The sequence below is a fragment of the Haemorhous mexicanus genome, chromosome 2, assembly GCF_027477595.1.
Source record: "Haemorhous mexicanus isolate bHaeMex1 chromosome 2, bHaeMex1.pri, whole genome shotgun sequence".
Classification (NCBI taxonomy): Eukaryota; Metazoa; Chordata; class Aves; order Passeriformes; family Fringillidae; genus Haemorhous; species Haemorhous mexicanus.
In genome coordinates this window covers 113,640,551-113,784,729 of record NC_082342.1, presented here as the reverse complement: position 1 = coordinate 113,784,729, position 144,179 = coordinate 113,640,551, and the positions used below count along the sequence as shown (strand labels likewise).

General features: G+C 40.9%; 2 protein-coding genes across 11 annotated transcripts; one reads left to right on the top strand and one right to left on the bottom strand.

The window, feature by feature from the left end:
* The first annotated feature begins 16,966 nt into the window (after positions 1 to 16,966).
* Positions 16,967 to 56,980, top strand: SRPX (sushi repeat containing protein X-linked). 4 transcript variants are annotated; one of them, XM_059839969.1, is made up of 10 exons: positions 16,967 to 16,991; positions 38,941 to 39,000; positions 44,592 to 44,783; positions 45,396 to 45,572; positions 48,966 to 49,092; positions 50,939 to 51,060; positions 51,702 to 51,881; positions 52,308 to 52,441; positions 53,736 to 53,857; positions 55,950 to 56,980. In XM_059839969.1, exons 1-10 carry the CDS (start codon positions 16,982 to 16,984, stop codon positions 56,128 to 56,130), a joined length of 1,305 nt encoding a protein of 434 aa, XP_059695952.1. In that variant the 5' UTR covers positions 16,967 to 16,981; the 3' UTR covers positions 56,131 to 56,980. The 4 variants fall into 4 exon arrangements, with proteins under 4 accessions (XP_059695952.1, XP_059695953.1, XP_059695951.1 ...); XM_059839968.1 differs by lacking the exon at positions 16,967 to 16,991 and adding an exon at positions 35,594 to 35,717; XM_059839970.1 differs by lacking the exons at positions 16,967 to 16,991; positions 38,941 to 39,000 and adding an exon at positions 35,585 to 35,717.
* A 5,032-nt stretch (positions 56,981 to 62,012) lies between these two features.
* Positions 62,013 to 142,189, bottom strand: SYTL5 (synaptotagmin like 5). 7 transcript variants are annotated; one of them, XM_059839960.1, is made up of 18 exons: positions 141,948 to 142,189; positions 116,131 to 116,629; positions 106,825 to 107,040; positions 96,446 to 96,558; positions 95,051 to 95,180; positions 93,070 to 93,195; positions 90,139 to 90,268; positions 88,314 to 88,443; positions 86,394 to 86,500; positions 82,419 to 82,523; positions 78,633 to 78,698; positions 77,451 to 77,629; positions 76,108 to 76,210; positions 73,749 to 73,910; positions 70,536 to 70,644; positions 69,207 to 69,342; positions 68,124 to 68,332; positions 62,013 to 67,529 (listed from the first exon to the last, which is right to left on the bottom strand). In XM_059839960.1, exons 2-18 carry the CDS (start codon positions 116,247 to 116,249, stop codon positions 67,387 to 67,389), a joined length of 2,283 nt encoding a protein of 760 aa, XP_059695943.1. In that variant the 5' UTR covers positions 116,250 to 116,629; positions 141,948 to 142,189; the 3' UTR covers positions 62,013 to 67,386. The 7 variants fall into 7 exon arrangements, with proteins under 7 accessions (XP_059695943.1, XP_059695946.1, XP_059695944.1 ...); XM_059839963.1 differs by having other exon boundaries at positions 82,431 to 82,523; XM_059839961.1 differs by lacking the exon at positions 141,948 to 142,189 and adding an exon at positions 121,612 to 121,740.
* Between the last annotated feature and the right edge of the window lie 1,990 nt (positions 142,190 to 144,179).

Below are 144,179 nucleotides of genomic sequence, written 5' to 3'. Positions count from 1 at the left end.
CCAGTCACTTCACATCAGACGCCTTGACACCCTGATCTGTATCAAGAAAATGTTGCATGTCTACCCATCCATGTACCTCCAACCCACAGAAGGTAAATTGAGCTTTTGGTTTTGGGGTTTTCTCACTCATCTGTCTGTGAGATCAGGGTTGGTGTTACTTTCAATGCTGTTTTAGTAAAATGTTAACCCAGTGCATTTTCTCAGCATGGACAGCTCAGGAGTGATGTGGATGTGCATTAGGTTTTTGGAGAGCAGAATGACAGCTAGCATAGGATTTGATTCCTCTACCTATTCCTTTTCAATCCTGCATCAAAGCAAGAAGATAGTCTGTAGAATGTGTTTTGTATTTGTCTTTGCTAGTGCTCCAGAAAGTTCAGGCCCATGTGAAGCATTATGCCCATTGCCCAACCTCCTTGGACCTAACACCCACCTACTCAGAGTCTTCTGCTTCAGAGGGAGAATCCTGTTTGGTATTTATACCATTGATTTATCCTGTAGAAGGGATGTAAAAGGGCCATGAGAATGCTTTTGGGCATGTCAAGATAATAAGCTGGGCAGGTAATGGAGAAATCTGTTCCTTAAATGATTGAAAACTCTGCTAAGCAATTGCTGGTTTATGGCTGCTTGGCAGAGCAGCACACAGCAACAGACATGGAGCTACCTACCTCATTCTCAACTCTCTTTAATAACCTTCTCTGTGGATTTTTAACAGTTTCCAAGGCAACTGGAAACAGAAACATCTCTGTAAACCAGAGCTTCCTAGAACTCTCCACTTCAAGTGGTACACACATCAATTACAACTTTCTCTTCATCACTGAGTTTTCACCAGATTTATAAAACGTCTGCAACTAAATTTGTCCCATTGGGGAGATTTTGAGATTTTCTTCTCTAAAAATATAAAATGATCATGGCAAACATTATTTAGACTTCTTGAGAAGATATGGAAAGATACCATAAACCTTCCCTTCTGAAATGCTAATTATGAGCAGCCCATCTGCCAGAGCTGTTTCCATAAACTAAGCAGGAGAGGTCCACAATGAAACGATTACAGAAATACAGAGAAATCTAGTTGGCAGCTGTTGTTTGAGCAAGATCTACCATGAGATGTGGCTCAGTCTTCAGTGAGACTTTTAGCCAGAGCATGGCACCAGGTGAGACAACAGTACAGACAGAGTGAAGTTTTTTTCCCTCTCGCCTGTGGACATAGGACCACATTTTTATAGAGCATTCTGAAAAGAAATGTCTTTATTCTGTATTAATCTGCCCAAAGAAAAGCCAGCTGCAGCTATTTTAGCAGAAGACAGTTATAGACCCTGAGTTATACACACTAAAGCAATACTTTTGCCCAAAACGGTGCAAGTAAAATCATCTGTCCCCATAAGCTTGGAAACAGCAAATTTATGTTTAAGAACATCTAGTTATGAAGGTCTGGATTTACAGGAAAACCAGAATAAATGCATGAAAATAAATCAGCAAAGACAGCTCTACAAAAATATTGTGTATTGTGTTAAATCTGCAAGGTTATATTTTCTAGATTGCTGTTCTGCTATACTGATTTATTATACTATAGGTACAAAATGTTTAAGGCTGTTTCATAGTAACAACCACAGTTTTGTCCTTGAAGAAACTGTAACCTCAAGCCTAAATGAAACCAGTTTGAAATATTTCACTTGTATGCTCTCTTCTACTTTTGACTTTCTGTGCATGACCTTGGCCCAGACAGCTTCTCTCTGTGTCAACTTTAGAGGTACTGAAGGTATTCTTTCAGCATTACTTTTCTATGAAAAAGGAATTTAGAGTGAAATAAAAAAAATAAACCCCCTAAAGCATGATGAAAGACAATAATGAAGAGATTATAGGGATATATATTATATGCATATAGCATCTACATATGTATACATATATATGCACTTTAATTAGTAGCCTGGATTCTTAAATTATTAAATTCTTCAGGTATAAGTTTGAATGGTCAGATGATTCATCCTTTAAGGTAAAAGTATATCTGTAGTATGACATTCTCAGATCATTCCCTACCATTGGTAAAATCTCTAAACCATGCCTGTAGATGGGCAAGCAGAAGTAACAGTAACAGAACTGTGCTATCAGAGTTGTGGTGCCAAATTTGCTATTTTAGGAGTACCAGATGAGGTGACAGCCAGAGACACCTGTGAAAAACTGCAGTAAATGGAAATGGGGTCAGTCTGGGAAGCTGTTCAGTTAAACAGGTGCCTTCCTTGGAGTAAAAGGAGTGTCTTTCCACCTTTTTTATTTTGGATGAAGATCATGGCTCAAATAAATTCATCTAGTGTGATTTTAGGTGCTGTAGGCTGTGAGCTGGGCTCCAGAATGATGCAGGTCTCCATAAGTTCCCTGCAAGGATGTCTCAAGATTCCTGGGATATGTGAGTTGGGCTTAGCAAAGGAGTTCCACCAAAGGTCTCTGTGTTCAAACTTCACTGGTGGTTTCCTCCTCACCAGCAAGTTACTTCCCAATGACCATGAGAGCAGCTGGGGAGACAACAGGCAAAAATCCAAAGAAGTAAGAGAGAATAGGGAAAACATTAACAACAGATGGGAGACAACATTTGGAACCAGCTGTAGGAAGGAGTTCAATGTAAGACTCTTTACCACACTTCCAAAAGGGTGTGCAGATACTTCCCACCAGTTTCCACTGTGACATTGGCTGCAGTGGAGCAGAAATGTTCTCCTCCAGGCTGTGATGTGCCTTCACTTGAGTTGACCTTGGAAGCCCTTGGTTTAGGCCTTTATATTTCTGCAATGGGAAGGAGAATGCTTCTTATTTATGCATTACATTTTAGCTGTTATAAGTACATACTGGCATAATAATGACAATCTGATTGAAGGGAGTACGAAGGATATAATTGATTCATTTTTCTACACATTTTACAGAAATAGTAATCATGCTTTTAAATATTTATTTTATAATGCCCTTGGCCATTTTATTTTTACTATATTGAAGTTTTCTCTTCAGCTGAAAATAATTTAAATTCAAAATATAATGTCTGTATTGAATCACATGAGTCAAAGCTTTGTATCTGGCATTTCTTCATTAATTTTCTTGAGACATAGATTTGAAATTTTTTTTCAGTGTTGGAATTACTACTGCTTGTGTCAATTATGTTCATTTAAAACATTTAAAAGAAATATTTTCTTTCCAAAGAGAAGTTATTTTCATTGCTTTTTCTTTAAGGAGGCACATGTTGGCAAAACATAAGTCAGCTGCACTCCTAATGTTCCCTGGACGACAGTTTTTTAAAAAAAGATTAAAATTAGCAAACTTTGATTGAGGTCTTCTGTGTCTGTTCTTATTCTGTCTCCTTAGAACATTCCCTTTTGAGTTTTCTTGTTCTTAGTCAAATTCTGATATGTGATGAACTGGTGTGGGATGAGGATCATGATCATTGTACACCTTGAGTTTCAAAATTATGTTTTGGCAATTTTGTCCAAGGAACAAAACTTGTATGGAGATGAAGAAATAGATGATGATGAGGAAGAAGAAGAAATAGAAGAAGTAGAAGAAGTAGAAGAAAAAGAAGAAACAGAAGGAGATGAAACAAAAGAAGGAACAAAGAAAAAAGAGGAAAAAGAGGAAAAAAATGAAAAAGAAAAGGATCGTAAATCACCTGAGGGAGAGACAAGCAGTAGTAGCAGCACTGTGGAAACTGGAGAGGTAAAGGCCTTTACTCCTATGAAGTTAGTGGTCTCTGAAAGAATTTGGTTCTGTAACTAACTTTAGTTTGATACATGTGTACCTATCCTGTAAATGCAAAGTTGTTGTTTGGGGTGGTTTTGGTAGAGGAAGAAACACATATAGGTGTTAATAGGTAAACTTTTTTTTTTTTTAAACAATTTTGAAAGAGTTGTTTGGTTTTTTTGTTCTTTTTTTCTTTTTTTTGGTCTATAGACAGAGGAGACTACTCAGAAAGAGACCATCATTCAGCAGGGTAAGAATACAATTCCCAAGAACTGTACATTCTAAAGACAGATAAAAGTTTTCTAAACAATATTATAAAAATACTGGACAACACAGTTCTTGTTCATAGTTGGTAGAGCAATTCTTGAGAGGTAATGAAATTTGAGGGGCAAACCCCCATTATTAATTGTTAATGATTTGAAAGAAAGAAATACTTTTCCCAGTCACATGTTGCAGGAAGTCTATGAGGACTTTCTCTTAGCAGGACTGAATCCTCTGCAGTGCCAAAGTCATGGTAATTTTATTGTCTCTCAGGCAGCTTCTTTAGGTGCCCTGTGCCTCACTTCAATCAAGAACCTGCTCAGAATTCTTCCCCATCTTTTTCAGCCAACATTTCCTCATTCTATTCCCAGAGAGATTATTTTAGGTGAAATGTGATAATCGCTGAACACTGTTCAGGATGCTGAATATGTAAGTCTAGAAGCTCCTTGCAGTTTTCATGGCAGTTTTTAAAAACTGTATATTCCTTTAGAAAAGCTGAGGAACATGAAATTGGGTGCCCTATATGTATAGAACTTCTTTTATTTTAGAAATTTGGAATAAACTAGAATGGTTCTCTTGAAAGAAAATAACAAGTGTGGTATAAAACAGACCACAGCCTTTATAATGAAGAAGCTATGTCATTTATTTTTAATATTATAATGGAAATAGCTTGTACAGAAGGGATGATTAAATATTTTTCCATTATTCAGTGATCTGGAAGTTTTGGTATTAAGTTTGAAATGTATATGATTCATACAGGGACTATAGGAAAATTTAAACACAGGAACATCAAATGAGATGGAAAGTTTTTCCTTTCCCAGAATTGTTTCTATGGAATAAAATTAATGCTGAACCGTAACTCCTGCCCTAAAATCAGCTTTGCCAAATTAGAATATACTTGCAAATAAGTGTGCAAGGCATTGTCTCCTGTCAGCAAGAGGAAACTGTGAGTGGCAAGTAAAAATATTTTATGTATTGTCACTGCCATAAGTGTTCTGTTCTTAAAAATTGAGCATCTGGAGAGTAATATCTGGACATTATATGGAGAGATTAAAAAACAAAAATAGTCTTTTCAAGCTGGGCATCAAGTTTTACTGAATATTCTGATTGCTTTTTCAGTTTTATTTAGTGACCTCTACTTAAAAAAATAATCTGAAGAGTAAATTTTTTCTGGTTTTCTGTTATATTTTTCTGATTTGCATGAATCAGAAGAAAGTTAATATAAACATTTATATTATTGTAGAGAAGGAAAGCACTGACAATCACACTGTGAACAATTCTTCAGAGAACACTGATGACCAAAAAACTGGAGGAATTGTGGGGAGAAAAAAGGTTTGTGGCCTGATGTTTCTTTCTAGCTTTGCCAGTAACCAAGAAGCCAGTAGGCAGTTACCAAAGCAAATACCTCAACCTATATGACCTGCATAGATAATTAAAGTGCTGAGCAACCAGTTCCTTATGTTTAAGACTTGATTTTATTTTTTGATAAAATAACTTTAAATTGTCCAAATAATAGAAATTAGGTAAAGCTCATTTTAGCCTCTTAACGGATGGCATGTCCCTGAGAGAGAGATTGTTCATCACATCATGAACTGGCGAGGTGAAAACTTAGGACTTGATTTCTATGGGACATTATCTAAAAAGATTTGCCCCCCTATTTTTCTCTGAAAGCAGCAGCTGAGCTCATTGACCCCGCATCTATTTGCAACATACACTGATCTTGTCATCAAATACATCTCTCTGTATAGGTGCATGAGCTATATAGGTGCATGAGCATGTTGAGGAGTAGCTGATATAGAATTTCTTACAGGTTGTAGGATCCAGAGGCTCCTGCAGAGGCTGCTGAGTTTCCTGTTGACCCAAGGCCCTAAGCAGTAGTTAACTTTGACACCAGTGTGGTCTCACTGAGCACAAGCACTGTCATTTATGGCAGTACACACCTTTATCAGCAGGCATAGTAAGCACTTCCTCTTCTGGGGCTTCATGTTTGGACCTTGCCTCAGGCTTTTTGTTGAAAGAAACCCAAATAAATGCACCACTTATAGCATTTTGTACAAACTGTACAATGTGTAATTTGACAAGCACTGTCATTTATGGCAGTACACACCTTTATCAGCAGGCATAGTAAGCACTTTCTGTTCTGGGGCTTCATGTTTGGGCCTTGCTTCAGGCTCTTCTTTGAAAGAAATCCAAATAAATGAACTACTTACAGCATTTTGTACAAACTGTGCAATGTGTAATTTGACAAAATGCAATTACTTTAACTTTTCTGATTCTCATGTGCTATTTTAACACATTTTAAATATTGCAAATGTTACTTAACATTTTTTAGGGATTTTGTTTTTTTAAAAAAAATTATTTTATCAAGGAGAAATCTACCAACCTCATTTAACTTTAGTATATACAAAGGGGTTTGTGGTTTTTTATCTTGAATTTCACTGCTAGCTGTTTCAGTCATATCATTTACCTGTTTTTTTCACTCCAGTTTTCCCTGTTTAAGCGAAAGCCACTGACGAGCCAGAAGAATGTATGTAGCAGAAAGGAAGACAGCCCTGAAAAGCCATTGCAGAGTGAAGAAAATGAAAAGGAAGATTTAACTGGGGAAGGCAGTAAGGATGAAAATCAGAATCATACACTGGAGAATTCCAGTGAAACTGTGACTAACCAGGACAGAAGGATGAAAGTTAATACATGTATATTGCTGTAACACTGTTATCATATATGAGAATGTGACAGTCTTAAAACATACAGTGCAATTTTTACTTGAAAACAGTTATGACTCAAGATGTTGATGGCTGCTTTTTTTTATTGATTGGATTGCTGTAATTTTAAATAGGCAGATGATTTTCTTGGTATTTATTGGAAATTTTAATAGTTCAAAATGATATGCTTATCAGCATCTTGCTGGAGTTCTATGGCCTCACCTGTTGATGTTCTAAAGCAAAATATGGGGGTTTTTTATGTGAAAAGTTGAATACAGGCATTTTATGGTTTTTGCTAAATAATTTTCTTCTGTTTCAGTCTACAGAGTACCACTTTCAGCATGACACTCTTGCAAGGTTACAATGTTTGATATATTACTTGGTTTAACAACCTAGTTAAGAATATTTAAGGTACTCAGAAATATACAGGTTTCTTTCTGTATTGACATAGGAAAAAAGCAGTAAAACTTTCAAGTTAACTTGTAGGCCACTATGGAAGAAGTTACTTGAGTATGTGCCTAATTTCACTCGTGGCAGCAGTCCCAGTGGAAACAGTGTAAGGATGAAAGCATCCTGCCAAACTGGGACAGGGAGAAAGCTTTTATTTCTGAGAGGTGCTGAAAACCTTTGCTCCTGCTGAAATTGGCATAAGCTGATGGGCCTCTCTCCTACTGAATCAGGCCCAGTGAAAACTGGACACCCTCACTCTTGTTTCACTTGGATTCTAATCCTGTATTCTCTAAACATCCACACCTTGATGAGTCTCCAGTGAAGCTTTTCTCACAGGAAAATAATGCAACCAGAGGTACTGTGGCATAGTATGACAGACTGATCATTATGGGGTAAATATTCATGTTTTTCTCAGGCAGACTGGCTTTTCTTCAGAGGGACACTTAGCAGGAGGAGCCAAAAATCAGTACAAATAAAAACTGCTCAACACCACTGTAGCATTAAGAAGCAGGAATTCTTTATTCAGCCAAATGTTCAAGGGGATATCTCCTCCAAAATATTGTGCAGGCTGAGTACAGAAAAAGCTCCTGTTTAGATACTGTATTTTTCATACATTGATTTTCCCAGAATAAACATACACTCAATAAATCAGTTCCCTGAAATCATTAATAAATTTCCCCTCCCATTTACACATGTTCTTCTGTCCTGGAGGTCCCTTTGCTGGTCCCTGGTGGTCAGTGACCCCAAAGTGATTGATCCCTGACCACACAGTGAACTGGCAAAAGGTGGGACAACTGGGCTGGTTGCTTTCCAGTTCTTCCTTCAATTGTTCTAGTTTCAGAGTTGCTTAAATTTTATGTAATAGGTCAGAGGTGTCCAGAATTTATTTCATCCTAGGAGTTGGTTCACCTGCATGCTTTGTCCTTATAATTATGGCCAGATTCTTTCACAGGGCTTCCTCTGTGCTACCACAATCATCATACTAAAAACCTGGATGCTTGGGTCACCCTTTGCCAGAGTTAATTAGGAGCCTTTTGTGTCTTTTATTTTCCTTTGGGCTACTCCTGGGTTTTGCAGTGAACCTTACATGAGGGGGGTTTTTTACTCCATTATATTCACATATTTTCTTATTTTTCTGAATGCACATGTGGTTTTTTTGCCCTTGGATACTGTTGAGAAAAGTGGAAAAGGAGAAATAAAGTAAATGGTGCCCTCATTAATTTAAATAAGCTTTAATTAATTTTTTAAGGGGAAATCAGTCACAGAAATTGTTACTGTAAGAACAATTTCTTTTTTAAAGGTGAACGAATTTAGTGAGAAATATTACTTTAAAGTGGGAATTACCCTCAAATCTAACACTACAGAAGTTTATGTAATGGACTGTAAACCAATGTATGTCTGAGCAGTTTCAGGGACTGATACATTTATCTTGGTTTATCTTGTCCACATACTTTGCTCAACAAGAAGCAGGAACATATGAACCCATTCCATTGTCTTTTCTACATGTCTTAATTTTTAATAAAAAATATTAAACAAACAAAACCATTTACATGTGCATGTGTATTAACTTATAGGGCTTTTTAACAATTTCACAATATTTATGATAAAAATGTGAAGAATTTTTATTACTGAATTGTTTTCATAAACAGATGAGGAGCAAAAAATTCTATAAACATTTCTAGTACATCTTTCTCTGTTTTCTTCTTACTTTTCCAAAGATTAAGTGTGTCAACTTAAGTCTTTATTTCTCATTTTTATAGTCCTGCCATACAGCTGAGACTGAGCTTTAGAATGGTTTGATTTCCAAAATTTCACCACTAAACCTATCACTAGGTGGAGTTTGTGCTCTTCCAAGGTGTAACCAGCCCCTGGAGCCAGAAATTCTCCTTCTCATGGCCCCTGAAAGAAGTCAAAGATACTCATTCTGTATCAAATTTTCTGTTTCCAAATTCTCCAATGCCAGAAAACATAAATTTCAAAACTTTATGTTTTCTGGCTTATTGCTTTTGGCATTAAAGTACTCTGCTACCTCAGTGTATTTATGCAGTGCGTTTTGAAAGTTTGAAACTGTGTCTTTGTAAAAATATAAAGATAAAAAAATACAATTACTCATTTATTTCTAAGTATACATAGAGGGACAGTGGTCAAGTTCTGATAAATAAATGTAAATCTAGACATACATGTTTGATTTAAATTGAAGTGGTATTAGTGCACCTTGCATACACAGATGTACATGCACTGAGACATATATGTGTATGTTTATAGACAGAGACAGATATACAAATATATGTGTGCACGTGTGTGTGTGTGCACATGGATGATCACACGTGTGCCTGGCCTCCTGAAACTTCCATTTATTTACATATGCAAGTTTACTGATTTCCAGAAGCATAGGATTCATTTATGCAGCTGCTGTTCCTATGCAAGTTTGTTGTAATTGAAATTAAAAAAGGAGAGAACATGAAAACTTATTTAGACACTATTTTATATGTCCAAAGTTAATAATCATAATTAACTTTGTGTAACTTTTTTCCTTTTTATTCCAAATCCATCTTACTTGTACAATATGCAAAATACATCCAGTCTTTGTCCTTGAGGAATATTTTATGTCAAGTTTTGACATTAGGGTAGTTGAAGTAAACTGAATTCTTATCATGATGGTAAACCACTGTAAGTCCTGATAATCAAGAATACAGAAGCTAATCTTGATGATTATGGAGAGACTAAGTATGGGTTCACTTAAAACATACTCATGTACTCAAACTACTTTAGCTCTTTTAAATAGAAATAGAAATAGAAACATAACCATAAGTATAAATACACTATCTCTAAATTCCCTCACAGTGCTTTTAGGAGTTGTATTATTTATACCACTCACTACTTAGGGGAGTTTACAACAGTTGCACACCCTGTTATGTCTAAATTCCTTTAAGGACCTAAATAATGCTTTGATTAAGTGTAATGAGACCACCATCAGTGGTGAGAATTGGAAATTGGAGATATTAATGCTTTGGTAGGAAGTCTGCTTTGCTTAGTATCTCATAGTGATGAGCTCTAAAGTTCACACCTATCTGCCTTTCAAGACTGTTCTGGAATTACATTTTATTCATGTTATGTAATTACCACTTTCTTTTTCAGGACCAGATTGTAATGACTCAGCACAAGCCTTGCAAAATCTAAATCTGGCTAAACTGTTGTTCTTTGATTTGTACACAAAGAAGTCTTTTATTTTTGAGTCCATTCTCATTTAATGTCAAAACAGTTTAGACACAGCTGTTTCCAATCACACTCATCAAAAACTGAAGAGATATTAAGTTAGAATTTTAAGGGATGTTAACAGAATCAAGAAAATAAAAAATACAGCGATTTTGTTTTCAGCACATCTGTTACACATGAGACCATGATTAACCATTTAACATGTTGATTTACAACATACTGATGCATTAGTCAGTGTCTAACTGGGAATGCACTATTGTCTTTCCCCAAAAATTTTCTGTTTTGCTGGCTGCCTAAGACACGAGACACTATTCCAGATGGAATGGAAAAAGGGAACTGGTATTCTCCAAGACTGGCTACATGTGTACTCCATGTATGTGCTTTCTGTGTGCCTGACCCAGACCTTCATATTGAAATTTTCCACAGTAAGGGAGAAATTGAGGGAAAGTTATTCTTGCCATCTCCTTTGTGCCATTTTTAGGAGGCCACCTTGAACTGGGAAGAGCCAAGGAGATTTCTTCAGATCATTGGTGTAGAGAGCAGGAAAGTGCTCAGGGATGGGACACAGCCAGAGACTGCTTCCTAGAAGAACATTTCACTTCCCTAAAATATGGGAAGTGAAATTTTTTACAGTCAGGGTAGTACCTTCTTTTATATTTTCGAAAAGGAGTGTGCCATTGAGGTTTAGGCGTGACCTAGGAAAGAAAGTTATTAGAATATAACTGAAGAAATGGTGTGGTCATCAGCTCTGTTATTTTAAGCTCCCAGAACAAGAATTTCCATTGGTGTACATGTTCCTGACATTTTAGCCAATGCTGTCCTCTCCTAGGCTGGCCTCTAGTGTTTCTTTTCTGTAATTTTAGGAAAAGCAGTTTCCTATAAACAAACATGAATATGTCACTTAAAATGCAAAGTGAGTCAAGTGCCTTTGACATGCATACCCATGGGCAGGGGAGATGCCTTCTGAAAACTGCACGAAGTGAAGAACCAGCTCTGCATGAAGGGATGATCTTGGGCTAGCAGTGGTCTTTCTTGGCTAGCACTGGGGTTCCTGTCATGAGCTTACAGCAGCAACACACTGTGTGAGGAATTTTGACAATCATTCCTCAGAGAGCACCCTACGTGACACTCACCCACCTGCCTCGTTCTGCCCATGTCTTCCTCTGAATATTTTTGCCTTTTTCCTCTTCATGCCTTCACCACAGCACCTATGGAAGATCTGTTCTTCCTGCCTGCTATCTCCACATGTCAACCCCAATCTCTGCCTCCATTTCAGCCTCCCTCTCCCAGATTCTGTCAGAGTTTCTGTATCATTATCACCGCTAGTAATGAAGGGATGGGACAATTTTCAGGCTAAGAACGATTTATTGCTCAGATAAACATCAGTCTCAGTGAGATTTTAAAGGAGCAAGTATCTGGCCATAGCTCAAGAACAGGCACAAATTCTTTGTTACAAGACAATACAGAATTTTCTAATCCAATGGACAGTCACTACAAGGTTTATTTTGCATTTCTAACCTATCAGCTTTACCCACTTCTACTGCACTGTGGGTATTTTTACCCAATAGGTTATTATCACATGTATACACATATGCTTCTTTTATAACTTTTAAATTCTTAACTTATTTTGTACAGTCACATTACTATACTATAGACCCTTCACTATTTACGCAATACAGTTTCTTACTTACTTCAGGTATATTCTTACTTACAACTATAGAAACATTAGTTTAAGATTTTTCTACTTAATGTCTGTGCATTGAATTTTTACATCAATCCAAGCTTCTTCTAAGGCTGCAGATCAAACTCTTCAGTGTCTGTGGAAGTTTCTGTTTTTCCAATTCCCACATTTCTGAAATGTCCCAACACTGGAGTGCACCCCACAGAATGTCTCTGAGTGGGATCCCAAAGGGATGAGTGTCTGAGCACAGCCAATGTGCAACAGGCTGACATCCAGAGGGGAAAATTTGGCCACAGGAGTTGGCAGTGACCAGCAGCTGGAAGGAGGGTCTAGTAACAGCAAATGTTGAGTTACAAGTCAAAATGCTGAGTATTTTTAAGCGTCACTGCCACTAAAAATGATGACAAAAGTAATAATAAGCTCCAAGAATTCTAGGAATTGTATAGAAGAAATGCACTATTATGATTATTATTTTATTTTAAAGCTGTCTATTTCTGCAGATATTTACAAGAGTAATTCTAAGTATCAGAGCATTTGCATTCAGTCAGGCAATTCACTGGACTAAAACTGTGTGGTTTGGATTGCCATCCTTTTATGATGAATTATACCTTACTCGACAAAAACTTCATTACACACATGTGGGTTGTTTGGGTACTCTTTAATTTTCCTCATCATTCTTTTACTATTTGGAGAAAAAATATTAGATTGTTAAACATTATTAAATTTTGATTTTAATTAATTTCTCCTCTCCATCAAAAGTTTTATTTTTATTATTACTGTAACTGCAGTTGTTACAGCTATTCTGGCACAGAGTACCAAAATTATACTTCTGAACTGCTATTAAAAAAAGCAGAAAAGAAAAATTATGTCTTTATATTAACTCTTTGACATAACAAGAATAATTTTTTAAGCCTCCAAGAGCATTTAACTTTGCTTTGGGATTTATTTTTCTATCCATCCAAGACATTTTCACACATTTCAGTCCTCTAGTGTTGCTTGATTTCAGTCTTGAAAATTTTCTTTCACCTCTGAAAGTCAAAACCTGAATTTTCCATGAAAAGCAGACTGGTTAATGCTTGTGTAATACCAGGAGTGCCAGGAACTCCAACTAACCACAAGCTTAAAGAGTTAGAATTTTTTTCTATAAAAATTAAAAGCTGAACTGGGAGAAAAATGAATGGACTGTGCCTTCAAATTCAATATATGTGACATTCATTTAATTCATTCATAGTTCCACACGCTTCCTCCTATTAAAAAGTCCCTTAAGAAAACTACAAAAATCTAATTTACTAGGAATTCAACATTTTTTTAAAGTTGCCTTGAAATTGCCTTTCAAGCCCCAGTCTTTGGGGTGATTTCACATTGCTGTCATTCTATCAAACATGAAGAATGAGTGTTACATTGCTCAGAGCAAACAAATCCAGATGAAGGCACACCTTGGCACTGGCATTTTTCCAAGGTTCATTTTGAACAGGCCATGAAGGATGCATTCCCACTGCTACTGATGCTCACAATTGTGTCTAAATTTGAGCTGGAAGTTGCAGACTGCAGCTCTTAAATTTCTTGTCTTTCTCAGGGCACTTGGGACACTCCAGGAGCTGGATGTCAGAGGAAAAGCAGCACCTCAGGCACGCCCACTCACAGTGCCCACGGCAAAAATCCTGTTCAGTGGACAGGCAAGACAAAGAAAAAATTCTGCAAACTCCAGTGGTCATGTTGTTTGAGCAGATGGAATTGCACATGCACAATCAGGAGCAACAGGAGAGCAGTTTGATTCCAAGGGATCAAACTGATCCCCTGATTCCAGGGAATCAAACAGGATTCTTGCCTGTACTAATTCAGACACCACAGCTACAGTCACTGATGGCATCTACTACTGAGACCTTCATCTCTCATGCTGAGGAGACAACCCAGCAAGGAGGGTTTGTCACCACAATTACCACATTTCTGCACCCTGAAAAGGCTCAAAAAGGCTGCCCAGGAGGGAGGCTGTGACCTCTGGACAGGGCAGTGTTGGGACAGCTGATGGAGAAGCTGCAGCTGCATTCACACTTCTGCTGGCAGTGGCTTCTTGAACAATGCTCTCATACCAGTACAGACCTTGTGCTCACAGAAATACCTAAATGAAGGCAGTGTTTTGGAAATGGGCAGCTACGAGGACAATACACAAAGGGAAAGCAAGAGATACCTGACCCACAGAGATCTGCTTCAGGTACCTTTATTATTCCATTATATCAGGACGCTGAAGTCTTAGCAAAGCCTTGCAGCACAGATAAACTGATTAAAGCACTCCTTTTCCTGAGGAGTTCTTTAAACAGAGTAATGTTCTTCTTTAAACAGAGTAATGTTAGTATTTTTATCTTTTCACATGTGGAAATCTAAGAAATCCTTAAGCTGTTAAATTGCAGTTGCTCTGATGAAACTACCATTGGTTTTGTTACCATCTTTCTTCTTCATTTTTTGGCAAACAAGTTCGAAACAGATTATTGAGCCCAAGCATACTCAGACTCCACCAGTACTGAGCAGAGCAACTTGGAGAACAGCTTGTGCTGAGGCCCAGTGCCCACCCAACCCCCCAGAGGAGCTCTAGCTTGGCCCTGGGGATGCAGGAGGTGCACTCACTCCTGTGCACACTGCAGTCTCACACAGCAAATTGGGGGACCCAAGTGGGGACGTATCCAGGGGCACTCCTGATCCAAAGGAAAAGTCAGATGAAAAGAAAATGCTTTGAAGAAAGGTGCCAAACACAGCACCCACACAGATTTTTAATTACCAGCAAGATGACATTTTTCTTAGGCCACTTGGGTATAGCCAGCCTCAAAGTGTGGCAGAATTGTCACCTTCTTCTGTTTCCAGACTAACCTTTCCATTTGAGATGACTCTCCTTCCTCTGCAATTCCGTGTCCCTTATTTTTAAAGAAGTATTCCTTTCCTGACTAGATGATATTTCCTTATTTGTTCAGTAAACAGCACAGAATGTGGGAGGGACCCTCAGAACTCCCTGGGCTCACTCACCTGTACCACCCCAGCACACAAACTCTGGCTGAAGCCACTTTCCCACACTTTTGTGGGCTTTTCCCACATCTTTGCCAGTTCAGATTGCACATTAAACGCTCATGGTAGGAAGTGCAAAAAGAAATAAATCCCAAATCTACTTGTAGTCAAGCTGCAGGGTTGACAGATGTCAAATCAAAAGTGTTGGAACATATGATGCTCTGCCTGAAGCCTCCACCTTCGTGGGCTTGGAGTGTCTGGGGAATTTGCTTTCATGTCAAAGGCAGTAAGAAAAGCCTCTAGTCTTTGTGGTTATGGAACAAAGCCTGAAAATGTAACTCTGCACACCCTGGCAGCTCAAAAACCTAATGAGAAATGTGATGACTCCAAACTTTCTTTTCTTACTTTCATGACTCAGGGATTTAAATTTTTTTTAACATTTAAATCTGGCCATCCGCAAACTGCTGAGCAACAAGAGCAGTTAATCTTGAAGTCTGCTTCCTTGCACTGCTGCCAGCAAAACCCCAGGCCTGCATGGGAAGGGCACTGCCACCTGGGATGGGATGGGATGGGATGGGATGGGATGGGATGGGATGGGATGGGATGGGATGGGATGGGATGGGATGGGATGGGATGGGATGGGACGGGATGGGAGCCGGCAGCATGACACATCCCCAGAGGTCCTCCCGTGCCAGAAAAGTTACCGGAGGGAGCAGGAGGGGCTCATCCTCCCCATCCTGCCCTTGTTCACTGGGAGCCTCCCTGCCTCGCTCCCTGCCTTGGAAGGACAGATGGGAGGACCTCGGTAACAGACACACTGTCCCGGCCATCTCGGTACCCTGATGCTCATGGCACCGAGCAGGGACCCCACTCCCGGGCTGCCTGAAGAGCAGCGTGGGCAGCAGGGGCAGGGAGGGGATTCTGCCCCTCTGCTCTGCTCAGCCCCCACCCTGGATGGTGCATCCAGCTGAGAGCCCCCGCACAGGCAGGCCGGGAACCTGCTGAGAGAGCCCCGAGGAGGCGGTGCCGGTGGAACGAGGTGATCTTTGCGGTCCCTTCCAACACAAACCATTCTGATCCTATGATTCTGTGACCCCTCTGCGGGCCAGGACACCACCGGGCGAGTCCCGGAGGCCACGTCGGAGGGCAGCGGGCAGCAGGAGCCCCTGGAGGGGGGGGAAACAACACATGGCACAGGCGACACCGGAGTCCCGGCGGATCCAAACCCTCCCGGGAAGGGAGGCAGGGCAGCGGGAGGAGGAGACTCAGGCGGAGCCCGGGAGCCGCTCGGAGAATGTCCCCGTCCCACTCCCCCTCCTCCTCCTCCTCCTCCTCCACCTCCTTCCTCCTCGTCCTCCTCCTGCTGCCCGTCGGCCGCGCAGCCCCGGGCCGGGCAGAGCCGTGAGGAGCATGGGGAGCTGCTGGCTGCGCCTCGCCGCGCTGCTCGCCCTGGGCGCCCGGGCCAGCCTGGAGTACGAGGGTGAGGAAGGGGAGGAAGGGGCGGCCGGGCCGGGGCAGAGCGGGGCCGGGCCGGGAGCGGGGCCGGGGGCGGCGGGAGCGCCGCGGTGTCCGCGGCAGCCTGAGGGGCCGGGGGCCCGTCCTGCTCGCTCGCTCCCCGCCCGCAGTGATTTGTGTCCGCTCTGTGTCCGGTCCAGTCCCGTCAGCGCGGATGGAGCCGCATCGTGGGTGTGGAGCGCCGGGTTGTTACTGGAGTGGGTGCCAGGAAAGCTTCCAGCCGTGCCGGGTTTGAGCACTGCCGGGGGCGGGTTGGTGGCAGCCCCGGCGCGTTCTCACATCTGCACCCCCGTGCCGCCGCCTTGGCGCTCGGAGAGAGGAGGTGACACCCGCTCAAAGCTGCTGAACAAGAGAGGCTCTGTGTTGTCCCTTACGCTTTACCCTTGTAAAGTGTAAGTCCGATGGGCCAGCCCTGCCTCAGCAGTTTTTGATTCCCGGGTGAGACTGCATGCAGCAAGGTAATCTCTGTTTTTAACGTGAAAAATGAATGGATGAGTCTGCCTGGTTTCTTAGGCAACTAGTAAATGAAAAAATGCATGCTGATGCTATTTCACTTCTAATTGTTTGCATTTCCTGTAGCAAAATTTGAAATGAGCCTAAATTTAGGTTCCATTTCCATGCAAAAGGAAAGGGGTGTGTGGTTTCTGCCTGTTCTAAAGCAGCTGCGTCTTGTCTGGTTAAACACTTCTGATTTGGCAGGCATGGCAAGCAAAGCCAGTGTAAACTGGTATGCCCTGGTTGTGGTTTAACAGGTGTAGTCCGTGAGAATTTGTGGTCAGAACGGAGCCTTCCATGTAAGTGGGTATGGATTCAAACTGAGGTGTGTTACTGGGTTGAAAGGGAAGGGTGGCAGTGAAAAGGCAAGCAGGGTGTCTAACACAACTCGCAGCTGCGTGTCGGTCGTACCCATTTTTTGTTTCCTGGAGCTATCCCTACCTAATACGTAGTTCTGTCCATGGAGGTGTGTAAAGTGGCATAGTGGTGGTATTTGTGAGTTGAGGTTTAGCTTTCCTTATTTTTGTTGGCGGGTTGCTAGTGGCTTCTTTCCAAGATGAAAGATGTTGGAACACACGTTTATGCTCTTTCTTTACCAAACACTAAGGTATTGGACACATCAATTGCTAAATCAACAAAAACCACAGAAGTTCCTGTCCTGGCATTTCTCTGAGGATTATTGTACTGCCAAATTCTCTTTATTTTCTTAGGAAGATGAGTGAATGCTTTAGTTTGCGGTTTATGTGAATGTTAGTCTTCAAGTAGTTTACTGAGGATGCTAATATCCTATCCTCTGTTTTCCTAAAAGGCCAAGTGTAACCTCTCTAATCTCAAAAGTCTTAAGTTTTGCATGTAATCTTCAAGTTGGCTGCACAAAAGCCTGCTTGTTTCGTCTTTCACTCATTTGAAAGTCCAATTTCCTCCTTATGCTTAGTGTCAAAGGCTCCAAAGAGCTTAAATCATCAGCAGCTGTAATTGTAAACCCTAATATTAAGTGAATGTTTCATGTTACTTTTCTTCTGTTTATTTTTAGTAGAGAAATGTGGTATTTTTTCAGATCTTTATTCCCAGTATGAAATCTAGAGAAACTGTTAATAGGTTTTTCTCTAATGGTACTGTGTTGGTATATAACCATGCACATTAGGTGCAGAATGCCATTAAGTAAACTAAAATAGACTTAAAAAAAAAATCTCTACAGCGCGTGTATGTGGGCCCCTCTGGATTACACAGGCACAAGTTTATTGAACCCTTACCAAGATGTTGACACTGGACTACTTTATAGGCAAAGCCAAGCAGTCTGTTTTGGATTCATGCAAAATGCTTGTAATTCAATAGTAGATTGTTCTTTAAATATCAGAAATAGTCTAATCAGCTCTTGAACTCATAATTTGGTAACACTGTAGATTCTGGTGTAGAAAAGTTTTGTACCACAATTCCAAAGACTATGTTAAACACCACACTAAATAGGTGTAATTTTCATGCCTTAAGAATTCTGCTATGAATTTTTGATGGCAGGCAAGTAGAAATCAAGCCGGTATTCCACCTGGGAAATTGTAATTGAACTAATTATCTGCTCAGCATAAGAAAGAAAGCTGAAAAATATCCAAATAATTAAAATTCTTAAAATACTTCAAAGCTTTTGAAGCAGCAACTGTTTTAACTGTAACTGTATTTTCGAGTTTTGAAAGGATGCTGTGGATTCTTACATTCAAAACTGATAAGGCACTGACAAAATCTCTCTGGTGGCACTACTCAGAGGAAAGTCTGTTTTTTCTTCAAAAACAGTTTAGAGATGCAGCTTTTGGAAGTTAAAACAAGTGTGAAACCTTTTCCCTAAGGGCTGAAGAGGTAGATGTGCCCTTGGAGCTCTTCAGTGACTTTCTGTGGTGTTGGGGAGGGTACAGCTGTCCATATGTACATTTATATGGAGATCACTTGTTCAGTATTTGGGGGCTGTGAAGATGAAATCAAGTGGCACTGTGTGATGTAAGGCCATGGTACTTGTGTATTACACTTTTGGTAGATGAAAAGAAAAGCCTATCTATGATAGAATCAATGGGAACTGTGCATTGGAACAGGGTACTGGTGTGAAGGGCCATGAACCTTTAGAGACATGTCACTAAAATCACTTGAAGACTATGCAATATTATGGAACTGTTTTCAAAAGCTGTATGAGATTTAATTCAAAGAAAACAATATATACATAAGCACCATATGCTTATAACATATGTATATTCTGGATTAAATATGAGTAGATGGAAGTCAGGTTGTGGAAATGGTAGTTCTCAAAGCTGTGTGCTAGATCAAGAGTTCATCTGTGAGTGAGACTTCTGAGGGCCTCAGCCCTTCAGAGAGAGGCAGTTCTCACCCAGTAGTGTTTATACTAGAAATAGACAAAGGGTAGGAGGACAAAACTGAAGGAAGAGAGTAAGTAGATTGCTTAAAGTCAAATGGCAGGCTTTAAAAAATCTGGCATCACAATGATTTATTCCTGCTCCATCAGACCAAGCTGCAGAATGGTCCAGAAGCAATCTCCAGGGCCTGGAGAGCTGGTGCTCTGCAGTGCCAAGGGTGGGGCCTGTTGTGTCAGCTGAGAGTTCTTTTGTTGTGTTTTTCTTCTAAACACAGTTTGCTGGCTGCTTTGCCAATTCTGGGTGACAATTTGTATGTGCAGGATCCAGTGTGGAGCTGCAGGCACCGCTGGTGACCATGGTGGGCACAGACCTGGGTGTGTTGTGTGCTGGCCAAACACAGCACAAAACCCAGCGTGGGAATGAATAGTCTAAGGAAAGGTGTCCTGGTCCACAGCAGGGGGCTTGATCAGCTTTAAGATCCCTTCCAGTCCAAGCCATTGTATGATGCTGTGATGTTCTGAATACAAGCAGGTATTCTAAGGCACGGCTTCATCCACAGCTGTGCTTTGGATGGGCTGCCTCTGTCTAAAGAAGCTCCAGTTACCTGGACAGTTGCATATGAATAAGACTTCAGCAGCATTCTTAGGTGACCTCAGGCATAACAGATATGTCATGTTAATATCAATCAATAATGTCAGCTCATCTCCTGACACTGCTTTCATATATTCCTGTGTGAAGTGGAGCGTTTTCATGAGCTGTAGTAATTCCCTGCTGAAAACCCCTTGCAATTTAATAAGCATTACCAACGTGGTACATTTCTTCCTGAGTGGTCCTTAAATAATCAGGTCATTGCCTCCTCTCTGCTCAGCCTGCTCACTCTTCAGCAGCACCTGGGGCCTTCAGTGCAACTGAAATCTCCAGGGTGAGATCACATTAACAGAGAGTGAAATTAAGGATATTTTGATGAGTTGTTGAACTGTCCTTTCTCTCAAAGGGAAATACACCTTGCCAGAAAGCACAGACAAATTAACTGCATTTAATGTCCTGGGTAGCCAAGTCTGGGCAAGCATTGCATTGGAGGTGGTACAGGAGGTGCCACAGAACCATCAATGACAGTTTTTTTCATGCCTGGAAGCTGCTGTACCCCTTATCTCGGTCCATTGCAGCAGAAGGCTGGCATGACAAAGGCTTGCCAAACATCTACAGTGTAAAAACCAGAGTGATTATAAAAGCTTGCACTTGAGATAGCCATCAGTATCAGTGTGAGGTTCTTTCTGGGAAAAGAATGAATGTGTCTATAATTTGGTTTATCGAAAACATTGATTCTGAAAGTAATTTGGAAATGTTGATTTGCGTTTTACTTTTGTCTCTTTGTCTGGCAGTTGAAATGAGTAGTTAGAGATGAACATCACTGAAATATGGGATTCTCTCACTCTAGAGCTATGAATAGAATGGGTACTGATGGTCAAATTTGTGGCTGCTGAAGGTGCAGGGAGCAAGATTTGGCAAGTTCTTGTGTTGGCATTCAGTTGAATAAGCCACTGGTTTGAAAATTCACACTCCATACACATTTTACATATAGCCTTCAGCAAGCTGCTTAGACTTAACATTGCAGAGTTTGGAGATGGGCATGGGCTTCAGCCCACACTCAGCTGTTTTGATGTTTTTTGCTAAACAGGAGTATCTTTGTTAGGAGAGACTGCTCCCAAGACATGGATCCCCAGTCCAGCGTTGTGATTGTTTGGAGTGCAAAGCAGTGAAGAGGCAACTAAAACCCATCCCTCCCTCCCTGCACCCCCCTCACACTACTAATTTTTTGTCCAAAAAGCACATCAGTAATCTAATACTTCATGAAATTCTAATATGTAGTACATTGTAATACAGACTCTAATTTAATATTGTCAGTCTTTCCTGGTACTTGTGTGAAACTTCTGAAACAGTGTGTTTTCTCTGACTGGGGTAACAAGTTACATGTTCCTCTAAATACTTGGCTAATTTTTCTGCTTCCAAAATGGCTGTGTTTTGGTTGTTTTGAGTTTTTTTCTTTGAATTTGCTGTTTCAAGTTATGTGAAAAATCACAATGTGTTTGTGTCACCCATTTCACAAGGCATTTTAATTTTAATGCAGTAAAATCTCAACAAACAGGACATGGCTGGCAATTCTCTGCCACTGTTTCTAACTGTTGACTGTATCTAAAAGGTACTGATGAGTTTGTTCAAACTGAAAATTTGTGCTGCAGTACATTGGAAACAGCTCCAAATTGAGGGTTTTAAATTTAACTATTTTGATCTTTCCTGTAACTTGAAATAGCCACTTACGATCTCTGCCTGAGTTTTAAACCACTTTGACTTGTAATTTGGCACATCTTCACAGGAAGAGAGAAAGGATTTTTGTATTTCTTGAGCGATCCAAGGAAAAAACTTGGGTTTCCCCAAGTTAATACATATTGCAAGCACAGCTTTGCCAATGGTTTCCATCAAGATTGTTCCATGAACAATCTTGACTCAAGATTCAAGATTTTGTTGTACCTGAGGAAATAAATGGTATCTTTGACATGTACAAAATACAGAAATGTGGAAGGAGTAGTTACACAGAGTAAAGCTCTGTCAACTGCAGCATCAGGGTGATAAGAAATCTTTCCCCAATCCACCATTACCTCTAAATGGTGTTTTTTGGCAGCTGCAGGAGGTTTTTCCTGAGAGAAATGTCTAAAATTCCACTACATCTCTCTGAAGATGGAGGGAGAATGCATTTGGATTGGGAGCATGTGAAGAGCCTGCTAGTAGCTAGCAAAAGTGAGTCTGTCCAAATACCCTGTGCTGTACTACTGTTACAATGAATTTTTTCTGCTGAAAGGCTTATTTGGAGAGAAAGTGTTGGTGAGTGTTGGTTTGTTTCCAAAACACAAGTTACTGGACTGGCTGGCAGGCCCTTATCATCAACCCTCTTGATTTATTTTTAGTGCTGTTTTTGTGCTTTTCCTCTAGCACTCAGCAGATTATGCACCTTGAAAAAGCAGCTATTTTGCCTTCCTCCTGTCATTCTTCTCAGTAGTATCTCTTAATTTGATTGCTTTTGGGAGCTGTGCCCCAGGAAACATTGGGCAGCTGTGGCCTGTTGCTGGTCCTGGTGGATTCCATATTCTCCCCATGGCTGTCCTGGGCCTCCTCCTACCCATCCCTGCTGTCTCATTCCAGGCCTCCAAGACCTTGGGCAGGATCTTTTGCCTCAGTCTCTGTTCAGGTTCAGACCTTGCCCAGGGCTCCCAGGCATGTCTGCATTTTGGGGAAATTTCCAAAATCCCTTTCTCCCAAACCTATTTTGCACTGCTGGAAACATCCCCTCTTCTCTCACCCTGGGCAGCAGTTTTCAGCTCTTTGCTGCTCTGCTGCTTGTGTATTATAACTTAACCCCTGGCCTCTGAGGAGGGCTGCCCAGCTGTCCTGCCTTCCCCTGGGTGAACATCCCTGGCTGTGAATTAACAGGGTGGTTTCCATGGGGTCACAAGCCTCTGAGGGGAGGGAAGCCTGCTAGTGAGCCAAATCAGGGCACAATTCACATGAATTTTTCTTGGATGTTTTCCTGTGCCCTCTTGTGCTATTTGATGTGAAATAAGCACTGAGGGTAGAACCCTTCTTGCTGCTCTGGATGGTGCTGTCTCTTCCTCACTGCCTTCTGCACGTCCTCACTGCTCTCATTTTGGCTGCTGAACATGGGCTCAGTATTTGGGGAGAGCTGCCATCCCCTCCTGGCAGCGTGCAGGGTAAATTACAGGCTGGGAGAGGAAAACACCTCCAGCCATGTCAGAGTGTTGAGCTTCTGGCAGCCTGTGCAGCTCAAGCTGGGGGTGGCTAGACATTTTTGGCAAAGGTTTTTGCCATTTGAGCAGATAGAGTTTGTATAACTTCATGCTTTTTTGCTTGCTCTGTGAAAATATGTCTTCAGCTAAGGATAGATGACATCTGTGGGGTTCAGGTGGGCTGCTCTAAAAGACCCAAGTTTTGCTGCCCGATGCATAGACCTGAAAAACAAAGAATGCTTGAAGTTTTGGGTTGTTCTTGACACTAGCAGGTCATTATGAGCTGTTTTTGAAGAGCGAAAAGAAGATCCACAACTGAAACATGCAGGATGTGTATCATAAAGATTCTTGATTGCATTTGTTTGAAACTGGTGAGTAAATATCTCCATAAGGGTGGATAAATCTTTGATTTGAATAGTCTTCGACTTGTGATGTGCAGCTGTGTCCTTCAGGGAGACAGAGAAGAAACTTCTGCAGCTTTGCAGTAAGATATATAACATTAAATTTTATGTTAGTGCTATCACTTGCTTCAAATCTTGCAGTAGATAAAAATATGCATGTGTAAGAGTACTGTACATGTGAGGATTGGATGATTTAGAAGTTTTATAAGTTAATCTTGTTTTGAAGTTTCTGAAATTACTGTGGTGTTGATATGGAAGGAAACTTTCTTTCCTATTGTGCAAAATTTAAAATTTGTCACAACTCTGAATAGACATATTTCCTTATACTTTGAGCAGCCTGATTTTTCTTTTGAGGAAATGCCATTGTTATTTAGGGTACTGGATTTAGATGTGTTGCACACACATTCACTAAGAATAGCACTGCAGTTTGGAAGTAGTGCTGCATTCAGGCTTTGGCAGCCATGCCATGTTGTGCTGCCTGGTTTACCCAAAGCCTACACTTAACCAGCGTGGGCTGGCAACATGATTCACTCACAAAGTCTGTCTCCTTTTAGGCTGTGTCGAGAGAGTTTGACCCTGCCAGGGTCTGTGGTCCATCCTGGTGTCCCTCTGAGGTTTTTTGTCAGACTTCCTGATGCTGACTGGCCAGGTGGGGGAAGATGCTGCTTCCAGCTCCTGCCTTAGTTAAATTGTGAGCCTGTGCCTGTTGGAGTTTTCTTCAGAGTTGTCAACTCAAATATAATTACTCGGTTTGAGTCTGCCTGTCTTGAGTCCATCCATTGTGGCTTTCTAGTTATACTGTGTGATTTGTTAGTGAAAGAGCCCAAAATTAACATGTCTCTGTATAGCTCTTCCTGAAGATTAAAGTCATTGCCTTGCATTGCCTGTTCTAAACTGCCCAGGGACAGATACCAGAAACATTGCACTTGAGTTACACATCTTAGTGAAATGTGTAAATAAGAAAACCATCCCAACACAAGATATAAAGGTCTTTCCCATACTTTTCTGGGAAAGGAGTGGATGTGAGTGCCCTGTGCTGAAAGCAGGTGATGACTTGCTGAAGTCACCTGAACAGATGACTTGTTTCTTGTGAAGGCATCTGACTGGTAGTTTGCTTCAGCTTTGCAGCCCTGATTTCTTTTTTGTCACATTAAAACAGTTGGTTGGCCTGTGTCTGCATCCCATTTGTAATATGGTTTGTGCAGAGAGCTTTGACTAAAAACATTCATTCAGCTGCCGTTATTGCCATTGCACCATATCAAGTAACACCGTGTGTGTGTATTTAGTTATGGAAATGCTACAGGTGGCTTTTGTGTCTCTTTGGAGCTGAAAAGGGGTGACCTGGACCTGGTTGTGGCTCTGGGCATTCCTGTGTGCTCTTCTGGCTTGTCTTTCCATTGCTCTCCTGACTGCTTCAGTTAAAGCTTCTGGGTGTGCATCCATTTCGGTGGGTGTTGGGAACAATATTTTGAGTTTCTTTGTTGGTACTTGACATTTATTATAATGAGGTAGGAAATACATGTCTGGGAGGAACAGGAGATAACCATAATTGGAAACTTACTTTGACTTAGAGTTTAGGGAAATTTCCAGTCAAATACATCAAATCCTAGGTGTTTCTTTAATAGGGGAAGGCAGCATTTGTAGGAATGCCAGCAGTGCTGTTGGTGTATCACTGATGCCTCTGCTTCACCAGCACTCTGGAAACTTGCAGTGTTTGACTGTCTGACAACTTGTCATCTTCTTGGAAATTGCAACACCTGAATTGTGTTTTGGCTCTGTTTTTAGGAGAAATGTTTCTGATTGGGATTCTGTACCTTTCTCTAAATTCATGTCAAAACTGAGAATATTCCACTGTACCTTTAGATGTCTCCAAGGCATTTCAGACCTCTTAGATATCAGGAACAGCATGAGACATGCACTGCAGCCCTTGAAGTACTTTTGTTTTATTCTTATCCAAACCCATTATTTTGCAATATTTTTGTCTGCCATATTATAGGTAAATCATTAATATGTGTCATACTTACTGCTAAAATGTCTGAGTGATTTTATAATATGCATTAAAAGCCATAAATATTTAGTGTGTAATAAAAAGCAACTTTTAACTCTGCAGAAAGATAATGTTGATTTATAGCTCATTTCCCTATTAGAAGAGTAAATTGGTTTGCCAGAACAGGTCAGTCCAAAGGAATTGAAAGTAAGTCCTCCATCTGAGTTAGAAAATATTTCCCTATTTGTAAGCCCATCACAAGGAGTGTGGGCTTAGATTTATTTGCAGTGGGTCAATGTTGTCTCTAAAGTACAATCCTGGTCTCTGTTAACTCTTCTGCCATTAACAAAGCTTCTCTTACTGCACAAAGACTGTGAGAAGGCAGCACAGGGAACAGAAAAAGATCAAACTTGTCGTATGTGATACATGAGAGTAAAATAAAGTATTAATAATGGATTTTGTGGTGTAGATGGTGTTCAGGGTTCCAGTTCACAGGAAGCCATGCTCTCCAAAATGTTCTTGGCCTTTCTTGAATGAAGGCACCATGGTAAGTAGGGCTGACAAATGAACATAAGTGCACAAAGGGAAGACAAAAGTGAGACCTAATGGCTGCAAAGATGAGTAATTTAAATAAAGTTCAACTGGCAAGCCCGGGGCACCTGTTCCATTCAACAAACTCCTCACCCTCCTCCCAAGCCCTTTTCAGAGCTGATGCAGCAACTCATGTTTTGGGTTATAAACATTACTTTTAAAACCATGCTATTCAATTCCTAGTCACCTCTTATTTCCAGTGTGTAAAGAGCTGTGAGGAATCCCTGCTATTGCAGTGAAGCACTTTCTCTGTGTGTTTGAGCAGGGAAGGAGAGGGCTTGGCAGGCACCACAGTGCACAGCAATCACAAGTTCAGACAGCAGTGCAGCTCTTCTGGGCTTTTACTTGTCAGCCACCTGCAATGAGAGTGTTCCAGCCCTGTAACAGGCTCCTGAAAAACTCTGACAGCTGGAGCAAGCTCCCATCAGCAGCTGGCTGATGGACTGCTCCTGCTGACAGCTCCTTGCCAAGGCAGAGCGTTGTCGAGGGATGGTTGAAACAAGCTGTACTATATCTGCTTTTTCCCAGAAAATGTTTCCTGTTCCCACAGTGAGCTGGGTTACTGTCAGGTGTTGCTGGAGGTTGCCCTTTGGCTGTTTTCTTAGTGGTAAATGTTCAATTTGTCTCAGGTTGCTGTGAAATCCTTACAAATGAGAGCCTGTGACTGCACAGAGGCAGAGTGGACAGAGGCAAGTGCATGGGGAGCTGCTGTGTGCAGCTTGTCTGACCCTTTGCCTTCTGCCAGGACTTCCTGCCAAACACACCATCCCATTTTCCTCAATGTAATGAGGCCAGTACAGGTCTCTGATAATAGCAGCCAGGGAGTGATGCTGATTGTCTTTTGCACACAAGACACACCACACTGTGGAACTGACTTTACAGTATGTTTCTAGTCTTTTTGCGTGTTATAGTAAAATTTTGTAAGAGGTGAAACTTTAAATCATGGAAAGGAATCAACTCAGAAGCACATTTATACATAGACAACTGTGTATCCTTTGGATATTTGGTCTGTCTGCAATGGAAATCCATGTCAAATCTTTGAGCATTTTTAATGACAGGGGTTCAGATTTGCAAAGGGAAGGTAAGAGCATCGCATCCAGGAATGTGAGCACTTGATTTCATGTTTGTGTCTGGGTGGTCTAAATCATTATGGCTTTTTACAAAACCTATGTTCCTCAGTTGAAGAGGTTATTTTTCTATGAAATGTTGTACCTGGTTGAGATACATAGGAAACTGCAAAACTGATATTTTTCAATTACTTTTTAAAAAAAGGGGGAGGATTCAAATTTCTTTTTCTACACAGAAGACTTCAGGGTAAGGTCTGTCCTGGTTCTGTGAGAGCTGGTAGTGGGATAGGGATCTCCCCCAGCAGCCCAGAGGCATGGGCAGAGCTGGGACAGGGATCAGCTCTGGGTACAGGGACAGGGGCACCCCGAGGCCAAGCTGGAGTGCTTAGTGCTGGAGCTGCTGTGAGCATTATGGGCAGTGATACATCTCACATGTTTGGGTGAAATTCCACATTATTTACAGTGTATTAACTCTCAGTAACAATTTAGGCAGTGATTTCATTTTTCTGTGAGAACTGTTTCTAGCTTTGTACCTTTTTTGTGGATTATTTTTCCCCCAGTGTGTTTCACATGCTCCCGTTTTACATCCCTCTCTGGGACATGGCAGATTTGCAGGTTGTCAGTCTGCTTTTAATGGCAAGCCCTGAAACCTCTCAAGTCAGTTTCTCAGACTTTGATGCTTCTGTGAGAGGAAACAGTGAGAAGTACAATGGCATCTCAGTCCTGCCATTCTGAGGCAAACACCTGATCTTTGGTGTATGTTTTTTCAGTGTCTTTGACTGGTGTAATATTTTGACACTCAGAAGAAACTGGTGTAACAAGAATACCAGCAAGTCTGTACATCTGTTATTTAAAAATATCTGTTCTGCTCCAAGTTTCTCTTGTTTTGTTTTTGGGTTTTTTTTTTTTTCTGACAGTCTTTAGTTGTCATCTTAAAGATGTTTATGAAACTTGAGAATTTTTTCAGTACTAAACTGATTTTGTGGAAACTAAAATTCATAGAACTGACTATTAAAGGATAATATCCTAATTATGTTAAGTGAACCCTGACCTTGGTAATTTGAAGCTGTCTGCCAGCTTTGCTTGCTGCAGCTGGTCATTCCTGCCAGATGATGTTCATCAATCCCAACATATCAGCCTGCCCTTAATGAAAGGGACCCAGAGCGTGGCCATCCTTAGGTTTCATAGCTGCACCAAACACAGCACAACTTCACATTGCCCTGCTGTGCCCTGCAGCTTCCCAGCACACTCTCTCCTGGTGTCAGGAGGCTGGGGCTGCACCCACCACTGCAGTTTTAGGAGCTGAAGGAAAAAGGGCATCAACATTCTTCTTGCTGAGGACCAGTGTGCTGGCCATACCTTTTGTATTTTTTGTATTTAAAACCTTTGTATATAAAACCAAGCTGGCCATGTCCATGTTCCTCTTCTTTCCAAACAAGTTTCTTTCAGCATTCCATTTTAGGTGCTTCAGTCACCTCTCCTTTTTCTGGCAGTGGCAGTGGATTTTCCATAGCTCTTTTCCCTCTCCTGAAGAAGCAGGGTGTAATTCTGGAAACATGGCCTAATTGTGTTCAGATCATTAAGTTTGTTTAAGTTATTATATTGGTGTTGCCTGGTCTCCTTTTGCCTTAAACCAGCAGTTAGGATTCCAATGGCAGAGGAAATTGAATATTATTTTGATTTCCTTTTATTTATTAGCTTTCTAGTTTGGGGCATTTGCAGTTCCTGAGCATACAGATATATATATATATATATATATATAAAGAATCATAGAATATCCTGAATTGGAAAGGACCCACTAGGATCATCAAAGTTCAACTCCTGGCTCTGCACAGGGCAGGCCAAAGAACCACACCTGACAGCATTGTCCAAATGATTCTTGAGCTCTGCCAGGCTGGTGCTGTGACCGCTGCCCTTGGGAGCCTGTTCCATGCCCAGCCACCCTCTGAGGAAGAACCTGTTCCTGACACCCAATCTAAACCTCCTCTGACACAAGTTCAGGCCATTCCCTCGGGTCCTATCACTGCCACCACAGAGCAGAGATCAGTGCTTGCCCCTCCTCTTCCCCTCACAAGGAAGCTGTAACTGCAGTGAGGTCTCCCCTCAGTCTCCTCTTCTCCACGCTGAACAGACCAAGTGCCCTCTGCTGCTCCTCATACAGCTTCTCCTCAAGGCCCCTCACCATCTTTGTAGCCTCCTTTGGATGCTCTCTAATAACTTTATATCTTGTTTATATTGTAGTGCCCCAAACAGTGTGTATCATCAGTGAAGCTGGATCTTCTAAGCCAATATCCTTTCAAATGACCTTGGCAACCACTCTTTCAGAAGGAAATTTGTTTATTCTCTTGATTTTGATGGAAGTGAGAACATCCTCCTGATGGGGATTTGACACTGACATGAATATTAATGAAGAAAGAGCAAGGGTTTGGGGGGACTGTCTCAAATGTTCCTTTAAAATCTAATCAGCATTATTTTTTGCTGCCTCTGTGAAAAGAACTCTACCTTAGGATGTGATTAACATTGATTATTTTAAACAAAAGGAGCAAGCTGCTTCTCATAAATTGGTTTATACAACTTCTGTGCTTTTGGCTATATTAAATACTGTTTGTTGTGAGGCTGTTTTTAATGCTATTCTTTGTAAAAAAATTAAATTCATATCTCCTGAGTCCTGACAGCAGTTGCTTACTTTTTCCTTCAATTATTGGTTTGCTATTAAATTTGAAGCTTCTTTACATCTTTTTTTGGATTTTGAGTTCCACCTGTTTTTCTGTTGTCTTTGCTCAGTTTTTGTCCTGTTGACTGCCCTATTTCCCCTGGAGTTGTTCCTTTAGCTGTTCCTCACTGGTGTAATGCCTGCTTTTTCTCTACCCTTGCAAAGCACTAGTAAAGCATGAGCAGTAGTCCTGAGTCTGTAAAGTCCCTATTTTCTTCAAAGAAGGGTGCTCACTGCCAGCTTATGGTTTATAGTATTTCTGTGTTGCTTCTGACACTCTGTGTCTCCACTTACTAAAGAGCAGGAGGAGATCACTGTCAGAAACATCACATTTTTCCACTCCCCTTCTGTTTTCTAGGAACTTGTTGGAGAATTTCCTATGGATTACAGGCAGCTCCTGATGCTAGTTTTCAAGTGTTGGTGTAGTGTCTGACACTTGAAGCTGAGATTTTTTTCATAGGGAGCTTTTCTTTTAGTCTGCTCATAAAGTCTGAAAAATCTTTTTAAAATGGCAGAGCTTCAGCAATAATGTGTCTGAATGACAAAAACCCCAGTGTATCTGGTACTGTAGTATTAAAAGTCAGTTTCCAGTGTCAGCATTAAAAAGAAAAAAAATAAAAAAAAATTCTTCCATCTGCCACCAATTCAGAATAGATCAGGATTAGTTTTCAGTCTCCTCCTTTGGAAAGTTATCCAAAGTCCACTGGAATTCGTCATTAGAGAGACTTTCAGCTTAAATTGTCTTGATTTAATTAAACACTTACTAGTAGTTCTACCTCTTTTCAGTCTCTTTTTGGCCTTCTGTAGGTGACTGTTTTTGTGTTTTCAATGTGCTCCTAAAATGTAAGCCTATGTTAAAGACTCTTAATATCTTAATATAAGGGAAAAAAAAAAAACATATTGAAGTATGTTCACAGGAATTATTTCTCTGTTTTCCATTCAAAGTCACTCCCTTCTTCCCAGAAGTGAGAGTCCCTTACTCCTGACTGCAGTGGTGATGTGTACATGGATTAACCACCATGTCATGCTATGGAATAACTACTGAGACACTGCTCCAGGCTCTGACCCCTCACAAAAAACAGCCTTTGCAGAGCCTTTTGTAGTTTGTCAGACAGAGAGTGCAAATTCTTCTGTATGGAACATTCTTCTATATCCATGGACAACCCCATAGCTGCTGTGCCTATTGAAGGCTAAGCCAGAGTTTAGTATAGCAGAAAAGCACAGACACATCTGTGTTCAGGGTAACAAATACATTTTGCAGTATGCAGCTAAATATTTTGTGTAGATGTAATGCAGCATGTACCTTCCTTAAACCTATCAATTAAAAGATGTACATTTTGTTCAGCTGAGCTGGTTTGCATTTTAGTGTTCATGACACTTTTCATCCTCTCTCTGGTAACAGCCTGTGACAGTTTCTGATCATAAAGACAGATGCTGCCACAAAATTTTTTAGCATTATTTATTGAGGAGTAAACTTTGAATTCCTCACAGCCTTAACAAGGGAAACATTTTTCTTTGGTCTCCTCCCTGTTAGTCTCCTTCTGACTTAAGGAGTGCCTTTCCAAATGATCAGTGGCTTCCTTTGTTTGCCCATCTTTTCAGAGTTTCTATTTTGTTTTGCTGTATTTCACTTTATTGAAAGTTCCTTATTCAGGTGGAGGGAGCCCTTTAAAAGGGAGGAAAGAGGCTTTTGGACCTTCTCTTGACAGCTTAAAAAATCATGGAAGCTAACTCTTCTGTTTCCTCTGCTCCTCATTATTTAAGACTTTGGGCAATGAGCCAAAACAAACAAAAATCAACTCACTGGTCTGAAAATCACTATCACTTGAGGGCACTATTCATGTATGTAATATTCAGATCTTTCCCTTTTGAGCCAAGCTCTCAGCTTGATCCCATCCTCTTGATGAATCATTGTGGCACCTTGTGGCTCATTCTGCTCAGCCACCAAGGGAACATGGCTTATGTGGGAAACATGGATCAACAAAGGAGATGACAGACTTTTCTTGAAGTTGTACCGATGTTAACCCCTAAATGTATCTTTATCGGCCTTTTGAGCTTCCTTTTTTCCCCCCCACAGTAATCAGCACTTTATTCCAGTAGCAGAGGCCTTTCTTCCATATATTTCACTATTTATTGGTCTACATTTTCCTTAATTTTCTGTTGAAAACCCAGTATGGAGATATATACACATTTGATAACTTGAAATTAAATTAAATTGTCACTTCCCATTAAATCACCCAAAATGTCACATCACAAGAGCCATTCAGGGCAAACCAGAATTTCCAGAATTAGTATTCTGAAGTTTTCTTTAGAATTTCCAGAACTGGTATTCTGGAAATTCTCATTTGTTTTCATTGAATATAAGGACAGCATTTTTATGAAGGATATACTTTTTAACAACTTCAAATGAATAGTATTTTAAAAACAACCTTTGGCCATTTAATTGTGTAAACTGCAAGCAACATTTGAACATACTGCTCATTCTAACACTAAACATCTGATTACAGTGAAAGCAAACTCATTTGTAGTGGAGCAAGGGATCCGGGAGCAGCCTGGGACTGCACTAAGGTTCCTGGATCTCATGGATGTGTTGGCAAAGGGATTTGTAGCTTCTTGTTATGTCTGCCAGCTTTCCCTTGACTGCAGCTGTGTTACAGCACTTCTGCCTGCATTGAGTCAGAGCCACTTGAGCCACTTCCACTTTTTATTGCCAGTCTGGAGTGGGAAAAATAAACCAAAATCAGTGGTGGAAAGTGTTTTGCTTTGGTTTTGCTGTATCTAAGATATCTATGTGTGTCCATAAAAGGAAGCAGAGTTCAGTTGTATTTTTCAGAGCTTTTCTGGACTAGCACTAACTTCTGTATCCATGCAGTTTCTATCCCACCACTGATTTTTCTGAGAGTAAACTGCATGGGCATGGCCACCTGCTTCTGGATATGGGACTTCATTGAGGTGAAGGAAACTCCTTGAGCCAGGAGTAGTGCTTTTTTGTTGCACAATATTTGCCAACACATGAAACAAGTTTTATTTTGTTATCTGCCTTCTATGTGGAGTGATAACTCTCTCAACATGTAATGAATCTATTTGGAAACACCTTCAGGGCTTGGTGTCAGCTGTAGTGTTTCTTCATAGTCACATTGGGTCACAGATGGCAGGGGAGGAGGAAAGATTATTTTTTGGGAGAAGAACCCATGCCTGCATTTTCCTAATCCAATTAATGATCTCTGTGTAATTGGCTGGTTTTACTTCACAAAGCATAAACTACTGCTGGCATGCAAACTTCAGGCATCTCTGACCTCTTTTGAGCTTGATAATCCCAAAGTTTTCTGTTCTGCATTTCAGTTGTGCTTTGATTGTGACTTTGAAAGAGCTGTTCTTTGATGGAATCTTGTATGAGGCATCTCTCTTGAAGCAAGTTAAAACCTGTGCACTAAAACATGGTGTTTGCATCTTAATCAATACTGGCTCACAGTGAATTAATCTGTGTACAGCCCTGAGGGGATCTTTTTGGTGTAGGATTGCTTTCTGTGCCTGGAAGACTGTACACCTGCAAGGAATAGAAGCACAGCAGTTGGACTGGAGCTTGTGGCTGTGCATGGAAACTCAAATCTGTGCTATACACCTGTGTATTTCCATATATATGAGCAGGGAACTGCTTAAACATCTCTGGAAGTTATTAATTTGGGCTAATAAACTGCACATAAGAACATTAACTTGGCTGGCATTCAGAAACATGCCATGATTTTCTTGATATCCTCTGCTTCTCAGTTAAACACAATTATTGCAGAATACAAAATGGCTGTGTTTCAATGCTTTAAGGTCCATTTGAACCCAAACCAGTCTATGATTGTGGGATTTCTATAATAAAACAACAACAAAAAAAATATATAGAGAGCTTCATGGACCAGATGCAACACCTAACTGTGCAGCCAGTTTTTAAACAAATACTGAGGTCCCACCAAAGCAAATGGTTTTTAAACATGAACTTTGCAGACCTCTGGGGTGTAATGTTTAGCCAGTAAAGAATGAGTTGAAAAACCCAGATTTCCATTTTTAGTACCATCATAAACACGAGTGCAAGTATTTTTACACAAAAAAATGTGAACATCATGACCATTTTGTGCCTTTTCTGCCCTGTCATGTGCTTCTTCCAGACTTCTGAGGTCTGAGTGACCTTAGCCCTGCCATTCTCCAAGAAGCTCTTCAGTTTGCTGCAGTGGAGCTAAGGTTTTAAATTCACATATTTGGTATGGCACATATTTGATATGCCTTCAGGTACTGTGGAATGTAAAACATTGGATGAACTAAATCCAGATGTTGCAGACTTACTGGGGGAAACTGGTCATTCTCTTCTTGCACATGGTTAAACTGATGAACCTTTTGAAAATGGGAGGAATTCCCAAGCACTTTTTCTCTGATTTGAAAGTTAGGTTAAATGTGAAAGGAGTTTTCTCTTTCCTTCCAGTATCAAGAGTAGCCAGTGCCTGCGTACTACAGAAAATGCCATTTAGGTTCATTTAATTCATGTTGTTTCTGTATGCTCAAGACACAGTGTCATTATAGTTTTGAGGTGGCTATAATGCTCTCTTCTTTTTCTTATTCTGTGAAATCTACCATGCAACTGAAATTGGCTACTATTGCTGTATTTTTAGGCTTTTTGCTGTTCTCCATTTCCCAGCAGCATTAAAAAAGTTGGAAATGTGGTGATCTTTGCACTATAGGTGCAGAGTGGCTGAAAAGGTTCCTGGATGAAAAGGACTTGGAGGTGCTGGTCAGCAGTGGCTGAACATGAGCCAGGTGTGCCCAGAGGGCCAAGGAGGCCAATGGCACCTGGCCTGTGTCACCAATAGTGTGGCAGCAGGATGAGGTCAGAGATTTTCCCCCTGTACTGGTGAGGCACACCACGAGTGCTGTGTCCATTCTGGACCCTTTAATTCAGCAAGGACATTGAGGGGCTGGAGCATGTCCAGAGAAGGGGAAGTGAGCTGGGAAGGCTCTGGAGCACAAGTGCTGTGAGGAGGGGCTGAGGGAGCTGGGTTTAGCCTGGAATGAAGGAGCTCAGTGGGCACCCTGTTGCTCTCTAGGTCTCTTCCACCAGGCAACAAGAGAAAGGATGGGAGCACGTCGTCTCAAGCTTCACCAGGGCGGGGTGGTGAATTAGGAGGAATATTTTTTTTTCACGGAAAGAGCCAGTCCAGGGAGCTGGGGGAGTCACTCTCCCTGTAGGTATTTAAGGAACGACATGGCACTCAGTACCATGTTGTAGTTGACACGGTGGTCACAGGTTACACTCGATGATCTCAGGTGTCTTTTCCAACCCAGTAGATTCTGTGATGCTATGGGAAGACACCTGGCCAGGCACGCAGTCCCGGCCCCTCGGTGCCCTGGCTGAGGCCGGGTCAAGGACCTGGCGGGGATCCCGCACATCTCTGCGGGCCAGGCACCACCGGGCGAGTCCCGGGGGCCACGTCGGAGGGCAGCGGGGCCCCTGGGGGGACAACAAACGGCACAGGCGACACTGGAGCCCCGGCGAACCCAAACCCTCTCGGAGGTGAGGCGAGCCAGGGCAGCCGGAGGAGGAGACTCCGGCGGCGCCCGGGAGCCACTCGGAGAGTGTCCCCGTCCCCCTCCTCCTCCTCCTCCTCCTTCTCCTCCTCCTGCTGCTCCTCCTGCTGCAGCCCCGGGCCGGGCAGAGCCGTGAGGAGCATGGGGAGCTGCTGGCTGCGCCTCGCCGCGCTGCTCGCCCTGGGCGCCCGGGCCAGCCTGGAGTACGAGGGTGAGGAAGGGGAGGAAGGGGCGGCGGGGCCGGGGCAGAGCGGGGCCGGGCCGGGGCCGCTGCGCTGAATTCTCGTGCAGAAATGACAGCGCCGAGCTCTCCTTCTCCGTCGCTTTCGCCGCAAGTTTTCCGTGCCAGAACTTTGCAGTGGCGCAAAGCCGTGCTTTCTCAGAATCTCCCTTCAAGGCTCTTACCAGGAACTAGAAGCCAAATTATGCGTTCGTTTAGCAGCATAAAAAGTACACTAAGGTAGACTAAGTGGTAAGTTACTGGCGCTGTTTCCTGACCCGCTTTCTTCAAGTGCTCTCTGGGGTAAGGTCGGTTTGCAGAAGCTGAAGGTACGGGCTTATACCCCAAATAAATATTGTTGTAAAATTATTTAATACTCCACCAAACCACGTATCTAAGTGCCACATCTTGGTATCTTCTAGATACCTGAAGGAATACTGACTCAGTCACTTCCCTGGGCAGCATGTTCCAATGCTTTTGACAACCCTTTCAGTGAACTAATTTTTCCTAATAGCTATTTTAACCTTCCCCTTGCCCAGCCTGAGGCTATCTCCTCTCTCGCATCCTGTTGGTTATTACCTGGGAGAAGAGATGCACCCCACGTGTCTACAGCATCTTTTCAGGCAGTTAGAGAGAGTGATGAGCCTCCTTTTCTCCAGGTTTATCAACCCTAGCTACCTCAGCAATTCCTTATAGGACTTGTGTTCCAGAACTTGTGCTGTTTCAGGGCAGTAAACTGAAAAGTTTCACGTTGGTTTAATGTGCTACACTGTAGTTGTCTATGGCTCACTTTAATTTAAACTCAAAATTGTTAGGTCAGTCCTGGGAAAGCAAGTGTGCGTAGCTCTTCTGCCTCTTCTGTGTCACATTCCTTCTTTTTTCTGTTACAAAGGAATTATAGCATGTGAAGTGTTGTTCATGTGTATGCAGTGCCTGGCTTGTGTTCTTGTGTTCTTGTGCCCTGATCTTGCCATCAGACCTGTACAACCTCTGCAATAGGGACAGAATTTTATTTTGTGAATGAAGAAATCCTTTTTTCCTGACATAAACAGAATTGTGTAAATCCATAGATTAATCTTAAAATAAAAGAAAAAAATGAAAGTGTTATTTCATGTGTTTTGCTTGACATCTGCCGGAACAAAGTCCACACCTGTTTTTGGCAGGAACCTGCTATACCCTGAACTGTGATAATTTTAGCATCTCCAACACAGAACAATGCTTTGTCCTTACATGGCTTGGTAGTCAGTTTTGAATGTATGTGAAGCAGAAATGCTTTGATTTGTGGCTGAGAAAATGGAGATGAACTGGCAACACCTCTTCCATGGCTCCCCAAGCCAAGTCTGTTGTGTTTATTAAGAAAACATTGATAGGAAAGAGAAATTACTTCTCATTTTGAGGTAGAAAATGAGCTGGAAATGGGAGATGTCAAGCTCCAACAGGAGAGCCTCGTTTCAGGGCAAAAGCAGTGAATAACTCTTTAAGGCCAGTTTTTCTTAGAAAACTGTCAAAAGCACTTAATTGTTTCTTGTCTAAGCAAAGGCAAATGCACAAGAGCTCACATAATTCTGAGATTTACTAACTTTAAATGCTAAAGTCACTGCACACTAACATTTGGACAATTATTGGTGATAACACTGAGGTAATAGTTTTAAAGCCCTGAAAGTGAGTAATTAGCTAAGAGTATTCTAATTTGTGGCAGAAAAATTGATGCTTAGAGAGGTACTCATTTACATATCAATGTCTTCCTGAAGCCCTCAGGGATCACAGCTTGGTCTTTTTGCTCTGCAGTCAGATTTCAAGTGCAAAAAAGTTTAGTTTTATGTTCAAAAGTCTCTCAGATGTCAGTGTTTAGATATCAAAATTGAATCTCAACAAGAAACATTAAAAATCCAGAGAAATTATTCTAAGTGATAGAAAGACTTCATTGTGTACAAGTCCCTCAATTTCAGAGGAAATTCACTTCTTCAGGTCCCAGCTCAAATTGGTGGAGGGATTCCCAGTGCTGGGGAAGTGCTCCCATGGACCAGCTGCAGATACATGGGTTTTTTTGAGTCTGGTACAGGAAGAAATCAAGTTTTACCATTTTATGGGCAGATGTTTTGGGTTTTTTTAAATAAGAAATGGAATCTGTTGACAGATGTTGACAGAAATCAAACTCTTGGGTTTGATTTCTGCTGAAGAGTTGTATGCTTTGCACATGGAATCAGTAGCTAATTGAGGTGCCTGAATTAAATAATTTTGTCTAATTTTAAGCAGCAGCTTGTACAGGCCGTAGTCTCAGACGTCAGCAAATGGTGATGAAATAACCCCAGATGCTGGAACTTGAGATTCCATGTGAGAAGCTCCTGTGGCCCCTGAGTACCTGCCTATTGCATGCAAGGTTTTAAAGGGATATCTCAAAGGGGGAATTTGTATGAGCCCTTCTTTGTAGAAAAGATTTATCTAGAATTTAGACTAGCTTCATGCTCTGAAGTTGTTGATTTTAAATAAGTGTTGTTTAGGAATTTTGAAGGCTTTCTTGCCAACTGCTGTGCTTTATTGGTGGTTTATTTGAGTAGTAATGCTCCAACTGGTTTCTGGTTTTTAGAAAGCAGCTTCTACCTTTATTTTAAGTTTTCAGCCATTGCACAGGGTTTTGAAAGTATGGAGCTTTGTTGTCTCTGTATTTGAACAATGCCAGAAGAATGCTTGAAACCAAACTGTGTTTTTGATTTCAGTGTAACTTGTGTTTGCAGGTCACGTACCTCAATGTCTTGTTCTTGGTGTCGGGATCTTACAGGTCATTAAGGATGGTTGGACTTGAGTTATTTACATTTTACTTTTGCTGATGGCTGTTAACTGCCATTGACACTCTGAAACCACTTTATAGTGAAACCTCTCATGAGGCCCTTCACCTGTATCTGCTCTGCTCAGTAGATCACCTACATGGTAGCTGTAACAGAGCAGCTGTGACTTGGCACATGCCACTTAACATTGCACTAGGAGCACCAAGAGAAATTTACTATTTCACTTCATTATCAAATCCATTTGCTCCTTCCAAATTCACTATAAAGTGGGTCTGCTATGACTCTGAGCTTCAGAGAAGCCCATGCTGATGACATTGCATAGATTATTGCATCCTAATCTTGCATGTCTTTTCTCAAAGCTTTCTTTTATTTTTAATTTATATTTCCTTTCTTGCTGCAGTTTTTTTTTCTCTTCTTTTTTATTGTAGGATCAGGATACTCACCCCTTGAAGATGATGAGGATGTTTATGCACGCAGTAGATACAAAGGTGAATGCTTTGCTTATGTGCTAAAGAGGATCAACTGCTTGCTGACAGAAAGCTTCGTTCTTTTTTTCTTTTCATGGATTATATAATCTTGGTGATCCAGCTCCATGTTTTTTCTCATGGATATTTAGATCAAGATTTAATTTCTGCTGTGTTTAACAATGGAAATTAGACCAAATATTGATCACAACTCTTTCGTGCACCCGAGTAAGTAACTTTTACATTGCCTTTGCTCCTGGGAGATCAGGTTGTTGAATGATGAAAATCAGGAAGAGCTTCTCTTTCTTATCCATACATGCTAACAAAACCATCAATGATAAGCTGATTCAAAACCTGGGCTTACTGATGGTAATGTATAGAAGTACATGCAAGAGAACTTGATTTTCATGACTTTTTTCTTTCCATAGAATTGCTTGCATTTCAGGTTAGCCTGCTACCTGAAGTGCCAAGTGAAGTGTGTTTAACAAATGCATGTGTGCATTCCAAAACCAAATTATGTAGCTGGATGAGTGAATGGATGGGCACGTTTATAAAGCAAATTCAGGTTTTCTTCCCTATTCTGGAAGACTTTGCCTTTCAGGAAGAGTGAGAAGTTTTTTGCTACAACCAGTAAATCTTCCATTTGCTGTGTCCATTTATAAAAAGTCTGCTTTTGTCTTAATATCACTCTCCTCTGCCAAAATTCCTCAGAAGCCTAGACATTAAAGAAATGTAGCATTTCATTTTTCACTTAAATAGTAACTGTGTTTCTTTTTACTGAATTAACCTATGGATGTACTAGAGTTGTCATCATTTTGATTACTTAGAAATACTGGTCATTGGTGTCTTGTTGCACATTATTGATTCTCTGCAAAGAATCAATGGGCCATATAAGAGGTAAGTCATAAAATAATTCAGACATTTATGAACAGCCAAGGGAAGTCACAGCTTTTATGGCTATGTTGCTGTTTTCATAAATGTCTCATCTTCCTCCCAGGAAAATACTCAAGTATAAAATTTTGCTTTCTAACATGTGCACAAATGTTTCTCTAAAGCTTTATTTAGGCTAAGTCATTTTTCTTTGCCTTCTAACATGTGATCCTATGCAGAGACATAGAAAAAGAACTCAGAGATCATGAAGATAAATCAATGCCAATTCATGCCAGGGCAGGCAAGTAGTTAAAATGTGGATTCTGTGTAAATTCCTTTTGTATGGTGATCCAAAATGGATTGTACTCATGTCAGCCAAAATGTCACCAGGCTAAGTAGAACATAATGACTCGTTCACACAGATATTAAAAACTGCCCCAAGTTGGGAAGCACTACTGCCAAATGTTGAGGAACAGACAATGTGAATCTAAGAATATAAAGCATTGGAACAGAAAAGGCTGATTCTTCATTAGCATACTTCTTTATGTTGGTTTGGGGGGGAAGGGGATGGAGAAAGACAAAGCAAAGGAAAACAGGCTGTGTAGCAATCTTCAGAGCTTCTTCTCAGATATGCAGTCCAGCATTTTGGGTGTGGCCCATTTCTTAGCAAATAAAACTTAGCAATAACAGGAACTGAATGGCTTTTTTAATTGGTGTTCACATATGCAAGCAGCATTGGATTTTTCTTTCTACATATGTGCAAGCAAGCCAGCACACATGTGCAAGATTCATCCTCTTTGACATCTGCAAACAAAACATTGCAGTTTACTGGGAGGGGTGAAAATCGACCTCCTTCTAAACCCTTTTGTCTTCATCTGGACGTTTTCCCACTTGCTCAGTTTTCCAGAGAAACAGGGCCAAGGTTTTCTGTGCCTACAGCATTTTTAAGGAGTTTTTCCCTTCCTCCCTGGTGAACCATCAGCTCTGTTGGCTGGTGTAGCAGCTAGCAGCAGTACAGCTGGTCACTTTGTGTGTTGTTTGTGAAGGATGGGCTCAGCTGAGGCTGGTGTTCAAACAGGATCAAAGGGCTGCGGGAGATGATGCACTAGAAAGTGCTTTCCTTCCTGCCACTTGGCATCTTTGGTCATATTTCATGAGGAAAGGTTTCCTGAGTACAGCAGTTCCTGTGTTCATCACAGCTCCAGTGCCACTGCTCTGGTAATCCTCATTCCTAATATTTTTTCTCAGAAACTGTAATGATCAGGCAGTATCCATAGCTGTAAAGGCAATATTGGGGCTTCAACCATTTCAGTTTGCTGCCTGTTTTCCAGTGGTTTCAAACACTACTAAGTGAAAATTCAGGATATTGTATTGCTGAGGGACTTTTTAGTTATTTTTTATGCTGAGGTGCAAACTTTCTGTTAAACAAGAAACCAGTATTTAGGTCCTGGTACCTAAAACTCAAATTTCAGTTGGGTGAACAGAGCCTGGTATAGATGGTGAAGTTCCAGAAAAGGTGTGTGGGAAATCTCTAGCTTTTATAATCCCCAAAGCCTTCAGGAACACGGCTGAGCTTGCCTTCAGGGAGGGAACAGCTTATGTAACCCCTTGGGGCCTCACACAAACCTAATATTCCACAAGTGCTCTATATAGCTGTTTAGCCTTTGAAAACCAATATGTGCCTTCACTTAAAAATAAACAAACTTTGATCTAAAACTTTGTTGTATTGTTTGATGTGCTTTTCAAGTTAGCTGGGTTTTTTCCAGCAGTATTGCTTGGTCTAACCCCCAATATTTGTAAATGGCTTGTAAACCATGCCTCACCCACTTTCTTCTAATCACAACCAGTTCTAGAGTAAGCATTGTAATTTTTTAAATCAAACAGATGTTCCTCCTAAGCTCTTCAAGTTATCTGCATCCAAAAAGCATGTTTGCTTTTGTTTTTCTTTCTGGCAGAGTCATTTGGTCCAGTGTAAGATGCATTTTGCCTCTGTGTAGGAGCTTGTTTTGTTTCTGAAAATTGTTGTAGCTGCAGTGATACTTCAGGAAAGGCTTTTAACTTTTTCAATGTTGTGTTTGTGCATTAAACTGCATCTTTTACCTGTTAGTTATCTTTTTAAAATATATGTGTGTGGGTAGCTGTTTACTCAAGTGTGTTTGTAAAACCAGAAAAATTTACAGAAAAACTCAGACAATTTGCAATACCTGAAACAGATTCTTTGCCCTCTTTATTTTTTTTTTTTTTTATTAGCCTCTTATATGCAAAGCACATTTGTCTTAAAACCCTTTACAAAGGAAGTCAGCAGTGTGCATTTGGAGTTTATACATGTGGAAAACCCAAGGCATAAATGTCTTGAACTGATTTGCTGAAGGATTACATAACTGGTGGGGGTGAAAGCTCAGCCCAAATGAGTTTTCATCCACCCAGTCCTGCCCTTGCAGACAGTGTTGTTTTAGTAACTTCAGGTTTAAGCCCTTCTGCAGAAAAACTGAGGCCTAGTTCTTAGTTAAGGAGATCTTCCAGGCTTGGGTATGTAAATAAGTGGAAGTTTAAGATCTCAGGGCATGGGAAGAGCAAGTGGGACAGACAAGCTGGAGAGTTTAGGCATGAGACCGCTGAAGCAGAGTTGTGGGAAAGCTCAGGAGTAGGAGGATTTCTCCAGGGGAGGAGAATGAGACAGAGGCTGTGGATCCAAGATGTGTGGCTTCCCCCAGAGAGTGGTCAGAGGTGGTGGCTGAGACTGCACCAGCAGCCCTGGGGTAGCAGTTAAGGAGGCAGAGCTGGGTGTTGGCATCCCTCATTTTTTCAGCAGTTGAATTCTGTTCCTGTTAGCTCACACTCCTCATCGGTTGTCTCAGTTTTCGTATGGTGCACAACAAGCGTGAGAAATAGGAGCCACTGTGATACAGCCCCTCAACAAAATGGCCCAAGGCAGTGGATGTGGGCATTTTTTAAATGTGTTGTGGGAGCTGTGGGATAGAGATTAGGGTGAAGGACAGGAAATAGGTCTGAAAAAGAAATCAAACCCCCAAACCAAAACCCACTCTCCACCAAAGCACTTTGCATAATTGTAAGGTAAATAGCAGAGGATGTATTTGACATTCAGAAAACAGGCTTACAGGTGGGAAGAAACAGAGCTGGGATGATTGTGTTGCTGAGCCAAAAAGCTGAACTCTACTTTACCCTTAACCTGAGGGGTGCTGTTAGACTGGCCTGCTTGTGTCCTGTGCCTCAGTTACTGTGTATTTGGTGACACTAGGAATAATTTCACCTACACATCTTTGTAAAGGGTTTTTTATTTGTATTGCTAAAAGACAAAAATAAGCATATCACAGTACAACTGCTTCAGAAATGGATTAGTCTAGAGGAAATGTGCCCTTGGTCTAGACAAAAGATTGATAATTAGTCTCTGATTTTAGTCTGCAGATGATATTTGTGTTTATTCAGGACCAACACTTAAAAATACAGATGTAAAGTGTAGTTTCTGTTGGGAAATTGTAAATATGTCCTAGAGACGGAGCACACTGAATATAAATATTCCATGTTTGAGAAATGCTGTGTTGATTGTTGTTTGTTTATGTATGGAGCTGATCCAACTAGTATAGGAAAATACATTTAATAACTATGGGAATTGAGCTAGGAGTAAACATCTGCCAAACATGATCTAAAATTTTTTTAGTGTTGTTTGTGACTGTAAGTATGAAGGCTAAAAATCCTGTGCTTTGTTTGTTTTGGGCCTTTTTTTCATCTTCCTTGCAAAATTCAAATGTTTTTTCATGCCCCTCCCTCATGTCACACCTTGTCACATAGGATTTCAGGATTTGTCATCTTTCCTTTTTGCTTCGCAATCCCTCCCTCCCTCTCTCCTCTCCCAATATATGCTTTTCAAATCTTGGATCTGAGAAAGGGGCAGGCTTAGTCACTCCTTGTGTAGGAAACACCTACTAAGGAGCTCCCCATTATCTTGGTGTGCCCTGTTGTCAAAACTAAGCAAAGAATGTGAAACTTTGAGAAGGGAAATCTCTATTTGGTACTCTCATCAGCACTACAGTGTGGAGGTAAATCCTCACAAGGTGGGGGTACCCATATCCTGAATATTTTACAGTGTAGCCCTGGCCAGTTATACAGGTTCATTTGCAGCAGGTTCAATGTGACATCTTGGCAATATGATTTATGTAAGTGGTGTCTGCTGACTATGGGAGGGCTTGAACCATCACTGAGTTTTGCAAGGCAGATTATTATGGAAGCAGAACTTAATTTTTTTTTAATGAGCACTAAGCTAAATGTTGAAAGCTGACAACTACAGTTAGATCAAGGTGTTCCTAGTGCAAACTTTTCTTATCAAAGAGCAAAAGTTAGATCTAACAAATTTGAATGTGTCTGCTTAAAAACGAGGGGAAAACAGCTCAGTTGTCATCAAACTGCCCACATGGTGGCACACTTATTCCATGGACAAAAAGCATAGTAAAACCCCATCTGCCCTCACTGTCCCTCCAATATAATGGCTACAATCTTTAATGTTTGCCATAAAAAAAAGAGCTTCCATTCTTTAAAGGCTGACCTCCTCATGTATAAGTGCACCTCTGCAGTGTTTTCCAATTAGAGATTGATGGCTTTTTAAGGAAGAGGGTTTTTTTCCTTTTCTTCTTTCTGACCTTGATTAAGCAAAGTGATTTTATATTTGTGTCTGAACTTTTACATTTTTCTAATTGCTATGTGTGGGGCTTTTTTCTTCTCTGTGTCAGAAACACCGTGGTGCTCCCCCATTAAAGTGAAACATGGTTATGCAAACTGCAGGACACCTCAAGGGGAGTATTACAAGAATGTGTTGGGCACAAGATGTGATATTCGCTGTCAGAAGGGCTACGAGCTGCATGGCCCTCACCAGCTGATTTGTCAGTCGAGCAAACGCTGGTCTGGGAAGGTGCTCTGCAAACGTAAGTGCTTGCAAAATCTTTGTGTGTGTGACTTGTGCTCCAGCTTCAGACAAGAAATTTTTATTTGCCATTGAAACTGATCTTTGGATTTTTTTTTAATTATTTTACAGGTTGCAGTATGCTTAGATATGTAGATTAGTTTGTTGTTGAGACTCTCTCAGGGGTGCATGACATGATAAGCATCTCAGTGGTACAAACACTCATGGCAGATAGGGAATATTTTATCAATGTGAGATTTTGATTTGTGGAAATAGTTTTATGACAGAGCCATAAAGCTGCTTTAAAAAGCTGCCCATCTTAGACTTTCTAAGTTGGCACAATTTGTACCAGGTGTCTAAATGGGCTCTTAGAGTAAAACATTCTCTGAGAGGAGAGGAATAGGTACCTGTCATCCCTTTTCTCATTAAATATTGTATCAGGCCACTAACTCTTATGTAGAGTTAAATTTGAAATGCAACTAATGAGAACAGTGTGGAAAAACCTCACGTGGAACAAGACTTTCTCCCACTTGTTGTTTGCCAGCTGTGTCTTTATTTCTGTGTACTACCCCACGTGTGCATTACTGCAACGGGAGGGTAACAGGTTTCCAGAAGTCTCTATTTCCTTTTCCAGAAAAGCGTTGCCCTACCCTGTCCATGCCAGCCAACGGGGGCTTCAAGTGTTTGGATGGTGCCTACTTTGGCTCGAGGTGTGAGTACTACTGCTCCCCAGGGTACCAGCTGAAGGGGGACCGCATCGTCACCTGCATGGACAGCAAGGCCTGGAGCGGCCGCCCGGCAGCCTGCGTGGGTAAGTGAGGTGTTGGGCTGTTTGGTCTACATCCCAAGGTACCTGCCACTGCCATGTCCTGCACACATCAACTCCAAAAGGCCTTTTTGATCCAGTTCATGGGGAGAAAAAGCTGCTGTCTTCTGGGATTCACATTCTCTGAACCTGAGAGAAGCAGAGAAGAGAATGATCGGAACAATTCTTATCTCATTTACTGTGCCTGTGTTTGTGCACAAGTGGAATGCATTATGGAAGATTGTTTACCTGAAGGAATTTGGTAATTGGATTCTGGTGTGAGTGTTTTGTTTTCTTGACCAATCTCTGCAAGCTGTGTCCTGACGGTTGGTCAGGAGACAGTCACGAGATTTTGTTCAGTTGAGCTCCTGTTCAGTTTCAGTGTAGATGTAATATAATATAGAATAATATAGTATGATAAAGTAATTAATTAGCCTTCTGATATCATGGAGTCAGATGCATCATTCTTGCCACCTGTCTGGCAAAATTGCACCGATAGTGTCCCTTTCAAGGAAGCAGAGAACAGTTTTCCAAGCGTGCAAGGTTCTGTCACTCAGTACTTTCAGTCCAAAGCCAAGCATTGCCACTTTAATAGAGATGAGTCTGGTGTAAATGGCCAGCACTTTACAATGCTTGTCATAGCTTTTGGTGATTCCTCAGTGACTCCTTGATAGTATGTGGTTACTGTGCTGCTCTTCCAGCATATTCTCTGTGCTGGAATCTGTCACACTCTCTTCTGCTTAATGATTAAAAACAGGTTTGAATGTAAACCCATTGGCTGAACTGTTTTTCTTCTTTAGGATCATGGTCTTCAAATATATCCAGAGAATGTGAATGGATTGTAGTTACCAGCATGGTTGCAGTGAGCTAATTTAAGTTTCAGCCTAGCTCACTCTAGTTATGCCAGCAATTTTCATTACATAGCCAGTGGTCTCCTGGGAACCTCAGCTGGAAGATGTATTTCTATATACATAAATCAAAAGAGAGATAAATACTGAGATTTAACTTTTCTGACTACTAATGAAATTTCAGCACATAAAGTCTCAGCCTGCTGCCCCTGTTTCTGGGAAGCCTCTGATAAAAGCTTTAGCAGCCACCCACAAAGGAAAGTATTTCTTTGGCCATCTGAAATGGCTACCAGTAATTTAAAGCATGTGGGTGGTAGAGTGTTTGTACTTAGTGTCTTGTGTGTATGATAACTTGGTTTTCCTCAGAATGCCTGTGGCTCAGTGTAGGTTGGCATATGGCTTTAGAGCCTCTCCACTGTGGCCTGATGTTCATAAAGTATTTTTCAGTATTTTTCCTGTGATTTGGTGGTGTACAAATGTAGAAATGAGCTGCTTGGGTCTAGACTGTTTGTGGTGTCTCTTGTTTTTGTTTGTAAAAACAAGCTTTGTCCTTCTCAGTGGTGTGGGCAGAGGAAGAAAAACAAACCTTTTATGTTTGGAAATGATAAAATACTGTCCTCTGTATTTCCTGGCACTTTCAGAAGCTCATCTGTGTGCAGAGATGGTGAGCTGATTACAAAGGATGCTGTCTTGCGGAGTAAAGTAAGCAAGTACCTTAAGCAGTAAAGAAAGGAGGCAAAGTTAGCACTAACACTTCTTTTTTATTCCAAAAATGCACAGTAGTTGTTGCACAGGGTTTCAAAGCCCAGTTGTTGCATAGGATTACAAGTCCCAAGTAACCCAGTAAAAGTAACGCTAAGATTTAAGTTGTGGTAATACTGCATAGTTTGGAGATCGTCCCTTCAAATCTTGTGTGCACACAGCTCCTATATGGAAATAGTGAGATCTGCTGTCAGCAGACTGTTTAATAAGGTTATATTTTGACCTTTTGATAGGTAGGATAGAGATTTTTTTGTGACCAGACATCACACACATAATTGTGGCCAGACATAATTCTAACAGTACGATGACGTTTGCAGTTGAACACTTTTTCCTTAGTGTAATGCAGAAGTTACAGAGCTGCAGCCTACACAGTGGCCAGGAGAGGACTGGCTGAGCAGCTGAGGAGTGAAATTGAGGAGAGCAATGAAATACAAAGGCAAAAAGGCTGCCTAAATTCTTAACTTTGATATTCAGTGAGTTGCACTGTGCACAGCAGGGATGCTACTTGAGATCAGAGGCATGGGCTGGTAAACTTCATGTCATGGAAGTGTCCTGAGGATTCCACAGCTTTTGGCATTGAGTATGGCTAAAATTATTTCAGAGCTGAACCTTAAAACAAGGGGCTTTCCTCTACCCTTTTATACTGCAGTTGCACTGTGTAGCATTTTTGCACTAAATTATGTGGGCTTTGCAGTACAGCAGTGAAGATCCATGTAGGAAAGGTATAAGGCCTTTCAGTAGTCAAACATGTATTCATTAAAAGGGGGGAAAAAAAGATTTTTTTTTAAATTAGATATGTTCTAGCAGTGACTTACAGAAGTCCTTAGAGTTAGTGATTCTTACAAAACAGACTGTCTCGTGCCCTCACCCTAGAAGAGGAAGGATATCCCTCATGTTGCTGAAATAATTTTGATTAAAAGAAAAATCAATGTACAGCTGGTTTTGGTTATCAGTTAGCTAAAAATGCCAATACTTACTTGAATAATATTTTCATTATATCTTTAATGCACTGTAGCATGTATTGAAATAGATACTTTCTTCTAGAAGACTGAAAAATGTCCCTGTCTTTTCTTCTGGAAAGATTGCCTTTTCCTGCCGTTCGTATAACAAAGGTTGTGGTAAATGGCTGTCACCAAGCTAAGTCATCCTTTTGTCACATGCTGAGCCTGTATTGATGGGATGCTTGTCCTAGTAGTGCTGGCTACTGATGTAAGACATTATTATAAGAGTTACTTGGAAAAAATCAAATGCAGCATTGATTCTCCACAAAATGGTAATTGTGCCAGACTTCTGTTGTTTCTCATTTTGCCATTACTGCAGGAAAAATAACCAGCATGTTAAGAGTAACATGCAAAGTTACCATGCAGAGACATATTGATGTTCAATGTGCTTTAAAAATGCTCTAAATCACATCAACTGCTGCACAGATGGACAAAGAAAAGGATGCAGATAAACAGAACATCCAGGCTCCCTGGGTGTGATCTTGGACATCCCTCCTTGGAGTTCAAAGCCATCCAAAATGACTTTTTAACTGAACTATGTTCAGAAATTTACAGTAACTACTTTTAGTTGGGTTTTCTGCATTGCAAAGGGCTGATCACTGTCAGCTCTCCTTACAAAAAGGTGAGAAGTAAAGGCTCCATGCACCTTGGCTGGGATGAATCCAGGGCTGGGGAGGCCAGCTGGAGGTAGTCCTGGGCTACCCTTACAGCAGGGAAGGAGCTGTGGAGAAAATGCACAGCTCTGGCAGATGCTCTAGTGCCCTTTTTTGTCACATTCATTTCACCAGACACTGAACCTCCGAGGATCCAGTGCCCGAGCGTGAAGGAGAAGTCTGCAGAGCCCAACAAGCTGACAGCCCGCGTGTTCTGGGACACGCCGGAGGGACGGGACACCGCCGACGGCATTCTCACCGAGTGGGTGAAAGTCTCTGCATGTGTGCTTTCCCTCCTTCTTACTCTTCTGTTAGCAATTCAGCAGGCCAGGTGCCCTTTTCATTCATTCATCCAAGGTGTAGCTATCACATATCATTGTAGCTGTCATATATCACTGCTCTGTAAAGAATTGCATGTTTGGAGGTGAGTTGTTCAGAACTGGTTACCCAGTTGTGGGTATTTAGAGCTGGTGGAATAAACAACAGTGGCATTTTTGCTGCACCTGTGAAGTTTTGCAGAGCTTCTTTGTGGGTCTCATAATTAACAAGTTTTCTTACACCAAGTAACCTTTTGTACATAACAATGAAAACAGAGTAGTGCATTGGAGGTAACAGAAGAGGTAAGTTTGACTGTCTTAAAAAAACAAGGTGTGTCACAAAATAGTCTGCAATCATCTTTAGGTTTCTTCCAAAGGTAATGCTGGCTACTGATGTCCCAGGATTCTGCAGTTGGCCTTTAAAGTAACATTTCTTGTTTGTGACCTTGATGGATTTAAACATTGGATTTAGACATTACAGTTCAAAAATTACCTTGTCACTTTCTATGGTTTCACTGTCCCATTTTCCAGAAGAACAGGGTGTACTTCTCATGGTACTACTGTCTCTGATTTTCCCATTTTTATCATGCAGGATTTAGGTCAATCTATGTGGATTACTGTAATGTAGGGAGCATGGAAAATCTGTTTCTTTCAGTAAGCAAGTTACATCATTACATTAGTGGACTGGGTAAGCTTAAAAGCTCAAAGTTGTTAAGCTTGAAGGTATTTACAGTTTCATGTGAATACAAAGAAACTAATGGAAGACAATGATATTGCCCTTTTATTGCTATAATTTAATAACTTCATAAAGAAGAATTTATTACATAATAAAAAACTTAATTGCCATTGAGATCTGATGTAACAATTTAGTGACAATTAACAACATCAAAAACTACACCTGGTAAAGTAAAAACTTGGAAAAATGTCAGAATGAAGATATTTCTAAGTCTTTTTGATAAAGGAGTGTCTGATAGGCAAAACAATGGGGAGTATCCTGTGTAGACTCTGTCATACAAGTAACTGTTGTCAGCTCAAAAGAGCCAAGCTCTTGGTTCAGTGTAAGCTTTTCCATAAATCACATCTCTATTTTATAAAATATTGCTAAACTCTGCTGGTTTATAGAGTATGCAGTGCTTTTCTTAAATGCACAGTTGCAGGAGTACAAAAGCTTTCCCATTACATGGAAACCTCTTTGGTTACATGCTCTCTGCTTCAATACTGATACTATGTTTTTCACATCTGAATTCTCTCACCTTGTTTGCAGGACAGGGGCAAATTCCAGGTGAAAATGCTGCTGTGGATCACCACACCCTTCTGCTGTGACACTGAATCTCGCTTTCAGTGTCACAGCATATGTTCCATTTCTGTACATATTAACAGTCACAAATGACAATCATAGGAGCAGTTCAGAGCAGCCCCACTGGGGAATACATCCCCACTGTAAGAGGCTGGAAGTTTTATTTCTTAATGTTGACTTTTTCCTATTTAAGGAAAAGAAAGCTTGAGCTCCTCTGGGCATGATGAACTTGGCTGCACTGGATTGTTTTATAGGAAGGGAGCAGATCCTGCCCACTCCTTGTCTCAGCAGGATGGGCTGTAGGTAGCAAATTTAAATACTCTGGATGCTGCTGCCCAGCTTCTTCCTTTGCTTATTCTCAAGTCTTCTGTATTGCAGGCAGTCAGACAATCCTAGCGTGCCACAAACCTCCCTCTTCAGGCTTTTACAGCATTGTGAGCAAATAAATACTGGTGAATTTATGAACGTCTGTCCTGTTTTATCTCTTGGTTTAGTGTTATTTTGAAAGGCCTGCCACCAGGGTCACATTTTCCAGAAGGCAACCACAAAATCCAATATACTGTGTATGACAGAGCTGAAAACAAAGGCACTTGCAAATTTCTTGTTAAAGTCAGAGGTAAGGATGATGTTTTACCTGTAAATACAGACACTGATTTGCACCTGGCTTTGTAGGCAATTTGAAAATGTCCTCATTTCTATATTTATCTGCATATGTCTGTGTATATAAACTCCTGTGATGATGCTGAAAGGGAGAACAGAGTCTTGCTGAAGACCCTGGGGGCCAGGTCAGCATTGCTGGGCATCCAGGAGGAGCTGCTTTGATCAGCCCTGCCTCCAGCTCCACACCCCTTCCCTTCTGCCAGCTTTTCCCGTTACACAGCCAGTGAGTTGCTGAAACAAGGAGGTGAAGGCATTTTTTTCACATCTCTCTAGCAGGGCTGCCCTTTCACAGGTCCACATGTTAACCTCTGGAGTTGAATATACGGAGATGACCTATGGTTTTCAGCTTCAGCCCTTTGTGCTCCATGACCTTTTGTCCCATGCATACACCTACACATCTGTTTCATTTTACATTAGAGTTGAGGGATGGGGGAGTTCAGGTTGGTTGTTTGGAGTTTTTAAGTGCATGACTAATAACACAGAAAGCAAACAGAAAAATGTCTTTGGTACTGGTATTCCACTGACCTGTGCTGCCTTAGTAACAAATGGTGATTCATGATGTGTCTTTAATTTTTTTTTTTTTTCTCTTGCTCAAAGTCAGGCGCTGTGTGAAGTTAAATGCCCCAGATAATGGCTACATCAAGTGCTCAGGTGATGGAAATAACTATGGTGCTACCTGTGAGTTCTCCTGCATTGGAGGCTATGAGCTGCAAGGAAGCCCAGCTCGAGTCTGCCAGTACAATATGGGGTGGTCAGGAGTGGAGCCAACCTGTGCACGTAAGTGAGTATTTCACCACTCTGCCAGGAGGAGTCCAGCACAATGGTGCTTAGGGCAGTGAGAATTTGGGAAGGGGGTGTGGGGTGGAATACAGCTGCGGTGTCCCAGAGGTAGGAAACTTAGCATCATTTTTGTCTTCTCTGTCAGTTTGCACTTAACAGCTGAAGCTTTAGCCACCTTTGACTGCTCTTTCCTAGAGTTTGTTTTAGCTCAAAGCTTTCTACAAAATGTCATAATCTAGAGTCAATCCATTGTGCGAGTTAGAACAGTCTACAGTAAAATTGTTGGCTTCAATGAGGCCAGCATTTCACTAATGTCTTCTTTATTATTGATTCTTGTTCTTGTGTTTCTGCTGTTGAACTCTGCCTCTAGACATAGACCTGTTTTCAGTGTGCTCCATAACTTTTGTTTTAATTTTATTCCAGCCATGAATATTAATGTGAATGTGAGGACTGCAGCTGCACTTCTGGATCAATTTTATGAGAAGCGGAGACTGCTGATTATTTCGACTCCTACTGCTGCTAACTTCTTCTACAGGATGCAGCTGGGGATGCTGCAGGTAAAACACATGTAAGAGGGACGTGCAGCCATTTTTTTTCTTTAAAGAAAGACACAAGAGAACAAGCTCCGCTGTTCTATATAAGTCCAAAAACTTCAGCTTTTATATTGTAGCCACTGAAAGATCTGGCTCAAACAGTCATGGTTCCAGATGACTCCTTTTCACAGGGGTTTGAGTTGAAATATCCCCCAGTCTCTAACTCAGCTCCATTCTGGATTGTGCTGCCTCTGACCAGTTGCTGAATCCCAGACACTTCTGGCCCTTCCATTCACCCCAGATTAATTTAACTCATGCTCAATAATAATTCCCTATGTCAGCTGCTAAAGAAGTTTAAAAAAAACTACAAACCCAGCCCTCCAGCTCTTAACCAGCTCATGCATACCAGGCTTACTGAATTAGCAACTGCAATGTAAGGAAGTGTGAATAGCTTCAGAAATAAAAAGTGCACCAGCAAACAAAGGACTAGAGACATAGCACAGAAATCATCCAGAGTGCTGGAGATAAAACTGGGGTGTTTTGTTTCAAAAAACCCAAAACACCTGGTAATTTTCCTTCTTATGTGTTGTGTGATGCCCTTGTTAGCTTTTTGCTGGTCTTAGGGATAGATCTCCAAAATGTATCTGTGTCCTCAGGGAAAGGAAGGAAAGGAACCAGCCCAGCTACAAGCGCTCCCATCTTGCTTTTTCTTCTCACCAATTGTAACAAAATGCAGTATAAATAATCATTGAGATATGAATGTAATGATGTTTTTTACTGCTCGCTTAAATTACACTTGTTTTTAAGAAAAAAAACCAACAAAGCAGCTCCTTTTCCCCATTAGATAAACTTGGCAAGAAAATTCAATATATTGATCAAACTGAATTTAGTGGCTATAGTACATTTTCCACTTCTTGGCAGCAGGCAAATGAGTTGGCATGGAAGAAAACTTTCTGCAGTCAACTTCTGTTTCACATTATTTGCTTTGATTGCCAAATTAGGTTATTGGTACAATGCTTAGTATCCTGGCATCTTCTCATATAACTACAGAGACAAGTTGATATTTCTCCTAGGTGGTCCCTCTCCAATGGTTTTCTTAGAGTATCTCAGAATCTGTTACTTAACCTCCCCTGGAGTCATGAAGCTCCGGTTCTTTGCTGTGAGAATTTGAGTGTTTGCAAAGCATGGTCTCAAATCAGTTTAAAACATTTAGCTGATGTTAAGAGGGGATTCTGTGAACCCTTGCTGCACACTCAAAACATGCCCCAGTTCTCTCAGGGATAACCAACACCTCTCTCTCTCCTCTGAACCCTTGCAGCCAGCACAGTGTGGGTTAGACCTGCGACATGTCACCGTGGTGGAACTGGTGGGTGTCTTCCCAGCACTGATAGGAAGAATAGGAGTGAAGCTGCTGCCCCCATCACTTGCCCTGCAGCTCAGGTAAAGGAAGCTCTCACTGCTGTGTGTTTGCACCTTATCCTACAAGTTGCATTGCTTTTGATCCCTGCAACTTACTCTCCAAATACCATGTATTCTACTCTAATGCACACAGCTAGACACTGCAAAGTAGATACTGGTGAGCACACTTGGGGATTAATTTACTGACTGTGTAATAGCTACAGCAAATGAAAACACAATAACAAATTTATTTAATCATATATTTAATATGACTCTATTCATAGGTATATATGTTCATAGACTATATTTTTGAGTCCTGCCACTGAAAACACTTCAGAGTCTGTCTGTATTTGTATTGGAGTTGTTCCTTTGCAAGGAGAGCCCCAAATGGCAGAGACAGCTCATCCTCTGCGCCAGGGCTGGTGGTGGTTGTGGCCAGGCTAAAGGGGAGGCAGTGAAAGGGGAAACTCTTTAAAATACTGCCTATCTCATTCCTACATATGGGACTTCAAGGAGGAAATTATCTCAGCCTCGGCAGCCTGACTGCAGCATCAGCAGTTTTACTGAGGTGTCTAAACTGTTTTGACTTGGGTTTAGACTGGTAGAGGATTGGTGTAGGATTGGAGGAGAAAAAAAAGCCAAAAGTGAAGGCCTCATTGGCAGGAAAAGAAAGAGTTGTTTAGAAAAAGGTCAAGGAACATTTTAAGCAACATGATCTATGATATGCCTAGGAAAAGCAGTAAGTTTTAATTGGAGACAATGAAAATTTTTGATGCAGCAGAGAGGGGATTTCAAAAAAAAATATTAAAAGAACCCTGTTCTCAATAAAATAAAAAGGAAAGCACAAAAGCACTCTTTTTTGAAAATAAAGATACTTTTACTAAAGTTGAAATGGTTTTCTTGTGGTTCTGTAGGAAATAATAAACTCTCCTAACATCTCATTCCCTGCTCCCTTGCAACCTTTAATGAAGCTGCATTTCAGAAATTGGTATAGTATCATCTGATTTCAGAAATTGATATAGTATCATTTGCCCCATACTCAGGAAGTTTTTTTCTTTGTTGTTGCTTAGTGTGTGAATTACACCTTTCTAGTTCTGCAAGGTGCTTCAATCAATATGAAATGCACTCTTAAGAATAAAGGTGTTGTCCAGAATTGACATTTCAGTAAGCTAATGAGCACAGGTACCCCAGTTAAAACTTTGGAAAGCACAGAAGTTTAGCATATGTATTTTTAGAAACATTTTTTCTTAGGTAATATGTGGCACAAGATGAATGTAGTTTTCTATTGCTTAGCTTTAATATTTACTATTGCTTAGCTTTAATACTTATTTTAGTGTGAATTTAATGGCCAAGCTCCCTAATTGCAACAAGACTATGCCTAGAGCCCTCCAACTTGTTAGGAGGCTGAGGAAGGCCAATTTTGGTGCTTCACACCTTTTCAAAATCCCCCTAGATTCTTTTTCATGTCAGCTTTCTCTCATTCTCTCATGGCTGCCTGAATTTATTTACCCCACACTAATGATGTTGACTGACTGCGTATCCAGGCATCTTCTAGTACATTACTCCTTCAAGCAAAAGATGAAAAGAGCACCACAGATAAACTTTTGTTACTTTTGTAGCTTTTGCTACTAGAGGAGCCTAAATGACCACTTCCACCTCTTTGGAAGAAGGACTCCTCCATGATTAGCAGTGGCTTTTGTTCCTCTAAAATTAGAGTCACAGATGATTGTTATTATTAGGATGCAGTGAAAAAAGCAGACTCCAGTAATTTTGTCCTTCTTTTCCTTACGGTAGTTTTTTATACCAAGAAGTGGAAGCCAATAAAGGGAGTGGTCTTACTTGTAACTCAAGCTTCATCGCTTCATCACAAGGGTTTTCTTTAGGCAGTGTTCATGCTTTTTTTTTTTTCCCCCTAACCTTGTTTCACTCCTGTGACAGCAGTGGGTACTGGCAGAGAACCGAGCTGGGTGCAGTCACTTTGACACATGCAGGCACCTGCTCTTTGTCTGGCTCCTTGTTAATGCTGAAAGCAAACCTACAGTCTGTGTAGCCCCTGTGACCATGCCCACCTTCCTCTGCTCAGACTGAAGAGGCTGGTGCTGCCCTTTAACAAAACCAGTTCCTTGCTTTGCAGGCTGCTGCTGAGGATCCCCCATTACAGTTTCAACATCGTGGTGATGGACAAGCACGGCATGGACAAGGAGCGCTACCCTTTCCCAGCAACACCAGCTGAGCTCTTTGCCCTTATTGACAAATTCCCCTTGAGAAAAGATGAGATGAAACTGCAAGCAGAAATTGGTCAGTCATGTCCCTAATTCAGCATTTCAGGGCCTGCAATTGTCGGTGATTTTTTTTTTCGATCTCCCCTTGGTGCTACACGAAGCATGGCTTTTTTTAATCACTGATGTGATTTTTTGTGTGTCTTGGTAAATCTGTCCAGCCATGCAGCTGCTCTGCATAGAAGGGTGCACAATGCTTTTTTAGTACTTTCAGTCCTCTTTAGATCATAGAATGGCCTGGGTTGGAAGTGACTTTAAATATCATTGAGTTCCAGCCCTGCTGCCATGGACAGGGACATCTTGCACTAGATCAGGTTGTTCAGAGCCCCATCCAACCTGACCTTGAACACTTCCAGGGATGGGGCAGCCAGAGCTTCTCTGGGCATCCTCTGCCAGTGCCTCATCACCTGCACAGTGAAGAATTTTCCCCTAATATCTAATCTGAACCTCTTCTCTTACAAGTTGAAGCCCCTTGTCTGTCACTCCAGATTCTTGTAAAAAAATCCCTCTCCATCTTTCCTGTTGGCTCTGTTCAGGGACTGGAAGGCTACAGTTAAGTCACCCCTAAGCCTTCTCTTTTCCAGGCTGCACAATTCCCATTTTCTCAGCCTTTCCTCACAGGAGAGGTGCTCTGTCCCTCTGATCACCTTGGTGGCCTTCTCTGGACTTGCTCTGACTGGTTGATGTCCTTCCTCCTGCTGGGGACCCCACAACTGGATGAATGTGGATGTAGAATTTACTACCTAATGGAATTTCTTGTACAGAGAGTAAAGAGCTGAGGCACATTTCTGGGAGTTTATTTTGGATTTTTCATTCAGTGTAAAATTGGGGTTTCTTTCTTACTGTTTATAATTCTTTTTATTAATAAAATATTGTTTTGCAAACAGATAGTTGTCTAAAATTCCTCTTGGGAGTTAAAGGTGGTCAGTTGGTACAGAATTTGGTTCAAGATATCTTTCTGCAAACCATTATAAAGACATTAGCCTCACATTGAAAGTGTATAAGGAACCCACAGGTGCCTTTTAGTTCCACTGAAAAAGTGTCAATCCCAGACAAAAAGCATGAGCCAGAGGGTACACAAGCATTGATTTTCAGCAGCAGCAAGGAGAAAATTGGTGATAGCAGGAGCATGGAAGTCATTGCCACAGGGAATATGTGGCAATATGATGAAGGAGCAATGATCAGTGTAGAGGATGGGCAGTAATTACTAAGGCCCATGTACTGCAATTCTTAATAGGAACATATGTTCTTACCTGCTGCACTTCTGCTTCTGGCTTTCAATGTCCAACAGTTTTGGAGTAGCAGACTTTTTTCTCCCTCCTTCACTTTGGAGACAGACTAGGCTGTTGATTTGATGGCAGGGAAACATTCCTCCAGGGAAACATCATCAAGGATTTGTCACTTCCAGAGCTGTGAAAATACTTGTTTGCAAGTCATCACTTTGAAATTAACAAAAAAGTTCCCTGTCTAATAAAAAAAATATCAGGAGGCAATCAGAACAGGAAAAAAAATTCATTTGTTTTATTACAGCTCAGAGTCTCAACAATCCACTGCAAAGATTACACATAATGCATGAAGAATACAAGTGTCAGAGGAATGAAAACTGTGAGTTACAGTTTGGATGCGTGTTCACAGGGTATGATACACAATTTGACTGTCTGAACTAGCACGCAGCATCTGTGCTGTTCATTCTTGCCCCTTAAGAGCAGTCTTTTTTCAGCCAAATGCTTGTTTGACTTTGACCATAAGGTAGAGTTTTAAATTTTACAGTGGTGTCAGCAGAACAGTTCTAGCAACATCTTTAAAGCAGTCCTTACCAAAATTTGGTCCTTTGCATCCTCTGAAATGACCAAAAAAAAAAAAAAGAAAACTCTTTAAACTCTTTTAAAAAAGATTGGTCCTGCAAGTGAACTAATGAGGGAGTGGATGTGAAGAGAGGTAAGTCAGTCTTGACACCAGCTAGCAAAAGTTAATTTGTGGGCTGAAGCATGACAGCACCCAGGAGGAGCTGTGTGGGGATATGCCATGGACAGGATGGTCTGCTTCCCAGCGTTAGCAGAGTGTTGCTGAGCAGCTGTGAAAGCATGGTGTGGCCCTGCAGTGCTGGTGCCAAAGGCCAGGAAGGTCAGGATACACCCTGAACTCTGCAGGTGGTGGTGCCAAGTTTGCCAGGATGAGAAATTAAAGGGGCAAGGAAGCCCTGGGCTTTCCAAGTGTTGCTGTTAGGAACAAGGGGCAAGGTCAGGACTGGTGACAGAAATCACAGAAATGCCATTTCTCCTCCAGACCTGACCAAACAAACGATAAAGTAAATATTGAACTCACTGTAAAGGAGCAAGGAGGGTGAGAGCCTGTGGGGTGGTGGTCACAGCTGTACCCCAAGCTGCCTTCCCTCTGTCAGTGGTTAAGGGAATCAGGGCTGGGCACACCAAGGACATGGATCTGTGGGAGGAGATCAGAGAAGAGCTGCTGAGGTGGCCTGAGAGCTGGAGCCCCTCTCCTGTGGAGACAGGCTGAGAGCACTGAGGCTGTTCAGCCTGGGGAAGAGAAGGGTCCAGGGAGACCTTAGAGCAGCCTAAAGGGGCTGCAAGAGAGCTGGAGAGGGATTTTCAGAAGGGCATGTAGTGATAGAAAAGGCCTTAAACTAAAGGAGGACAAGTTTAGATTAGATGGTAGGAAGGAATTCTGAGGGTGATGGTGGTCAGGAATCTGGAGGTTTTCAGGCCTGGGTTGGATAGGGCTGTCTGGAGCCTGTCTAGTGGAAGATTCCCTGCCCACAGCAGGGAGATTGGAACAAGAGGATCTCAACCCAAACCATTCTGTGATTCTGTGCCTGGGGAGCAGAGGCAGCCCAAGGACACATCCATACACAGGCTGCTGTGGCCCCAGTTCTGGCTCAGGTTCTTTTGCATGCACATGCTTAGAGCATGAATCACAAGTGGACAGGTTTAGGGTTTTTTTTCCCCTCACTTTTCTCACTGAAAAAGGAGAGCAACTGATTTCCAATGATTTAAAATCTATTACAAAAATAAAAATCTCAGATGGGTCTGATTTTTCTCCTGTATTGCTGCAATTCCAATCTGCTACTGCTCCATTTTGATTTAGGAACAAAGTTGGTGCTTCCAGTCATCTTTCACATGGATGAACAGGAGCAGGGCTTTACAATTGCTACAATCAGGGAAGTGATTGCAATCACTAGGCTGTTACAGGAAATTGAATTAAGTGGAGGAAAGTGCAGGAGTGATTAGATTACTAGTTATATTCTGCACAGAACATTTCTTAAAATCCTGTGATTAAGAAAAGCTGCTCTTGATTAGTAATACAAGGATTCTGGCATTTTCTGTTGTACATTTTTGTGGGGAACAGTGAAAAATCCATGTGCCATCTCTGTTTTGGAGTCAAATCAGCCTGCATGGTGCCATCTCTGTTTTGGAGTCAAATCAGCCTGCATGTATGGTATGCAGGGATTTGGTAGAATGGCCCTTTGGGTGTGTTTGAACAAGGGATTTAGTGGTTCTGGCTTTAGCCCAGCATTTATATATGCAAATATATTTCAGTAACTCATCCTGTACACTTCTGGTCTCAGAAAAATAACACTGCACAAGGTTCAGTATCTACACCAGTCCACTTTTTTTATGTAAGACTTCACAAAAAATTCTCCTCCCTCAAAGTTATGCTGGTTGGAGTCTCTTTCATACTCCCAACTCTTCTTGCCATACCACTGCTGTCAAAATACAAATCTGATTGAAAACAGGAATATTAGACCTGCCATAAGCCTTACCCTTTCCATCCCACCTCCAGGCTGTTCATTGCAGGAGATGGGACACATCACAGTGTGTGGATACAGTCATGGGCTGGAGGTTCCTACATCAATCTGGAGGTTCTGAGTGTGAACCAGAAGACTTCAATTATTTCAGATGAGAAAAGAATTACTGTTTCTGACATGCAGCATCTTTTACAACCAAAACAATTGAGATAAATAATGGGAGGCAGCAGTTTCTCAGCAAAAAACCAATTTTGTAAATAGGCTGATTTTCCCCAGATTCTACCCAATAATCCACCTAATTAGATGAGAACAACCCCCGCTGTCACACACCTCCTCTACAGCTGCAGAAGAGAGACAAATTTGAAGTTGCACATCCCTATTCTTGAAGTTCAAAGCCCTCTGGGACAGAAAGTGTTGTGTTTTAATGAAAACACCAATGATCCCTCACAGCTCTGCACTAAACAACCACAACATGGGACTTCATTACAGCTCAGTGCTTACATAAGAGCATGAGTCAGACTGCATCACATAATTAATGAAAATGCAGAGCCTAAAGGGTAACCTGGAGTGTATTTAAATGCTCTAACGATCACAACCCACTTTTTAAGCTGAGGTGGGGGAATAATAGAGCTCAGGCTGTGCAATCTCAGTGCTTGATCACTTCCAGCTACTCACCACAGTCTCTGCTGCTGCTGTACACCCACAGGAAGCAAAAAGTGCTGCACACCGTCAGGAGGTGGCACAGCTCCTCTTGGCCATGTACCTGCTGCCCATTTCTCTCTGCTCATTTGTGGCTGGAGAATATTTTTATGGCAGCTTGGTGAAGGGAGGAGTGGGAAACCACCTGCAGGGGCTGGAAGGCAGAGAGCAGCAAGGCTGCCTGGTCTAGAGGAGCCAGTGAGGACATGGGCAGCTGAGGAGAGCACATGTGTTCTTTCTCTGGCCTCTTTTCAAGCAGTGACCCAGCTGCTGCATGCTCTGTGAAACACAGAAGGAACAAATGGGAGTGCCAGTGTCCAGGCAGAATGTGCTAGTGCATATCTAGCAACCAACATGCCTCCCACTGCCACCCATACAGCCAGAAAGTAACCAAAATCCAAATTTCAATAATTAGCATGGCCCATACTTCAAATTTACAAGGATAATTAGTCATCTATCACCTCCAAGAGAAGGGGAGGAGGAACTAATATTCAGTTGTACAGGAGTGACAGACATGTCTTCCAGACCCTCAGGCAAGTCCTTGACTACAGTCCTGAGCAAAGGTACAGAGAGCAGAGAAATGGCAGGAGGGCTCTTCCCCTACCTGCAGCTGCCTTCCAGTTTTTGGGTGTCTGACCTGCCCATAAAGGCCAGAGCCAGCACAGGGATGAGCTCGACAAGAGTGGTGTGAGGGCAAAAGACCCAGTGTTCAAACCACACCAAGAGAGCACTGAGCCCTGCTGAGCTGGTCTCCCCTTAACCTGGGCACAGGAGCTGAGCCAGGCTTTCAGAGTGAGCTGAGGCACAAGCCCTGAGCCCAGAGTTTCCCTCCTTTCTCACTGGGAGGGCACAGCAAGACACAAAAGCCCAGGGCACTGGAGAACCACAAGAAGAAGTAAGAGAGCCCTCAGCTCTGGGGTAAGTGGAAGTGAACACAACTCTGCTGAAAGTGTAAATTGAGGGGGTGAATGCTTGCTGATTTTTCTTATAATAATAATTTAAAAAGAAATCAGGACCAAAAGTTAGAGAAAAGATGCATTCTGAACATACCTGGATGTTCAGGTGGGCAGGACCTTGAACTAGGGAAGAGGCAGGAGATTCAGAGATGGAGGGGAGGACCTGGTGAACAGGCGGAGTTAACATATATGTGAAATAATTTTATAGCAAGGAGGAAGAGAGTGCTGTAATTCCCTTTTCCTTAGACTTGCATAATTAAAAGAAATCGGATTTAATGCTTATGAAATCAAAAATAGTTTAATTTCTACACTTTAAGTGCTTTTAAGACAAGAGAGGCAGAGAGAGACTCCGTCAATGGAGTCTCACCTCTGAAAACATGAAGGCCCCTTGCATTTCATCACATATAAGAGATGTCTTTACCTCAGTGACAAATACGGGGTACTCCTGGGAGACATAGTTTCCTGCAATTCATTTTAGGAGAGAAAAAGACACAGCATCATTTCAGTATTTTAATTTAGAAGATAAAACAGAAATCTTGACAACATCTGCAAATGTCTTACCAGCCATGTTTGTCCACAAAACAATGTACAATGCACAGTACAGAAATGTTCTCAGCAGAAAACAGTGCTTTGTCTCAATTTGGGCAAAGCTTAACATACTGCAATGCCATTTACTGCTACTACTGTTCATGTCCACCAGAATAATTAAACAAATTGCTAGCAACAGATTTTTAGCAGAACAAAGGCAGCATGAGGGATATGTGACATTCTCTAATTGCTGCAACAAATGACTATGCTTGGCTTTAGGCAAACCTCAACAATTAGAACTATTCTCAAAAATATAGAGAGCTGTCAGGAGCAGTAGCGCACAGCCATGTAAATGTTATTGCCCCAAAGTAGGATTCTTGAAATAAATAATTTAAATAAAAGGTCAAGATGCAGCCAGAGTAAGTTTCAAAAGCAACCTAAAAGTCACCTAAAATGCAAGCTGAGATTCAGTTTCCAGTGTTAATATACACAGTATAATTAACACTGTATTATCACTTATTAAACAGCATTTGAAAACATGAAATCATCAGGGAGGAAATTAATGGGCACAGTGGTAAGGTTCTGTTAGCATGCTTCTCAGCATCTCCTGCTGAGCAGTGGTAGAGGGCATCCCTGCAAATCTGCATCCTGTTCTGGAATTCACCATCATTTCTTTAGGGTTCTCAAATGTTAACATTTCTGGGGGTATAAAATAACTAAATAGTTGAAACACAAGAAGTTTATAAAGTGCATGGGTCAGCTCTCAGAAGATACTTGTTTATGTCATGGTGGCAAAGTGCTGAGAATCAACACTGTTAGCAAAGGAAAATTTCAGTCTTAACTTCATATAGAAGTAAGAAAATAAGTGGGGCTCCCCCATCACTTGTGCCTCCTCCCAGATATTGGGGATCAGTGTCCAGGGAGAACCTTCTGGGCAGGGCTGCTGACCTGAAGGGAGTGGCGAAGGGAAGGGAGACCCTTACAAAGATTCAGGAACAACTCTTTTTTTCTTGTGTGAGCCCACAAACCAGGCAGCTGTGAAAACAGGGCTCTGATCTCTTCTCCAAAGGTGTAAGAAACCCAAGCAGCTTTTCTCTTTGTGGATGCTACAAAACAAACTGCAAACTTTAAATTCCTGAAGCTGGGCAATGTGCAGAGTCATCAAGAAGTCAAAATTACACCAGACTAAAATGCAGCCCTGCTGTTACTTCTCCTTATCAATTAGGACCAGTGGATGCCTAAAGGCTGCCCTGATGTTGTAGTTGAGTTGATATTTTGCAGGCTACAGCTTAGAATAATTGCATTTAGCTGGGCTTAACCAGTCAGGAAAAGAAAAATCAAAAATTAAAATATAAAAATGCTTCATTCATGCTGCCTCAGCATAATCTGCATTGAAAGAGGCACAGAAGAAAAAGCTTCCAGTCTAATGTACCATGATCAAAACATGCTCTCCATCCCAATGCTTTCTCTCTTAAACCATTACAGCTGGAAAAGAAGGAAATGTGGCATCTGAAAGGCATCCAAGGAAGGCAGTGGCACTTGGATTAGCACAGGAAGATGGCAACAGCAGCCCCCAGTCTTTGCAGCTTTCCTCTCATTTCACTCAAGTGTAACATGGTGGAGGTAGAGGAGATAGGAAGGACATTTCAAACCTATTTCCTCCTGGTTTTGGAATCTCAGCATGCAAGCAAGTTTAGGAGCCTGAAGTCCCCATTCAGCAGATAGAGAAAGTCACCAGAGAGCAGGGCTGGATACCAAAATCTGCTGGCAGGGCTTGGAAAGCCCTCAGCATCAGCTCTTTTTGATAGTTATTGGCTGTAGATGTGTTTACTCTCCCAACCTGACCTTTTACTGCAAAAGTTGCACTTTTATTCCTCTTTAATGGGTTGAACCCTCAAAATTTAATGACAAACCTTGCTAGAAAAATATGTAGCAGAGTAAAATGTGTTTTGTAACATGTTTTCTGCACCCACCATAGAGCAGATTTCTTCTCCACTGATGCAGCTTCAGTTGTTCAGGTCTGTGCAGAAAAAGACTTCAGAAACATCAGCTCTGCTGTATCTGTTTACTCAGGGCACGATTTTATGAATCAGTGTTAGAATTGTGGCCATTTCCTCCCGAAAATTAGTTTTGAATAAACCATTCATGCACCTTCAATATTACAAATACAGATAGAAAAGGAAGGCTTTGGTCTAATTCCTGCTTTCTGTCTTTTTGTTCAGCCTGGTAACACACAGTGCATGATGATGCACAATTATGGGCAATTAATTCAAATATCCAGGAAACAACAAATCACATCTGCACTTAATCATCTTGTGCTTTTTCCAAACCATAAACCATCTTTACAGAAGAGGAGAACAAAGAGATGAGAGACATAATTAAATGTGACATTTTCCATAAATCAGATGATTCCTACAAATGGGCTGATAACATCAGAGAACAGCCAAACTTTCCAAATTGCTCCGGTGTTTATCTGATGCTCATCATCTCTCTGAGGCTCTGGTGACTGTGACAGCTTTTATAGTGACACCATGCTGCAGAACTGTCCCTGCTAACCCAGGAGGTCATTTCACTCTTCTGCCCCAAACCCCACCAGTGGCAATCACCACCACCTTGGCTGGAACTCCTTCCCAGGTGGAACTGTTCCCTCCTTAGACTGAGCTGCAGCCTGTGCAGAGCCCAGCCTGTGACTTCAGGTGTGGGCTCAGAGTGACATTTTGGCCCTTTGGAAGGAAAAGGCAGAGCTTAAAGCCCATGTGTGAGCTGGGTGGCACTTCCCAGATGCACCCATTCATCATAAACTCTGTCTTATGACGAAAATGGGCAGAAGTTGAAGCAGGGAAATACAACTTTTTTTGTTTCAAAGCAAGATGTGATTTAGCAAATTGTTCGTGCTGAGGAGAGAAGGTTAGGAAGTATCATTCAAAAATCAGGCAAATGCTTGTGCTCCATGCAATAGTAAATTAAATTTAAAATTATTTTAAGTATTTTTCATTTTGGCAAATGAAAAGAAGGCCATTCCAAGGTCCAGTTTGGAGGAATTTTTTTTCTTACTGTATTTGCCATTTTCACCATCAAAATTAATCAAAGCAAACCATTCAACAGACCAGTGTTCCTCTACAACTTTAGCTGGAATTTTACCTCAAGGAACCATTTTCTTTACATTCAACACGTTTATCTGTTTGAAACAACTTCTAGCAAAAAAAAAAAAAAGTTTTTGCCTACATGTCCGTTTATTATTCCCAAAATAAATTCAGGTTTGTAGTACAAACAACCAAGACAACTCAAAACAATTCTGTTAAAGAGAGAGGTAGTTAAGGTGTCAAAAATTAGGTTTGGTGACTTTGGAAGATACTGATAAAAAATAATCTAATATTAAAGACTATGGTGATAAGAATGAGGTCATAAAATGTTGTGTGCTTGATATTTGTGCTCTGATTTATCAGCTCACAGCACCTGCAGCACAGATTTGTAGAATGACAGAATCATTTAGGTTGGAAAAATTAAAAGTCAGCTAAAACCAAACTAGACTTCCCTCATTGCCCAGTTTCAGCTGAACTTCAGAAGAAAATGAAGAAAAGATAAAGAAGGAAAATGAAGTCAGTTTTCTTGAGTAACCACTGACGTTTGGTTCCCAATCTGAGATTCTGTAGGAGAATTTTCAGTTTCAAAGATGACTTGGTAATTTCCAAAAATGGTGAGTCTCCAACTGGACAAGCAATACCTCCAGTAACTTTTAAAAGTCAAATCAGAATTTTGAAATAACTTATACATAAAGAAACAACTAATTTTATTAAAACTACTGTTTTCAACAAGAATAAATACTTTTTTTTTAATCCAATAATATGATTTAAAAAGACTAGCTGTAAACTTCCCTGGAGTTTCCAGCCACTCCAACAAAAAACACCATAAAATATCTTAAAAAGAGAAGAATTAATGTTACATTTTAAGGTTTTGAGTTCAGCTCTAAATACACATACTTAATTGTACACTAGGACAAATACAGATGTCAAAATCTCTATCTGTAGTTGCTTAGTTATCAGATTATATTCTGTTGTTCAATCTAGATGTCTTGCAATAAACTTTGGGGGAAAAAATGTAGGAATAGCTATAGATGAATTTACCAGTGCAAATAGAAAGCTGTGTTCTAATTGTGGAAAATTCAGAAGAAATGCTGTTCACTCAGTTTCCTGATCTTCCTTTGTCTTACACCTTGAGGACCACAAAATTACTGCTGAACAATTGTCACAGGTAATAAGATTAATGATTTTATTGGCCAAGACCCACTCATCACTGAATCCACTGGGGGATGTTCAGGAGAAAAAAAGTCTTACTTGGAATATAAATAATATGCATGGGCCTGAATGGGACCCCAGCCCATTCAGAGATTTTCCAGTTATGCAAATAATTTTGGCATGTGCTTTAATCCTATTCTGTTCTATACAATCTGTTGAATCAAGTTTTAGCTAATTCTGTCCAAAGCTGGCATGTGTCTCATCTCAGCAACACATCAGATGGGGACTGGCATGTGGACATATTCCCTCTGTTCAATGACATCAGAAGGTCTTGGCTAGAGCTGTCAACTGAATGAAAAACAGTAGCATCATGCAGTTCTGGAAACTGTTTGAGGATTTGTTATGATTTATTTTCATTAGAGGCTCTTTGATTACCTTGAACCAAGTCTGCCTTTTATACATGTGCATTAAAATACCCAGAGGATGCCAGGACACCAGCACTGCCCACCAGCTCACTGCTGCCTGTTTCTTGGGCAGTGCAGCACCCTGCACTGGCCCTGCTTGGCTGGGTTTGGTCCCAGGCCTGTCGTGCTGCACCACTGCACAGCCCAACAAGCAAACACGATGAAGAAATGCTGTTTGTTGTCCTTCATAACATTATGGCTTCTTAACCAACAAACACCAGAGCACAGACTCACTCTGAACCTGCTTGTTCTGTGCCACTGCTGCCTTCATCCCTGAGCCAGAAGGAGATTCATAAACATGGCATTACTCACTAAATGACCAGCAAGGGAGTTTGCTCACTCTGAGCAGCCCTCAGGCAGAATGCTCATCAGCTGCACACCAGCCACCAGAGGGGACAGAGAAAGCCAGTCTGATCTCTGTGCAAGGTCCTGTTCTCACTGGCTTCAGGAGAAACCATTCACACAAGAAGCCTGGGTAAGGAATGTGTGCATGAAAGTGCAGAATGCATTGGAATCTCACTCAGAGCCTTAATATCCAAGGCAAAGGGTGCAACCCTTCTCACGTTCAAATGGGCCAAGTGACAAGAGCCTGGACACCCCTGAAGCCAGGAGTAGCTGTGGCACCCCCCAGCAGTTCAAGTCCTTCAGAGCCTGCGTTTCCCCATGCTGGATCTCAGCATTAACACCCCTTCCACTGCAGCTCCTGGGCTGTCGATCATCTTCTGCCAGAGGTGCTGCTCTTCCCCTTGGGAGTCCATCCAGTCAACCTCCTTGCCATTGCTTACACCTGGCAATTGTAAAAACATGGGAATTTGCCATTTTAGGAAGCAGCTGGATAAAAACACTCCTCATTTACTACAACAGTGTGCAAGAGAAATGACAAGCATTTTACATTTCCACCTGTACAGGGAGTTGTACTGAAAACAGGCGGCTCCTGGAGAGCACCAGTTTGTCATTGAACACCTTCAGGCACATGGGCAGAGGGTCATAAACCTCCCCCCACTGCACCACAAACAACTTTCTCCCAGCACAGGGGAATGGATTCACACCTCTTCCAGCTCACACCTTGGCCAGCAGAAAGGCTGCACGGAAGTAGCTGACTCCTTCTCAGTGGGATGCTAAGGATTGCTGCCCAAGGTATTCACAGCTCTTTCAGACTGTGCAGGAGCACAAAATTTTTGTGTCTCATTCAGTGGAGGAAAGAACTAAATCATCTACAGATTATCTACTTGTTGCCTTTTCTCCATTTTCAAACTCCACAGCTTCCTTTGTATTTTCAAAACACTCAGTGACTTTTCTGTCCTTCATACCCATGAATCAGGTGGGGTAAGAAAAGAGGGAGCAGAATAAGAAAAGCAACCTGAGTCAGATGGGACCTTACCATTTCCAGTGCTCAAACGGACACCTCCCAAAAAAATATTACTGGAAAGAGACTCCTTGTCCCACACAGTCAGCTCCAGGCAGACATTCCTTATGTCCCCTGAATTCAACCCACTGAAGGCAAAGGTGTGATTCCACTGGGGGTTCACACTCCTTTTCACTATGGGAGTTTTGTGTTTTGTAGCTTTGCTGTCATCTGGGAGCAGGTACCTGGGAGATAAAGGAAAATGAGTATGGAAGTGGATTTTCACACAGTATTCATAATGTATAACAATCATGTACAGGCTCAAATGGGATCAGCACCCCATCTCCCCACTGGTATTATGTTAAGCAGCTGCCTCAAGTGCTTATTTTGCATTTGTGCTCCATTTGTTCTCATACCTACAGTGTCAGTTACCACAAGCAGAAATTGGAATTCAGTCTCCTTGGCCCAAGACTCAAATACAAACTTTTTGTTTCATTGAGGCTAAATATAAACAGAGTCATAAAAACATTGGCTAGAGGGGACCTCTCTGGAGTCATCTTGTCCAGTGTCCCTCTCAAAGTGCAACAAGAAATTGTCCAGAAAAAATTGAAAATTACTTTTTCTGCTTGAAATGTATGCACTGAGTGATAGTTTTAAGCACAGCAGAAGATCAAGATAAATTCTAAGCTCCTCCAAGGAATTAAAGACAGGATGTTTCCTGTGGACCCTGTTTAGGACCAACACTCAATTCATTACTATGAATTGGAACATATCTAGAAATCAGCAAGCCTGCATTCAGAGCAAAAACTGGCAAAGAAAAATGTTTTAAGATATCTATTACTTCCTAAATGTAACATTTATAATGCATATCCTACATTTATGAGAAATCCATTATAATGAGAGATGCAGGATTTAGTTAATTTTTTTCAAACACAAGTATTCTGTGTAGTTGGGATTTTGAGTGTCCAACACAAAATGCTGCATATCTAAATAAACGCACATATGTTGTCATACTATGTAAAATTTTTGTGCACCCACATGCTTACAGGCATGTGATACAAAACTTAAATTAGATCCAGTGCAGTCATTAAAAAAAGGAGAGGAAAAAAACCCACAAACCCTTTAACAAAAGTATCAGATGTGCCTCCTGATTTCACTGCTGTTAAATTCTTTGCTTCTTTGATGAGGACTTCTAATATGCCTCCAGATGGCAGATGAGAATCTCCTTTCTTTCCTTTTTTGAAGCCTCTCTTTCCTAAGCAAAGAACAAAATAGCAAAATTACAATCAGAAATTATATTGCAGTATATATTATATACTCCCAGACTCCAGGCTGAGGCACTGACCACGTTCTAATAGTTATAATATAATATCTAATAGATATAATATATCAGTATATATTGTAAGACTGATTTAAAAATGTAAATTGTCTTGGCTAGATTTTTAAAAGTAATCATCAAGAGTGATATTAAAATGTACTAATTTAAAAACATGCAGGCTGCATCAGCTGATAACAATGAGCTTTTAAGGGAGCAAACCTTGAGTAAACCTTACTACTAGTAGAGGGAATATCATCTGTCATAAAAAAAAAAGAAGAAAGGAAAATAAAGAAATCTAATCCATCAAATGCAAGTGCTAACAAGCAATACTGTCCCTGAGACAGTGATACACCTGCATCTGGTATGTCCATGAGCACTCAGGTGCTACCCAGTGATTGCTCTCACTTCAGAGGATTGCTCTTCCTCATGCTAACACAATGCAAAGAGAGAGTAACTCTCCTCCCTTGTTCATTGCTGATGAAAATAATGGCTCAGCCTCAAGAACTCAAATAGGATTTTACAGGACTAAATTGCAGCAGTAATACTGAGCAGTAAGACTGAGCAGAGGAAAAGCAGTGAAAATGAGGGGGCAGATTCAGGTGAATTAAGATGAAGAACCAAGTGAGGTCTCTTACTTGATCAGCTAAGCACTGTATATAACTAGCTGAAAAAAGAACTCTCAGACTACAATGCAATTTATTTCTCTGTGGCTGCCCTTGATCATGCTACCTAATGTCTGGATTTTTTTTTAATTAAGTCAGAGTCATACATCAAACATTGACTGCATATTCCTCTTCCATTCTCTCTTCTTAAGTTCAGTGTAAAAGAAAAGGATGAAGCAAAATAAACATACATATGGTTCAGAATTTCCATATATAACTATTGAAGCCAGGTTGGATAAGGCCTTGAGCAACCTGGTCTAGTGGAAGGTCCCTGCCCATGGCAGGGGGCTTGGGACTAGATGGTCTTTCAGGTCCATTCTACCCCTTAACATTCTGTGATTCTATGAATGAGCATATAAAAGTATGATTTCAATCTTCACCAGTACCATTACTTCACCCTAAGTGAGGATCTTTAATACATCATCATCACATGATTTTTAAAATCCTCATTCTAAATGTTTGTTTTACCTTGAAAGTGTCCCAGAGGAAGCATTAGGTTTCTGTCTGGGGGAATATAACGTAAAACCACTGTCAGTTCTCCTTTGTACTGAAGGCCAAAATCTGTCACAGCCTCCACCTGAAGAGAAAATAAACAAACCATCCAGAAATCCAGCCAAGGTTAATCATTCCAATTTTCCTTTTGATTTTAGTTCTGTCAGAATGCAGCAATACATCCATAGAGTGTTTTAAACACTTTTTAAACACATCAAGATGTACCAGCCCACTTTCAGATAATAAGACATTCAAATTGGAGGCAATCACATTTTATAGAACTTTCTGAGCTAGGGAATGCAAGCTCTCAGAAAAATAAACCCATGTGGCATTAGGCACTGCTCAGTGAACACACAGAGAAGAGAGTTATGTAGCATGACTAAGTGAAAAAAAAACAACAGCAAAAAACCCCCTCAAACTTATTTCTGAGTATATAAACTATAACTGATTTAAGCTGATAGCCCTTATTTGCACCAGTCTGGATTTGAAATATAATTAGTTTCATGGATTTTAGAGAAGTCATTCCTGAGTCACTCTTTGACTGGATGTGTAGGAAACAAAGGTGAGGGAGAGCACAGTGTAGCTTTGAAACAGAAAAACTTCTTAAAAACTGTTTTTCCCAGTGTCCTCCTTCTTTTCTACACAGCTACTATTTCTGCACTTCTACATCTTTTAAATAAACGATTAAATCTTATCCAGAGGAATGTAATCAATGCTCTTCAGTCCATCCTTTTAAAAATAATATCCCTGGCAGGGTACTGAACTTCCATTCACTTTGCAAGAAGTTGGAAACTACACTTTAAAAACATTGGGTGCAACACAGGGACTTCACTGGTGGAGCTGGAACCACTCAGGTGCTCTCAGCAGCCTGGTCCAGTGAGAGCTGTCCTGCCCACAGCAGGGGATTGGAACTGGGTGATCTTTGAGGCCCCTTCAAACCCAAACCATTCTGTGACTCTGTGATGTGGTTTCTGTACATGCTTCAGTGCTTAGGTTTGGGTACAAATGAACAAATCTTCCTGATTTCTTCAGAGGGTTGAAGGTCATGGATAAAGGGAGAGGATCCTGCAGCACTGCTGGAGGCACATGAGGCACCAGAGAAGCCTTTAAAGATCTGTTTGTGGAGGAATGTCTGACCTGTGAATTTATTTCTGTGAGATGGATTCAGCTTGTTTCCTGATACCCCAGGAAGGTCAAAGTTGTATTGCCCAGAGAAAACAAGTGAAAAATCCCCAGCAGGAATTCATAAGGTGTGTGCAGAGCCAGCATTGCCTTCCCCTCCCAGAGTCCAGGCTGAGGCACTGACCACTCACTGGGGCTGAGTCTGCACCCAAGGATGGGACAGAGAACAAAGCAATCTCTGTCACAGAAACAGGGCCCTTTTGTGACTTTGGAGCATTTTTGGAGCAACACAGGCACTGCTGCACTGACTGAGAAAAACAGTCCTGTCTGACACCAGTGTCCAATGCCAGCTGCTACAACAAAGGACTGAAGAACACCTGCAGTAAATGGCTGTGGAATAATTCACACATCTACATTTTGCCAGTCAGGCAGCTCACTTTTGGCCTAAACTAAGCAAGTTTAGGATCAAGTTTCCCATAAAGGCATCAAAGGTTATTTTTTATTTAATTCTACTAGGGGACAAGCAATGGTGTAAGTCCTAATGTCAGAAAAAAAATTGTCAGCCTCTCCTCCAAAGCCACATGACTCTGTCCTCTCTTTAGCCACAGAACTATTCTCTCTACTTTTTCTGACTTAATCACACTCCTCTGGAGAAGAGATCACTCAATGCTCATAGAAGACACACATCTTCAAGTCTCCAGCCTTTTCACTGAAGCAGCTAAATGATTCATGATAAAACAAATAAAGCACTGTAATAAATCCCAGAAAATGCTGGATTGCCATTCCTCCATTCCTGTCTCTCAGGAGTCCATACAGGAGAATATATTGTGTGTATTTTTTGCATGGCTATTAACCAGGGCTTCTTTTAGTAGTAGTAACTGATGTACTTTTTTAAAATATCATCCTTGTTCATCAAAAACTTTAGCAGTGTTCTAAGTTTAGAAACATTATTGGTAACAGCTTAGGAGGCAGACAGGACCAATTCTGTCTTTGCTTTCTTTGACAGTAAAAGAAGTAATTTAAAAATCTTTTTAATAGGTTTGGAAATAATCAGATACCAATTTCCAGCTGGACTAGCAGAAATGCTTTGTCCCTCATTACTTATTTTCCTGAGCAGATCTTCCTGACTATTTTGGTTACTTTCCCATTAGGAGTAAAAAAAAATTACCTAGAAATTAATTACAGAGCAAACAGATCCATCTTCCACCTGATAGAAAGGAAAAAATTAAACACTCTCTCCTAAAACCCAAAAGATAATATGATTTCCTTAAATGTAATGAACATAGAAAACCTAACTCATCTAGTCAACCTTGACAATATTAGCTGCACATCTTATATTTTTTTGAAATTAGAAAGATACACTTAGTTAAATGTCAATCTAAACCCCTGGAATTCCTGGGGATTCTGGCTGCTGCAGGAGCAAGCAAGAGAGAAGCTTTTAATCCTCTAGTTTACAGCAGCTCTTTGAATCTCTTCCAAAAATAAAAAATGAACACCTTTGCCAAAGCAGGGGAGCCCTGGGTACAGGAGTCACCCTACTCTTCCCTACAGGGCATGCTCTGTTTCACAGACCTCTCAACCTGCTGCCTCAGAAGCTTTTTCTTGTGCCTTTCTGGTTAAGGTGAATTAGAGAGATTAAGAAGTTGCTTTGTCACATCTGAAAGGTGTGAAGCACTTTGAACTGAAAAAAATAAAGCTTGTTTCTTTAATAACCTCTTAGGGGTTAGGTTAGGGGAATGGTGGGAAAGTTCTTTGTTTTATGTGTTTTTTAAAAGATTAATGTATTTACTGAGTAATTTTTTAATTGGAGTTTATTACAGGATGAACTTATGTTTTCTTTAAAAGCTTTCTTTGGTTATTGTTTTTAAATAGCCAATCATATGTGAAAATTTCATGAAGACTTTAAAACCAGCAAGCCTTTACTGAATTAAGAATAAGTAAATTTTTTTCACTGTCACATTAGACACTTATAAAGTCCTGCTTTGTAAATAAGTTCCAAAGGAAAAAAATAACTAACTCTTGCTAAATTTGCTTCACAGCACTTTCTCCAGTCCTGGAAACCCTTACCTTGGGCTGGAGCACAAACCACTCATCACCCTGATTTTCAAAGTTCCAGGAATCAAATGGAATTTCCACTTCCCCAAGGAAGCTGTTGTGTCCAAATCTGTCATAGTGCCAGACAGAAACCTGCAGGGTCCTGGTTTCCAGCTGTGAGTGACTGATGACATACTACCAACAGAAAAAGAGAAAAAGGAACTCTCAGAATAAGCAGAAATAATATTTTCCACAGAATCTTTAATGGCTCCAGCTCAGTTGCACCAAGCCCAGAGCAGTTAACAAATGGAGCATGAGAGAGAGATTTGTTTTCCTTGGAAGCAAGATTGATCTAGCCAGAAAGTTCATAATATTAATGTGAAATCTTTGCTGTATACATCCAGAAATAATTTATGTTACTATCATTATGGTGGCTTTGGTCTTGGTATTATTTACTGAGCATTTATGACTATAAAGTAAATTATGATGCTTAAAAATATTATCCTACAAGTTAATTCCCTACAAGTTTATATAAAAAACGCAGATCAACATCTAGGTTGATAAAAAGAAGAAACCCCACTGGTTCTTTCATCCCTAAAGAGAGTCTGCTTAACACTGCTTTCCAGAAAGCAACCCCTCATTTCCAATTTTCTCTTTGTAGCTTACAACAAATTGTTCTGAAAACACATACAGCAGCATCTGCAAGGCATGCACTGAGCCTATCAGTAACCATTGTTGGGTTTGAAAGCTATTCAAAAACTCATGTCTATCTCTTGATGTATCAAAGCTATTCAAAAACTCACATCTAGGTATTAATACATCAAAGCTATTAAAAAACTCACATAGAGGTTTTAATACATCAAAGCTATTAAAGGACTAGCATTGTAGTTTAGCAAATACACAGGAAATTATAAACATCTGGAATTCTGGCTCTACACACTCTACTTTTAGCAGAAAGCCCATTATTTCCCTGATATTCACCCTTCTCCTAGTGTTAGCTGAAGAAACCCAGAGGTCTTATTTTTGCATCAGGAACCATATCTGGACATGGACAAGTACTGTCCAAAAGCTGAACCAGCCAGGCCAGTTGGCTAATTATGTACAGATATATCTACAGTGCCCAACCCTAGATTCCAACTGTTCCACTGTGAGAAACCTCATATTCTGCAACAATGGAGTAAAAGTCAAAGAGGGAAGATACAACAGAGATTTAATTATTTTTATTTTCTTTTTTAATTAACAGGATTTTCAGTTGAGATGAAAAACCCTTCCTTATCTTCACACATTTGTTATAATCCGTATTTCTGAGAAATTTTTATGTCCTATCTTCACCCTACAATTATGTTTAGTGCTATAATTACTTGATAAATAAAGTCTAATATTTTACTTTTTCCCAGTTCAGGCAAGCCTTAATTTTACTCTATACCATTTAAAAATGAGGCTATAAAAAGTCTCTCCCTTGGCAAGCAGCATGGCCAGACTGAGTGTGTGTGCCTGCAAAATGGTTTTGTGGCCAGGCCAAGCCAATTACACCAGCCAGGGAACATCTATTTGCTTCTATTATGGGAAACTTATTTAAAATGTAACTGAAATTTAAAAAAAAAAACCAAAAAAATCAGGAGAAACTAAAAGGAGTTTCTGGTTTCATGGTAGCCTGCTGGATAACTCCTTTCAGTGGGTGGGAAAGGGAATCATCAGGAGCCTTGAGGTCACAGGGTGCCAGAGAGGCAGTGAAGGGGCAGCAACCCCCCCATTCCCACCTGCCCCACAGAGCCAGGGGGGTGAACGAGCAGCTCGTGAGCAGCTCCGAGGAGTTCAGCCTCTCTGGTGGGGTGGGCAAAGGGCAGGGAAGGAGAGAGCTGTGGGCACTGTCTCCTCAAGCCCATTGCAACACAAAATGAACTTCATAGGTTTTTAAGAAGACAAATAGTGAAGCAGAGGCTAACATTTCTTATCAAAGTTAGTTCTGCTTTAGAAATAAGTTAAGACTCCCAGAAGAATTCAGATCTTAATTCAAAATGTTATTTTCTCTTCTAAATCCGTTAGACAGGAAGTTCTAATCTAGCTTTGTTTCAGCATCAGGCATATAAATCCTTTAAGGTGCTTTTAACAACTCTAAGCTCAGGCTAGATGGGAACATCAACAGTTTTGAAAGAGACCTATGGAAACTAATGGAATTTTTAACCAAAAAGGAGAGAACCAAACAAAACTTCCTCACTGCTGAAAGCCATGAATTGCAACTCATAGGTTTGCTAGATGCTTTTGCTTAAACACCTTCCCTTTTGAGGCATTTCTTCCGAGCTCTAATCCCTGTACTGGAACACAAATAGAAAATACCTGTGAGCACAAGTGAAACATTCATCAGAGCCTGAGAGAGAGAGACTCTTCTCACCTTCAGTGTCTCATTAAATTCCGGGTTGGTGCTGTTACTTTTGATTTTGGTCTTGCGCTTGCTCTGGCGGGACTTGTCCGGCAGAAGGTAGGCTTTGACATAGCTGCAGAGCAAGGAGCAGAGCGTTAGCAAGGAGTATAAAATGACCAGTTTGAGCAAAGGCCTGACACTGCTGCATCGGCAACACACATGAGGAAATCGATTTTTGCACTATGAAGAGTGTAAACACACAGCAGAGGATATGCAAAACGTGGAGAGGTACGGCCCTTTCCTACAAACATGGTGGTGTAAATCAGATAAGATCAGAATAACAAAAGGCAGAGCTAAATTAATTTGTTTATCCTCAGAAATGGAACAAGCTTTCCTAACAATTTCCCTTTTGCCACATATGATTACCAACTGGTGACATATGACAAGATACACACTAAAACCACAAGATAATTAAAAACTTTGTAATTTATATTCCACAGATCAGTCATGATTAGAGACGTTAATTGTTACTTTCTGATAAGAGAGTTTACATATTATAATGAAAACTATGATGAGAAACTTAGAAAACAGCTGGGGTTGTTTAGCTTGGAGAAAAGGAGACTCAGGGGTGACCTTATCCCTCTCTACAACTCCCTGAAAGGTGGCTGCAGTCAGGTGGGGCTGGGCTCTTTCTCCAGGCAGCACTGACAGAACCAGAGGTCACAGTCTACAGCTGTGCCAAGGGAAATATAGGTTGGATATTAGGAAGAAGTTTTTTACAGAAAGAGTGATAAAGTTCTGGAATGGTCTGCCCAGGGAGGTGGTGGAATCACCATCCCTGGATGTGTTTAAAAACAGACTGGATGTGGCACTGGGTGCCAGGGTTTAGTTGAGGTGTTAGGGATGGGTTGGACTCAGTGGTCTTGAAGGTCTCTTCCAACCCAGTGATTCTGTGAATTCTGTGAAAACATGGTACTTGCAAAGTGAGTATATGGGCCCATGAAAACAAAGTTATTTCCATTAATCCTTGCCTCCAGAACATCACTCCTCTCATATACTTCAGTTTTGATTACAGAAGTAAAAGGAACTCGATGCTGCCTGTCTATTCCTTCACACTTTTTTCCCTTTTACTATCAAACAGGTTGATAATTTAAATAATCTTACTGTTTCCCCAGAAGAGGTGCATGTTGCCTTAAGAAGCACACATGAAATGCCCTTCCCACAGGGAACCTAAACCCAGCCAACACCAAAATGCTTCTTGTACCAACTGGATCCTGTGAATTTCCAGGCTTGAGTCCCAAGCCCTGGTTAGAGCCAGGGTGGGATGTGCAGGGGACACCCCAGCAGAGCTGAAGGAAATTCTCAGTGCTTACGGGTCAGTCCTTTGCTTCCTCTCATCTGCAATGGCCAGGTTCCTGCAGCTCCTCACCAGGATGTTGAGGGCCCCTGTTTTGTAGATGTAGCTGATATTGAGGAGGATTTCCCCGCTGACCTTCACGTTGCCATAGTCACCAGTCTCACTGTAAACACTCACCATGCTGTTAATGCTCGTCTGGAGGGGAACAGGAAAAGGGCTCAGAGGCTGAAACACTCTACTCCTTCCCAAAATCTGCTGCTTTTTTTTTTGTTGGGTTTTTTTTGTTTGTTTGTTTTTGTTTTTTGTTTTTTGTTTTTTGTAAATCTACAGCCTTGCAATACTGTCACACTTTTTAGGACTTGCTATGGAAACAGATACATCATGGAATAGAATTGCCATGATTTGATGTGAAGGTAATAAGAACTGTAGTTAATAGTAGTTTAAATGTCTAGACAGATGTTTTTCCATGCAAGAGTCAAACCTATTTATTAACATAACTGAGTCTAAATTACCACCTTTTATTGAATGTATGAACTGAAGATCATACAGGCTACATAAATTGTAAGCTCATGTAAGTTCCAAGCAGAAAAAAAAAATTTAAAAGTCCCTTCTCTGGCTCAGCTGGTCACCTCATTTTTACTGAGTCTCATAAGACATCTGTTGACAAAGCCCTTGGGAAACTCACAAGGATGCTTCCCATAATGCAAATAGTATAAAACCATATTTATTTAAAGTGGCACCTGTCTCTCATTAACAATTCTAAAAGAAGGAGCAAAATTCAACCCCTACCCCATTTCTGCATATTTGGTAAAGTCAAAAAATTTTATCAATAACAACAAAATTTTTTCTGCTACAGCACAATGTATCATCCCTCAATCCCTCTTCCTTCACACTCATAAAATGCAGAGTACTGCTATGAGGATTCCCTCTTCCAAAAGTTTATACTTAGGAAAAAACTGAATATCTTTTAAAGAAACCTGGAGAAATATGCACACTGCCAGAACCAAAAGCATTTGAGAAATCTGGCATGCCTTTCCTTTTGAGTCATTGAATAAAATTGCTCCAAAACATATATAACCACCTAAATTCTGACTCACAGGAACCTTGCAAGACACCCAGGTACAGTCTTCAACAAAAAGGGAGAAAGGAGAGAGAAACCTTAAAAGTAAGCTAGAGCAGAGGATTCAGGAGAACTCACAGTGTCACCATCTGCTTCAGGAACATTTAAATATGTCCATTTTCTGTCAGAACCTTCTGGGGAGTTCTTTAAAGAAGGCAGTGCAAAAGATCAAGAGAAAAGAGCATTAGACTGCTGCAATAAGAAAGAGTAAGTGCAGTGAGAAATCTTTATCTATATGGAAAGGTAGAGGAAGTTTGTATTGCAAAGCCAAAGTGAGGAAGCAAGAAAAAGGTATCACCAAATCAGAGAAATGCTGTGTCCTCCATACACCCCAAGCATTGAAGGATGCATGGCTCAAAGTAATTACATAGAAATGAGGTCATCTCTGTATCAAAATAAACAAGTTATGTTTTAGAACAGTAGCTCAGCAGGTTTGGATTCACACTGGATTACATTGGATTTGTTCTCGTTTACATGTGCATTTCACTCCTCCCTGAAGCCAGTCAAAATCTGAGAATTCCCCTGTTTGCAGCATCAGTGCCTTTGTAAGAAAGGTCAGGTTCTCTGTGGAGTTCATAAGAACAGATGACAATTGCACTAAAATGTTGAAACATGTCACTCTCTGGGAAAAAAAAAAAGGTAATTCAATATGGGAGGAGACATTTTCCCTCCTCTGCTTGGCAGAGCAGGATCTCACCAACTGTGTCTTGATCCCTCTCTGCCAGCTGCAGGGAAGGGCACAGTCCAGGGAAAGGGCCACATGAAAGAATGGGTTTGTGACAAAAGCCAGCTCTCCAAGCAGCCTGCCCAAGGCCCCTGCAGCACAGGAGGCTCAAGGGATAAACAGTTCTGTGTCAATGTGGTAAACAACAACAGACAGGAAAAAGTGTTATTTACATAAGCAATTATTACCCACAAATTTAATTTTATTCCCCATGTAGGAAAAATAAACAGAAAAAAAAAAAAAAGGTGGGTTTGATGTATTTATGCTGGCTGGCTTTATCCTTAATTAAGAAAAAAAAAAAAGAAAGAAAAATGCTTGTGCTTTTAATCCTTTTAATAATTGTCTGGAATTTCATTAACTGGACTGGTTAAAATTACTGGAGAATAATCAACACATACCAAGCAATGTGACATATTTCCTCCAATTTCTAACATGCCTTGAGATAAATTCCAGCCTTTACCATTTATACATTTCCACCTCTAAAATATGTAAAAATATCTTTTTACACTGTTAGAGATTTAACCACTCCAGTATGTGCTAAAAATGCCTAAATTATCCCTGCAACAATTTGTATGCCCACTTCAGAAAAAAACTCAAGGTAATACCAATAAAAGGAGGTGGATGAGTTGTTTTCTACTCCAAATACTTCTCTCTCTAATCTAAATACTTTTTTCCTCAATCTTTATGAAAGCAGGCAGCAAGGGATAAATGGCTGGGGTAAAAAAATAGCCATGCTAGAAGGTCTGAAAGAAATAGATGGCACCTGACCCTAGAATTTATGCAAACACAATTTCTGAATTGCTTGCCAAACATGAAGGATATTATACAAATTCAGTAAAATTTGATAAACTTCACTTTTTGACCTCCACTCCCAGACTCTGGATATTGCATACACTAAATGTAAAATCCCAAAGAAAAATACTCATATTCCTGCTTAGTAAGTAGCAAACAACATATGAAGGACACAGAGTCTCATTTTGATACCTCACTAAGAATTATATTTGTTTTGCATCATATCTTCTTGCTGCAGTAAAGCACTGGAACATTTCAGTCTCACTGATGTGGTGGGTCTTGACAGCACCACATAAATATGTGGAGGATGAAGGTTGAAGAGAAAACTAAATTTTAAAATTTTTAACACAGTACATGCAATAGCACTGGGAAAACACAAAATAAAAGACTAACAATGAGACACAGTTTCTCTTCAATGTCACTTTCCACTTCCATTTTTGCTCATTCAGGTTGCAGGTAGATTTCAAGTGTATTTTATCCTTTGTGATATTTCTTTCATTTCCTCAAATATTCATTGTAAGACTAGCCATACTTATTTCAAATTCAAGAAAGAAAAGAAACAAAAAGGGAGGGAAAGGAAAGGGAGGGAAAGGGAAGAAAAAACATACAGTTATGAGTCTACTGTTCATTAATAACATTATTTCAATCTGACTCAATAGTTAACAGTCATTTGACAGATAGATAAAAAATATATTGTGCAAGCAGGCTCAAAGGCTTAAAACAATCAAAGTGAAGGTAAAAATATGATGGGAAAATGTTAGCAACACACTTAAGGGGAATAAAGAAATGAACCTGTAAAATTGCCCTTCTCTGGCAGGGAGAAGCTGTTGGCCATTCATAACTTTGCCATTAACATTGCATGCAGTGACATTAAAAAACATGTCATGGTGAATAAGGAGAAATGGGAGCATTGAGATGTGAGACTATCTCAAACCTACAGCCCTGGAAAAGCTGCACTTTGCTTGAGAGAAAGGTCAGAGGGAAATCTACAGCAAAGGACAAAACCCAGCACATGGACAGCATGCTGCCTGAAGCACAGAGACAAGCATCTCTAAATGCAGTTCCTTAATTAGAGAAAACACTTAAGCCCCTGCACCCCTCCTACCAATATTCAGAGGAAATGAAACTCATTCTGTCTATAAAATCCCTGGGACCAAGCCCTGGAGGCTGTGGGTCACTGCCAGCCTGGGCTAAGTGGGTGCAATCAGCCCAGTGTGCACCACTGCAGGTGCTCAGGCCTGATGTGGTGTGTCTGCTCCTGTGAACAGCAAAAAACAGAGAGGAAAATGGTCTGGAACAGCCAGACCTAAGACATCCAAATGCTCTGTGAGCTTAGGTTCAGCCAGCTCCATTTCTTTGGGATCAAGAGCTTCACTGAGGATTCCCTTGGCCTTGCTTGCACAGAGACTAATGGGGGTGCAATCTAGAGAGAACAGCTCTTTGCTATTGTCAAAGACAATAATTTTCTCCCCCCTTTTAGTATTCAGACTCGTCTTTCTTCATTCTCTTCAGCACTCACACTCTCTACAGAGAGTTTGTTGCAGCTCTGTGCAGTCTAGAGCTATTCTCAGACACAAGCCATAAAGAAGAGTGGCCAGAGAGGACTCTCTGAAGATATTATCAGTTGCCCACAGATCCCAAAAATGAGGTACACAGCAGATAGCAATAAACTAGACATGTCAAAGGCTGCTTTTATTATCTATTTTCTTTCCCAGTGATTAACAGACTGCATAATCAACAGCAGAACCTTCTTATACCACTTTTGTTGCTACCATCTGGTGCAGCTACCCCTTTATTGTCACCAACATAATCCCCAAGCACCTCTCCCCAGCAGTAAAGGGAAATACTCTCCAGATGTGGGTGGCATAGGAGTCATGCCATGAAGAATGAGAGAAACTGAGCTGGGGGATGGACAGTGATTCCATGGAAGTGGGATATGTGCAAACACAGACAAATGTTTGTGTCCCAAGGACCTAAAGGATCAGAGAGCAGTTTGAGAAGGAACCTCCCCCTCCAACCTCCACAGCCTTCTCTTTGTTTCAATTTAATTAAGATCAAGTGCCCTCTGCAAAGCTGGGCAGTCACACACTGCAAACACCTTTTGAAAAGAACCCCAGCCTATGAGGAAGTCTGCTAATGAGCATGCAAAATAGCTTTCTCTTTCCATGCCCTGCAGAGAACAGCATTTTAGCTTTGAGCATCATTAATAATATAATAGAAAGTCTATCTGAATGTTAAAAGATGTTTCTCAAGTGTAGAATGAAAGATGAATGTGATAAGAGATATGAAATAAATTCCTTTCTGGGGGAAATATGGTCTTTTGTGGAAGGACAATGAATGTTTTCTACCCAAGATCTTACTGTTGATAATCCACTTGTCATATGTTCATGCTTTCTTGGATAACAAGAGGCCACTATGTCATCAATATCTTCTTCTGTTTCATCCAGATAGCCCTAAATGACAAACAGGCATTTTAGTTGTTGTGTTCTGCACTGTATTTGCTCAGCCTCTGTCAATTTTGGTTCACAAGTTTTCCACTTTAGGAAGATGGAGCTGGATGCACTCAAATTCGGTTCTGTAAAGGAATTTTGGTTCACATTTTCCACATCTTTGCACAGAAACAGAGCATAAGGGGGAGAGACAGCTGTGGTTTCAGGATTCAGTTGTTAAAGAACTGAAAATCTTCACACATACACTTCATGTCTTATATCAAGCCAGTTGATAAGCATTTTAAAATTAGTTAAATTTCTGTATTGTATTAATAATAAAAAGGTGGAAAATCAGGAATTGCACAGCTTCATATAGGTGCTTGAGTTTTAATAAGCAAGACTGAAGTTTAGCATCTTTAACCTATATGCAGAAAAAATTGCTCATTTAAACACAGCAATGAAATAAAATCTAAAGCAAATCTTTAGATGTGATTGATGATCCTAATGGGACTCTTAACTTTTACTTTAAATAACAGGAAAAAATGCCAGCAGGTGATTATAATCCTGTTAGGCATAGCTTGGAAATCTCAGTGTTTCCCTAAGCCTTATGGTAGGCATATTGTGAAAGACTTTGTTTTTAAATTTAATGGAAGTCAGAATTTCAAGTTCCTTACATCTGCTTTGCAGCTATAAAAACCCCACCTTTTCACCCATCTCATTGCTTAGTTGCTCTCACTCTTTGAAGCTAACCAGAGAAATACTGTATTCAAATTCAGGAGTCTCAAAGACTTTGTGCTAATCAGCAAAAACAGAACAGGCAGAAATGCTGCTGGAGAGTTGAATTCACAGTTTACATAAAAAAATTTGCAGCACATTTGCCATACTTTACATAAAACTGGCTGTTACATCTCTTCTCCTTTGCTCCAGTGACTGAACTGATATGAAAGCACCTAAAAGTGATTTTCCATTACTGCTTTCCAGTTGTTACTGCATATGTAATATTGAGCAGAGGGAAATCAGAACAAGTTATCACCAAAATTTACATACTGAAGAAAACACTTGGTTTCATGTTCCTACCATGAGCTTGCTCTGCTGGTCTCTTTTCTTTCTAATCTGTTGAAGGCACTGTTAGTGCCCCCACAGGAAAAAAAAAAAAAAAGAGGAAATAATAGATACCTTAAGCTAAATGAAAGGAAAAACCCTTGGAGACCTAGACACAACAGAGCAAGCTACTTCAGGGAGACAGACAACTGAATCATTCAAAAGTAAAATCTCCCAGAAACCTGAAATAAACAAACGAAAAAACCCCAACAAACCACTCCACCTGTAATTTCTGTTCTCCTCATTAAGATCAGATGTCAGGTGATATAGTCTAGTTTTAAATTTGGAACAAGAATACAATTTTCTTACTTGCCTATGGAGTCGGAAGAAGAAATTCAATACCTGAAAAACTCTTTCCATTACACTGTTGTATGCATACCAGTAAACTCGAAAATAAACAATGCTACATTTTTACTGCAAAATAATTAAACAGAGAGGGGGAAAAAGTAAGGCAACATTTTCAGATTGGGGTGTTTCAGGTCCAGACCCTCATATTCTAACACTGCTTCACGGAGCCCCAACAAGTGCTGAATCCCAATTTCTGCCTGCAAGCAGAAATCTGAAACTTAAAAAGAAAGGTTAATGTTTACCTTTCTCTCTTAATTTATTTTGCACCACAAGGATTACATTTCTCAGGAGTTGCTACAGAATTGCAACTATGTAATTGGTTGCTATTATTAGCTTGTAAAGTTGGAGCTAGTAGGATATTAATTTCATGGTCTCCAGTGGGGGCTACAAAATTCACATCATCCAATTACTCCTAAAAAAGCAGCTGAGCATGCAATGAAAACTACTTGGTCAGGAGTTCAACACACACCTCTCTGGAAATGTGCTTGCATTTCAACACAACCCTGGATTTAGCTGCTTCCCCATGCTCCGTGATAAATCTGTACCACACCATGTGGGTTTTGGGGCTTGTCCCTTTTCATTATCAAAAGCAATACTAAATTAGAGAAGCAAAACATCCATTCAGTTTTCCAGCTGATTTCTCTGTATGGGTAATGGGTTTCCCTGATAAAGGTGGGAGCAAAGTAGCTAAAAGCCTTTTCCCTTCCTTTCAGCTGATAAATTCCAGCAATCTGCATATCCTATTGACATGTGGCATCTCCCACCACCCAGGAATAGGACACTGAAGGACCTCAGCTGGAGGAGAAGGAGGTGCAGCTCCAGCTTTTTTCAGGCTGCAGGAGCTGTTGTTACCATCATCAGATACCTTTCTTCTTGTCTCTTACATCAAATAAACTAAATTCCAGCAGGAATACAGCTTTTACCTCAAACCACTGCATCCATAATGAATATGGGACAAGACTCTGAAGGACTCCTGTGAGACAAACTACCCTAAATGAATATGGTAACACAAAAGTTGATGAATGCAATCAATTCATTTCATAAGGCAGAGAAAGGGAGGATATGGGTAAAACCAGAGAACTGTGACTCCTGTTATGAATGAATTTTAAAGGGGAATTAGCACCAGACCCCAGAGCAGCTAAATCAAGGTTGTGCCACAAGAGAGGTGTCCTCTGCTAGCAAAGAAGCTGCAGAGTTGCAGAGATGCAATCTGAAATTTTATTCAGAGTCAGCAAGAAGGAAACACAAAGCAAAATCTCTGATTAGGAAGAGAAAATTCAAACAGGGAATGGAAAACTTCTCTGGATTTGTCATCTCTGGCAGCTGCCTCAGAGAAATATATCTAAGTTGTCACAGTCAATTAGAGCACAGAACAGATATAGAGAATATAAAGTCTGCATTTTTTTATTTTGTGCTTTTCTTCTGCATTATTTTCCAGCTTCTTAATAAAGAACACATCCTTTTTCTTTATTACAATTTTAAAATAAGCCACTTTTTTTGAAGTTTTTCTTCCCCCAACACTTGAGACACAGAAGGTCTTTTGTTAATTCCTCAAAGATTGACCCAAAGCTACGCTGCAGGCACATTCTCTGGCTGCTACTAATCCAAGAAAAGATGGAAATCCCATCACATGGTTTTCTACCAAGACTCAAATTTCAACATCTCAGGAAGGGGAGACATCTGCCATGGCCAATGCTCTTCTGGAAAGAGCAGATGGAAGGGTGGGACTATGACAACAGGCAAAATGCATCAGCTACCAACACACATTTGGAAACTTTAGAATAAACTGTGATTAGATGAAGAATTATTTAAATAACATTTCCCCCCCTCATGTATGATTAAAAAGCTTGGATGTTCTTTTATAGCACTGATGCACATCTGCAGATTGCCTATCTTGGATATGTGCATAAGAGGAGATGGAAGTTGTGAATCACTTCAGGAAAAGCAGCCCAGAGAATACACAAAAAAAGGCATGGAGATCTATGGAATAGTCACCAGGAAGATGAGGCAAGCAACACTGTCAAAAGAGAAAGTTGGATCTTCCTGCTAAAAATACAGAAAAATGGAAAACCAAACCAGACAGAGGTTAAAGCCTTTAAACTATGAACTTTCTCAGCATCAAAATTAAATTTTATGCAAATATGAATTAGCAGAATTTTGGAGCATGTGCAATTTAGTGCCTGGAATTTATTTTCAGGCTAGGTTTCTTTCATCTGTGAACTCAAACACCCAGCAAATTAACAACAAATTGGAACCATGACTGTTCATTGAAATCACTGTACACCAAACACACTCAGAGGATAACACTATTAAAAAACTCATTAAATATCCCTGAAAGAATGTCCTGCCTTACCCACATTTTATATAGATACACGTACAGTCCTGATTTCATTGGTCCAAACAAATAATTTCCACCAGATGAACATTTCCATATTTATAACTCACCAGTTCCTGATCTAAGGCACTAGGTACAGATTTGCTTCTTATGCTCAGGGTGTCCTCATTTCCTTCAGAGAAAGATTCACTCAAATCTATCTCAGATCTGCTACGGTCTGGGAAACAAAACAATTTAAATGTTGGCTATAGTTTGTACAGAAATATTCCATGTCATCTTCCATGCAAGTATTGTCCCAACCCCAATAGTTTTTTTAACAAAAAAAGTTAAAACAATATTTTAATTATCTGTCAAATCTATGGCAACTGAACATCACTATGATAAATGGAGAAAGAAATATGCTTTCTGATACTGCTCAGCCTTCTGGGCAATAATTAAACCCCTTTACTATTTATTTATCTACTCTGAATGTCTTCTGTGGATGATACCATGGATCATCAAGATTTTGACTTTCTCTGGTAGGCCTGCAAACCTGGAATGTTGCAAAACCCACCGTCCAAGTGTTCACAGTGATGGCTACATCTACCACCACCACTAAAATCTCCCCAGAATCTGCATCGGAATATAGCACCTAGAGATACAGATGGAAGTAGGAAGTACTTCTGTCATTAGCAGGGTTCCTGGTGCAGAAATTAGGAGGAAATAAAAAGTTTCAAGAGCTCCAGCAGTTTCTCTCAGTCCTACAGATCTCTCATCCACTCTATAGCATAAGACATTGAAAATCTTTCTCCAAGGCCTCTTAGTCCTCCCCATGTAAGTCTTTTGTGTGACTGTTTCAATATATTTGGAAAGAGAACAGGGGGAAGAGAGTACTTTCAGATCCTGCAGGTTGGAATTTGAAAGGTTTTTAACTGTTCATCTTCTACCAGCTCTATGGCTGATGTGGCAGGAAAGGTCACTCTCCTGAGCCTAATGTCCTTTGAGTTTTGCTAAAGAGATAAATGCAGAGTCTGAGGCCTGTTCCCAAGTTTCCTGTAGTTTTGCTCAGCATCCATCTGCTTTGGTAACAGGAGGTCAGTTCTTATCTACCAGGAAAGCTTCTATTTTGTAGGGCAGCAGGAACAGGAGAATTTTTACTTCATAAGTAGCTGTCTGTAACATCTCTGCCTGGAGCTGCACTGGACAATACTCTCAAGGAAACTCTGACACTTTCAAGCTGAAATGTCTGAGGTAAAGAACATTGCCTCCTCGTATTAACTCTGTGGGATGCACCTCTGGGTTTCTGCTTTGGGCTAAATCCAGCTGCAGTAGAGGGAGTCCTGCTGTGCTTCAGAGAGTAGCCTGTACACCCAAACCCACCCCATCAGCCCTGCAGGAGGCTGACTGAGTGCCTGGGGGAAGCAGAAGAGTGCAGGATGCTCCTGCCTCCCATTTCAGAGAGGAAAAGAGGATTTCCATCCACTACTGCAAAGTGGCTGTGACAGCACCTTCCTGTGTAAGCCCTTTCTACCTACCAGCCTCCAATGAAGTGAGGTAAATTACAGATGGATTGACTCATTCAGAGCATCCCATATAAAAATGAACAGACAAGAAGTCTGTGAGGGACTTGTTCTCTGACCACATATTGTTTCCCAAATTTGTTTCTGGGCAAAGTGGGTGTGAAACGTAATGGCAGCAGCAGAGTGATATTATATACAGGTAGTATTTCATACAGGGGGACACACAGAGAATGATTGAACAACATGCAGTTGTGAATGAAATCTTGTAACAACTCGAAGAGAATGTGATTTACCTAAAAATGATGTTGTACCAATGTGTCTGGGGTAAAGATTCCTATTTTTAATGTAAAACTTGTGAAGGGGTATGGACTTGATTAGTAAAAGGGAAGTGTTTTCAGAATGAACAAGTTTATGAAACTAACAGTTGGTCCTCCAACATGTTTTAAGAACAAAAGGAGAGGAGTCACAAGAATGGGCATAATCCTGTGATAATAAAGGCTGCCAGAAAGAAGGAAAACACTTAATACTTGCCTGATGACAAAGATATCCTAGAAACTGCAATGGAAGGTGTTCCAGATGGTTTCCTGCAGTGCTTCTTTACTAAATCTTCAGGTACACTTTCACTTGCTGGAATAATCATGCCATTTTCCAAGCCTGTGTCCTGCCCAAGAGGAAAAATGCACAAACCATAAATACAAAATATAAGTTTATTCACTATTAGTTTATAAAAGCATAATTTCTATTAGATTCCAGAATCCCTTTAACACCCAGTCTATTACTGAATATATTTAGATTCCAGTCTAATCTGCTTTGCTTAGCACTGATGATGCATAAAATTAGCACAAAGATGAAATTCTTGCTTACATTCTGAGTTTGCAGCTGAAGAATCAGAGTAAAGTATCAGGGAAAAGAAACACTCAAATCTATTAATGCTCACTCAGCTCAGAAATCAGGAAAAAAAAAAGAAATAAAAGACAAAACCTATGGGTTTTGTACTAGCATAATGACTTCAGCAAGGGCAAAACCAAATGCACCTGGACTAATCAAATGATGCCAGTATCCTTGATATCATTATGACCTCTTGCCTAGCTGTAAAAGAAAAGCTAATAACATAACTCCATCTAAATTAAATGGATTTTTCAAACAAATCTAATGCACTTGAAAACAAGTCAGTCTATGTGCTGACAAGAATATAAATGAAACAACTATTCATTTATTTACAGCTCCCAAAACTTCTCTTCATATACACTTACTTATTTTTTTTATTAGGAAAGACAACATATTAGACCAAGTATCTGGAAGTTAGAAAGAAAATTGATGTGTTCAATAGGGCTCTAATCTACACACTGTTCTATCTTTTCTCCAAACTTTAATGGTAAATACCCCCCAAAGAGGTCTAACAGCATGTGAGAGGAATTGTTCTGATAACGTGTTTATCACACATTTTGTGTTATGGAATAATTTTTGCAAAGCCCAGTGTTGAAATCCAGAAAAAAACTAAAATCAGTTTGGCCTGATTTTCTGCAAGTGCTGGACTTGCAAAATTCCCCTTAGAAGTCAGTGGGAGAATGCTAGATTGTGCATGCTTGAAAGTCACATCCTTATTTTACAGCACTTACTCAAGGCTCCAAAGTGCCAAAAATGCTTATTCCCATCCCTTGTGCCTCCCAGCTCAGAATCTGTAATTCATTTTCTAATGTTGGACATCCACAGCAATTTTTAGGCAAAAGAGAAACGCCCGCCAAACCAAAAAACATGTCACTGATAAGAGCATGAGGAGTTCTGCTCTGGTAGGGATCTCCACAGCAGAACTGAGGCAGAAATCAGACTTTCTCTGTCAGGCTCATCCTTATCGAAGCAGAGTCAACCCCAGCCAGAGGAATAAGGTGCAATGACTCCATGATTTCAGTTGACTCAACAATTGCTTTATTAAGCTATACTGTATTATTCTACATGCTATACTACACTAAAACTATACTACTAATGTACTAAAGAAAAACCCGTGACCTTTTCAGACAGTCATGACACAGCTTTGACCTAACTGGTCAATCAGGCCAAACCACCATCAGCAGAGTCCAATTAACAAATCCCTTTTGGTAAACAATCTCCATAACACATTCCACACGTGCCAAACAGCAGTTGCAGCCAATAGAGATAAGATTTGTTTTCTCTTCTCTCTCTGAGCTTTCTCACTGTCTTCCCCAGGAAAAATACTGGGAGAGAGAATTATGTCTCTCTCTATTCAAAGAGTATGTGAATAGCACACGCCCTTGCTGTGCTGCACACCAAGCTCCCAGGGCAGATCCAGCCCAGTGCCCCCGTTTGGTGCCCGGAGCCAGCCCAGCGCCGCCCTTACCCCGCTGCAATCCGCGGTCATGCTGCGCCTGGGAGAGCGTGCCAGGGAAGCCTTGGCAGTGCTGCCTCTGCCCCTTGCATGTCCTGCAGCAGCCCCTGCACTGCTGCTGCCCAGGGAGAGCGTGCTGCCTCTGCAGTGGAGACAGAGGAGGGAAGGGTTATTGCTCTGAGCAAAGCCAGGCAGCTCATTTAGCAAACCACTGCAAGGAAAGTGCTGTGCTAACTTTGTGAGAGTAACAGGGCCCTGATGGGCTGGGGGACCACCTGGAAAGAAAAAACACAGGCAAAGGTGGATTAAGATTGCTTTACACATACAAGTCTACAAGTATTTTCAGTGCTTCTAGCAGAACAGCAGATGGCCCAAATGGGCAGCTCTTGTCCAGGCTGCAGGAGCTGTGTTTGTCCCTGTCTGACCCACACTGCAATCACATCCAGCAGGAGGAGAGAGAGCTCCTGCAGCCATTCCTACCAGGCTGTGCCACTGGTGTAAAGGGAAACTGCAGTAACATGTCACCTCTGGACACTTCTACAGCCAATTTAATGCCAACACTCTCCAGAAACTCTAAAATCCTTGTGTATCTGTCTCCATCCATCCATCCATCCATCCATCCATCCATCCATCCATCCATCCATCCATCCATCCACCTTTCCATCCATCTATGTATCTATCTATCTGCAGAAAAATACCCACTTGTTCACTGTCCTCTTTCTATGTGGTTTTTTGGTAATGTGGTTTTTTGGTGTCCAGTTATGACTCTTGACCCAAACCAGACTCTTTCAACCAGTGTAGAAATTTAGGAAGGTTGGACAGGTCTTCTTGGAGATTTCACATTAGTAAAAGTGATAAAAAAAAATCATCTGTGACCAGCATACCAGACCCCAGTTTCTGTCTAACATCACAACAGGTGAAAATTTTTCCACAGAACATTTTCTGTTAGAAAATACTGGTAAACCCATGTGAACATCAAGGGATAGAAAGGGTAATCTGTTGCACTTTTTAAAACTTTTCAAACAGCAAAAAAATATTTAAAAATGTGTCCTTAGTTCTTATCTCAGTCTGCTATTAGAGAGAGATTTGACACAATTTATACATGTTAAGTAGACAATGGAAAAATGGTGTTGTGACTATGCCAGGCTTCTCGTGGTAGAAAAGACCTGAGTACAGTGGGGTGGAGTGCCTGTGTAAATAAGCCTTAAATTCCCACACTATTTCTCCTAGAAATATCCTGACCTGATGAAGCCTCCTATTCATTCAGCAGCAAAAACATTCACAGCATTCAGCAGTAAACGTTTTTGCTGGAATAGAAATAAACCAGGAGAAGAGGTGAATTCATGGCCTGGGTTTCCCTGTTCCCAGCTCAATACATCTTCTCTTAAACAGAAATGTTTAAAAAGAATAAGAATTCCCTCTTGGTCTCCCTGCTGGTAGGTGAAATACTACCAGTTGCTCTGGGCTTTGACACAGGACACCAATTTCACTAGGTGAGAATGAGATGGCAAGTAGAGAAGAAGTTGTCATAATGACTCAATACCCCTAATTTAACAAGTCTTGCACTCTGGCTCTGGGAAACAGCTAGAAAATGATTATTTATGTGAAAGTGAAGCAATACAATCAAACATAAAAGCTGTCTTTACTCCTAGATCTGTGCAGAGAGTCTATCAGGTGCTGAATTCCACCACCCAAACAAAATTATTTTGCTTCATTTATGGTTAACTGCATGATAACTTTCTTGTAGTCTGGCACTCATAAAGAGCTGCACAGACCTCTCACAAGCATCCCTTTGTCCTTATCCTGGTAAGCTCTCAGAGAAAGCTACTAATATTGCATAAACTCAGCATTAAGCAGCATGGACACCAGATTCCTGAGGTTTTGTCTCTTAGATCCTTCACACATCTCTATTCAATGAAAATGCAGAAAATGGGCAAAACTTCTACTTCTGGTCTTATAGAAGTCAGGTATGAGTGTGCTGGGATATAGAAGGTCTAATAAGCTTAGTGGAAAAAAAAATTTGTGAACTGGAAGGATTAAAGAAAACTAGCTTGAAAGCTGCATTGGCTGGTGGGTGCTGCAGTACCCAGTGGAAAATAAAAAGAAATCAAATTATCAAAAAGAAATCAAGAAGATTGTCACCATCAGCATAAGGCATATTGCAGAGCATCTAGAAATTGGGATTTGAATTGTAGGTAAGAAAGAGAAGCAAGTTCTTGCTTGAACAAGAGGGTTTATCTATGTGCATCCTAAATTCCATGATTTTCCTTATCTTTTGTTCCTGCATATCTCTTTGAAAGCACTAGTTTAGAGACAGGAAATTGCTATTAGAACTTACAGCAAATTGTTAATATTTTTTCAATTGAAATGGTAAAATTTCTAGGTGTGTGCACATGAGTAAAGAATGTGGGCCTATATCCAGTGTAAGGTATCCAGCTGAACACGGGAACAGTGAGCTCAGTGAGCTATTTTATGGTTTCATTTTGAAGGTAGGACATGACAGGAATGTTGCTCTTGGAATTTTATAATGCCATCAGAGGCACTGGCAGAGATCTCTTAAGCCCAGAAGAATGATAAAGTAACTGGGACAATAGTCATGGAAAGAGAAGGGCAAACAGCCTTTGAAGAAGAAAACATAAATTACAATCAATTAACATTTCATTAGAAAAGAAAACCAAAGAGCCTCAGTTCTGTAACATGAACATAACTCATCCATCAAAAGCCAGAAAACAAAACCAACTTACTGACCTCGGTCACCAGCTGAACACAAGGAGAGTAAGAGAAGATGAGTGGAGATAATTTTTTGGTTTGTTGGATGTTTTTTGTTTGTTCTATGAACATAAGCTCTGTTCCTCAGACAGCATGCAAAGAGGCAGAGCAGCCCAGGGCTCTGGCACACGCCCCAGGTGGGTCCTGGCAGGGGCTGTCCCGGACTCTGCTCACCTCTCGGAGCTCGGAGCTGATTTGCCTCCTCGCAGACCTGGGCTTTCAGCCTCTGAGCCTGTGCTCCTTTCACCTTCATCCTTTCCATATGTGATTTCTCCTTTGGTAACTGCCCTGATAACCCTCCTGTTGAAAACAAGGAATAAAAGATTTTCAAAGTTGTGATGCGCACAGTCCAGTAATTTCATTTAACCTATGGACAGCTCTGGATATAAAGGTCAACAGAGCACCAATACTGGCTATGAAACTGGTTCCTGGGGGAAAAACTTTGTATTTACTACAAACTGCATTTTAAGACACCAAAACACTAAATCATTCCTTCGATTCGAGCTTAGAACCAGAACTGCCCTTGTGAAAATTAATCTTTTCTTTTTTTTAGGGGGGGTGGGTGTTTATAGTTAGCAAAGTATTTTTGACTAAGTGTGTGTATTTTTTCTAGAAAATTATGCTATGTGTATTTTCTCTTTAAATATTTCTAGAATTATATGCATCAAACGCCCTAAACATGCCATTCCTAAAAAAAAAATAACATCATTCCCTTATCCTGCAAAACATGGCTTAATGGGACAGAAAGGAATGAAATGAAATTTTGCAAAGTGATGGTGTTCCTCATGACCTTACAAACCATAATAGACTGAAAAGTTATCCCATTACACTGTCAGTAGCAGCTGGCCCCAAAAGAGCCTTGCTAGAACAAATCCACTCATGAGATGCATGAATGTGGTACCTGAGGGAGGAAGAAGAAGCAAGGAAGAGGAACAATAATGAAATATTTCTAAAAGAGGCCACCAAATATACTAGGAAAAGCAAGCCAAATTTTTGTAGGATTAAGTTTCAGTCGTGGGGAATGTCGTTGCCAAAAACATTTCTGTCCACAAACAGAAACAGAAGCACTAAAATTAATAACAATTATAAAAACAATTGTTTCTTGTAAGGTAATATGACTAATTGGTTTGCCTAAAGGATTTAAATGGAAGGAGGATTAAAAAAGTAAACTTTAATGCCATCTTGCTATAGCTAGCACTTAGCATGACTCAGAGGAAAATCTAGGTCTATTATAGAGGGTTCCTTAGGCTGGTTCTTTCTTCACCATAGTTTGAAAGGCCAGAGGCATTCTGCTGCACTTTCTCCCTATATTAAAGAGAGATAAATCACTGGTGTTAATTTCTGGAGTCACTGGAGCAAGTAATTCCATGCTCATCTCTCCTTAGAAGTAAAAAAACATGGAAAGCATCTGCCTGCCCTATCTTTAGGATGCCTGGTAAAAATGTGCTCTTCCTTTCAACAGAAACAAAGTTTTCCAAATACCACTGAGGCTCCAGCCATGATATGAAATTCCATTCAGGTTTTCTTCCCACTCACCCAATAGCCTCCAGCTAGGTCCAGACACCACCTGTGCAACCACATAATCAATGCAGCTGCCTGTGTCCCTTGAGTGTGAAAGCCCCTCAAAGGACACAGCCAAACTGGGGTTAAATCCTGCAGGATGAGCAGCAGCAGCTCTGTTTATTCACTGTCACACACTCATTCTTAGGCTGTATTGCACAGCTGGAAGCTCCAAGGAAAACTTGTCTTGGTAGCCAAACTGACCAGTGCACATATAAACCAGGTCCTAAAAATACTTTTTTTTTGCATTTTCTTCACTGGCAAGCCTGCCTTTAAGGACACTCTGTGACTTCTGAGTAGAAACAAGAAAAATCCAAAAGTAAAATTGTTCTGTTTTTTCTGCTCCCCTTATAGCTGAAGGATAATTACTGCTGCCTTTCCCAGGAAACAGCAATCCAGTTATAGTAAGTATGCCTTTAAATGAAGGCAGTTTCTAATCCTGGGAAATTTGAGGCTAATGTGGAAGACTGGAAAAACTCAAAAGAAAATCTATCCAACCATATACAGCTGGTTTTAGATTTATCAGTTTTCAAAGAAAACCCCAAAACCCAGAAATCAAAACAAAAACCAACAACAACAAAACCAAAAGATTTACCCAATCTTTCTAGGTCTGCTAAAGACAGATTTGTGCCCATTTGTGGAGCAGACTGATACATCTGGCTTTTCTTCTTTCTCCTGGGGTTGATTTTTAAATGTCCTTTCATCATCTGTATTGGAAACTGTGTCTGCAGTGGAGGGAGAAAGAAAATAAATAAAAAGTGAACTTCTGCACAAATTACACAGCACGTCAAACAACCTACAAAAACAGATAATGAAAAAGCCTTGGGGGATCTTTGTAATAAAATAAAACTTTAGCTTGAGATGTTCCTCATTATCAGCTCTTGTCTTGAACTACACTTGCAGATTTTTCAGTGACAATATTTAATAACCAGAGGACCTGAAATTTAATTTTGAAATGTACATTATCTTCTGTGCTGGATGAAAGAATGTTTTCATAATTAAAATGTTTGCTCATCTAGGAGCAAGGTATGGGAAAGATGGCTTAAATAGATTTTTCAATGTATCTATTAAGTATTAAATAATGAAATACCCAATCTAACCACTGACATAATATCAACAACTTGCACACTTGCCAGCTTTACAGTTTCTGAAGCACAGTGATATTGGCAAGGTCTGTATTTTCCAAGGAACAAGTTTGCACCATGAATTTTTTCCAGTGGCAGTAAACCAGTCCCTCCCCTTATAAGCTAGGGGATAAAGCTGGCCATAAATGCTGCATCTGAAACACACTACCCAACAACTGTCTTCAGAGTGAAGGAGTGAGTACAAACCATCAAAGCATTCAGGAAAAATTCCAATTTCTCACACCAGTGGTCCTGTAGTACCCTGCAAGGTACCAGAGCAGCTCACCCACACTGGGCTGTGTTTGGCCAAGACAGACAGACAATTTACTGTAACTAAAAGTACAGGTTCAGCTTGTTTGAGATACCTGGGCAAAAGGAAAGTCTGAAAACCTGATAGCCTGGATATAGCTCATGATCCAGCAGACAGCACAGGAGCTCAAATTCACCTTTCTTCTTCAGTGTTGAAAAAGAAAATTTGAGTGATTTTTACACATCACTATCACAAATAAGAGAGCCAAAGGCAAAAAGTGACCAGGCTGAGATTTCTCCATACAGCCAAACTTCCTGGCAGAAACTGAGAATGAATTTTCAGAGTCTCTGCTGGGATTTACAGCTGACTAACACTGTCCACCTGTTTGAACAGTGAGTTTTCAGCAGCTCCCTATCTCCACAGAGATACTTCTCTCATATAGGCCTTACCTTTCCTGAGTATTAGTCATTCATAAATCACTGTATAGGCACAAATAAAAAATTAAGATTAAAATACTGATTATATTTCAGTCAGGAATAAAATACAAGTCAAACACTCAAGAAACAAGGTTTTGAACATATAAACCACAAGTAAATCTCACTCTTGAGGTCCCTACCTGGGAATTTGTGAAGGATTGACTGTCTGACAACATCAGTTCCAAGATTTGATTGTTTGAAGCGCTTTGCTCTCTCTTCAAAAAACCATTCTCCTGTCACTATCCGTAGCTCTCTGTAAGAGGAAAATGAGAAAAGCCAGAAACACACACACATTATCAAATTTGGCCAGCCAAAGCTACTGCAGTTCATCAATCAGCTGCCACACTCACAAATTCTGGGCAACATTTGCACTGTTCAAAATAAAGTGTAAAGAGATTGATTGTAGAGCTTGGAATAATAGGACACTTAGCAGAAAAATACCACCTTACTTTGTGAATGGAAAGCAATTTTTAGTAGATGGAAATTTACTTGGCAAAAAAGTGTCCAACCACGTTTACAAGATTTCTGTAAAGTACACAGAACATTCTGTCATCCTAGTCTTTTGTGAACTATTCAGTGTCACAGTTTCCAATATCTCCAAAATGACAAGAGACATGGAAACAGCAACACTGGATTGAGGGAGAAAATCCCCCACCAAGGCTCCTGCCAGATGAGTCAGCAGCTCATGGACCCTATGTGGTTATACAGAGGTTGCTGCAAGTCCATACAGATCTTTCATTTCTAGTTTTATGTGCTGACACTATTTGCAGTTTCTCCACATGGCAGCACTGCTATGAAGTAGCTGTGTGCCAGCAGCTCGGAGCAATGAAAATTTGTCTTTGCTGCTGTTCTGGATAACACTGCTTTTTCTGGTCTCAAATTGGGGGTTTGTGCTGGGTGTATTTTCATGTTGGTTGTTTGCCTTTTCCTGAATCAGTTTCATTATGGCACAGCACCACCATTTCTACTGCCTCACTACACACACTTAATGGTAAAAAGCTAATCATGAATACTCTAATAAAAAGCAAATAAACAAATAACCCCCAAATACTGAAAAGTGATTTAGCTCCAGACTAAATCAATTCCTGCTTACTGTTCAATAAAAAAACTTTCAAACCTCTACTGGAGAAGAAATCATCCAGTCTCTTGGGCATGAAAATTACTACAGATGGATTTAGGGCACTGATCAATATCTTCACTATTAAGTTATTTCTGAGTCATGCCTGAATGCAGTCTTACTTGAGAAAACACTAAAAATTACAGAATAACATCCTGACATCAGTGAAAAGACCCAATATTATCAGTTTGTCCTAACCTGTTAATGAATCATGCATCTTTCATGACTCACTAAAAATTAAAAAAAAAAAAAATCAAAATCCCAAATACATGTCCACAAGCACAGAAATAGATTATTGCCTTATCTTGTTGTTGCAGCCTCCTAGTGAAGAAGCCCTCCATAATTCATCATCACGATCACTCAGTCATTGTGAAAGGTATTAAATAAAATCTTTATGCTTCAGCAGGGACTTTTTAAATTGCTTCTGATGGTTCCAAACACTGAAAAGGATTCACTTCATTAGAAACTATGCCTGGCCTGATGGTGTAAAAATGTTTTTTTCTCAGAATGTGTATTTTCACAATTCTCTAACAGCACACACTTCTCTCTGCAGTTATTTTATTGCAAGACTTATGGCATGTTTAATATTTTGTATCAAACCATAAACCTTCCAGACCCTTCACTACACCATCAAATTCCATTGCAATGTGAATGACACATCACATTGCAGCATGATCTATCCAGTAAATTCATTTTTTTCCTCAGTTACTACTGAGTTTGACCACAAAACTCCACAAGTGCTGCTTTCCCCTTGGATGGAGATTTCACCCATCCCTGATATCTTACCAGAAATACTTAACTCGATCAAGGTCAGACAGAACACTGCCCACATCCTTATCCAGGGAAGCATCTTCACCCTTCTCCAAGCTCTGACACCCTGAAGGGGCTGTGACCTTCCCCCGGGGTTCCAGCAGAGCTGGAGGCTGCTGCACACAGAGCTCCAGGCTTTTCCAGCCAAACCCTGCATTGTTTGCACACAGCCCTGACAGTGACACCCTCCTGGGTTGCTGTGGTTTGTGGAGGGGCAGCTCTTTGCCACAGAGCCCCTGGAGAGCCATCCCCTGCATTTTCTGGCCAGATGTGAACAGTGATGAGGGAAAGGAAACCTCTGGTGCCTCCTGCGTCACAGGCACCCAGGGGCTCTCAGCCTGGGTGGAAGGGTGGCTGAGACCAGAGTGTGCTCGTTTTACTGTCCACTACTTTTGTGATCTGATGTGAGATTTGAGCCTGCAATAGCAGGACCAAGAGCTCAGGGAGAGTCCTGGGGGCTGGAGAGACTGAAGGAGCTGCAGACAAGGGAAGGATGGTTGGGGCAGCTGTGGAAGGAGACCAGGATGGAAGTGGATGGAGGACTTTGGGCTGTGCAAGGAAGGATCAGCAGTGCTGGTAGTGGTGGAGGCAGGTCCTCCCTCAGCATCCATCCCTGGGAGAGGGCCCTCCTCTCCTCCCTTCCACTGTGGTATGGGACCTTAGAGCTCACCTCAGACTCCCTCTCTGTGTCCCCACTCCATCCCACTCCATCCAAACAACCTCTGCTGCCTCTCTCTCTGGTAGGAAAGCAGCCTCAGGATGGGAAAGGCTGGCACCAGGCTGGCAGTGAGGGAGGAGAACTGTACAGAAGGGCTTTCCCTCCCTTTGCCATCCCTGTGTAACTACTGACCCAACACTCATCTTCCTCAAAACATGAGCTTTGCAGGGAAGGGACAGAGCAGTTTATCTGGGCAACAACAACTGATCCCTTTTTCGTCTGGCAAAGGATAACTAAGCAATCTACTTCTCTTAATAATCTCTGTTATCTGCAACCTGCCACTGTCAAACAGCTCCAAATTACACAGCTTGTGCCCTCTTGCTTAGCCAAGGGTGTTCATGGACATTGCTGGCAAACACAAATTGGGCCCCAAGGAAAGAGGAGGGTGCAAATCCTTTTTCCAGGGTTGAGCAGGCAAAGGAATGTGACAGTCACTACACTGGCAGAGCTGAACCCTGTGCCCATTCAGGTAATGACCCCAAACTGAGCTGCCCACCTTCCCCATTAGACTGATGTTATTAAAATCCACCTTCTCAGTGAGGTGCCACCTCCTTGCCAGGGATACTCTGAAGAGGCTCACACCCATTCTGCTCTGGCTTCACCAGAAGAACGAGGTCTGAGGCAGAACACAGACAACTGCCTCAGCTGAGGCACAAAACATGGCAAAGGGAGGGAGAATTGTCTTGCTTCAGTCAGGTGCTTCACCCGCCTGGCCAGCCCTGTTCATCCACAGTGACAGGGGACAAGCAGCAGGCACTGACATCCAGCCATTGAGTGCTGCATGAAACAAGGGGCCTCAGCCCTCACTTCAGATCTTCATCCTTATTTCCATCAGTGTTACCATCTTCAGATCCTAAATTCAGCTGGCAGAACATTTTTGCAAAAATGTCCTTACCCAGCAGATAATTTCTACAAAAATATCACTTTCGAATCAAATAAAGGGAAAGTCCTGAAGCTTTGCAGATTTGAATTTCTAGTATTGGGCGTATTTTCTATGTATGCTGAAAAATTCACACAAAGACTTGTTCATGCTATCTTTATCACCCATGTTCATGCTATCTTTATCACTCATACGTGTCAGGAGTACCTGTTAAAAGAATTTTTGCTCTACACATAAATAGAAATTACTTCAGATCAAATGATTGCCTAAGTCTCTGACTAGAAGTTTGAATTTAATAATTGCATTTGACATTCTGAATCAAAAAATTGAAGAGCAAGAGCTAAACAGTCTTCTAATAATAATAATAATGTTATTTTCATGCAATTTTGACAAGGGGAGTCTCTCTCCTACTGAGATAGAAGAAAGATGCACTATTTCAGATACAGGATTAAAATGAGCCCTTACTATCTAAAGAAAATGGACCCTTCCTGTCTTTCTGTTTACTCAATTGCACATTGAATCAGTGCTTGAAGTTTTGGCTTTGTAGTTTGCTAAATGGCCCAAGGTCCATGCAGACTTCAGATCATGCTGTGTGCACGTGTTTTCTTCCCTTTCTCAGTTAGATATAGCTCATGATGTAAACAACATGTATAATTTCTACCAAAACAGGATTTAGATTGGCCTTTCAAGGGGTTCAGCAGATGCTGAAGTCAGTAGCTTTAGGAAAAAAGGAAAACAGTGTTATAAATTGTAATAACAGCGATTTTTGCATGATTGCTCTTTCCTACACTCAGAACAGCCAGGAAAATTAACATTCAGGCAGTTGAGTACCACATACTTTAGGTATCTGCTAAAGTCCTTCTGTGTTAATTACTGATCCACCTACTCCCATCATCATGGGAGAGGGAGCAGGTGATGGTTCCCTGCTTCTTCCCCCTCTGTGATCTCCCACTAAACAAATTAATGACACTCTGCTCAGTTTAGAAACAGAATATAACCTATGGCTTGCCCCTCAAAAACTCAGATTTTCCACTCTCATTTTTGCGAGGCACTTCATGGTTAAATGTCTCAGTTAATAATAAAAAAATCCATTTCAGATGGAAAGTCCCAATTGTTACTTTCAATTATTTCTTTAGGGCAAAGCCCCACATTGTTAAAGCAGTTTCCTCTCCATTTGATCATCTTGTCTCACATCCACAGCAGATGCAAAAGATTCAGCCTACCTTCCTTTCCATCCCCTGTTTCTCAAGTAATTTTACTTCCTCCTCAGGAAGAAAATGTGGCAAAAAAGGCAAAACCAAAAGCTGGATAAAATGCAGCCCGTGTTTGAACACACCAAAGCCCTTATCACATACCCTCATCTTTGTATTAAATTCCACACGGTATTTTCTGCAACAGAAATTAATTCCACTGTAAGTTTTATTATGCTGTGAGGCTATTAGACAGAATTCTTTGACCCTGTGAAAAGAAGGCAAACTTGCCTAGAAGTTACTAAAATAAAATTATAAAAAATTTAAAAAGCATTTGCATACTAAAACACTGGAAATACCTCTATTTTTAGGCTCCTAATGGGAATAAACGTTACTAAGAGATTCTGATGAATTTTCATGACATGTTAAGACAGCATAATTATTTCAGAGATTAAGATAAATTTTCCAGTACTGCTTTGTTCTGTTGTAATAACTTGGGCTAACTAGACATTTGACATACAAAGGCAGTGCTCTCAGATACCTAGACACCCTTGCAATGGGAAGTACAGACAACACCAAGGTGTGAAATCAGCCTTTCAGAAGACAGCTGGAAGGGCTTTATTTCCCTCAATCTATTGATCATTTTGTCTGCCAAATTTAAACCACAAAGATCATAATTTAAGAAAATACAGGGGGGGGGAAAGATACTTTAATGGAAAGTTTCTCTTTTAACACCCGTGTTTGAAAGCTCCTGATGACCTCAGCTCCTTGCATGGAGGGAATGGAGCAGAAATCTTCCTTTTTCAAGTGCATCACTACATACAGGCTGGATTTACCTTATTAAATAGGGCAACAGAACAACTATCAAACAAAATCACAAGGATAAGGACTGTCTTGTTCTCTGACCTTCGCTGGAGAACTGAGTTTAGCTGAAGACTTAGCTCTAATCCATCCTGACCTGTAAATGCTTTGTCTTGAGACTTTATATTTCCCCTGGTAAACACCCATTAGGGGTAAAATCCAACTAAATAATTTTCTCTTTATGGACATTCAAGGGAGATATCATTTGACAGTCTAAACTGTAAGACAACTTACACATAAAGCTGTTTGTTATACTTTAAAATCCTGATGAACCTCTGTCACTGTTCACATTCAAATGTCTTTCCTCAAATTCACTAAATCTCTATTTTTGAAAGCTTTTCAGAATGCAATTAATGTATTGTAACAAGCTTCCCCATCACCAGAAGCTGTTTTTCAGGCAAGTCTGTCTCTGGAGAAATGGCAGATGAAATGCTCTAAGTGTTATTTTAGAGAAGTCAGATTCTCTTGTTGCCAGATGATGTTCTGATTGACAGATGAACAAAGAGACTGTATTATTAAATGAACTGGTGTCTCACCCCTACAGCCCCCATCATGTTACTATGTTATGCTTGGGGTTTTTTTAATTTGTTCAGATAATAATATTATGTTTTACCACATACTCATAAAATTAGCATCTTGAAAGTGCTGTTCTTCAAATCAAAGTGAGCAAGCTTGCAGTTTGCCACCTTTTTATCCTTTTTTTCCTTTTTTTGGTAGCTGGACATAAATCCACCACAACTCTTAAAGCAATAACAACTTTTGATCCCAGCCCACACGACAAAATGCCCTTTCACTCTTCTGAAGGCATCCCAAACTCCAGTGTTAGGACTGGACAGGCAGGACTCAAAAAGCTCATAAGGAAAGAAATGTCAAAATGTATTAAACAAAGCAACAGGCAGAAGGTGGCTGATATTACCTACACTCTTTTTATTGACACAAGTTGTTTCTGCAACCACTCTGAATTATCTGTGTAATTCAAGGTATTTCTGCAGTAATTTGTGCAGCAGCTGTCTCTTTGAATGACCACACTCCCCACCCAGTACCAGACCTTCTGCTCTGACACCAAATGTACTAATTAGGTTTTCCAACAGTTCTGAAAAAACTTCTGGACATATTTCTGCAGGTGTAATTCATGACTATGAAGAGGGCTTGTACAAGCTACTGCTATAACCATCACCTTAAATAGAACTTAAAAGACACTCTTGAGTACAATTTTGGGGAGCAGAGGCATGAACTAGTACAGCACCAAAATTGTAAAGGGCTCACAAACACTTTTCCCTGACTTTTAAGGGTCTCACAGTCTGCATGACAACAACAGTTTATCCTGGCTCTGCTAATGGAACAGCTCAGCAGGGGCTAGAGTCTATACAGCTATCAACATAACCAAGGCTGCTAAAACAGGGACAAAGGAGAGGGACAAGTATAAAAGTGTTCCAACACTCTTTGGAAAGCATGGTAAAACAGCCCAATTTGGCAGACACAAACAGTGCATGCAGGTCAATGCTACAGAGCTAAAAGATTTTTCTCCTCTTCCTGCCTTTTGTTTGCTACTTATAAAGCATAAATCTCTCTTAACACTGTATTATTTTCTCTTTCTTGTCTTCTGCCTTTTCATCTTGTCAAAGGCCCTATTAACTTAATCAGCTCCTCCATCAAATGTAATTAAAAAAGCCTAAAAATCCTGATTTGCCCCTGCATTTCTCACTTGGTAGAAAAGCAGAACTGAAATAATTTAAATGAGAACTATGCACAATGATGTAACTGAAATGCCTTTCCCAAACTTCCATCTCCACACTGCCCACACAGAAGATTATCTCTCTGTGTACTCCCAGCAATGTAAAAGACATTTTACATATCATTAACTGTCATGAAGTCTTGCAGAAACACTGCATATGAATCAAAATAAAGGGGGGAGAGAGCTTTCAATTTAATAAAGACTCTCAACATGGACAGAACGTTAGTGCTTGAAAAGTTCAGCACTTTGCAAGCAAATCACACCGTGGTGTGTAATAACCTAAAGGCAGGCTTCAACCAGAATTAATTGTCAGGGTGGTTGCTAGGACCACTGCTTGGCACACAGAACTGCAGCACAATCAGGAGAGGCAGAGCTCACACAGGCTTTGAGAAATTGCCTCACCCATCTCTCAGCCCCAGAGCAGGACCATCTTTGCTGATGTCATCACCCCAAGAGAGGTTTATCCAACCTGTTGTAAAACAGCATTCTGCAGCCCTTCCAAGTTAAGTCAATGTTCACACCATCTAAATTACTTCCTTTCACTGCAATTTAAGTATCACATTACTCTTCCTTCCCAAAGAGGGGCCTTAAAACAGCCTGTAAGCCACAGTCTCTAGATTTAAAGTATTCTCTTGCCTAGGCTGAATACTTGTGACTCCTTCTGTTGCTCTGGATATCCTGTGTGTTAATTTTCATTATTATCTGCTGAACTTTCTCCAGCTGGCCTGTATGAGTTCTGGTACACAGAAATGGGCAGGTACTCTACATAAAAGAGGATTTTATCATGTATTTTGGAGGTCATAATTTAGCTTGTACATCAATGTGGGATGCTCAATTTTCCTGCAGTGGAAAATTCTGTTGATTCATGTTCAGCTTTTATCCAGTACAATACCCAGATCCTTTCCTAAGGAACAGCTGCAGAAGCTGATTTTATTCTCATTTTATGATTCTGCAGCTGCATTCTTTCCCAAATGTAGCACTTCCACATGCCCATAGGGAGCCATCACTTGCTTTACCTTCAAACCACTTCTCTAAATTCTAAGCATCACTTTGAAACCCAGTCTTGTCCTTGAGCATGCCTGGAGCACCTCTCAGTTTTATGTCTCCTGCAGGTGTAACTGGCAAATCCATCTGCTGCATCAAGGTCCTTAACTAAAACATTTAACAGTAATAAGCCAGGAAACATTCTGCTCTATATCACTGGGGTTTTTTTAACCTTTTTTTTTGTTTGTGTGTATGTGTGGTGCTTTTTTGGGGTTTTTTTGTTTGTTTGGAGTTTTTTGGGCTTTGTTTTCTTGAGCTTTTTTGATAGTGAAATGTCCATAACCAATGCTGAGAACAGAGCTTTACAATTTTCCAGGCAGGTCTGCAATCACACTGACAGAATTTATTCCAGGGCACAGCTACCCTAATTTGTCAGCCTATTAGAAAGGAACAAGAGAGAGTATCAAAAGGTTAACTTCAGCCAAGTTATAAGACAGCAACCAATCCTCCTCTGTCGCCTGTCAAAGGTGGAAATTAAATTGGTTTTGACAGTATTTGTTCTTGAGCCAGCTCTTACTCCTCATCCTGTCACCTTGTCTCGCTTTCAAACAACACAGCTACCATTTGTTTCAGTGTTTTTAGAGAAATTAGAGGCAGTGTGGCAGGGTCAACAAATCCCTTTTCCTTTTCTTCATTTTTAAAGAGTAGCACTGTGTTTGCTGTTCTCCATGCTGTCACCTCACTTGCACCCCATCACTTCTGAAAGGCACAGCATTGACATTATCTCAGGAACTGCCTGAAGCAAAGTACAAGGAGCTCAGCCAGGCCCCTACTGATGTAAAATCATTTCACAAATCAAACAAGTGAACATTTTTTTGTCTTAAGAGGCAAGACACTGTCCTTTGGATGTTCCCCACTGGTTGCAGAGGACCTTAAGGCATCTGCTTAGAAATAGATGCAACCTTCTAAAGCTAAAGTTTGAAGACACAAACCCTAAACTCCATGCTCTGCTGTGTTAATTTTTCACTGTCTATGTAACCAAACTCTTGACAGAATTAGCGATTTGGGTTCACTTCCTGAAACAATTTACCCTTTCTGATCCTGTTAGTTTGAAGGTCTGTTAAAATATTCTGTCCATTTCTTTTTTTATTCTGTCTCTTTCTTACATCATCCAGTCCTTACCCCAGGATACATAACTGAGTTTTGTTGCCTGATACATTTCTCCTTTCCTTCATTCCTTCCTTACCAAATCAAGCTAAAAAATCCCATATTACCAAACTAATCTTTCCTTCATGGTTACCTTACCAAATAAAAAAAAAAAAAAAAATTCCATATTACCAAACTAATCAGGTGAATTATTCTTCCAAGTCATTGGAAAACAAGCACATTGAAACTGGCTTAGAATTGGGAAAAGAGTGCAGCAAATAAAAGCCCAGATAAGCCTCTCCCCTTGTGTATTCTCTGTAAGGGGATGTACAATGCTAGCACAAAATCAGTGCCAGGGCTGTTAGCTCCACACATGGTGTCCTGGTTTAGGGCAAATTTGGGAGAAAACCTCCCAGGGGGACCCCTCCAGAAAGCAAAGCCACACAGTCCCTCCCCACAACTGGTTTGGGAAGGATTCCTCAGAGAGAAGTGGAAAGAACCTGTTTGTTTAACAGGCACAGCACCCCCCAGCACACAAAATGAACAACACCAGGTGACACCACTCTGTCACTGCTCTGAAAAAGATGACAAATTCAGAAAGTCTCTCCTGGGGTGGTCACTCTGTTATCAGTCCCTCTGGTGCTGGGGCAGCTGCTGCAGCCTCAGGGTGCAAACTCTTGGTGTTTGCCAGGTCCCAGTCCAGAACAGGCTCGAGTGGTTCCAAAAACGGGAAAGGAGAAACAGTCCAGGAAGAAATTTGGACTGCTTAGCTAAACTAACTAATGAGCAGAAGCAAAAAGCAAGAGCAAAGCAGGAGCAAAGCAGGAGCAAAGCAGGAGCAAGAGCAAAGTGAAAAGCCAGGCAAAAAGCAAAAGCAGCACCATGTACTGTCCTGTCTGTGTGTCCTGCCAGCCGTGGGGGAGCAGCTGATAGCAAAACCAAAGCAAAACATTCACTCTTCAGAGCCAGCCTTGAAGGCACAGAACAGAATATCCAGCATGAACAGCACACACCAATGGGGATACAAGCACCATAACGTCACCCTGGGACAGGTGGTTATAGGAACGGCCCAACTTACGCAATCTTGGCACACACCGAGCACTTCCAGTGCCCCTCAGCCCCCAGCACACGGCAGGAGCTGCAGACCCGCAGCTGGCAGGTCTGGCACAGCTCTCCCCTGTCAAAAATGAAGCCCAGGCTCTTCTGGCAGCGAGCACAGACCCTGCTGCTGTCCTGCTGACAGTGGCGGTTTCCGCCTTTCCTTCGCACCTCCAGAAGCTCATTTTTCAGTTTCCTAGAAGTAAAAAAAAAATAAAATCTTTTAATTTGGAGGTGCAACTCAACGATCTGTAAGAACTTATTAACAGATTAAGATTTTATGCTTAAAATATAAGACATGAGTAAGTGCAATTGGTTTTTTTGTATTTCTTGACACACACATGACACAGAATAAATCTATTCCCCAGCTGTCAGACATGCAGTCAAGAGGAAAATCTGGTAGATCACTATGAGTAAATGCAGATAGCTGAGCAGTTCTGGACAACTGATAAACCATCTTTGCTTGTCCTTCATCAATAATTCAAGTCATGCTGAGCCCAGGTTGACAGCAGCTCAGAACTGAGACTATCCAGGGCATGCACAGAAGGAGAAGGAAATAGTCTCTGTAATTAGTGTGCATTTAATAATATGGCAGTGCAGCATTAGCTAGGAGTACATATGCAGTTGTGTACCAGTTATTTAAAGCCTTAAAAGAGCCCAAAGCAAAAGATCTAAATAGGTAGTGATGTTATGCTCTGATGCCACAATCAAAGTAAAAAAGGAGAATGCCATTATAAATAGTGTGACTTGCAGATCTTACCAGTTCTACCACTGACTCTACAGAATAAAAATATTTGTGTTTAAGACTAAATTTTGAAGTCTGCAGTTTCAATGGCCAATGAGTTGGGCTTTAACAAGAAAACAACTGTGGGATGTAACTGAGCTCAGTGGCTGCTAAGTTCTTTCAGTTTTACATGCCTGGGTGTTGCTGTGTCCCCATTACCCCACCCTGCCCTATGCTGTCTTTCCTGCCCATCATCAACGAGTCATGCCCTCAAAGTCCCTCAGTCATGAAGTCCTCCAGCTCACTGAAATCACTTTCCTCTGTGCACACACAGATGCTTAAGAGGGGATTTTAAAACATTCACCTACAGATCAGAAAAAATGTGTCAGAAGAAAATCACATGGAAGATAAAACCAATGAAAGATTGCAGACTGCAGCCCAGTAAAGGAGGCCAGGAACATTTCTTGGGCCACCAGGGAGTCAGCTCTGACAGAATCAGGTTATTTGTGGATACACTGCCTTGCTAAAAGACTGGCCAGCATTTTGCTTCCCACTGGGATCCCATGAACAGCAGCTGCTCTGCAGCCACCTGACCTGTGGATGCTCAGCCTCTGACAGCTCTATAAAAGGGCATGTCCAATCCCTCCAGGCAGCAACTGCAAATCCCAGTCAAGGGTTTTGCTCTGCTGGCCTCTATCCAGAAGTGAGTGCTTCATCCAGCTTCAGACCCTTCTCCCACATCCAATCCAGCCTTTCTCTCATGCCTGAGCCTTCCAAACTCTGTCCAGGCTTCATGTGCTTTCCTGGTACTTTGCTAACTGTTCTTGCAGTTTATTGATTGCATCTTGCATCTCCCCAATTCCTGCAGAGATGCTTTTGCTGCCAGGCACGTGTCCCTTTCCTTCTGTGAGTCAGCTCCAAATGCAGAGAGTGTTGTGCTGGGCTGTGAAAACTGCCAGTGGTGCTGGGTGTTGCCACTGTGCACAGAGAAGGGAGATGATCCCTATTCTTGCCAGCCTCATCCTTGGATCTAGCTTCCAAACATCAAAAGAGAACTCATCTACTTCTTCTGGACTAAGAGCTAAAGGCAGCCCACCCCCAAAATGCTCTTGACCACCCCATTTTCAAAAGAGACACCACATCTATCTGTTGAATAACAAATACACCTTCAGGTGCTTGGGAAGACCTCTAATTACCACTGAGTTTACGGTCAGCCACATCTCACTAAGCATCAAACAACATTCACAAATGTTTAATGATTTACTGTCACCCTCCAGCAATGTGGAGATGTCAGAGATAAAGTGCTGTGCCTCATGGCCACTTCGAGTACCAGCTGACCTTAGGGAAATTTGTTAAGATTGATTGTGCTTTCACACAGTCAGAGGTATTGCAGCACTTTCCAGGTTCAAATTCACCTTGCCCTGGACTTTTGCCATGACCTCAGGAGCTGGAATTCCACAAGATCTGTCTGACCCGTAAGGACTGAGGCCAAGAAAATGTTGTGCACGTTGGCCTTTTCCACATGCTTTGTCACTGGGTCCTCCATTGCACCCAGCAGCAGGCCCTCACCTTTCCTTGCTTTCCTTTTGCCCTCATTTTCTCAACTGCAATGTTCTCCTCTTCATCTCCCCTAATTTAATTGCCAGACTGGACCACCACTTCTTTACCTGCTCATTGGTCATTCTCCCTCGACCTCATCTTTTCTGTGGTCGCCTGTCAAAACTGTGACTTTTTATACAGCAGAGCCACTGAGGAATGTTCAACAGAGAGTCTTTGAGAGACAACTGCATTTTTACTTTTTATTCAGGTTTGCAATGATTTGGTCAATCACATACCAAAGAACAAAAGAGGAACAAATAATTGTTTCAGTTTCTTTTACCACTTCAGTATCTGCGTGGAAACCAAGCACCTGATCCTTACCCAAGTGTCAGAGTAACTCAGAAGATGAAAAATTGTTAATCCTCAAATCTCAAAAGGGTTAAAATACTGAGCACAAGGAAAGGCTTATTCTTTCATAACAGATTTATTTCCTGTGGCTTATTTTTACTGAAAAAAATTAAATTAATCATGACCCATTGCATTTCAGGAACTTGACATGCAGTTATTGGCAGCTGTCATCTCTTTGGAATAATCACTGTGTCCTGTGCACTGCATCCAGGTGCCTAATAATGAAACAGAGCCTCCACTGAACTCCTTTCCCTCCAGCCTTCTCCCTCCCCACTGCAACTTTCAGGCCCTTTTGTGCTTAGTTACAGGTATTGTTAGGCACTAAATCTGTTTCAAGTAATTCCAGTTTAAAATTGGGAAATGTCTATAGGCCCAAAACAATAAACAGAGCATTCTTTTTAATAGTTTGCTTACAGATCAACATGTTGAAAAACTTATCAGCGTTCTTGTGACATTACAAAGACATTATTCCTACTATTCAGTAGTGGTGATTGCAACAATATTCCCCAGTGCTTATGTGAAACACAATCCAAAATTCTTATCAGGTGATAGCTGATCTGCTAACAGTGGAAATCCTGAGAAGTGTTTGTTTTCTTGTTTTTGAATGTAAATTGCCTTTGATGACTTCCATGGAACTGAGAGAAAATAAATCGACCCACAGTTACTCCACTCAATAAAAAATAAAAAAAGAAAAAATTAAAAAAAACCCAAGGAGTGCATGGACAGATCCACTGGATATGAGCATTCGAGATTCCCTGTATTATCTGTTGAGCTTAACTTCTGATTGACTGCAAAAAATACATTAATGTCTTAAAAAAATAAAAAATGAACTGTCTCAAGGGCCAGGAAGAGCAGGAGGAGGTGGGTGAGTAATTTGCCAAAATCCATCATCATAGCAGTCCCTAAACAAGCCCAGCTGAGCTGCACTGTTTCACTGTACTGAAAAGGGATAACAAGTGCAGCCTGGAGCTGCCCTGACTTACCACTACATTATTTCCCAGGGCAGGAAGCAGCTGGGTTATAAACACCCAATTTCCTTGTGCCAGTCTAACATTTGCACTCTCCATAATTTTAAAGGAATGCATTTAAAGGCAGAGTTAGATATTTTTAATCACAAATATTAAACAAGAATTTATCTTTATCCATCTTCTCCTAGTAATATGAAAGGGAAAATAAAACTCAGCAGAAGCCAATTTAATGGGCTTCTGAGAAAAGGAATCCTATAATTCATTGAAGTTTCTAAACCTTTTATTACAATGGCTGTTTGATGAAAGATAGCTATTAAAAATAAATTTGATTCTGCCAAGTTTAACAGAATATATAGCCATTTTTCTAAACTATGAATTTATATTAAGATCCCTCTGCTGTCTGAAAAAATATGTCAAGCACATTGGAGAAGAGCTCTGTTGTAACCAGGATCCCAGGTAACACTGAATGTCTCAACCTGACCCTTTCCAAAGGTGGCCTAAAAGGCCAATGTAAAGTACAGCAGGAAAAACAAAAAAAACCAAACCAAAACAAAAACCACCCAAAGAAACTGGCTCCAGAATTCATAGCTCTTGGCACAGTTGCCAGAGGCACAGGAATCCCTGAGGAAGTCAGGACCTTCCCTATGGATGCTGAAAGCAATGAGGCAAAGGCTCTTGTTCCTTCACAAATGCAGCCTCAAGAGATGAAATATTCTCAAACCCCTATAACACTGCAAAGAGGAATCAAGGAGAAGCCTTAACAGATCCATTTCTTATTAAATTAAGCTTTACCCTAGAGATTATTTATCCCTGAAAAGTAAAATGGCTATACTGCTGCAAGAGGCAAGACGTTCTTTGCATAAGCCATCCACTTAAATGAATGACATAATTTCCTTTAACTCTGTAAACATTACCCACTTGCTTTATGTTAGGTTTACTTTTTCTTTAATACCAAACTGACTGGCTTGGATGTTTTTTTTCTATTTCAGTAGGATTTTAGAAAACTTTTCTTTGAATTTTTTTCTACCTCATCTCCTCTCCATTAAAAAAAATACAAAACCAAACTAACTGTTAAATGTAATAGCATACATAATTCCTGAGTTTGAGTTTCAGATTTCTCCTGGATCTTCTTTCTCCCCATTTCAAAACCCTTTTTCCTCTGAACATGTAGAGCAGCATAATCCAAGCCTACCTAATTTTATTTTGCCATACTAAATTTCCAGAGTTCAACAGGTCATAAAAAATTGAATTAAAAATACAAAAAGGGCAACTCTCTCCCTCCCTCAGTCAATTATTATTAAAGAGTTTGGCAGGAAAAAAAATTGAATTACTTTTGTACAGATGAATAGAAACATCCTTGTTCTGAACCTGTGCAGCTGCTAACTTAGATACCTGAGAATTTTTCTGTGCAGGAACTGGCATCGACATACTTGAGTATGAGGAAGAAAGGCAATTTTCTTTCCAGACTGATTCTCAGTACTTTCTTCCAGATTCCCTTCACTGTCTGGCACAGTATGGAGGAAATAACAGTAAATATTGTTGGGAATTCACAAAAAGAACTGGGCTATTACCAGCTTCCATTGAGGTCTCCTTGGATTGTAAAATATGGGTACCTGAAGTATTTTTTATACTTACTTAATAAGCACAGGTTTTCACATTTTGTTTATGTAGCAGATCAATGTGATAAAAATTGTGTTAAGAGTACCCAAGGATGGAGGCACATTGATGACAACATTAGGAAACAAGCAAAGAATGAATCTGCAGAGAAAAAGAGATCTGGCATAAGGAAGGACAGAACAGAGCCCAGTGAAAAGAGGGAAAGGAGGCCTTGGAACTGAAATTACACTGGCTATCATAATCATGGTAAACTTCCATAGAAGGAACTTTTTTTGGGTAACTCACTCACTCATCCTCTTAAATAAAAATGGCTACTAAGATTGGAAAAAAAAAAAGACAAAACAACAAAACAGACCCCCTGTTGGCTTCTTGCTAGTCCTTAATAAAACAGATTCTCCCAGCACATGAAAATTAATCACCATGAGAAATTCTTAATTCTTTCACCCCTGCAGGATTGTGGTTCTCAGTGAACACAGGACAGCAAAATAAGCACCTCTACCCTTAGAGTACTGGCTGTAGTAACTACCCTTGATAGAAAAGCCTCTGATTCAAAAAATAACAATGTGTTAGACTGTGTTAAGTACACCTCACAAATGACTGGGCTGCCAGACAGGCATTTTGCAGCTTCCAGGTACAGATGGCCAATGTGCTTTAACACAAGGGCTCTCTCCTTCAAATAGTTATAAGCAGTTTTTCAGAAACACAGACCATGCACCATATTACATATGTTATTTTGCTACCATTCTGTGCTTATAAACAAATCCAAATGTATACTCAGCAGATAAAGCCCTTCCCATTCCCAGTCCTCCAGCTTCTGCTTTTCTCAAGTACTTGCCTGGAGCCACCACCTGGTGGTATCCATGCTAGCATTTTCTCCTATATTACAATGAAGTTAATGCCATAAATTGTTTCCAAGGATCTCTTTGGACTGATAAGAAGATGTCATTTTAGTCAGATGAAAAGACAGGAATGCTAACTTTCCTTGTCAGTACAGATCTCTGCTGACAGAGAGGTTCAAGCCACAACCCATTAAAGCTTTTCTCTTGGACAAAACTGCAATTTTCTAACCACAGCAATTTTTATTCTGTCTCCTCTAAAAGCATGGCATTCATAGCTGTGCTCCATAAAGATTGGAAAGGAACTTTGTATTTTAACCCTAAGAAAATTGTCAAGGTAAGAATTAATGATTTTACTCAAATAATCTTAGTGATTGAAAAAAACATGATGGTAATTCAACTGACATCAAAAGCATCACAAAGCAATGTTTAGAACACTTCAGGTTATTTGTGCAAGTAATCTATTAACAGCTTCGAATCAACATTCAAAGAAAACATCCAGTCATACAAGATGCAACTGAGAGTTAAGAACATAAATCATAATCTTTATTAAGGAGGTTATTTGTATTATCAAAACTAGAAAAGTTTCTGTGTATTATCAACACAGAAAAAAGACTTGATGACTTCTGTGTTTCTCTCTCATGTGGGTGAAATAATAGTGCATCAAACAAAAACACAAGAAGAGCCACCTGCACTCCAGAAAATGAGTATGAGCAGCCATAGTAAAAACATTCCTCAACAATTTCATTATTAAAACATCCTCCCACATTTACCATTGCTTTCACAATGAATAGAAAGGTCTTTTTCAGTTACAAGGGCTTTTGAAAACTAATAGGAAGAGAAAAAAACAATTGTCAAGATAGATTCAGAAGAGTGGAACAGGTTAATAAGAATTCCTCAGTACAATGTACAAGCAAGCTTCTTCCCAGAGTGGAAAATGCTTTGAAAATAAATAAAAAGGGACTTGCTCTACTGCAAAGTACTTCAATAAAGTGTATAACAGATTGTACCAAATGGAATTTTAAAGACAACAAATGTTCCCCTGAAGTATGCTTATAAGCCATAATTATAGATCCTTGCCAAGTTGTACTGAGAAAGAAAAATTAAAAAGCCTCATAGGAAGCAGTTAGCTATCAAATTCTTTATAGTTTTTATACTCTGGAAATCTTTTATAGACCACATTCCACTGTTATCAGGCAAAGTATGGTCTAGTGACAATAAATAGGAAGTCCATTGATTCACACACAGGTGCTAGAAGTGTGCATAAGCACCACATTCCATCATTACTTATTCTAATTAGCATTTTATTTCAGATTAGCTTGAATTTGAGTATTTTCTTAGGGTACTTTTTTACCAAAATACTGATAAGCCAATACCACCTGTATTTCACTGAACTGTGCTGAACTGTCCCCTCCAGGGGTGCTGCAAATTCCCAGACTCAGCAGATTTGGCAGGGAGAATTCCAGCAATGTCATAAAAAGCAGAAAAATTGGGGGGTTAAGACATCATATTTAAAAAACCCCAGAAAACAGCAACAGAAGAAACCCAAAACTAACCAAATTAAACAAAACAAAAAACCCCACAAAACCTCAGGAGTTTCAATTTTCCATTTGAGATTGGGAAATTAGAATAGTAGAAAAAGCTTTCAGGGGCTTTAGGAATGCAGTGATCTGATACTCTCCATACTGATGCCTTTGACAGATGATTATTGGCACATCACACATTTCCAAGGCCACCACCTCAGGAAACCAAAATAATTTATTTGAAATTTTTATTTTATTACTAAACAGAGCAGAGTGCTCTGGAACAAACAGTACTCCATCTGTTTTCTTTTTCATCTCACAAACCATTAAGGAGACAAATTGATCAATTTGCCCACACCACCTTAAAGAAACACCAGCTCCAGCCCCTCTTTTCAGATAAGCCACTGTGCTCCCCCAGGTAAATGGCTGCACACCAACAGGGCATTGCACTTAGAATGGGCTCAGTTGAAGGAGAAAAGCTTTCAAAACCTGTGGCTAACCCTGCATAGATTTCCAAATAATGGAAATTAATTAAATTTCCATTAATTTTCAAATTATTAAATTTCATTAATTTCCAAATAATGATTATTAACAGTATAAGCTTCAGCAGGTGCTGAACATACACCTTTGCAATGTCTTAAATGTCTTTGTACAATGCCTAAAATGTTTTTAGAAAATAAAAGGGAAGAACAATGCAGCCTGGCCTTGGGATTCATGGACAGAAACCAGCAAAGGCTGGAAATTTTTCCTCTGTCACTTGTTACATTCAGCAGCCTCACCAACACCCAGTGCTGCATCCAGCCACCCTAAACCTCTTTCTCAGAACCAACACTGTATGAGCTCCAAAAGGGCAGTGGGGGGAAGTGAAATGCAGCAGCCAAACCATCCTTGAAAAGCATAGGGACCTTTCCAGAACTGACACCTAGCTGAACAAACTCAAACTGAGCTTTTTAAAACTGCTGACTCAGTCTGCCTCCTCCTATTGTTCTCTGAGCTTCGGTTTTTACTTTTTTGAATAGAAAAAGAATACATGGACTCTACTAATACCCTGAGATTCTACTTCTCCCAACAGTGACTTTTGAGGTAAACACCTGAGATTTTAAATTTTATTTATTAGCAAATCTAAGTAATTTGAAAAATGAAGTGTCCCTCCTCCCTGTTCTGTAAGCATCACAACAAAAAGAAGGAAACCATCATGCATCTGTCCCATGCTCTAGAAACTCCTGAACAGAGGCAGATGCCAAATTCCTGTCCCTCTGGCACCTTCCAAACTTCTGTCCTTCAGTCAGCTCTGAAGACAGGCTCTGTGTGCAGCTCCTCTCATAGGAAGAGAGTTCAAGAGCCTTACTAAAACTTCTCATTTACAGGGGGAAATTCAGCCAAACCAGACTAAATTTACACAACACAATTTTAAATTTAAAAGACACTGTTGCCTGTTTTTGCATTTGTTATCTTTCTTATACTTTTGTCTTGAAGCAATGGACATGATTTTTGTTTGCTGAGAACCATACAAGCAAGCAATTTTCTTTTAAACACACTTCACTTGAACTTACAATTACCTGTGTCACCGTGCAGCACTCATCCTTGTATGAGGCACGTAGAAAACCTTCACTGGGTACCACAAAAACATCTACCAACCATATATACAAAAGCAATAAAAAGAAGGGTTACCTGATTCTTTTATCTTCAACTTTTTTCAAGTACTCATCTCTCTTCAGTACTCCCAAGATTGTTTCCCTTTCGTGTTCCAACAGAAAGGACAAATTGATGATCTCCGAGTGCTTCGTCATGGTCCTTCCCCAGCCACTCCAGCAATGACCACTTTGCCCAGTCAATACTGCAATTATTTATTTGCACAAGTCCAAAGGCACCTTTGTGACAGAGTTACAAGATCCACACAGTCAAGAGGTATTTTGAAAAATGCTTCTTTAAATTAACTGGGTGTCAAGATTGTATTGCTTTTCCTTCCAGCTACACAAGAAAAAAAGGGTTCTCCTTTGTTTCTTCCTTGGGAAAGGCAGTCATGTTCCTGGTTCCTGGCTGTCCCTTGGGTCCTGGCTGATGCTCACTCCAAGGCTTCAGATTGCATCCACTGCAGCTGCAGAATCAGCTTCCTGAATAATTGTAGTTTGGAGCCACAAAATCACTGGGTATATTTACATCAAACTACCTGAAAGTCAAAACAAACTGTGTGGGTGCTTTTGAAATTACCATCAGAGTCTGATTTGACAAAAGCTAAATCTAGCAATGGTTTGGAAGCCACTGAAGAATGGCCTACAGACTTATCAGATTGTCTTAAGGGCTACTTAAACACAACTGGCATAAAAGTTTGATGTTTTTCACTAAGGAAAGAGTAAAAAAATCCCTGTTCCTGCAATACAGATCCAACTATCAGGTCACTTCCATAAGTAAAAACACAGGACAGGAAGGTGATACATGAACTGAAGCACACAAGTCATTGCAAGGCAGAAATACAAGTCAGGAGTGCCAGTTTTGAACTTCTTATCACTGAAAATTGGGAAACAAGCACACCGTAGACAAATAACTTTTGGTTAGATTGCTGTCTTAGACATAGCACAGCTAAGTAATAAAACCACACATGGAAAAAAAGACTTCTATCATCTGCATTTATTTTAATAGGATAAAGCAGCACACATACCCATCCAAAAAACCCCAATGCTGGACCATTAAGTTTGTTCTTCAGTTCTTGAAAAAGGTGTATGTATTCATACCATAAGACCAAGTTACTTGTAAGCAAAAGGAAGAAATCCAACATGTGAACTCTTCTTTGTTATTATCAAGAAGGTCAGGTCCTTCCTTGAACTGCTTAGAAAAATGCCTGGTGAAAGCACTTTGAACCCAACCAGATCATAACATCAGCAGACTGGGGACCGTGGGGCATCAACACAAATCTCACAGAGTCATTGTTTGTCTGGTCAAGGAGCTCTGAAATTCTGTTTGCTGATTTTCCTTGCAGGGACAGCATGGGTGACATGAAGCATTATTTTCACAGGCTTTTCTTTTTTTTAACTGGGGATAAAAGGAGCAGGTTTTATTGGAAATGGAAATCCAAGAGGTAAAGGAGAAAGACTGAGTGAAACAATTAGAAATTTGGGACAACAAAAGTGTTAAAAACTATCTCTGACCCATGATTAACCCATTACTGGGTTGATGAAGTGCTACAGGTAAGCAGGGTTCTTGCAGAACCCCAGTGCAGTGGGATGGCAGGCAGGCTGCCAAGAACACTCTATCCTGTGAGATATTCTGGCATGGGGAATTCAGACAAGATAAAAACTGCTTGATAAGGTAACTTGACATCTGGTAACTTCTTCTCAGCTTTTCTTTTAACTTTAAAGAGATTAGTATTCCTACCAGACCATACAAAAGCCCCAAATATTCTCTTTGACTAAGTGTGTTGCTGATCTTTGAATGTCCTGGGAGATTTTTCTCTCAGTGCAAGAAGACACACATAACATCCAAAATTTCTAAAGCCATAATTGGGAATCCAGTTGTTTCATTTGCCACCTGGAAGGTCAAATACACAGAGCCCAGAGCAGAGCTAAGCACTGGTAAGAGTGATGAGACCACAAACTGTCAGACAAGATTTCAGAGTGCTACACACTCCTGGCCAGATGTAAATCAGCTGAAAGATCATTCCCTTACAGGGAAGAACTCAGTGGTCTATTCAACAAAATTCTGGGATCTCATGCTGACAACTGAATTATGGTGAACTCTGTGAATCTTGACTAGAAATCACTACAGTCTTGTTTGTAAAGACAATAGAAACAACATCAGAGTTTGCAACAGAGAATAATGCAGAGCATAATGAAGTTTATCAGATGGACAGACAGACATAAATTACATTCATGTTACCCACATTAACAGAAATATGTAGTAGATTCTATTCTTATAGAATGACTATAATCAATGTAAGTTGACTTCTATTCACAATGGTTTGTGTGGCTTTCTTTCTGTTTTTTACTCAACATTCCTTGCAATTTATCCTTCAGTCACATCTATGACAAAAACCTTGTGGATTTTAACTGTCCTTATCCCCTAACAGAGGGATTTGGCAGCTATCAGGAAATATAAGTTTACTGCTTATGTTTTCAACCAGTTTTATGTAGATTAAAATAAATTGTCAATTAGCAACAGACTCCTCCTACAGAACCGGGATGGCTGCCTGTTTAATGGTCTCATACTCAGCATTAGCAAGATAAAAACCTCACCAATGAGTTTAAAAAAGCAGCACCCTCCAATTACCTTATTGCTTAGGTGGGGGAGCAGCTCCAGCACACTGAGCACACCAGCCATGCAGGTTTTGTGTTCAGGCTGCAGTAACAGAGCTGATGCTGGAGCAGCCCAGTTTTCCTGCCTGCCACCTGTCCAACACATGTGCACCTACCAGATAATTGACTGTAAGATTCAGACCCACCTCATCTTCAAGATTTTCTTCTGCACTATGAAATTGCCACTCAAAAATATGATTTCTTAACCAGATACTCCCTCCCTGATGAAACTTCAGCAAATACCTCAAGAGAAGCTCCTCTTTGCTCAGACAGGCTTCTTTCTAAACACATTACACTCATGATCTCTGCCTAGGTTATACTCTGTACCCCAGGCTAGCTGAAGTGGCAGCAGTTAACTTTGCATAAAGCAGGTTTTCCCAATTCTTTTGTAATTCTTAGACAATATTACCCTTGCCAGGCTAACTTTTAGGACTGGAGATGCTGCAGATATCTTTACCCCTAAGGAAGCAGATCTAGTAAAAAATCCTTGGTCCTGCATTCTCCATCACTCCTGCCTAATTAGACAGATTCTGTGCTGAAGCTCTAAAGGCTGCTGCTTGTTCTGCCTTGTGCTGGTACAAGATGTGCCAAAGCCACCCCCCCTCACAGAAAGAGACCACCTGGTCTGGCCCCCTGCCCTCTGTGGCACGGGTAGTTGTTAAACAGGAGAACAATGACATCACAACCTGCAGGAACATTTGCACTATTGAAAGGAGACTAAGGAGTAACGAGACACTGGTTTTAATAAGCTACCACTTAAGGCTTCCCTGCTTTAGACAACACATTATTAGAGACCAGGCCTGGATTTCAAATTAAGACTTAATAGGAAAAATTGTTCTTCTCCTTTCCTGCACTTTTGCTCTCTTTCTAAATGGCCCACAATAAATTAGCTGACAAAAGCTGAATCATGAATCAACCTAGGGCTCAAAAACCAAACCAGTCAGCCAGCCTTTAAAAGGTGACAGTGCTCCTTTTAACAATGCTCCTGTTATATTAAGCAGCCCTGGGGCTGATTAGGAAATGTAGCTTTTTTCATCCTAAAGTGAGTGAAGATTTCACACAACAGAGAAGTTAAGGAGCACTAAAATGTGAATTAGGACGCTGGGAAAAATGCAAACCTCCCCTAAAAGGATGGGCTTTGTTCTAATCTCCATACAATATGCAGAGAGAACATTAATTTCTTAAGTCAGAGTAAAGCAAAGATCTGATATCAGGTGTGCAGAGGAAGGAGACACTTCTTTCATTCCTGCTCCACTGTGACATAATCCCAAAGCTGTATGGAAGTGAGCTTCTCAAGCAGGTGGTTGCTATCCCTTGCTTCATGAGAAGGGTAGAAAAGATGCCCAGTGAGACTATCCCCAATGCTTTTGCCCCTTCTCTTACCTCCCTAGAAGTGTATCTCTAGAATGGAGTTTTACTCTTTGAAGCTATTGTTGAGAGAAGATACATTAGAAATAACATGCACTTATTAGCATAAGACAGCAAAATTAGAGAAAAACTAATAAAAAGGTACAGTTTATCCTGCATATAACTGCATCCACTGCACACAGGTACCATATCTATCCAGAGAACATTTGCTCACCCTCCCAAGACAGTTAAGGATTGCCTAAAAAATAAACAACAACAAAACAAAAAAGCAGGGGGAAAAAAAAGCTTTACAGTGTAGAAGAACACACCACTTATTTTTGCTAGCTCTAGCCACACAGTTGCTTGTGACAATTACAGCACCCCCAAAACTGAACCTCCCTGAGGGGAACCAGTTAGAGGCACAGGAATTATGGTGAATCCACTTCAGTCAGTGAGGTTTGCAGTTACTACAGGCACAGTGACCATCAATGCTCCTGCCATGGGCATCCTCCTGAGCCCAGCAAGACAACTGTCATCTGCACTCCAAAACACCTCTGCTTCATCTCACCCCCATCTTCCTGGGAGGGAGGAGAAGCTCTCTAGAGACAGAGCTGAAAGGAAGGGAGAGGAATTATCCTCTTTTCTTCAATGGCTCTGCCATCAAATTGCCTGATGCAAGAAATTGCTCCCACTGCTGAACCATTATGCTTACTTAGCTGGAAGCCAGGACCTGGAACAATTTAGTGACTCAGCAACAGAGGAACATTTTCCATATGCAGTGACTGCAGTGGCACAGGACCCACAGCATTGCCTCACACTGAATGACAGAGCCTCCACCTGCTGCTGGCAGGAAATTCTTTGCCAGCAGGGAAAGATTGTTTACACTACATATATTTACTAGCATGAGTGTATTTAGGATAGGCACAAACTGCATCTTCACACTGGTAAGGAAATTCCTAACAAGAGCAGCTGAATGCTGCATGGTGTGGTGGCTGTAATTGACTTTTGCCACTTTAGAAGCTGAGATGGATCATCTCCTGACAAGGAACCAAGCTCTGCTTGAACCAAAGCTGCATGAGGTACAACAGCCTAGCTGGAAACCCTGCAGGAGGAGGATTAATGGCATTACTGACTCTTCCCTATGCTCCAGGAAGCCACAGGTTCCCCCTCCCAGCCTAGTGCTGGCACTGAAGATCACAGCATGGTGAATCTAAACCTAGTGCACACAGCTTCAACACTCAAATGAAAAGAGGTACATGTCATACATGTGCTGCTTAGAACACACAAATCCTCTGTACACTGAGTTCATTCACATGGAGGTCTGAAGTAAAACTCAAAATTAAAGTGGCATCAGTAGGTAGCCACCAAAGCATGGTCCCCATCCACAGCTATTTTTCTCCTTTCTGGGGCCCATAGCTATATATAAGCCAATGAGGAGGAAGGAGGGGAAGAGCTGCCCACATTAATTCAAATAAAATGACAGGAAGACATAAAAATGCACAAATACAAAGCTTACCATGCTGAAACTGTAGTGTCTAGCTTGGTTTCTCCTCCTTTCACTTAAGCATGCTGCTTGCAGAATGCCATGAACAGGAGCAAGAAAAACCAGCTTCACTTCCCAGCAAGGTATTTGCAGAGAGCACACACCCAGGTGAGCAAACCAAGTGTCAGCAGGTACTGAAGGACCAGGAAATGTTTGTTGCACAAAACCAACAAATTTGTAAGGTGAGATAGAGCCAGTCAAGACACCAAAGTCAAGTGGCAAGAAAGGAAAAGCAAGGCATACTTGTTGATTGTGATCTTGGCCAATTGCACATGGATTAGACCGAGTGAGAGCTCTGGTCAGTATTATAATGTAAACAGTGAGCAGATTCTTTGGTTCAGAGCAATCCTCAAAGACCCTTAGAGGCAAGAGCTGGAAGACTCATAAACTGGGAAGTCATGTCTTGCAATAAAGAAGGGAACATGTCTGAGTGACAGCAACGCTGTTTGAAGAGTCATTTAAAGCACAAGTTGGTATCAGTGCCCTGGATTGAACTCAGGCTGAGAGAGAAGCTGAAAATATGATTCCTTATGTCTGCTGCTTTCTAACCAGTGCAGTATGAGTGTGTTTGACTTCAGAGTAATTAGAAAAACTCAGATTTGTTAATCAAACAAAGCCAACGGATTCAGAAGCAGTTCATTTTTTAGGTTGGGCACAATTCCAGCTGTCTGGAAATGTCTTGGCAGGGCTGTCATGTCCCTCCCTACAGGAGTGCAGATCTCTGCAACCACAAGCAATGCCTGTGAGCTATATCTAATTTCTACAATTACTGTAATAATATTTCCAAACCAAAATCATGAGTGTTTAAAGACTAAAGCAATAAAGTTAAAGCTCATTAGGTCTATGGAGCAGACCTTGCTGCGTAAGAAAGCAATAAATTAACTTGCCTGACTGTACAAATAAGAGAGCTAGGACTAAGCTCAGCACTGACAACCTGACCATTCATTAAACATTGCTCCTTCTACAGGTCTCACCCTGATTGCTTTTCAGCCCTGATAAAAAGCATTAAGCAATACAAAAAAAAATTTAAAAGAAAATAAATTACATTTTCTGTTTCCCTGCTGTAGAAATTCAGGCTCATGCAACTGCACAGTCAGGTTACACCCCCCAGGAACTGGAAACAGCAGTGCCCAGGGAAAGCTCACTGGAGACACTGCTGGCTGCCACCCCAACAAGCTTAGCTGATTTTTCAAACTGGGAAAAACTCAGCAGCCATCCAGGCAGGGGAGCAAGTGCAGAACAAACCTCAGGTAGAGAGAACACCAGGGAGTTCATTGGGGAACATAAGCCTATGCTCCCTAGAGATCCTACAAAACAATGAAAGAATTTAACTCCTTCAGAGGTGCTTTGGAATAAACAAATATCTAAGAATCCTTTCTATGTTAACAGAAGATTCAGGGGAATCTGTCATGTTTAAAATAATTTATTTACAAACAGAAGGCCAGGAGTGGGAAGAATGCCACAATAGGGTGGCAACCTTTTTCTTTTGTTTTGCTCTTCATTGGGTAAATATGGTTTACCTTCCTGGCTGAGAATTCAGCCAGAAAAGAAGATGCTTCTCCGGGCAAGAATGGAAAGAAAATTCAGTGGGTCAGCTTGCCAATCAAAGAAACCAAACAGATTGGAATCAAAGATTGAATGAAGGAAAAATACTTCTGCTATTGTTAAGCAAATAGCATCTGTGCAATGTTAAATCAGCCATGAAAATATGAGTTGGGGCTTGAGTCATCTCAGTCTTAGTACTTAGTCACAGTGTGTGAAGGCAGCAATTCATTCAGCCCTGAACTTTACCTTAATACATGTAAGTTAATCCCTGCATCCTTATATTTTCTGTGATGAAATGGAAAGAGAAGCAGTGAACTGAGGTCTAGAGTAGAATGGATTTAGACACAGTTGTAAAACAAGTTCTAATCTTGACTTTACACATTTTGCTTAATGCATAAATTATTAATTTAACCAAGACTCACCATTATGAAATTTTACTAAGACAAGAAAATGTATCAATTGTTTATGTTTAAAAATCTGTAGCACCCTTTCCCCATATTAAAATAGACATGGTGTTTTGGGAGCAGGAAAAAACTTGTTGACATTGAATTCTTGCAGAAATTGAAAGCAAGTACAATGCCAGCGAGATTCCTAATTCTTCTTTCTGACTACCAGTGTTTCTTTACAATATTAACACAGTTCAGGGGAAGTTAAATTGATACATATTGTGCTATGACATGGATGCAGTTGACACCAGGATCACAGGAATGGAGTGGCTCACACAGGACACCCAAAAGTCCCTCTCATGTCCATTACACATCTGGTCACAACCTTTATTCATCATCCTTAAATTCCCTGTCTCCTCTTCACTGGGACTTGGGGCTGCAGCCACCATCAGGTGTGAGATCCCTGGGGCAGTGGTCTGCACTGCAGCACTGTTACAGGAAGCTTCATCTGACATGAAGTAGGAAATGCATGGTAGAACAAGTGCACAATTTTCATTACTTGACCAGATCCCTCATAAAAATATAGGTTTCTTTAACTGCAGCAAGTGATTGACTGAAATATCAGCAGGTTTATTTGATTTTTTTCCCCCAGCAGAATTTTCTCACCAAAAAACCAGCAGCAGATATGTTGCACAGAAACGGATGATGGTTCTTCAAACACACAATAGAAATCTATTCGTATTTTCAAATTCAAAGGTTTTCATTAATTTGCTGAACTAAGAGTACTCCAAAGGAAGTGCCTTCACTTCAGCAAACATTTCATTTTGCAGAAAAACTCATGACTCATCTGAGCTTTAGTCCACTTGAAAAAAAATCTGTTATTGATTTTGCTTTTTTCATAAACAAACTAAAATGAAATTCTCTCTGAGCTCTGCAAGAGGGCTGCAGGAATATTGCTGAGGAACTGCTGAAGAGTGAGAGAAGAGAGAAGTAGAATCTAAAAGAGGAGACATTTGGGAAGGCATCCACCAAGCCAGTGAAACCCACTCTGAGCTAGGGGAGAAGGTAGCACAGACCTGGTGTGTGAGAACTTGGAATGAGGAAAGGTGCATGTGGAGTGTGTCTGTAGGAGATGAAAAACCCTACTCTCCATTATTTCATCCTGTTTGATGCCAAGTGCTCATTTACCTTTCTGCCACAACAGGGTGGTGTAGTAACACTCATTTTACACTGTGCTTGACAGTGGCTTTCTACTTGATTTAACAGAGTAACTGGATTTGCATTTTAATGAAAGAACTGCTTGACCTCCATGGACATGGCAAAGGTATCCCATCATGCATTATATGACTTCTCTCCATAGAGGTGTGCAAAGTCCTTGGGAGATTCACCTTTGCAGGGTAGGGGTGGAGATCAGGATGGTTTGGGGATTTTGGACTAGGTCCAAAATCTTTAACAGTCCTTTCTAATTCAAACCATGACTTTTTTCTGTGATTTCTCTAATTTCTTCTGACCTAATCATTCCAGTCCCTCACCATTAGCAGCAGAGAGAACCAGGCATTTCCAGGGCATGACTCACCTCATCTTCATGGGAACATTTCACAAAGGTCAGAGGAGCCCTTGTCTGGGAGCATCCATTTCTCTCCACTGACTGTGACGGGGATGAAGCACGACTGCCTCAAACACAGGCAAGCAAAACAAGTGAGCAAATGAGTCCCACTTCTCGTTTCCAGCACAAAATGGGCTGCTCACAAGGACACTTGTCCAGACATTTACCAGAGGATATAAACAGCCCAATCAGAGAATGGGATGAGCTTGGAGAGTTGCCTTGATTTGTTCTACATTAAATACAATGCTGCAATGTTTACAAGCAGCAAATAAAGCTAACAGGTCTTTTAAATCTTCCATGAAATGCATCAGCATGTTCCTCCAGAGTATCTGCCTCAAAATGAACGTGGTCAGAAAGTCTGCATATATAAGAATATAATTTTCCAAAATTCTTGTGGCAGGCAGGAAAAAGCCCCCCAAAAATCTAGTTAGAAAATGTATTCCCACAGGTAAGACTGCCATGTGTCTGAAGTCTGGGTTGTGCATCAGCTGTCAGAGCCCTGAGGATCCCTTCCAGCTGGGCACAGGAGATAGTGGACTGTGTGGAGTTTCCTTCTGCTTCCCAAGGTGAGATTTGCAATCAAATGTCTATCCAGAACAGCTCAAAGTAACAGGAGATGCTCTGAGGGGGGCAGCCATGTGTGGTCCATGCTGAGGAGCAGAGTTGGATCAGAGTTGGATCAGTGAGAAAGGAGCTGGGCTCTGCTGCAGGATTTCCTTAGGACCCCAATGAACCCACAGCCCTTCCAGCAGCAGCCTGTATGGACTGTCTGCCAGCAGCAGGCACAGATCAGCATCCTTTTTCACTCACTGTATGACAAAGAGAAGTGGCAGATTCCTCTGAAAACACTGTTATTCAAGCCAGAGGAACATCTGGATGCCTTTCCTTGCCATTTTAAAGCTCTGCCTGTGCAGGGCAGCCCATCCAGTGCCTCAGATGGATGTCCCCTGAAGCAAAGCCATGCAGCTGAAGCTGCCAGTGCTGAACAGGCTGTCTGGCTGTCTACCTTGCACAGAAAGCAGCCACAACTCTTGGCAGCACAGTCTCCCACAGTGGTCACTGAGCAGCAGCCAGGGACAGGGCTGGAGGAGTGAAGTTCAGAGCTGCACAAGGGATCACTGTGTGAGAAGTGCTCCAAGCCAGGAGGAACTGGGGGCAACTGCTCAAGTTCACTTTAGAGAACATGACAGGAGAGGCCAGATGTCCATTGCAGAAACACCTTTTGAGACCTGAGGCCTCGACCAGTCTTTGCCAGCAATCTGAATTTTTCAAACAAACAGCATCTCATGGACACAATACTATGATAGTTTTTGATAACTGTAAGAAAAGGATCAGAACCTTTCTCATCTACTCTTCTGGCTGAGATCTGCCAAGGCAATTCCATAATATAATAGTAGTGGGTGCTGTACAAACAGCAGGAAGATACAGAAGTTCTCAAGAAGCAGCTCCTACTCTAGCAAAGACCTTTAATCATGTTTCTTCACTACAGGTTCCCTTTGTTGCCATACCACACACACCTCCCTCTTTCCAGCTAGATGTCTAATTCCAGTGGCACCAGAAGCAAAAGAGTTCAAGAACCTGGAAGTGAACTTCCAGACTGTCTGCCCAACCCAGGGCTACTTGTCCAGATTTCCAGAAGAACAGGTGCTGGGCACGGCAACTACCAGTGGGTCACCAGCTTTTAGGTGAAATGGGAAAACAGAAATTATTCCAGAGAAAGACTTCACAGAGCTGCATTCACAGGGTATTAATCACAACCTGACCTTTCTGCAGCATTTTTCTACCTCCTTTTGGCCAAGATTTACTGCATCTATCTGCATAATAAATGTTTCAGCCTTTTAATTGTATTTGCAACACAGACAGCTTATGCCACTTGAAATTATACCAAATTTTGTCATTATGTGAGGGTGAAACTACTCAGTGGTCAAGACAGAAAGTACAGTGGATGGACACTTACAGTAGAAAATCTGTGAAAAATCTTGCAGAACAGAACAAGTTCTCTGGGATGGTCAGTGTGCACAGAGAAGGCAACCAAAGTCTGCCAGCCCAGAAGGGATGGTGGCCCCATGTCCTCACCTGGAAAGAACACCTCCAGGATGGCTGGGACACAGTCAGGGGCTGCTGACAGTGGTGTCTTTTGCCACTGGTGCTACTTCTTTTTACCCCACAGCAGTCATCCCATCACAACTTGACTGAAAAGCCAACTTCCTCATTTACCAGTACAGGTTTTAAATGCTAAGGATATATTTATGGAAGCCTGGTTAATAATTTTCAGTGTGAATAGGGCTAGATTTTTTCCAGTGATCCAGTGCTAGATACCCATGTTCCACAGCTGAGCATTTCTCCTGACATATCATGTGCAGCAGGTATAGTTTAATAGATGCCTTCAGGGAGTGCATAGGAGTGACAAGGACACAAATTTTAGCTTGGGACTATTGAAAGGTTAACAAGATTTATCTATTCAATCACTGACTCATTCAGAGCAGAGATTTGAGGTAGGTTTTTTTATTTTCCCAGTCAGTGTACCAGCTTTCTGCTCCACAGAGCTCGTGCTCTCAGCCTAGCAGGATTCCTCTCAAAAGGATTCCTAAATGCACCTTGTCAGGGGCAGATTACCTTGTATTCCAAGATACCCTGACAAAAAAGCCTCCTTACATGATAAATAGACATGACTATGGGAGAGAAAAAGACTTTATGGGTGATTTATTCCATAGCAGATCAAGTGATCTTTCCAGTCTGTTGATTTTGGAACACCACTCCCCAGTGGATACTGCCCTGTGTTCCTACAAGCAGCCTCTTGGGGACAGACAACCATTTGGGTCTCCTCAGAGACTGAAGGGGAATAACCTGTCAGGACTACAAATCTGTTATTTTATGACTGAAGAATAAGCCTCCCAGTTTTTAAAATGTCCCTGGTCTTGACTCTATCTACATCTTTAGTTGTTCCTTTATGATTACTGCAAACCAGCAAGTTCAAACACACTTTTCCTCTTTAATTTAAAGTCCCTAAAAGAATGTTTCCAGAAACCAGAGTAAATAAACACAAACAAAAAAGACATTTTAACAAAAAAACTTTCTGATCATCCTAAGTGAATAGTCTATAGCAACTTTTACCTTTACCACTTGTGAAAACCAGTTATATTCCAACTTTCAGCAATAAAGCTTTTGTGTGTGTGTGTGTGTGCACAATACCCCTAAGCAATTGTTGCTTAATTGTGAATGATATTCCTGGAATTCTTCAGGAAACAAAACCAAACCTGTAAGTCACAAGGTCTTAGGTACAGCTTTTGGTACTACCTCAGGCTTTCAACTATTCAACCTCTTAAAAATGTGTCAATTTTTATTCAGCTCAGTTGGCAGTATGAAAAGATTTTTAAAATACACAACCACAAATCTTGTTTTCCACAGGATTCCTGTTCCATTCAACACTTAGGAAAGATAATGGCAAGGCAGCTGCCCAAAATTTCTTCCAAGTTCCACCATTCAGCATATAGCCTATGTCTCATTAGTGGTGCATTTTCTTACTCCTGAATACAGAATTAATAGAAGACCTAAGCTTTTATTTCTTACTTGTACACATGCATCTATATGTAAAAACATGGATCTTTATATAAAAATTTTGATATATTAATTTTTATTTAGAAAACTAAAATCCTGTAACTTAAAAGCAGGACAGGAAGGGAAACACTTTGGTAACCAAAATATCTTGATGTCTGGACATTCCAGTTACAGACAGCCTGACTTTTCAAGTGTACAGTATATCCATAATCCTACATTTTTTCAAGAAACTCATGGATACACATCAGTTTGAGTGTTGTGTCCTGAAGTACAAAATTCTTCACATAGGGAGCAGAGATCCTTCACTCATCCTCTTCCCCCCTTTCAACTACTTCCCCCTCCAAAAAGCCACAAAACTTTTTGTTTTAAGGGGTAACCCCCCATATTTATCTTTTAGGTATTTTTTAATATTTGTACACCAGTGCAGAACTGTAGAGCAATGACTGTGCTTAAGAAAAAGTGAATGTGAACAGGAAAACTGATAAACTGGAAAACCAGTTACAAGTAATGAGATTATATTTCCATGTCCCTATTCATCAGAGCATCTAAAATCAACTGGAAATCTGAAACTCTTCTCTACAACATTCATTTACAAGCATCATCACTATTCTAAACATAATAATTCCCCCACAGAGGATTAGTAATAGACACAGCGAAAGTCTGTCATGGAGGCTGAATGTCCTTTCCAGCTGTGAGACAGCATCTTCTTAGAAGACACTACAGGATATATATTTCTGTAAGCTTTTTCTCATGTAAGATTTTAAAAAGATACAAAAATGAAACAAAAATGTTGAAGTCAGAGAGAATGGTATTAGGGCTGTATAATGTACCAGGAGAAGCAGTAAAATCCAAGAAAAGCCTACATTACAAACTGAAAATACAATAAGCTAAACATAACTAATGTAGCTTTGTCTTTTCCTCACCTTATTTACTGAATGAGAAGCACAGCCTTGTAAAGAACACACCTCAGGCTATTAAAAGCATGTTGAAAGAATAAAATATCCTCCTCCAGTGTGAGGGGATGGTACTTGGAAAGAGATCATTGAAGTTTCTCAACTGCTTCAAATTTACCCCAAAAACCTACAGACCAAACCCAAAACAAGAGAGGCCAACCTGATCCCTTTATCAACCTATAATCTCTCTGTAGGGGTAATTCAGTGTGAAATACTTGTTTAAAATAATATCTGAAGACAAGATTAATCTGTAATATTTAATCTGTTACTGAGAAAACTGCAAGGCATTTCTGAAATAATGGATCACCCTTAGAAATGGCAGTTACTTCTCTTAAATAATGAGTCCTAGAAACTCCAAGCCATGTTTCAACAAACATATTCAGGTTCTCAGCCTCTCCCTCCACTCCGTCATCTCTTATATTCATAAATAAACTACCTGCAGCATTACTGCACAGCCTCTTAAAAGGAGAAGCACTGTACATGATGAAACAATTCAGGATGGCAGATGGAAGAACTTTCTGGTTGAACTCAGCATTGTTTAGCTGCCTGTTTGATGGCACAACTCTGCAGTGAAGCTGTGCCAGCCCATAGGTCAAACCCAGCACGAACTGCAGCACTCACAGAGAGACCACAGGATGCTGAGCTGTTTGCACACAACATCCTCAGGAAGGTCTCCTGCCACAAGGAAACATGTGGTGCTCAGGCAGGGAGCACCACTCCATTAACAACAACAGAATTTTAAGCTTTCCTTGAATTAAACTACAGCTGGAGCACTTTGTTTTGGTGCATAGTGAGGGAAAGGGGTTGTAGGTTGAGCTGTGCTTTTCTACAGAAAGGATCAACCTTTAGATCATTGGATTTTCCAACCATGACATTATCAACTTTGATAGGTTCTGGTAATGTTACTCAATAGATTTGGCAAACTAATAAACAGACACACTATAGAAATGACTTCATTTCTCAGCATTCCATTCTTCCTTTCTCAAGAGGAATTTTACCATCAGAGATGCAGAGCTGCCAAATGTCATCTATCAGATTCACCCCACCTGAAGCTCCTTCATTGTTCAGTTTCCCTCACAGCAACCCAAGTGCTTTTCCCCTGTTGGGAACAAACACATCTGGTCAGCTCACCACACATCTGTCAGATGAGATAAGAGGAGGATAAAATTTGCTTTGCAGCACCACACCTGAACATCTCTCCTGGTCTGTGGCCCACCAGGGAGCCCAGTTCAGTTTCCCTGTGCAGCTCCAACCCTTCCAAATAACCCAAAGTACATGGGAAACACCCATCCCACAGCCATCCCACAGCTCAGGGCAGAGGTGTTGCCATGACACAGCAAGGGATACAAGTCTGCACATCAGAGGAAGAGAAACAAGAGGTTTGGAGATGGTGTGGGCCAAGGATACCTTGCCCACGTGTGAACAAAATCTGATTTTTTCAGACTAGAATCTCCCTGGGATTCTTGGCAGATAAAGGAGAGGTTGTCTCTGTGTAATCACTGAGATGATGTCACATGTGGGATGTTCTCAATTGTTTGTAAAGTGAATAAGACAGGATAATAAAAAATATTCTGTTTAAATAAAAAAAAAATAAATAAAAAGCCCAATTATTTATACACAGTCCAAATGTTTGGGAACAGGGATGTCCTACCCAGGAAGCAAAAGGAGAGGCACAATTAGATTTCCAGGTCTCTAGGTGTGGACTAAAATTGGTTTAATAAATTAATTCATTGCCCCTAGATGTACTAAGTGCAGGTCTTATTGCTGTTACAAACTGAAGATTACTCATGACCTGCTGAGGAGACAAAGGGAAGATAGGATTGAATATGAAGTGTATGAATGCTTTTAGATACTGGCTTTTCCCTCCAGCCTGCAGAAGGAAGATTAGCTGACCACTTTGACACAAATTACTCAGACTTCTCATTTTCCTGCTGCCACAGAATTGGGTAAGAAGGATTTAGGCTGTCAGATTCAGCAAAATTCTGGGGAATACATGATATATCATTTTATATGTGCTCATATATATAATATCTCATGACACTAGTCTCAAAATCCATGCACCAATTTACCTGCTCTGACATCTTTCTCTGAAATTTTCATCGGCTTTTTTATGTATTCACTTCTGCTGTAGTAGCAGGAAAAGCTCACTACAATTCATTTAAAGGCATTTAAAGGCAAATTTAGTATTACTTGGCTCTCTCCAATTCTTCAGTTGGATTGTGCCTCCTCAGTAATGTATTACAGAGATTTCTAAAATAAAAGTTCCATCTATACAAGTAATTTTCATGTATGTTATTATAAAACCTCCAAATTCTTGGGAAGTTTCTTGAACACTTTTGTTCTGTGATTCTTTGTCATGCAAATCATCAGTTCACCTCTGCTCATGAGAACTCTTAAACCCATGCAAAAATATGGAAAGGGATGATCCTCCAAGAGGAGCAGCAGGCTGGTACGAAGGTGAAATACATGTACACCCCAGCAAATCTCTCAGCTTCTCTCTGCTTCTGTTTGCAGCCAGCACAGGGAGAACTCCATCTCCTGGTCCAAGAGGTTGTGCCAAGGAAAAACAGGGGTTGAATGAATTAATAAATTAATTGCTTTACTTTGTCATAGGTGTACACCTTTTCCATTTTCACAAATTCATACCCAAGTCTTAGGACAGGGACTTCAGACTTAAAAGGATAGGAAACATTTTCTGTCAGGGAACAATTTTTTTGTAGATGCTGTTAAAATTTGTCTGGTTAAAACCATATTTTAAGCTTGTGGAGGAAGGCATAGCTCATACAAGTTCAGTAAGTCTTGCAAGAGCTACCAAGTACACGAAGACAAACTTCCCTATGGTCAAATTCAGGAAATTTTGGAAGAATGTGAAGCAAAAATACCCAAAAAATAAATAAAACCCAACCACAAGCACAAAATAAAATAAATACAAAACAAAAAATATACTATGTGCAAGAGGCATTGGGCAACCTGATCTATAAGAATTGCTGATTATGCCACTTACAGTGCATCCAAAAGAGTCAATTCCATCTGTTTTCACTCTTTACAGAAGGGAGGTTAATTCAAGATTTCTATAACCATCTTTGTCATCCCTTAAACAAAGAAATTCAAACTTCTGGGACAGCTGAGACTACTTGCTTAGTTAGAAGAAGGAACGCTACACACCAAAAAACTTCCTTTGATGACTTTCTCATGTAAACCAATACTAGAAATGGTGCAAAAGTAAATTAAATTGTAGATTGAGAGAACAAGGCTCTGAAAGCTAAGACTAATACTCTGGGGTATCAGAATAGAAACAACTCAGTTTGGGAGGTTTCACAGAATTTAGAAACTGGCTTTGATTTTTGGACTATCAGGTCCATTAATTGCAACAGTCCAGACACAAATTTAACTAAGGAAGCACAGGGGCACCGGTTTCATTTAAGTTTTGATTTTTGGACAACTGTGGGAAGGAAAAATAAAGTATTTCTTGGTATTTGCTCCATTCCTTTTGTACTTTCTGGTATAATGTAAATGCTCTTATGTTTTGGTCTCAGAGAGCAAGAAAAACTGCACTAGCACAGGTCATGAAACGTCACTGAAATGCATCACAGTTAACGGTTGTGAGCCTAAAACACTATTTTGCTGTTTTCCACTTGATAACTTCTCTCCTTTTTTTTTTTTTTCTCTCCATTTTGTTACAGCTTCTCTCACCCTCACCCTACTTGAGGTCTCTAGGCACATAAATGATTAAAGTTATTTAATGTGGGGAAGGTGTAGCAGTATTTTGGCAAAGTAGTCATCCTGTCTTTAGTGCTCCACAGGAATAAAAGATTGAAGAGAATTATACCAGGGGTTGGAAAAGGGACTCTGAGGGTGAAATAATTAGACCAGTGAAAAATTATCTGGTTTTGCTAGAGATCAAAGCTATTATTTCCATTGTGTTTCAGCCATTATGACTGCAACAATCATTCTGTTCACACTCACTCTAGACTAAAACCTACTCAAGCCAGTCCAGTTTAGATGTTTTTCCAATGCAGAACTGCCACAAACTTTGGAAATCCTAATTTTATTGTCAAGATTGACATTAAAATTTGTCCCCATGAACAACTCAGTTTTGGGTTTTCATTAAAGATTGAGGACTACCAGCCTCCAGTTCTGCTTCCAGCCTCCAGCAGATTTACAGATCTGCAGGGGTTCCCACATATAACTGAGTGTCCATGTGTGAGGGAATGAACCATTGAAATTCATGCCTGGAAGGGCACTAAAAGGACTCTCCCCATCCATTGTGCCAGAATTGTCCATGAGAACGAAGAGCCCAGTTTGAACTGCTTTAAATACAGAATCCAACCTGTAATATAAACTGACACAGCTCTGCTGAAGACATTGAACTGTCATTATGTTGTTCAGTTGGCTTCATCTCCATTTTTAGTTTCCCTCAAACCCAACACTTTTAATGCAATGTTGTGTTACAGCTGTTGGAGAAAAACCAAAAGGTCTCAGGTAGCCAGGGCACTGCAGCAGAAACAGCACAGCCCCTGAGCACATTAAGGCATACTCTTCCTCTGGCAGGACCACTGGGCGCATTTTCATCCAAAAAGCACAATTTGTAGAATTTATATTTATTTCTAAATAATCCAAAACGTCTTAAGTACCACACACCATTTCAATATGACATCATGACCATGCTGACCTTCTATTTACACTTCATTTTATGCCAGGGCTCCAAAACACAATGGGAGAAGTCAACCTTTGCTGCTGAGGATTATATACAGTGCACAAAACCCACAGCTGGAAAGCCAAAATTGTGCTGTACCATACTGTGTATTTATCAAATCAACATCCTCAGATTCCATCAGGTATTAGCTGGAGATGCAGAAGTGATAAGCTGGGTGGGTCAATGCAATGGGATCCCTTAAATAACAGAAAAGTGGTAATGCATTAATAGTCAAATAATATGGTAACAGTCTCTTAAGTTAAGGATGTAGAAATTATATAGTACAAAAAGTAATTGCATTTGGCTAATCCAAAAACATTTGCTTGACTTGTGGCTGACCAAGTGAAAGAATCTCATTTTTAGATTGCTGTGCAGTTGGCCTATTTTCTCTTTGCACTATCCATAGGCACTGGTAAACAAAATGCATCAAACCACAGGGAATACATTTCAATATTAGAGGTATTTTCCACTCCTATTTTTAGGTACTCTTTCAAAAGAGCAAGTTTCTGTCTGTGCTTTTCAAATGAACCACAAACTGATCAGTTATACAAGGTCCTTCAAAACTCAACAGAAACCCACTGGGAGCAAAGACACTCTTCCCAAACCACAAACACAGGTTGTTAATTGTCACTGGCCTCCTGCTTATTCTTGTTACTGGATATTTTTTAATTAGAATTACTGATTAAATAACAACAACAACAAAACAATCTGAAACAAAAACTTGCATTCCTGGCTGTGTGAGGCTGCCACATGATGATACATTATTCTGTCCCTCCTGCCCTTCCTCTGTTCCTTGAATGTCATGGTGAAAACCTTCAACCTGTTCTCATTCCCTCCCCAGTAATAAAAGCCAGAATTTCAAAAGGGGCTTTTTTGAGAATGCTAAAACTAAACTCAGTTTGAAAAAAGTGCAAGTTTATACATGAGGTGTGGTCTGCTGCCAAGGAGAATCAGCAGAATTGTATCAAATCAGAAGGCAAGGGTGTCAAAAAAGACTTGGAGTATTTTAGATTTTTGGGCAATCAAAACCACATGTGCTACACACAGCATGTACAATAAACTATTCCACCATAACCCCCTTGTGCAATTAAAGTGCCTTCATTTTTGCTGAACTCACGGGGTTTTCATAGCTGAGATCAGCTGTTTGTGTGCCAGTGATACACACTGACACACCCTGAACAAACCTGCAATCATCCATGACATATTGTCTGATGGCTGCTTTTGCTATCAAACCAAATATGATATTGCACAGATTTAAAGTTCAGAAGCAGTTATTGTTGTTTAAACATTACTTTTTCAATTAAATGGAGAAAGGTCAGAAGAAAAAAAGCATTATTTGTGATGTTGCTATGCATTTTACGGTGGCCCACTACAGACATAGTGAGCCTCTGAATCAATCTACAGTATGTCTAAAATTATTTTCATGAAATTATTTTCTTTAGTAACAGAACTGGCGCAGATCAATCCCATCAGAAAACAAGATGTGAAGGAGTGCAGAGGCTCAATGACTAAAATCCAGAACCTTCATGATCTCAGCAGCCACAGGAATGGGACAGAGGACAGACTGCATTGTTCAAAGACTTTTACAGGTCAATGGTCCAAGTCTTCACCAAGCCTGACACTGAATTCTCAACTGCTTTTACTCCCAAATACAGTCTTTTCATATTTGGAAACATGTTGTGGCAAACTAATATGAAAATATTTTCACAAAATTAATCAGAAGTGAGTTCATATTTTCAATTCAAATACAAGGACTCTAACATTAATTATTTAGGCACTTAATTGAGAATGTGCACTTTCAAAACTAGCCTACCACAAATCATGTTGATGTGCTGTTGCTCTCTTCCACAATAAAAGTGAAATGTCACTGGCAAGGTCATGCTTTAAAGCATGGTTTCATGCTGATTTCATGGCAAACAGCAAATTCCTGCAAAGTTGGAGATTGTAAGAAAAAAGGTTTGTAAGAAAAACACTTGATCAAGAGGGAATTGTACTTTATCATGGATGATACCATTTAAATAATTCCATTATAGGTTCTCACAATCTTAACCAAAACAAACCCCTGCTGAAATACATTCAGGAAAAAGGAGAAATCCAAAGGAAAATTATTTCTAGTGCCCAATGCTGACAGCCCAGATAAGGGGACAATGCATGTTCAAAAGAATAAGCTCCATTCAGGCTCTGCATCTTCATCTAGGAAAGCCAAAGCCAAACAAGCACTCCCTAAAGGCAGCACAGGGTTTACAAACACACAATTCCCACCCCTCTTCCAGGGCACTCCTCACTTACCCCTCAGCAGCCAGGTGCCACTTGTGTTTGAACAGGTTTCTCAAACTTCTCCACCTTTCTTTGCTGTCATAGTTCCCCAGCAGAGACAAATACCAAGGAGGTACAACCTTCTCCCTTATTCATTTTCAGTCTTACCTAATAAATCATTATTCTTCAGTGCATTAATCACTGTTCTCCTCCTAACTGCTTCCTACTCATCCATGTTGTTCTGACAGTGGGGGTTTCAAAGCTAGACAGAGTTGAGAACTACATTCCCATTAAAAACTCATTTTTTCCCTCTAAAACTTTACACTGGTAGCAACAATAAAGAGAGCTCTAACCTGCATAAAGATGCCAACAGTTAATAGACATTTTCCACTACTCTAGCATCTGAATTTTAAAATATTTAAGAGGTTTAAAATGCATCTGTAGAAAAAAAGAATAGAAATGCTCCTTGAGAGACAAATATACTTGCACTTATACTCCAGAGGATGATTAGAGTCAAGGAAGCTGTTTTAGAGTTGGCAACTGTGAAAAACATTACAGAAAAAACAGCTAGTTTAGAAAACACTGTTAGGAAAAGTGGCTTTGCAATGGAACATTTCCATGCAGACAGCTGTGTTCCTTTTTTCTTTTTTTTACTATTAATCTTCAGTGCAAAACTCAAATATGTTTCAAACTTACAGGCTTCAAGAACACTCACTTTCCTCATATTTCAGTCTTCTGGATGACTTTAGACAGGATTAAGACTCTCCATTCCCCACACAAATCTCATGTTCTTGGCTGTTGATGTTAACACACTCCAGGATGCAGTTCTGCCATTGCTGCACTAATGCCTACAGCAAATGGATGCTAATTCCTAGACCATATCTTTATTTAATTGAATATTTATTTAACTGAGGCCTTCCAAAATTTTGTGTGTGTATAAACACCTGTTAATCTTGGCATTATTAGCCTACTTATTTTCTTAATATTTTGAGAATGGGAATTTGGATCCTTATTTCCTCCATTTTTCTCTTCTCTGACTCACCAGGGATTTTGTGCAAAGATTCAGGAAAATCAATGAGGTTTTAGAACCAATAATAAGTCAAACACTTCCTGAGACTGAGCTTCTCTCGAGCTCTGCAATGGCTACAGAATTAGGGAGGCAAGTTCAGATTCAAAGCACATAAAACTGCTCAAAAAGCCATCAGCTGTGTCATGCAGTAACTGCCAATGAAAAATATCATCTCTGAGTGACAAATGGTTTGCTTTCAAACACCAGTTTTTCACAGATATTCAATAGCAGAACCATTGGAAACAATGTTCCTCTGGTCATGGACATTTGCTTCCACATTATTCAGGTAACACTTGCAATTTTTTTATCATACACATAAAAAAACTCCAAACCCAAACATCTCCTCCAAGCTCCACTCCTGTTCAAGCTCTGGATACATTGGTGCTGTACACAATTCCTACACTGTCTCCACCTCAGTACATATTTTATAAATTATATAAAACCTTGGAGACCCTCATCCTGTGAAGTGTTTGTCTCCCACCTGTGGATGCCCTGCTACTCACAGAGCTTGCCAGACACAGCTTGTGCAGGTGAAAGGTGGCAGGTGAAAGGTGGCAGAGTGATCCAAAAATCACTGGAGCCCCAGGTCAGAGACAGGATTATGTCCAGCTGCATGCAGATCACAAGTCAGCCCCACACAGAATGCAACCACTCCTAAAAAGCACAGGCTGTGGTGAAAGATAATCTCTCACAACCCAAAAAAAAAGTTATATATCAACAATGAGGGATGCCCCAGGTAATTTAAGTATTCCAGAGGCACAGTTAAGTGAAGGTGCAGAGCAACTCCCTTCAAAATAAATAAAATGCTTATTTAGGGAGCTTCCTGTTAATGCTCATTTGTGGAATATAGTTCAAACCACAGTGGAATTTTGTTTCATTTCTGATTCCATTTCTGTTTCTAAGCAATGCAAAAAGCATACCCAGGGAAAAGTTAAAAAGCAAATAAAAAGGTCCAGATTAGAGTAATTGAATACAGAAATTTCAGTGCAGGCAGAGAAAGATTAAAAAAAAAAAAAAGAAAAAAAAAAGCCGGACAAATTTAGTTCTCAAGCAACTGATTCTGTCCTGAAGCTGTGCTCCAGCATATGCAAAGCCCCACAAAACAGGGTCACTCAGTCACACCTAGGACAGACTAAGATATGAGTTTAAAAGAGAGTTTTTTGGGTTTTTTTTAACAGAAGACCCGGGGTGTTTGGAATAGAAAGAATGCAGAAAGCTTCATTGTTATATAGTGTATATACAGTGTATATTTGAAGGAATGCTTATGCATTCCTTCAAAGGGTTGAGAAAAGTTTCTGTGAAATTCAAAGAAATACACACAGAAGAGCTTCCTGTGCCTATCAAAAATTACCCTCTACCTACCACCCTTAGAACCAAATCCATGCTGGTCTTCAAGGTTTGTTCTTCCCACTGTGCTTGCCTGTTCTGCTTTCCTATGTTTCCAGGCTCTGGGTGAAGAGCCCCACGAGTGTGCTCATCCCTGCTATGAACAAAGTTTGATTAGGAGGCAGAGTAAATGTAGGCAAGGCAAAGGGCAATAAAACACTGGGAAGCAGTGCTCAGTCACAGCACAGTCCTGCACTGCAGATGTCTTCAGCCATCATTCTAGCAAACAGATTCCCTTCCTCCCTCTACCCCACAAGACCAAATGTCTCACTAAGAGATGGTAGTTAAACACCAGATATGAAATTTATCTCTCTTGATAAGGAGACTTGGAGCATTATGCAATACAAACATGTTCTGCAGACTGGCAAACGACTGGGTGACTACACCATCACACTGAAAATTGTTTAGTAGGATCCTTCATGCCTACTGTCTTTCCATTGTAAAAAAAATACAGCTTCAACCCAAAATTTACATAGAATTTTGGTTAAATAAGCATTTCTTTATCCTTAAAGAACTTAAGATTTCACTTACCATAAAATCTAAAACAGTCAAACATGCTACTAAGTATTTCTAAAGGGTAATCATAGTGCTAAAGGCTGCTCAGAAATGTTAACATGTTAAATAACTTCCAATGTTTATACACTTTGATAGTGTCTGGGAATTGGACCCACACCTGAGCCTTACAAACCACATGCCTCAAAGCTTACTCAGATCTATGAATAGCAACCCTTGTCTTCCATAATTGCTTAGGTGGAAAACAGAAACAAGGAGACCCCTGGATGTAATTGCACTTGGGGAATATTTTATATTAAAGATACACAGAAAAACAACAAGTGAAAGTCTAACCATTGATGACACAGAAACACAGAATGGCTTGGGTTGAAAGGCACCTGAAAGTTCATCCAGTTCCATCCCCCCTGCCATGGGCAGAGACAGTTTCCACTGGATCAGGTCACTCAAAGCCCCACCCAACATGGCCTTCAACACTTCCAGGAATGGCTCATTCACAGTTTCTCTTGCAATCTGCTCCAGTACCTCACCAAGCTTATGGAGAAGAATTTCTTCCTAATATTCAATCTAAATCAACCCTCTTTCAGATTAAAGGCATTACCCCTTGTCCTATCATTATATGTCCTTGTCAAAAGTCCCCCTCCAGCTTTCCTGTAGCCCCCTTTAGATACTGAAAGGGGCTACAAGGTCCCCCCAGAGCCTTCTCCAGGCTGAACAGCCCCAACCCTCTCAGCGTGCCCTCATATCAGAGGTGATCCAGCCCCCTGACTATCTTTGTGGTCTCCTCTGAACTCCAGCAGGTCCACGTTGTTCCCATGCTGGGAGCCCCAGAGCTGGATGCAGCACTGCAGGTGGGGTCTCACCAGAGCAGAGGCACAAAATCTCCTCCCTGGAGCTGCTGCCCATGGTGCTGCTGATGGAGCCCAGGACACGCTGGGCTTTGTGGGATGCAAGGGCAAGTGGCCAGGTCATACTGAGCTTCTCATCTACCTACACCCTCAAGTTCTCCTCAGAGCTGCTGTCAGGATTATTGAGCCCTTTTACATCAAGGAAGTTGGGAAGCAAAGGAAAGAGAATGCATGGAGATTGTGCTCTGAGAGGATGGAGTTTTCCTGATTATGTGCCTAATCAAGGCAATAAGGATTCATTATGATCACTTGTTCTGGCTTCCCCTACATAGAGCCCATAAAATTTCCCCATACTCAGTCTTGCTAGAAATATACCTGCCTTTAGAAATATCGTCCCTGATTTAGTTTTTTAGTGATGAAAACCTCTAAGAACTTATTAGTCTTATGAAAGTTTTTATTTTTAAAACTTCCCTCTCCAGTCCCAAGATGTTCAAATTTCCAGCACTGGCTGTTCTTAAACCCTTTTTTTCTTCAGTAAGGAGTCCATTCCTCTCCTCAACCTTTTTAAGCAAGAATCCAAACACTTCTTCCTTTTGGATCCACCAGAAACAACAGATGCTCCAAGCATCTCTGCTGCAGAGGTTTTTAAAAGGTACAATGGGCTGCACCTTGGACAAATCTCCCAGCTGAAGTGCACACAGAAAAACAGTAACACTTGTGCACTTCAGGAGTAATTGTCCAACCTGCTCTTCTATAACCTCAAATTCATTGAAAGGGCTACTTCCCTGGCAGTCACATTAAATGTTTCCTGCCAAGACTTTCCAAAAATCACTAACTCTGGAGTGCAGAATCCCTTACTGTTCCCTTGCTATGACTCCACACTTGGAATACTGAAATTAGTGCTGCATTCAGTAGCTCTTAAGTATCCAAAACTACTGTGTAACTGGTTCTTAGCCTCCATAATTTATTCTTTTCTTTATATAGCCATAAAATAAAATTGAAGTTATACATTATTGTATTTAAGAATAAGTAACTATACATTTTAAAGAAAGAAAAATAGAGGCAGCACAAGGCAAGAGCCGATCTTCACCTGGACGCCACAGAGCCTCTCACCTGCTCAGCGGCGAAGAGAACTGCACGCCCGTTCTTTATCATCCCTCCCACGGCACAACAACCCCAGACGGCATCACTGACGGGGCAAGATTCGCCACCTGGGATTTTCGCATTGCAGAAAGCATTGTTCAAAAATAAAACCCCAAGCACATATGCAGGCATCCCCTACCAGGTTATTAACACCAAAGTACCCGGTCTCCGCAGGAGGAACCGGGCCAGCGCAGCCCCCGCTCCGGGCAGGGCGCAGGCGGGAGGGTCCCCACCGGCACCGTGCCGCAGGCTCCCTCCTCGGGTTCTGCTCTCAGAGTAAAGAAAATGGACAAAAAGAGAACTAAACAAAACACCCCCCTCAAACCAGTTGCTAATAAGAATGAAGGACTCACCAGGAACCTCGCAGGAGAGGAAAATCAGGTACAAGCAGCACCATCGCTGCCGCCGCCGGGGGCTCCTGCTGCTAACTCGGCAGCCCGGTGGGGCTGGGAGGTGAAGTCCCTCTCCTGCGGGCTCGGCTCCTGGCTCGGGCACGGAGCGCACAGCCCGCACCGAGCGCGGACAGCCCCGCACTCCGGCGGGGCACGGCAGGCTCACAGCGACCCCGCAGGTGCAGCCGTGCCACGGCCAACCTGTCACCCGTCCCCGCCCGCGGCACCGCTCCTCCCGCACTCCGGGGCTCCGGGACTGGCTCCAGCCCAGCCGTCCCCGCCAGGAGCGGAGCCGCCTCCGCCGCGTCCCCCCGCACCTCTCCCGCTGCCGATCCGGCCCGGCGGCCGCGCTCCCGCAGCGCCTCTCGCCGGCTGGGAGCAGGGCCGGGATGCCGGAGCAGGGCCGGGATGCGGAGCCGGGGCCGCCGTCCCGACCTGCCGGGAGCGGGGCGGAGCAGCCGGCGGAGCGGGAGCGGGGCGGTGTGGGGAGCGCCTCCGCAGCGCACCTCTCCTCCCTTGTCCTCCTTCTCCCCTCTCCTCCTTCACCTCTTTCTCCCCTCTCCTCCTCTTTCTCCTCTCCCTTCCCGCTCCCCTTGGCCGCCCGCCCCAGGGTGCCGCCGGCGCTGTCCCACGCATTGGGGACAGTGCGGACCCAGGTCAGGTCACCCCATCTTTCCGCCGGCGTTGGGAAGGGTGCGGATCCCGTCAGTATCACCTCCCAGCTTTCAGCGGGGGTTTAGTAGTGCGGAACTGGCAGCTCAGGGGGCGATCCTGCGATTTCTCAGAAAGGGTTTCGAAAGGGAAATAATCCCGGTATATACTTTATGGTTTCACGGTTTTTCAACCTTTATTAACAACAGGTGTATCTGCACCGGGTGAGGGAAGCGTCCAAAAGGTAAAATTGTACTTCAGAATATAATAAAAGGCACTTGTCGTAGCTGTCCTCCTTACACCCATAGGCAGCACTTATTAAGCTTTATGACCATCACTTCCAACAGTTCAAGAGAGCTGGATTTATCAAACAGCTACAAGTATTGCAAAATATTCCAAAATTCAAAAGCAACACAGAGAAAACTGCATCTAGATTCATCCAGATGAATTGAATGATTCATTCGCCCTCAGGTACCTGAAGAGCTCACATAGCAGGCGCCTAAGAAAGATAAGGAAACCAATTTAGCACTTACATGCACTTCCTTACATGTTAAAATACTATTCTGAAACTGGTGGAATAAACATGTACACCACGTGAAAATAGTTGAGCCTTTCTTTTTCATAGCTGTGAAATTATATCACTTTCAAAAATTCTGATGCATACCACCAGAATCTCCTGCTCAGCTTTCACATAAAAAATTTAGCATGAAATTTGCAGTTTATGTACAACAGCAATGTAATGTTACTCATTACCCTCAAACTATTTTTGAAAAATTGCTGTGTTTATGTTACTTCAAATAATGCATGTGTTATCCAAAAAAATATTATTGTGAGGTACAATATTTACTAGGCTAGGATATAAACACACCACCTTTGAAGGATAATTTGAGTTTGCTACATGTTACACTCGCAACATTGTTTTTTGACTTGTTCAGGCAAAGCTATTGAAGGGACTTGCTCTAAATTAAATACATAACATAAATACAGAGGTACATCCTCTGCCTGCAATTACATTGCTCTCTATAACAGTGTGAATCATTATCTAAAAGGCACCCAAATGAATATACTCTGTAACCAATGATTTAATCGAAAGTATTAAAACAACAGCTCCAGATTTATGATTTACATGGGGTTTTTACAGTTTCATCTTATAAATGTTGTTTGGGGGGCTGGAGAAAGGAAGGGCTGACAGCTGTTTGCACATCCAGAGCTCAGGTACAGCATTACCAACCAGATATCCAGGTACAAGGAGAATTTCTGAGAAATATCACAGAACTTTTGTGTTTCTCTTGGGACAGAAAGCAGCCACTCACAGAAACTGGAGGCCCCATAGAATTTAGGTAACACTGCTCATACCAGCTCATATTTATTAATCACCCTTTGTGATCCACAACAGACTACATGAACCAAGGGATGTGTAAACCAGGATTACAGAAATCTGTAGAACAAAGATAAAGTGTTCTTGTTGTTATTTCTTTGGTGACTCCAATCTCCATAAATAACACTTGCACTGCTGTAAAGAATTAGCCAGCTATGGTCCCA

Bases quoted from the DNA above. Each gene is read 5' to 3' on its own strand.
- SRPX (XM_059839968.1), top strand. From the start codon at position 35,648: ATGGGGAGCTGCTGGCTGCGCCTCGCCGCGCTGCTCGCCCTGGGCGCC. The intron at 45,573-48,965 runs GTAAGTGAGGTG...TCATTTCACCAG, and splicing joins CCGCCCGGCAGCCTGCGTGG to ACACTGAACCTCCGAGGATC. The intron at 52,442-53,735 runs GTAAAACACATG...GAACCCTTGCAG, and splicing joins TGCAGCTGGGGATGCTGCAG to CCAGCACAGTGTGGGTTAGA.
- SYTL5 (XM_059839960.1), bottom strand. From the start codon at position 116,249: ATGACGAAGCACTCGGAGATCATCAATTTGTCCTTTCTGTTGGAACAC. The intron at 95,181-96,445 runs GTAGGGACCTCA...CCTCCACTGCAG, and splicing joins AATCCTTCACAAATTCCCAG to ACACAGTTTCCAATACAGAT. The intron at 69,343-70,535 runs GTAAAACAAACA...TTCTTTGCTTAG, and splicing joins TCCTCTGGGACACTTTCAAG to GAAAGAGAGGCTTCAAAAAA.